Source organism: Lipophrys pholis, assembly GCF_963383615.2.
Source record: "Lipophrys pholis genome assembly, chromosome: 8".
Classification (NCBI taxonomy): domain Eukaryota; kingdom Metazoa; phylum Chordata; class Actinopteri; order Blenniiformes; family Blenniidae; genus Lipophrys; species Lipophrys pholis.
The window spans coordinates 14,838,992-14,948,985 of NC_137630.1; the positions used below are offsets into that span (position 1 = coordinate 14,838,992).

Genomic DNA, 109,994 nt, shown 5'->3' on the forward strand with positions numbered 1-109,994 from the left:
CACCCCATAAAAAAGAAAAACAGCCCCGAAACATTAATCTGAACAAGCTTCGCCAGAGGTGGTGTGACAGGAGCCTCTCATCCGTCTCCATCACAGCACTGGGATCCTGACAGGTCCTGTCATCATCTCCGGCACTGTTCACCTGCACATGAAAACTTAATCTGCACCTACTGATGATCCACTTCATCCTTCACACTCCACCAATCTTTTCGGCTTCTCACAATCAAAACTCGTCTCCACTGAGAATAAATTACAATCCGTCTATCCCTGCATTCCTGACTCGGTCTGGTATTCATATTGTTTATTAATCTCTCAATCAAGATGATGAAATGAACGAAAGGGAGATCAAACACTCCCTAGACTTGTGTCACGGCTTGGGTTTTGTTGGGTTTTTTTTTTTTTTCTTCTTCTTTTTTGTTGTTTCCGATTATCTCTGATCGTGTGTCCTCACGTCTCATCATGACTTCCTATGAGAATTCAACATGGCCCTGGGCTAACATCCCAAGCTGTGTTGAGCATACAAATGCAGCATCGCAGTTTGAAGTTATTGCTGAGCTCGTGAGCTTTGGGAGACCCTGTAGCTCAAGGCTGCGGTTTGTCGCTGCACTGGCGCAGCTCCTCACAGTAAAAAAGAGAATCAGCAGCCAGGTGCTGCTGCTAAAAAAAACACCTGATTCCCAGGGACCGTAAACTGGACTTGTTCGAGATTCTTAATTACTAAAAGGACATTCGGCGGTTTAAATTGCTTTGAACATAAAATCTGACAGCTTTCGGCTGCTATAAAGCGAGTGCTCTCCACCTTCTGTGTTCAATTTGAGTCCGAACCAATTTGCTGGAGCTTTGAACATGACGGAGGAAAATCCAGGCTCGCTTTCATTTGTCACAAATGTGCTAAAAGCTTATCCAAAAGCGACAATATATGTGTCGACAGCAGGAGAACAAAACCAAAAGCCCTTACCGAGAAGTTACTTTTGCTATTGTGGCTGAGGTATGTGGATCTGCATTGTATTACAGCCATGACACGAGGGGATGGGGGGGCAATTACAGCAATATGTCAGTGTCACAAACTGATGTATGGCACTGCTGCTCTTTCCACCACTCACTTGTAAAACTGAATAGAAAAAAAAAATAGAAAAGTTGTTCCCCAGGATTCTGCCATAATTTGCCCCTGAGCAAATAAAGGCTTTGCACAATTCCAATTAAGCGCACGTCCACTGCTGCGCACGTTGATGAACGGTTAAAATTAGGCAGCGATTACTTTGTTGTGGGGTAATAATTTGATAGTGAGTGCGTGCTCAGAGGCAAGCGCTCAGACCTGGCTTCTGCAGGCAGGGATATCAATTCCTGTTGACGCGGACTCAGCTATCAGTTGATGATTAATTTAAGGAAGAAAGAGGGCTGTCTGATTTAACTCAAGTGCACAATCTGGGATGTTCTATGTGTTTCATGTCACCACTTGTACCTCCACGGGGGTGATGCTTTTACAATTAGCTTCCTTGTTTGCGACACATGATGCCTGCAGATTCACCAATCTGATGCGATCACTAAATGGATCACTAATGGAATATACGAAACTCCCTGAAAAAAAAAAAATAAAGACTTCATGTCACATTTCATGAGCAAGAAATGAAAGAACTGTAGCTTTAAGCAAACACAAACTCCTAGTGTGAAAATATTCCGTATTTCCAAAGACAGTAAAGTCACACCGGTGTTGTTGCTGACAATAATAACACATCTGGCCAGTTAAAGTCAGAGAACGATGACCCTTCACCTGCAAATGTGCCGGAGCCATCCGGAGAGTGGCAGGTGGGTCTGATGCACCAAAAATACCACCTATTTTTTTTAAGCGTTTACCTGATTTGCACTCTATTCCTCTTGGTTAGTTCATGTTCTAACAGCAGATTCCCTGTTCAGGGAGCAGAGCTGTGACCTCAAGCACAAAAAGCTAAATAATGGTAATGCAGAGAGAGAAAGGTTCAACTAACAACACAACTCTATGTCGGCGTGTCAAAATCCAACACGGCTCATCAAAAAGAGCAGAAGGCAAATTTCAACATGATGAAAGCAAAACCCGTCGATCTTGTTCTGTACATCGTATCCTTGCAGTGCGATGCTGCGGTCCATATAGGATCAGCGTGTCGACACGCTTTACAGCCTCACGGCATCTTTTACTATCTTCTGTTTGTCTCACAACCTTCAAACAAGAGCTCAGAGTTTCCATTTCAGCCGGTATTGGAGTTCATCTCAGTACTTTGGTGAACTACTTCGCCAATGATGTTTTCGAATGCTTGAGGGTAAAACCAATATGACTTCTGGCATAACACTCAACGTTTGAAATCCTATAATACACATTGCGATGCCTCTAAAACTAGGAGACGTAGCTGAATATATAGATTCAAGCCTAATTTGTGCTTATGTTTTATATATCTATATATATTTGAGCAACAGCCCTTTTTTTTTTTGTTTTTGTGATTTTAAGAGGCAGATATTATCTTTGGCAAACATCTCCCTTCATGCATTAGAAACAGTTTTTTTTAATGTTGCTTTTCTTGACAGTGATTTAAAATCACCAATAGTTAAGTTAAAATGATTGCGTTAGACAGCACCGTATGTTATACTGACACTTCAAAAGCACGGCTTGGTTTCGCCTGGAGCACTTTTAACAGTTATTTATTTTTCACAGGAGTTTAAAATTTTGCACTTTATCATTGTGCAGCACAGTCACAGAGACTCCGATTCTCCAAATGCAACTGCATTTCCATGATTTTACAAGGATCTTTCAACTAATTGGATGACATATGGAAAAATATATGTGCATATATTGATCGATTTTATACTAATTCAAACACAGAGGACAAGCGTGTATGTTTAGGTAGTCAATTAGCTTTTTCGCTAATTGGTTGAACGTTCGTTTTAACGTTACATCCTGTCATTTTGTCTTTTAAACGAATGCAAGTTGAATTAAAAACAAAAAAATGGTAGAAAGCTAAAGAATGACTGACATATAAACCACCTGGAAAGATAAAAATGAAACAAAATCCCCTGTGAGACACCGAGGAAACACGTCACTGGATCCACAGTGATTCAACATGGCTGCACACTTAACGCGAGCCGATGGGATTTCAGCACACTCAGAACACAAAGCCCATCATTTGAAACGAACTCGTCGAACACTCGTCTTCTTCTTCGTCTGTTAAACTCGCACCTGGTCAAACTATTCAAAATACTGCTGTTAACATTCAAAGGTTCCTTTTCATTTTTTTCCTCCTTGTTCTGTTTGGACATAGAAAGCTCTTCGTGGTCACTCTAGTCCCTCACTACCCTCTTGCCCCTTCTGATCTTCATCAGCAGACCTAAAAAACATACCAATATGTGTGCTCGAACCTTCTCCCACTCTGCCATTAAAACACATCCGTTATTAGGCTTATTTAGTTTGATTCGAAACATTTTATTTGACCAATCTTGTCTATGGTGTTATTTCACTCTATTGCAAGTATAATGAGAGCAACAGCACTGACATATTGAGATTCAAGACATACAAACTATTCTCTGCAACATGGCTGCAAAAAAAAATTTAAAATGCAGAAGAAACACAAAGGGAATGTTGCAACTACAAATAAATGTGAAGCTGCAGTGAAGGTACACAGAATAAAAACAGAGTTTGAGACAAAGACTGAAAGGAGATGATGTAAAATCAATGCAAACAGAAGAAGAGATGTGAAGCAGCCACAAAGGCTGAAAACACGGCAGTGTCATCTGCAGTCGTTTTATGTCAGCGTGTCTTCTGAGATCAGTGGGGGGCCTTTTTACAAGTCTGTGCCCGGGAGTCCGTTAGTCTCGTAATCCGTCCTTGATTACAAACCATGCAGACAGCTGGTTTGGTTCATTGGACCCTTTCTGTGTTTATTTCCCACTCTTGGGCCTCGTACTGAATAGTTTCCATGAGCATCAGAGCAGCTCAGTGGTGACAACACTTCCCTCCGAGACAGAAAATCCTTGACTTCAGTGTCTTTATCAGAAGGGTTGTGAAGAGCATCCTCATAGCGCTTAAGTCACTCAACCTCATTTTACACATGACAGTGACTTTAGTCCTTAATATTTGTATTTGAGTTGATTTACTTCCCACACTATGTTTTATTTGGGAAAAGCTATTCCCTTGATTTCCTGCTGCATCCCCCTACTTGAACTTTTAGTACAAGTAAACTTTACTGAGGGTTTATTTTTATTCCCAAACTCTTTGTCCCCACACTTCCCTGCTCAGCTAATTTCCCTGATTAGATTCTTCCCCTCTACAGTGAACTACTGCAGATTAGTTCTGTGGTGCGCAATGCAGGATAGATGCTCCTGCTGCTTTTTTTTTTTTCCTTCTTCTTGTTTTTGCCTTGAGTCACATGTATACTTCCTTCTGCTAAATTGAATCCCCACATATTCTGGAGAACATTTTTGCCGTGTCTTGTTGTTCCCACTCACGACTTGACTCATCACATTTTATGCAAATGTCTCAACTTCGCCCCTGGAGTACGATTACGAAACAATGTTTGATGCTACACGGGGGGGGGCCTCAAAGTGGATCATTTGTTACTGCGAACTGAATTATAGCTGATGTTGCTGAGCTACAAAAGGTCACGGAATGCAATCTAGTAACATGAAGGGTGAAAAGAAATTTAAAAAAAAAAAAGCTATTAACACTGTTATCTAGGACTTATTTAAACTGCTGAGAGGCCAAAAGGAACTATTTTATAAATTAGAGGCCGTTGGAAAAATGTAAAAAAAATATAACAAATGCCTTTACAACTCCCATTAGGGCAGAGAGATTTGAGCTGCGACACGAATGAGGCGGATTTTTATTTCTGCCAAGACATAAATTCAATTGTATTTAACAGCCTGGTCACAATAGGTCAGAAGGACTTATACTCTTGAACCTTTTCTGAGTTCTAACTAATCTGATGAAACAGAAATGAAGGATACAAATGCCATATTTCACTGTGTCTGCCTGCCCGCCGGAAAGCTTTCCAAAAATAACTGGCTGTCGTCTATTGAACAGTAGTTATAGTACGGGGCAGGGGTGTCAACCTCATTTCAGCTGAGAGGGTTCAGCCCGGCTTAGAGTCAGTTGAAGAAAGCCAGTAAGACATTAGTGATATAACATTTAAAGATAGACAAATCCAAATGTTTCCTTTTGTATTAGTGCAATCAAGTGGTATTTCTTTTACGGACAAACTAAAATCCTCTTTGCCACAATGATTGTCTTCACCTGAACCTCGGCAGTCTTCAGCGTGTCTTCTTGTTTGGATTGAATGTGAATCGGGAAAAAAGTGGCCAATTTTCACTGCAGCATGTTGTTGCCATCAGATGTTAAGCTCCAGGTCTCATTGCTGCGTCGTGCCTGCTAATCTTATTAAAAAGGTGCACAAAATAAATTACAGTTGTATTTGGAATTTTTGGACTTGAGTTTGTCATCTCTCAGGTCGGTTCTGCCCCCTGAGCCACAGCATATACACCTCCATTTAAGAAGTTGATACCAATCTATCCAGAATGTACACTTCTGTACAATATATTGCACATAATTAGAAAGCATAATAGATTTAAAATGTTGTAGAGTCAACATAAAAACTCTGTGTGCTCTGGTTGTTTTCCATTCCATGCACTCCACTTGTTGACACTGAATAAACATAAAGAATGTTTAAACAGCTACTCTACATAATTATTCATCTCTTTACCCGAAAGCAGGTCACAGGCTGGTGGCTGCAGATATGCTCACGTAGAGATTTTCTGGCAGCGAGATCCTAAATGTTTTAACGAGCAATAGTGGAGAGATTCTTTTTAAAGCATCATAAAAAAAAACACATGTCACTGTAAATGGATACTTCAAACAGAATGTAGGAGTGTGGAAGAGATGCGAGCCTCTATGTGATCCACCTCAGTAAAGGATGCTGCAGAGGCGAGAATGAGGAAAGTGTGCCACCTTGTGGCCGCTCCACCAAGAAGGCGTCACACAAACTTTTTACATTCGCCATTTATTTAACACTCGCTTGAAAAAACTTTAGTGCAAATCATACAGAGAGGGGAGGAGGAGGGGGTCGATCAAAGACTGATAACATGATTTTTAAATTATTAATAAATATACATGACTAAATGTACACTTCAGAATGCTACAAGCACTTTTCACAGTTAAATAACAGTCTCGTAAATCATCCTGTACATCCAACGTGTTGTGGTCTGTCTGAGAGAAAGAGTCCCTGCCAGCAAGAGTCTCAAAGGCAAATGTAAATTACAAGTGCTTGAAGGACTCCCGTTCTCAGAAACAGACCGTTGTCAAGTTTTGATTTTAATCAAACTAACAAAACTCAATTCAAGCACTGTGTCGAATCTACCCTGTATAGCAGTGAATCTTTAAATTAGTAGCTTATAAAAATTGAAATCAAACAGTAGCAATGCATCACACTGTTTGAGGATCGTGACATTTTTTTGTTGCCACAAAACATTTTCAAACACCTCTACAAGTTTACAGCAAAAAATACAGACAACCCCCCCCCAAAAAAAAAAATACTCTTAAATGTGCACATTTCCATTTTGTGATCTATACATGTTGATTTTCATTAAACAAACATTGAACTGTTGACACACAGAGTATAGAGGTGAAGTGCTTGTATGTTACAGATGAAAAAAAAGAAAGAAAAAAAAAAAGACTTCCACTGTACTTCTACTGAGTGAATGGGGAAACACCACAAAACCACATTTTCTTCAGAAGAGGTGCAAATGAAGAGCTTAACAGAACTGGACTACTGAAAATATATTAGGATCTTCAAAAAGAAATGCAGTGACGCCAAACACTGGAGCTGGCTCAGTCAACGCTGTTGAAACGTGAACCTACTATTGTTATAAAGCAGCAAGATATTCATGAAGTACTTCTGTTTAGGGGTTGCCGTGCAAATACACCAAACTGTAAGTTTTTCCCAGAAGTAAAGAATTTATTTGACGTTACCCTCTCCTCTCTGGTTTTGTTGATGAGTTATGTGCAGGTTTCATCTGGGTGATTCTGGCGTCCTCCGACAGTCCAAAAACAGGGTTTCCCCCCCCCCCATACATGTGTGTGTGACCGTCTCTGTGTTTGCACTGGGACGGATTGGTAGTTTCCACAGTGAACCGCCTCTCATTTCCCCTCCCAGACCTCAAACTGGTTGAAGCTCCGTAGGAGACAGACGGAGGGATGGTGGCCTCGAAATGAAACGCATGATTTAGGTTGCAAATTGTTCTGACAATTTACAAGCAAAGGTGAAAAAAGTTTATCGCAATCATTCATCAATAAATTCTTCCATCTGGGAAAACACCGAGCTGCATTTTACATTTCCACCACTACTATGCCACATTTAGCATCCTACTCAATGTGGTGGCACACGGAGAGCATCACTTCTATAACTTTTATACGAACACATGAATTAGCAGCTGACGCAAACATAAGAAATCATTTTAAATTTGAAAACAGCCGCAGCAACAAATCTAAACGCTACATTCACAATGAGAAACTGCCTTTGCTCATAACAGTCGATGTTGCCGAGATCACTCATAGAGACTTTGACAGGAGTCTTGAGGCAAAGGTTACAATGCACTACAGGTTATTCCTGCTGGTGCGTCTTGTGCTAAGAAACTATCGTCCACATTCACATGTACTTATATTTACCGTGTCTTCATTTGGACTTAAATTTGTTAACGCCCACCAAACTGAAGGATCCTCATCAGATTCAGTGTTTAAGGCCAAACTGCATCAACATAATGAAATGAATGTAGCTGTAATAGGCGGTCACAGACAGCATGCACTAAGAGTTTCAAACAAAAAGGCCACAGACAACAGGTAAGAAAAAGTGCAAATGCATGCTGACAATGATTGCCACCTGCCACCCCGGCTAAAATAACCCACCGAGTATGTAATGAGAACGGCCTCACACCTCAGTTCCTCCTTCTTCCTTCCCAATTTGTGACGTGTTGCGGTCAGATTAAGTTGGAGTGCAAATCCAAGCCGCTGTTTGCAAAACAAAGGAGAAAACCTACAAAACTTGGGAGCCACTACGAAAGCATTCAAACACTCTGTTGTGCACGTCCACACACTGCCGCATCCTGGACGCTGTCCGTCTGTTCAGTCATTTCTAGTTACAGTATGACCCACAAGTCCGTTGGGTTTACAGTGTGGTTACTACTCTCCCGCCTTTGGATCGCTGATGGAGATTCATAGAGCAGAAGCCTGAAAAAAACAGATTGAGGAAGACGATGATATTAGATATTTGTGTGGCATTTTACCCTTGGTTAAGGCTTTATTCTTCATACACACCTGCTGCTCCCCGTTATGCCGTGGCGCTCTGCCCAGCGCTGCCGATAACCGTTCCGATGGCGTCGTCTCGGCTGCGGGATGGCGGGAACTCGTCCTTCTGCGGTGCACGTTGAGGTTTCACCACGGTGAATTTAATAGGTGCTCCTTTGCCACTGTGCTGCACTCTGCTATACTGCCGCATGGCGGGGTTGAAGGTGCGGACGATGGGAAGTTCGTTCAGAGTGGCGGCCTCTTGCTTTGGCTGTGTGCTCTCTTTTATGATGATTTTACTTCTTTTGTGTGAGAAGAGGGTTTGCACCGGGAGGACAGCGGCTCTCTTTGCGGAGCTGGATGTTTGGAGTCTCGTCTTGTGGGGAGGAGACGACGACTGCTGCTTGTCCTCCGCCCGGGAGACGCCTCTGTGCAGGTGTCCATGGTTTTCCTTCGTCACAGAGATCCCTCCGTCTTTCCTTTTCTTCACCTCCGCTGGTTTCCGGGGACAGACGGCCACGTGTTTGGTTCGACTGCGACGCATTGTGAACTCCCTGTTGCAGTGAGGGCAGATGAATATTTCATTCCGCTCATCCAAATGTGCCGGCGACACTTTATTGGACGAAGGGACGGTTTTGTTCCTCTGCGGCATGACCCTTTGAACCAACTTTTTTTTCCTTTTGTTCAGCACCTTGAACTTCACCGGGGTTTCTTGGTTGGGCTTGATTCTGTTCGACTGGCTGACCCTGTTTGAAGCGTTGATGCTGTTGGTAGAATTAGTTGTTGACAGCACTCCATTCTGAGTTTTGGCAAAGTGCCGTAAAGGGATCGGATTCTTTCTGGGTGTGTATCGCCTTTTATCACTGGCGTTTGCACAAGCCAAGATGTGTTTATGCAGCTCTGGCATGTTATCAAAGCTTTTTCCACACTTGGTGCACCGGATAGCCGTGCTAAAGGTTTGTGGGATGTTGTGGGTGGTGAAGTTGGTCGCTGAAGCCACCGAGCCTGCAGGTGACCGGTTGTGATAAGGAAAAGGAGGCGGCTTGAAGCTGGGATAATGCTGGTTAATGCCAAGGCGAACATCAGGCCCTTTGATTTTGCTTCCATCTGAGGCCAGAATTTTAATTGTCGTAAACAGTTCTTCAGCAGCCACGTCGACTTCGCCCTCTTCCTTCTTCACCGCTTTTTTGGGTTCCTCTGGAGCGTCCGAACCAGAAGGCTCTGACTCGACTTTTGGGGAGTTGTTGTAGTTTTGCGGTCTTAGTTTTCCCTTTTCTTCCTCCGTGTGCGTACAATGCTGGCCAGGATGCAGCTCTTCCTGATGCTGTTTCAGATTGCACAGGTAGACAAATTCCTTTGTGCACGCACTGCAAACATAAGTCTTCCCAACACCATGAAGGCTTGAGCGATGGTCCAGTAGAGCGGAGGGTTTGCCAAAGAGCAGCAGGCAGAACTCACACTTGTAGGGCCATTCATCAGCATGGTCGCCCACATGATGGCTTAGTTCTTTCATTGAATGGAAAAGCTTATCACACACGTTGCAGATGAAATTCTTGGTGAAAGTCTGCTGTTCTACATCGTCTGTTGTGTCATTTGGAGATTCCGCCTCTTCCGCCTCCTCAGGAGGGGGAGAGGTTTTCGATGAGATTTCAGATGTGGGAACAGAAGTGTCGGCCGCTTCATCAACTTTTATGGCTGGAGGCTCTGCATCAACAACAGTTTTAGGGTGGGGACTTGACTCAGCAACAGCGGGGCTATCAGATATCACAGCACTGGTAGTAGACAGAGATACTGACTCTTCGATGGATGACACAAGAATAGTGGGATCTGCAGTTTGCTGGTCGGGCGCCGATACAATCTGCTGCTGTTCCACGTGATTAACAAGCATTTGTCCTGGAGCTGGAGGCTCAGCTGTGTTTTCCTGTAAGGTAATCGCAGCGGGGACGACACTCCCCGGAGCCTCAAGGGCTATTGTACACTCGATCAACACCGTGTTGCTGGCAATGTTGTAAGAGTTGAGTAGGGAATCATTTAAAGTTACAGTGGGCGTGAATGGCACTTCTGACACAGAAGTGGATTCCATCATGGGTGGATTGAGAGCGATTGGATCAGTGAGGAACACGTGGCCGGGCAGATTGAGAGTCGGGCTGAAGGGCTGCGAAAGAGTGACAAGACTGGCAGAGTTTGTAGTGGCAAATGCCGTGGTTAAATCACACTCTGAAGAATTTAATGCATTATCTGCACAAAGAACCAGGGGCTCAGATGATATGTTTGGGGCCAGCACCTGGATAGGTTGGCCTAAAGAGTTGGAAATGGGTGGTGGAGGTGCCAGAACGGTGATTAATGAGGGTGCAGAGGGAAGTACGGTATGCGAGGCCGGTGAAGCGAAAGCTATAGTGCACGGTGAAGCTGGCTGCAGGGCAACGGGGGTGAGGGAGGTGGACGATGGAGTCACAGAATTGGGAGGCAGGGTCAGACTATAAACGAGCCCTTCTGCAAGCGAATCCACTGGAGTCACAATGTCCGAACTTGTGACTATAGTGAAGTCAGTGACCAATGGAGCCTTGGGATTCACAAGACTTAAGTTTTGTTCCCCAATATTTACTAACGCTTGTTCCAACATGCACATGGAGTCCAAATTTAAATCTCCCCGTGAAACTGATTTGAATGTTTCAGAGTCATCTGGGCACTTTCTTTGCAAACTTAAATCCAGTGCCGCGTCAGCTAAAGCCACGTTGTCATTTCTTTTGACTGTTTTAGAAAGATCCAGAGGTTGCTGGTTGCAGGAATTACCGCTGGTCACAGGCGTCCAGCTCTCGGTCAAAACAGGTTTCACCGTTGACTCCGATAGAGATACAGAGGCGATCTCACTCACTATTTGGTGCACAGGTGAACTATGATGAGTCTCCATCTGTCCCGTACTCACTTCAAAATCTCCCGTGTCTGCCATCGATGCGTCTTCATTTGAGGTATTGTGCTGTGGAGATCCAGTTCTCCTTTTAAACCTTCCCGCTCCAGAGGGTAAAACAGAGAGGGAGACGGGGGAGCATGGCTTCTGGCTATCGGTGATGAGGGCGAGTGTGGGTTTAAGGCCGTCCTGTTTCTCTAGGAGTTGCTTTAGCTTTGGTGACAAAAACACTGTCCTTTCATTTTGCACAACTGTAGACTCTGTATTCTGGGGCAGTAGATTTTCTATCAAAGAAGATACAAGTGATGACGAGGAAGAAGCCACAACCACCTCGGACTCCAGCTCCGTTTTAATTTGTGGCAGGAGAGGGGGCGTGGCAGTTCTCCTCTTGGCGAGTGGCTGCCCGGGGATTTCCTTGCCTGCGGCCGAGTCTGCCGTCAGAACGTGGCTGATATGGGCGGGGTCAAGAATCAGGGCATCGAGTCCTACTAAGGCTGAAGACCCAGAGAGAACCTCCATTGCCTCACAGTTACTGACTGTACTCGTTGACACTATCCTCCCATCAATGTAAAAGCTGAGATTCTCGGAAACATCACTGGACACATCTAACATGTACTGTTCTGTACGTTCCACCACATTCTCCAGGACAGCCACAGGTGTTGTGTTGTCACTGAGCTGTGTTGGTTGAGATGATCCACTGACTACTTCCTGAAGATCCTCCTCATTAGACTTTGGGTTTTCTTCCACATGTGTGTACTGCAGGTGATTCTCGTGGGCCCTGCGTTCATGGCGCCGCTTGTTGGTATGCGTTGTGAATATCTTTTCGCAGTACTTGCAGGCATGATGCCCCTCGAAGACTCCTGGCCTCTGTGGGGGCGCAGTGAGATCTGTTGCTGACATAATAGAAGCATTGGGGCTGGAGGGAGATAAAGAATGAAGTTGCATCACTGAGCCTTCGGAATCCATCGTGTTCGCTTCTTCGTGCTGTTGCTGACCTAAAATCGGACCAAAAGAGATGATGCCCGTATTGCTTTTGTGTGTTTGTGTGTCATCATTTACCGAAGCGTGAGTGTGCATGTGTCGTTCCAAGCCTTGTGTGCTGGTGAAACTCTGCTCACAGTGCTTGCAGAGGAAACAGTCCCAGTCTTCCTCGGCTTCTTGAGATGGTTGAGTGTGAGGGTGTGAGTTGTCGCTTTCCTCCTCATAAATGTCCTCTTCCTCCTCCTCATCGACGTCCTCACGGTCTCCAAATTCAGAGATGTACAGCTGAGGAGAGTCCTCCATCCTCTGTCGTGATAATATCCAGCTGGACGTCGGTCAGACGGCCGGTTTTCAGTCCTATTGAACAGATGATGAAAATACTGATGAGAATCTTGTTGTTCATGAAAGTTGAATACAACGTAAGAATTGCTTGAAACGGCTATGGTAAGGAGTAACAACGTACAAACATTTCATAATAGTATTTGAGTTTTGAGGTATCTAACCTTCACACATTTTTACACAAATACCTGAACTTATTACTTTAGTTATGTTAACAGAGATTCCAACATTAAAAAGCAACTTCAATCTAAATGCTAGAGTCATGCGCACACAAAAAAAGACTTTAATCTGAAAAATTACATCTCATGTACAACAAACATAAACTACAGGAGCAGACAAGAGAATTAGACCTGAAAGAAAAAAGGCACTTATTCAACACAAGAGAACCAAAAGGCAACATAGTGGATTCACAGCATCAACAGATGATGCAGCATTCGACTGAACAATTAGCGTTGTACTTGTGCTGTAACAATATAAAAGACATTGTACACATGGATGTAATATTGCCTACTTCCTCTGTATAAGATCAACATGTAATTACAGGTCATGTGTTATCCATAAATGACTATTACAGATAAAGACAATATGAAGACCTCTTACCATTTTAGGAGTCAGTAAGGGGCATAAGCTTAATTTGCCAGGTCACTTTTCTGTTGGAAAAACAAACAATGAGGGAAAACGAATTTAAAAGCAGTCCTGTAACATAAGCGATAACAAATGATTAAAAAGCGTATTGCCCCCAACAGCAGTAAAGCCAGAGTAGGTCAGAGGAGCCCTCACCTGGTCACAGAGGCTCACAGTCATGCATAAATTCAACATCTCCATGCTTCAACACATCTGACCCGATTTAGCTTCTCAGGCTTTATGAAAACACATTTACTAGATTGAGGTGTGCCTGGGCAGGTAGACAATTAAACTCTACAGGAGTGCAGTTTTACAGGACCTAGATCAGCCACCTCTGAAGAAGATAAATGTGCTTTAAAAAAAATGTCTCCTGGGTTGATCATTTCTTGTAATATCCCTCAAGGACATCAAGCTTAGATGCAAAAGTGTCCAACACAAACCAACTCTTTACAATAGTGTTAATTCGATTACTACCAGTAAGTAAAGCCCTACAATATAGCTCAAGATAACCTTATTTACACTTGGCACTAGGCAAACTTGTTAAACCGATAAAAGACCCTCACACCTAGTGACAGCCACACGTCCTGTGATTAATAATAAAGTTGTGCAAAAACTGTTTCATTTTGACATTCATCTTCTGCCTGGTAGGACAAAATGGCAGGCCCACCATGGGCCAGATCAGGCATGCACAGACGACAAAATGCGCACCTAATAGCAAAATAATAAGTCTAATTCAAATGTGACTTTAGTTATCATTTACCAAGTGCCGACTACCCTACTGCGTTTTATTTAACATGTAGAAGAAATGTAAATGAAGACTTTTATCTGTTGCTCAACCGCGTCGTCGTGTTATCTAAAAACAATACGACTGTGCAGTGCTGTTACACGCATTGAAAAGATGAATTTGAAATATTTGCAAATGTTTTGTTTTCATGTTTCAGTATCATTCAAAGGCCTACAGACTATTTATATATTATTCATATTCAAGTTCTACTTCCACTTGCATGCGCCGTAACAGGCTTATTTGCACACATCAGCCGGCGAGTCAATACAAATCCTCCGCAGATTATTTTTCTCTCTGTTTACTTCGATGATAAATCGTCTCTGTTTTGGAGCGCTCGAGTCACACGCCTCTTCCCCCGGAGCGTGACGCTCCCCGGTCCGTCCGCGCACCATTGCTAACTGGCCAGTCAACACGTCGTCACACGGCGCTGCTAGCTCCTCCGCTGGAAGGTCAACGGAGCCGCCACTCGTTCATACTTTAAAACAGAGCCGCCTCGAAAACGAACACGCATCAACCCGTCAAGGCAAAGACGTCGTTCACCAGAGGGGGGGGAAACAGGGAATCAGCTGTTATCGGCCATGAAAGTATTGACAGTAGCATTGCTAGCCGCAGTGCTAACGCGCGAGCCCCGGCTGCAGCTACCGCAGTGTTGACACCCCACCACGACAAACATCGCCCCCGTTACATGCGACCGGTCCGGCATGTGTACGTACTGGTGTCTGCAGCAGGTTAGACCAACGCAGTGGAGGAGAAACGCAGGAAAGGTTTCCTGTGGTGCAGCTTGTAGACAGCTGTTTGTTTCTTCCTCCATGGACCAGGGGCAGTGGAGTGCTCTGATTGGTCACAGGAGGTGGATGTCAAAAATGGACCAATCAGCGGCCGGCTTCTTAAAGTCGAGGCAGTCAGTGTGAAGGAAGGGTTGTTTTCAGTTTATTATGCTTTTCAGCAGTTTACTTACTTCAGATGATAAGTTTAATTATTAATGATTAAACTCGGCAGTGACGCCAAACATTGGAGCTGACTGTGATGTGACCCCATTTTTATTAAATGCTGCATCAAAGCTGTGCATTATATTCATTAAGCATTTTTGTGTAAGTGTTACACTGAAGTACATTAAACTGTAAGGTTTCCCAGAAGTAAATGATTTATTTTGTCAGGCCGTCCCACTTCTTTTGCATCAGAGATAATACCCCTGGTTCAAGTCCAAGCCTGAGGATCTTTCTGTATGGAGTTTACCTGTTTTCCCAGTGTTTTCTTCATTAACCCCGTTTCATTTCAAAGACATGCATTCAAGGCTTACATCAGGGCTGTCAGTCATCCAAGGATAAAGATTGCTACCAATAATCGCTGATATAAAATGACACGGAATCAAACAATGTTCATGTAGCCTGGCAGAAAAATAAGCTTCATTATTGAAGTCATAACAGCTCTTGATTGACGGCTATCCTTTAAATGGACTTGGGTACTTAACTTACTAGTGTAATTATAACAGTCACCCAAATTACAATGGTTTAGTATAAATGCTCAGTGTATTTTTGTTTTTTTTATCCTCGATTGTAAACAGCAGCTTCAGAGATAAATAATGAGACTGACTGATATCTATTTTGGTTTGTCAACAGAAGTGTCGAAACTTTAATATTAATATATTTAAAATATACTGGAGCAGCAGTTTGTGGCTTAGTGAAAAGAATAAACCCATATTGAATGTAAGTTGGAGTAAGTAAAAATATTGGATGATGGGGGAGGCACTTGAGACTGAAATTGAACCATAAGGTGAAAAGGTGTGCTTTAACTATGAAAACAAAGACCATAACTCTTTATACATCGGATGAGGAGGAGTGCCTCCTTCACGTGGAGCCTTTATCAAACAGTAGACCAAAGAGAGACTGAAATTGATTGCTGAACCTTTTCTCTGAGGGTTTGTCTAATTTTCATTTGTATTAGGTGGTAATTAAATTCATCGTTAAATATATGATTGATGCTCACATCATTTAAATGTCCGTAAGTCCTTACTTACACAGAATGTGAACGATGAACAAATTCATAATATATTTCATTTGCTGTGCATATACATTCAGAATCACAAAGTGTGAAAATATGACAATAAATAACCAAAAAAGCAATAACAAAAGTTAATAAACATAAATAAAATGCATGCCTTAGACTTTATTCTTTAAATTGACCAAATATCATGTACTTGTCACAAGATATATGAGGAGTGTGACAACATGCCCCATTCTTCCCTGCTCAAACAAAGCTTTCTTATCTCCACTGCCCATCACTGGGGCAGATTGTTGAAGAAATCTGCAACATTTTATTTGTTGCAGCTGCTTCATTGCATAAAAAGAGATCAAATCAGTGACATTTTAATCTTTATCATTATCATTTTTATTTACAAATACAGATATTAAGGAATTGTGTGATAGAGCTAAAATATGATTTAATAACACAAGTCTGCATTTTTCTTTCAGTTTTCAAGAATAGATTAATGTAATGCTATTTGTTTCTGTTGAACTGACTAATTGTCTTAATTTCAGTGTGCAATTTCAGGAACAGGTCATGAATTGATCCTCTTGTTTAAGCAGCCCCAGTGCCTGACGTAGCACATCACAATATCCATTTTATTCAAACTGTATATACAGTACATTATGTATTCAAATAAACACAGATTGCTTTATAAATGCATCACATGGGCTTGAAATATCCCTAATGGCAGCATAACAATGAAATAGACAGATACATTTGATTTTATTAACATAAATCTTCTAGTCTGATATCAAAGCAATATCAGACTAGAAGCTTTCTTCTTCTCACATAGAGCCACAGTCCTATAAAGATTTAATACAAACACCAACTCTGTTCTTTATTTCCGTTTTAATCTTTCTGCTTTTATTGCTGTAAAGCACCTTGTGCACTTTACCAGTGAAAGGCGCTAAATGAATCCATTTTACTTACTTAGTAATACTTACCAATGTCCTACACTCTTTTCTTGAATTTAGATACGTCACCTTAAAGAAAAGTTTTTTTTAAAAGTAGCAATAAAACTGAGTAAACAGGTCAGAAACCATCGTAGTGTACTCATTAGACCTCTAGAGGGCGCCACATAATAAATTCTCAACGTAAAGAGGTTCAATATCGCTTCAGTGTACTTTTCTGTTTTGTACTGTAACGTCAGTTATATATATATATATATATATATATATATATATATATATATATATATATATATATATATATACTGTATATAGTTTATACAGTGTGTAGCTTCTAAAATTTATATCAACAGTGATTATCAACATGTGTTAAAAAGAGAGACGGTCCTGAAAAACTTTCAACTTTATTTTTATCCACAGATCCAGCATAAGAAAGTAGTTATTTCTTGAATTCTGGAAAGCACCCCCCCCCCCCCCCCCCAAAGAATATGTAGATTATGTAGCAACTGCTTGGCAACTATTGCAAATATGATGTTACAGGTAGACAGAGGTCATATTCAAATCCGTTTAATTGCCACTGTCCCCCTGATTCCCAGCTGTTTGGAAAACAGATGCCACATTGTGCCGACAAGCTGAGGATTGATGATGTGCGCCCGTCTCCCCCCCCCCCATGACCACTTCACTGTTTTTCCCAACAATCTGCAATTGAATCTCAGGGCACGGGCCCATTTGAAGTTCACACCTACACTGGCAGAAAAGATGCCATCTGATTTCACGTGGCATTATTTCCACGACATCATAGAAGGTCTTTGAGATCCTCCGTAGGAGTCGGCCATACCCCACGAGCACATAGTGCAGCACATGGGTGGTGTTCTCATGGCACATGCATGGTATGTCTCTTGTTGTGATGTCGTCCGTGTGGGCAGAATGGTGTTTCACTATCGGACTACATGCCAGGCCTCTGCGAGCTGTAATGAAAGCTCATAAATAACAGTGACAATAACCTCCCCTCTATGCAGGCCTCCCTCCCGCTCAACCTCTGAAACTTTGCACTGAGGTTACTGATACACTTTGGGGCGGTAGACCCGACCAGTCTGTTGAGGTGCAGCCCGCTTTAGCTGCTGCAGAGCTAATATTGTGGCAGGCTGACTGTGATCGTGTTTATTTATAGCGCCTCATAGTGAGTCACCGTGGATATGCTCCGGGCTCCAGCACGTCTTTCACAGCTGATGGCAATTGCAGCCGTGGAATTATAACGAGCAGCTCGAAGTCAGGTCCGCCGGACAGACACATACGTCAAATCATCCCATAAAGCAGGTGCTGGCTGCCTGGAAGACTCGTCCCGCACATGGCCAAGCAGTCAAAGATGTAAGAATGAGCACGGCGAGAAATCGATAAAGCCCGTACAGCTTGTACCATCATTAGGGAGCAGTTTTGTTCCCTTTACATCATCACGGGGGCAAATGTAGGTTTGCAGATAGTGAATTCTTCGGAAAGCATTCAGGTTCATGTGTTTGTTTGCCTCGTCGGATTACGCGTGCTTGAATTTGCCACATGTCCCGTTCACGCATTCTCTCCTGAGACTTTTGAAAAGGTGATCAGGGGACAAATAGCATCTGCCGGGGATCAAATTGGCAAGTTGCTCCACTGCCAAGTTGAAGTTCAACACGTGTACTATGAGATACTATATGTTTACGCAAACTTGAAAACAAAATTCCTCAGCACTGAATGAAAGAGAGAGAGAGAGAGAGTCATTAGGTTGTAAAAAGGCTAACGGCGACCTGTGGAGCTGAGGGACAAGGGACACATGTACTTTCCTTCATTTCAGATTGTTTCAGGGCTTTTTGTGATTTTATTTTCACTACTAGCAACTCCAGTGGCTGCTTTATGTACACATGTGACATTTCAATGAGAGCGTCTACAACTGAACAGTCATCTCTGCAGGTGAGCTCATGCATGCATGTACACCACGCTGGTGTCAGAGCTTCACCTCCTGAGCTCGACACTTTTAGACATTTTAGTTAAAGATAAATGTACAATCACAGGGTCAAAGACATTTAAGGGATTTGGTAGTCTCGGCAAATCTGAAAGCATGTATCCCAGAAGTTGGCAATTCATTCTTTTGAGTGGTAAATATGAAACAATAGGGCAACTGTAGCGGGCTGAGCCATGAGTTTTACTCATTTCTGCCCAATGTGAACGCATCGCTTGGCAGGGTGTGACACAGTTTGGATAAAATCCTGCTCTACGTCAGCCAAGTCGCGTGTTTCTGTGCATGTTTTGACTGGTAATGGCGATTCAAATTTTAATCGTCCAACACAGCGAGGAGTGCGCCCATAGTCACGATCGATTTGCAGTGAAAAATGAATTTGCAAGTTTTTAATGTAACAGTTGTTTACGTGGAGTAATTTCTATTTGCTCTGTTAGAATCTCCAGTTTGTCTTCATGTTTGTTCCCTCCAGTAAAAGTCAGCTGTGGAGTTCACGTTCCTAGATGTGTGGGTATCTTTCTGGTTGCATTTGGTATTTGTTCATGGTTTTGTGATTGTATTGTGACATCTGACATTTCCAGTCTTACTTCCTGTAAGTGTCAAATGTAAACAAATGTCATGCTTCCATTAAAAAAACGACTTTGTGAGAGATCTTTTACATTTGTGTCAGAAACAGCTCTTTGGAGCAAAAGGAATAAAGTTCTTGGAATAATGAAAAGAACTGTCGAAGAGTGTTTCCATTTGTGCTGCGTTACAGTTGGATGAGTCATTGAATATGTAAATTTTCTGTCCTTATAATTGTCTTGACTTGTGACCCCGAATTGGATGAAGTGCTTCGCGGGATGGCGGCTCCACAATGTGCTTCACTTAGTGAAGTTACTTTATAACCTGAACTACCTTTTTGATGTCAGTGATTTCGTGAGGCAAAAAAAAAAAAAAAAAAAGTATTTGTATTTAAATGAAGGACCTGAATATGTTTCCCTCCACCAATTAAGAGCAAAGAGGAAGCAGAGTGATGAAGAAAGTCAACTGAAACAAAGTGTGTCCCAGATACTTGATGGCGTATCCTGTTGCAGTGGGCGCCGCTTTGTGCCGATGACTCTGCGCACAATGAAACATTCACCATCCACATGAACATATAGGACAAGAGAGACAAAGAAGGAAGAGAGGGCGAGGTGGTCCACAACGTGTCTGTGTTACACGCAGATCACACAGCCAGACTTTGGCGTAAAACAATAAGGGCCTCTTATAGAAAATGTGTGCCACGGCGCAGACAAAGACTCGCCTGTGATGACACAACATGTCACTGCACTCAGCAGAAATAAAATTCTATTGCTTCTCGTTGTGGGACGCCAGATGTGCAAGGCCGAATATGTAAATGGGGACATGTAGGAACACAAGGACAAGCTGTACAGCGCAAAAAAACACCATGCTGAACATGGGTGAATGCAACTGTAGCTCACTGTGCGGCGAATTTATGGGCCGAGTGTCCACATGCACACGCAAATCACATGCTAAGGATCGCTCAAAAATACAACGTGCACAACGTGCACAACGTGCACAACGTGCCCTCCAGGATCCCTGTCTCCTCTCACGTTTGTGCACACACACACACCCACACACCAAGAACCCTTCTCCGCTTTCACTATCTCCCTGCTGCAGCACACCAACACATTCATTTACCCCCCAACGCATCCTCCATACTGTATCTGACCACACACAAACATGCCACCGATCCCTGTCACCCAACATGAAGCACCCCCCCCCCCCCCCCCCCCCAACCCACACCCTTCCTCTCACCCCTCCTCTGCCTCTCCCACCCACCCACCCACGCCGGGGTCCAGCTGTCCGTGGCACTCAAAGGGCACATGGGCTGACATTTTCGCCCGTGACATCACAAACCTCTGCGCCTCACAGGCCTGACATGTGGCATTCGTCGCACGCAGGTGGACCGTCACTGCTGCACAGCTCCGGTCACAGTGGGATGGTATTCATGTCGGCTCCGTGAGATCAATTCTGCAGGGTGAGACTGTAAATTAGCAGCACAGACGTGAACTCCTGCATGTCTCCAATCGCCACGACAACAATATTTAGACTTTTAGGTCAGTTTGGAACGCCGGTGCAGTTTGAATCGTCATGTTGGAACTGTTTTTAGACATGTTGACTATATCACAGCAAATCTGCATTTTACAGGACAAATAGACGGTATCTTTTTTTTGTAAGAAACTTCAAGTTTTATGATCATAAAAATGTTTGGCCGAAAGCTGGCCTTCACATTAAATATGATTGTGAGAATCAAAAACTAGAATGGACTGTTTGAAACCAAGGCGAGAGGCTTTAATTGTGAAAAGTGACTTCTTTATATAAAGCCCCTGTTGCACTTGTGCTGAGTCGGCAAACAGGATTTTTCTTCATTACACTTCCACTATCTTCAGTTACACAGTCAAAACTACACCTTCTTTTTCTTTTCCAACATGATTCCTCTTTAAAATGACAAAAAAAAAAGTAGGACATGCTGGGAAAAAAAACCCCCACCCACATACCCCCCTGTTGAAAACGTCCCTCTCGGCTGTCCGATGGACTGGAAACTGCTGATAGGTGTGAATGTGTCAATCCAACGCAGAAGCCTCTCCACAAGTGTGAGTGGAAATCCTAATTAAGATAAGTGAGTCTGAAAACAGATGGAAGATTTTGGGGGCATCTGCTAAATTGTTGGTGATCTTGTTTTACAGAAGCTGAGCAAATCGAGATGGATTACGTTGTGATGCTTTACGGCAGCCAAATGTGAGACTGTGGGAAAGTTTTTGATGTCGTTGTTTCACGAGCGATGGAAGAAGGAAGATCACGTTGATCACATTCCAACTAAATTGTCGGCACTGTGTGATGAAATTTAGACGATAAAAGGCGGTCATAAACCTTCGTTTGATCTAATTTGTTAAGTGCTTGGTCACAGCTTCACCTATGTGTAATCAAAGTGCATTTTTGATTTATGTATGATAGTGTTGATGATATATTTTTAGCCCAGAAAGGAAACTCATACAGTTAATTAAATATCATTTTTGATGGCAAAACTATTCCATGGGGGCCACATTATAACAGAAACAGCCACCAAACTAACCCAAAGCATTGTTTTTCTCAGTTGAAAAAAAAAAATAAAAGATGCAATTAACATTTTTCCAGGGATTTAAAGTTTGCGCACTTAAAAAAATAAAAATAAAAAAAAACCTTCCAAAACTGTGTTGATGGTTGGAAAAACAAACAAGCAACAATTAAAGTGGCCTGGAATTTGGTTTCTCAAGCTTTTCTTTTTTTTTTTCTGGGTGGAGTATCTTTTTCTTTGGACTGAAACAATTACTCATTATGTTCGTATCATGGTTTATTTTATAGGTTTTTGTTATATTGTGCAGCTTGACTGTGGAAGCTTTTCTTTTTCTGCTTGAAAACAATAACAAAAAGGAAAACATTGAAAATGGGTATTTCTCTTAAACAAGCCCTTTCTGCCACCCGTCAGATTTATCCTCAACAGAAAAAAAACCCCTATTTCTCTCTGATTGGCACAAATCCTGGAGAGCTGTTGTTTCTACTGTACTTTGCATTAATCATTGTCTGCTTGTAATTTGACCCCAGCATCACTGTCTTACCATCTGCTGCTGCAGATGACCAAGTGGAAATTTGTATTATTCTTTTCTCCCCATTTATGGAAGACTAATGCCTTGCACCTCCTCTTCAGAGAAAGTCCCTTAAACTCATGATTCAACTCGTCATTTTACACATTAGGCATGTTTGATATGAACCACAGACCAGTCACACTGCATGTGTCATGAATATGCAGAAAAGCATGTGAGACCCCCTGTGATTACTACTCTCCATAAACCCAGCGTGAGTAGAACAAAACTTCCTCTCTGGGGTATATATAAACACTAAAAGCTGAAGACAATGCTGATTTGTTCCATGCAGTTCCATCTTTTCTGCTTCTCATCAGTTCATCGGTCCAGCACGAGCCCTACTTTTTCAACCCCCGAGCCCACTTCAGTCTAAACCCACTTCCAGAAGAGCTTTGTTACAACAGCGCAGAGGATAGTGTGCTTTGTTTCTCACGGATGCATCCGAGTGTGCTCGTAATTTGACACCAGCCTCAGCCCATAACCATCTGCCGCTGCAGATGACCACGTGCAAAGAGTGAGCTGGTAAATTAACATTTACAGTAGACTGAGCGTTGCACTTTCTCCTCAAAAGGATGCATGAGGCCACCTGTCATAAAATAAAGTCTTTATTCAAAACATGACTGTCATTTGTCCTTGTGTCTTTTCAGAGTTCAATGCATCTCCAAGTTTAGAGTTTGAGAGCTCCTGGCTCCAAGCCAAGATGTCGTATTAAAGAGAATTAGCCTGATGCCTGGTTGTTTATTCATAATCATGCATTTAGAAATGGTCACCTCTTCATTGTTGTACAATCTGTTCTTTCTTTACACTGTTTGGGATTAGTTGTTTTTTTTTTGTTTTTTTGTTCTGCTGAGTGAGCACCAACAGCTTTGCCACAAATGAAAAGATGACCAATTTAGTCTGTCCACGGTGTGCAAAACATCGCTCACAGACTGTGCGGGACAGTATTTCTGGTCACCACTGTACAGACACTCTTCTGTTAAACCCCCATACACCAGTCTGGTTTATGTTAGAGGAAAAATATTACTGTATCCATCTGTCTGCTCAGGCGGAGCGGTTTCTTCCTTCCTCTCAAACGGTGTCCAGTCTCACTGCTGAGTGCAGGAAAACTTTGTGTACTGTCTTTCAACAACATAACTGACACTCATATAGGTTGGTCGCGGAAATTCTGAAGACTTTTGAAGATTTTAAGACAGATTTTGAAGGATGAAATGTGACCTATGTGTCTACTGTTGAAAGCATGGGTCATGAATGGGACTGAGACCCGCACTTTTATCGTGTATCTTAATGGACGCTTTTGCCGAGACATTTTACTGCCCCATGACAGTTATAATAGTTTTAACACGTGTTCATCTTCACAGAGTTATGATTCATGTCACTGCTGGAATATTACTCAGTGTGTGTGTGCGTGTGCGTGTGTGTGTGTGTGTGTGTGTGTGTGTGTGTGTGTGTGTGTGTGTGTGTGTGTGTGTGTGTGTGTGTGTGTGAAAGCACATGATCGATCCCGGGCCCACCCAGGAAATGACCCCACCCTGCAGCAGTGTACAGAATTCCCCCCTTGGTGGAGCAGCCACGGCCCATAGCCTCTCCATTTGCTTCCCTCAAAAGACTCCATTGTTCCCAGAAGTCTGAAGCGAGAGAGAGCGAGCTAAAGAGAGTTATGAAGCTGGCCGTTGGGGCAGAGGCAGGGGTGGTGGGTGTTGGGTCGCTGCCTAAAACCACACGGAGGAGAGGGAGCCAGACAGAGCATCTCTGTGCGACTCGCAGCCTACTGTTGGAGCCTTGCCTCAGCTTAACAGCGGAGTATGAAAAACTCCACAACATGACACAAAAAACACACCTAACTGTCAGCGGGCTCAACCGACCCAACGACTTGAGGGCCATATGGTCCTCCATATTTGGTCCTGTTTGTGTGCGTGCTGAAAAAAAAGGGGGTTGTCTTTTTGAAAATTTCAAGCCTTTCTTGAACCGGCCAATCAGAGCGGGCAGCTGGATGCTGCCCCTGTGGAAAGTTGTTAATCTTGCTATGTGCATTTCATCCTCCTCATAAAGTGCAGATCGTACAGTTAAATATTCTTTGAAATTGCACGTTTCCATATCGAATGCATTAAAAAAAAACAAAAAAATAACATATATAGATTGATGTCATGTCACAATTTTGTGACTAAATGTGCTTTGTAATGAATATTCTTTAATAATGTGTGAAGGTTTAAATTCCAAGCGGGTAAAAAGTCATTCGACCTGATTTAGGATAAGATAGTGAGGCTTGCACACGAACCAGTTTTAGCGACGCGACCAAGTAAATAGATTAACTAATAAATGTTGGGGTTTTTTTCCCCCAAAATGAAAAGGAAAATTTAGTCAAAAGTCTTACAGAGTGTTTTCAGTTTTTTATTGAAACAGTATGAACAAAAACACTGCAATTAAATAAAAGGTTTGAATGAATCAGATGGCACAAATTAAAGACTTAGAAGTGATAATGTGTGGCAAAGCAGAAGGGAGGAAACCGACAAGTATCGTTGCAAAGATTTGCAGTGTCTAAATCCTATTCATTAAACATTACACCACTCATTCAGTGCACATATTAAACAAGTCTGCAAAGCAAGCAGGGGTAAGCTGAGACTTCATTATTTGTACACCCATTTAGCACACTTACAATTGCGAAAATAACAAAAAGGGGCATAACTGCCTAACACTGTGCACTAAAACTAAGTGCAACTATTAAATGTCCTCATGTGCATGCGATCCGGGGTTAGCGCCATATAAAGACTGCGTGGCTGTTCTGGTAATCTAACTATTAACAGAAGTGTTGCGAATGCACCGTCGAGACAATGCGATCACTATGTCTAACAACCCACTGGCGAGAGTGTAATCCTTTTAAAAGAACAAGCCAGAAGTCGTCCCGAGTCAATCTTCTTTTTGGAATGGGTGGCAGTCAAAAAGTACAAGTCAATTCACATTTAATAATGCACTTCAAAAGTTACAATCCTCCGAGCGAGCTAGAGAAGACCAGAGACAGTGGCACAAACCCTTCTGCTAAATTTCACAGATATGTATTAGGTTTTTATACGTCAGTGTTAAAGTGGGCAGAATGTCACGTTACTCTTGCAAATGAGGGTGCCTTTTTCTTTTTCTTTTTTTTTTTGTTGCTCGCCCTCAGAGCTTATGAGTGTTATGTCAGAACAACCTCTGCACACGGTGCTTCATACAGTTGGGCGACATGCCGGAGATCCTGGCTGCATGAGAACGTGCTTTGACTGGTGCTCGGGGGGGGGGGTGTTTCTAGCCACAAAAATAGCCTAAGGCTGCCTGTACATACTGCGTATTCCATAATATCAAATGCTAGCCTATGCAACTGCAACATATGAGAAAGTCATTAGCTGTATACTATGTAGTCCCCTTGCATTGTATATACATCCTGTGGAATTTCTAACAGTACTTCCTGCTTTCTTTACAGATCCCAGCCTCCTTGTGTGTTTGAGACACTTTCTTTTCTGTTTTGTCAGTATTTTCCTATTTCCATGTTCTGCTCTGTTCTCTAACCTCAATCTAAGTCAGGCACTACATCACTTTAATGGAGGGGATGGTCCCTCCCCGATGCCAGATAATCTCCCTTCTCCGCTCTTTTTTCTTTACAAAATGCACTTGAAAAGCCCTGAAAATCGTTGTGACATCCTGCCGTCACCTTGTTTTGTTCTCTCCGAGGGAGCAGGGGTAGACGGAGCCCTTTGTGTCAGCGGCTCCCGGGGATCAGGGCGGTAGCAGGGGAGGTGAGGATGTCAGCTCATGTACCCCACTCTCGCCTCGCATACATGCAGTATATACATTAACACACACAAACCTCCCTCCCCATCTTTGTTTTGCTTTTTGTTTTTGTTTCTTTCTTTTTTTCTCTTTTTTTTTGGCTACAGTCCAGAGTCCTGGTTAGACGAGTTTAGTTCTGGTGTCGTGCTTGTTTTAATGATCAGTATTGACGTCACAGTTCAGTAGTTCAGAATTTCCAGAACTTTGGGCGCTCCGGCTGCTTGGCTGCCTTTTTCCTCAGGGGCTAAGGGAGAAAGAGGAAAATCAAGTCAGAGACGGAACAACGATTTATATCACTGAGATAATGTTAATCATGGTAGTCTTTAAGGTTCATTTAATCTCAAAGATAATTAATTGGTGTACTTGTTATGTGTTATTCATGATATCGCTGGGCCATGAAGACAGAAAGATAGAGAAACAAGCGTGTAGAAGAAAGAAAGAAAGAGGCGAGTTTGTATATTGAGGTAAAGTTTCAGGACATGTTATGAAAAGGAAGAAATAAAGTTGACATAGTCATATTTAGGAGAGGAAAAGATGAACTTTTAGGGCACATTTGTCTTCTTTTTGACTGTAGTTTGAATTAGCAAGTCTATATACTGTGAAAAACATTTATTACGTCAATAAACCCAGGAAATCTGATGATTAGTTATTGGGAGATTATTTGTGAACTCTGGATTGCCGCCACACTTCTTACAAACACAAGTCCTTTGTTTGTGGGAATGAAATTGAGCTGCGAATGAAATAATCAGCGGTCCACCTGATCACCGGTGGTCATGTAGATAATCTCTGAGTCAATAAACAGCCTAATTTTAAGGCCTAAGAGGGCCACTTATTCCCGTAAATGCCTGATTTCTTTCCCCCCAAAAAAGTAAAGAAAGGACTGTGTGTCAGCAACAGGAGCAACAGCAACGACCGTCAGACTTGGTCAGTATTTTTCTTTTTTTTGGTGGGTGGGTGGGGGGGGGGGGGGGGGGGGGGGGGGGGAGGGGGGGGGACATCTGTAACATTAAAAAAAATTAAATAAATTAATACAATTTGAGAGGTTAGCTGAAAGAATCAAATAGAGACATTTACAGAAACCAAAATGCTGTCTTTTTTGGCAGGTTTTTTGTTCTTGGCAGACCTGTGGCACAAAAAACATGCATCATCATTACTGTTGTCATTAATTATTCACATCGCATTGGGGAGGGGACGGTCCGTGGGAATACTGTAACTTGGAAGAGAAGTCGTGTAAGAGGAAACATTTGAGGTCAAAATAAATACGCCACCTGGAGACTAATTATGGTTGGAGCGCTCCGCAGCTTGAGTTGGCCATTTGACGCCATCTTATCTCACAGGAACATCATTGCATCACTGCCTGTTTCTTTTTCATCTTCGGATGCGTCAGCGGTGACACAACGCTCAATTATTTTCACTCCACATTTAGAGGAAGCAACAAGCAATGAATCAGGGCGTAACATGCATTCAATCTCTCGGTGTGCGTATACAGGTGCCCCAGTGCAGTCGGATACTTACGAGTATTTGCCCATCCTCCTCACCACAGCGATTACCACAGCGATCACGATGATCACCGCCAGCAAGGCGCCGATCACAATGCCGACCACCTGACCAGAGCTCAGGCCCTCTGTGGAACAAGAGGAAATACACTGTTTAGACTCTGTGAGCAGCTTGCTTTTGATGTCACCGTTTCTGAACGCCTTGTTGTCGTGAGTCATTTCCTCTGTTTGATTGAAATGAACCATCAATCCAGCGGAGATATTCATATCAGGAGAGCAGCGGAGCAGCAACACATCTCTTACCGCCCACTAAAGTGACCTTCCTCACACCATCCCAGCCTCTATCCTTCCAATTTCTCACCTTCTGTGCCATCCTCCACGAGCACCTCTTCCTTTACTTCAGCAGCTGCCGTCGGCTCGGCTGGGACCTCGGCCGCCTCAGTGGGGGCTTCACTCTCCACAGCGGGAGCTTCGGTGATGAGGGGCGCAGGTACTCCAGTTGTAGCAAGGACAGCCGTTTCAGTCTCCACTACAGCCTCTTCTGTGACCGTTTCAACGGGCGCCGGAGAATCGGTGAAAGCCTCTGTTGCGGCTACTTCGGGTGCCGCCGCTGGTTCGGTGGCAGGGGGCCCGGTGACCAGGGTGATGACCTCCTCTTTTGGAACCTCTGTAACCTCGAGAGCTACCGTTACCGCTCCTTCTGTTACTGCCACAGTGGTCACAATGTCCAGTTCCTCGGGGATCGCTGTCGGGCCTGAAAGAGTGATCAGTGGAAAGATTACAAATTTCTTCGTGGCTCAGTTTTTATCTTTATTTCCCTCTCGCCCAAACTAGATGCTCTGATCCCCAACCAGCTGATTCTGTACATGTTGTGCAGGAACAGAGAAATTTGCTCAGAGAGTTTGTTCAAGAGCTTTTTATCAACCGACAGCTGGTGTCCGAAAAGCTTTCGAGTGTTCCCAGGAGTATTGAACTTAAATTTAAAATGAAATAAAAAAATATGCAAGTCACAACTCTGTCATTTAAAATGTTACTTTTCTTCCATTTCATTTTAAATGACTAGTTTCACTTTTGTTAAAGGTGGTAAATTCCTAGTCATGATTAGTTTGGGTCATATCTTGAGGTTGTAGCTCCAGGCTCCTCAGTGGTCCGTGCAGTGCTGCTCTTTACAGATGCTACAAGTTCATGCTTACATACTCTGTTTTATATGAGGATCCATTGATCTAAAGGGGCAGAGAAAGCTATTGTGGAGACTTTTGATACTGTTGTCAATTCACTATTAATAAGATAAACTATGTACTAGATATATTAAATCAAAGCTGTGATGTACATTTTGCAAAATGTATCTACTTTCATTTAATGTCAATTTAGATGTATCTAGATTCTTAAATTGATTTAAAATCCTGAAAGAAAATCTCTTTAGTATGTAGCCGGCTGTTGGAGGGGGATTTTTGAGTACTTCTGGTGCCGGTCCCAGAGCAAAGACGAATGGCGAGGCAGCATCAGGAAGAACATCCGGTGCAAAATGACTTGTGCCAAATCAAACATGCGTATCACATGACCTGCTGAGGCAACCCCCAGAAGGGAGCAGCTGAAAGACTCCAACTATAAAAGTAGAATCAATGACTATAGCAGCTGATAGCAGCATGCCTATCCATTGTCCTGCCTCTTGGAGAGGCAGACACATCCACAAATAAGTTCAAAGTAAATGTTTGGGTTTCTCTGACATCATGATGCATCCATGCAGACCTTTCCTCTTCCTCATGCTCCGCCTTGAGCGATTCTCCCAACATCGGCATATGGTTACGACGCACGTACACCACACCCAGTGACCTCACGACACGTACATCCTCCTTCTATTCCTCCACCACCCCGCCTTCTCCTCCATCCTGTCTTTAAGGCTGCGTGTTAGCGCACTGGCATGCCACATCCTATGCCTCATTTCCTGTGGAGTGAGCTGCCACTGCTGCGGCAGCCAATGTGTGAGGAGAGCGCGAGAAGGCTTGTTAACCCTGCGCCGGTTAATGCGTGCAGTCGGAGGAAGGTGGGGCAGCAGGAGCAAGGGCTAAAAAGTGTGAGAATTAACGACTGGACGATCTGAGGCCTTTTTGGACAATCCCAGAAGAATTAAGTCTATCTGCTCTCTGGGATTTAATGAAATGCTAGACAGACGACACGAGGAAAAGTCAGATGTACTGAAAGCACGATTTCTTCAAAGGTTTTGGTATCAATCAAATTTTGCTTGCAAAGGACTCAAAAGACATGCTTTTATCCCTTTGTCTTTCATCGAGGCCTGGACGATGAACTGGTCCGAGTTCATTTCCCTCTAATAACTTTTGCTTCATCTCCTCCCCGTTCATCATTCTAAGCCACAACTGAAAGCTTAGCCTGGACAGCACTGCTGCAAAATTAAGGAGGTAGATTTCAGTGTGGCATCAAAATTACAGTCTGGAGTTAACTTTCCACCAACAAGCTGTTGGCCTGAAAGGGCTTCTTTTCTTTGGAAAAGTAAAAAGCCCTTTTAAATCTGCTTCTCCCTCAAAAACGCTCCTTCTGAAGAGAGCAGAAAAGAAACTGTGTGCCTGAGTGTGTGCGTTATCTAAACTTAGCATGTGACATCATGTTCTCTCCATCCCCTTTTTGTCCAGTTCTTCTAAATACTTGAAATAATAGAGAATACTTTACAGGGGTAAAAATAACTCTGAATGGCTGGACTTGTCTCCCAACTGGTGCAGACCCGCGTGTTCATTAGCAACAGGCGGGGTAAATATAACAAAACATTTGTTCCCACTGTGGCAGACTATTGAAGGGGGTTTTCAGATGGCGACTGTTTGTTTGGGACGTCTGTGAGCAATAATAAAACGGTCTGTGCTTCACAGAGTATAGCTGCACACTATGTGTAATCACCCCCTCAACCTCCACCAACAATTGTTTCATTATGTGTACAGTTCCCACAATTAGCTCTGAGTAGTATTTCCTCCCCACTGTGCTAACCCCTCCAGGGTTAATACAGCTGCATTGGTAGCTCAGCGGCCTCGGTACATTTCTCTCCATTCCTTTTAATCTACCTCTTGCCTATCTTCCTCGGCCTGACCCTGCCACTCCCTGAGGAGAAGTTTGTTAGCGCCGAAACCCTTGAGCAGACCGAATCCCTGGAGAGAAAGGGCGAGAGAAAGCAAGAGGGCGGAGGAGAGCTCGGAGGGAATGGTTTGTTTCAAAGCCGAGAAGTCAGGAAGCGGCATCGTTTCTGCTACTTGATTTCACCGTGGTTTGCCTCCCTCCAAATGTATGGCGTTTGGTTCGCGGCAAGATGTGCGACTGTGTTGTCGTGGCGGGTATGTAAAGTGACCGTGTTAATCCTCGGAAGGGCCTCCGAGGAGAGGGTCAGACACTGAACATTACCCCTGAAGCTGGTAAGGATTTCTACCGACACACAGCCTGGGTCAAGAAGTATAAGAGACCTTTGCACGGTTGCATAACTTTACATTGATGCTTCTCATGTATCGATATGATGACTGGACACGTTTGGAAAAATCCAGAAAAAAGACACTCTCATCCAAAGCACGCTGCTCCAGTCCAACCATCTTCAGCGAAGGCCTTTACATATCTGTCTCATTGAATTTCAGTTGCGCAGTCAGGTCACTTTACCCACAAGTTTGACCACACACTAGCTCCCCTCGCATACATTTCCATGTCCAGCAAGCTTGAAACATCATCTAACTGCCAGAAATCATCCTGTCACTTGATGGGGGTCGGCAACTGCCGCCGAGTTCATAGTGCATGTGTGTGCGTGTGCATGTGAACCTGTGGGTCATCGCTGGACTCCGACAAGCTTTTTCAAATAAGCTCCACAGAAAGCGGTTAAATTTATCAGGTTACAGAAAACACGTCGATGGACAAGTTGGACAAACAGAAATATGTCCCTGATGTATTTAAATATTAATGGACTATAATAACTCCTCACCACAAAGGCTGGAGTGATACACCAGAACGGATAGGAACGGTGAATATCACAGTGTAAAAGGCAAGTAGGCGGGCAAAGGGCTGAGGGGAAGTGGGAGAGCAACACAGCAAAACGCTGTGAGAAAGAGGTAGAGGCACCCGTGTGGGGCTTCACTCTTGTCTCTCATAAATAAAACCTCCAAACTGAGAGAAAGAGTGAGAGAGGGACACAATATACAGTGTGAGACAGGAAAGGAGGGAGTAGCAGCTTCCATCCATTACAAGCACAATCAGCTGCCACTGAGGCCCCCTGCTTCGGTGTGTGTATGTGTGACTGTGTGACTGTGACTGTGTGTGTGTGTGTGTGTGTGTGTGTGTGTGTGTGTGTGTGTGTGTGTGTGTGTGTGTGTGTGTTACTAATTCGCAGTCCTGTGTGGGAGGGAGTGCGTCTGTGTAGACGATGTGAGGGAGTGCGAGTGTGTCCACCTTTGGCGTCCAGGAATGTTTTTGTGGCGCTGAGGGAGGAAAGTGAGAGAAGATATAGGCACCCAGCCCATCTCGCAGTACCAATATGAGATGCTGCACGGTGCACACTCCCCCGCTAAACCAGTGAGGAGTCATCGCTAATGATACCGGGGTGTGCCATGTAATGCACGCAGGGGATTTCAAGCAGGAGACGGGCCAGAGTGGAATATTCTCAGCCTGTCTTATCGCAGATGCAACACAAAGAGCGACTGCCCTCAGATGGGAGCTGCTGTGTTCCTCCTCCTCCTCAAACTTAGATGTGAGGACATGCAGCAGGTCCCATCTGGACTCCATCACCAGGGGCAGAAGCTGGCACCGGATCAAGTGGGCCTTTAATCTCCGGCCTTAAAGGTTTGATTACATTTCTAGGTTGCGATGATTCAGAGCAGAGATGAACAGGAAATGCAACTACTGTAGAAATGCCTACATAAACAGGTTATGCTCTTCAAACATTCTTTATTTTTTTTTTTTCAGCTCATCTAACAACCACAGACAAGATCAATATCTGTAAGCCTCAAGATTTCACCAAACTGGCCTCTTAATGTGTTTCTCTAACCTTCAAATCTCACTCCCACATCATTAAGCACCCAGTTTTGTATCCTCTGTCAGCGCCTCTACAGTTTTCCTTCCCTTCTTGAACCATGTCTTACGTCAGCCCACGTAGGTGCTACTGATATGAGGCATTTGTGTCAGAGAAGAGGCACAAGGAGAAAAAAAAACTTTTGGTAGGAAGGTCTGAGCTACACATGGCTTTACATGCTTCAGGAGCTGCCACTCTCATATGACGGGAGCTGCCTCAGTCTCCTTTTGTCAGGGTGTGGGCTCAGCCTCCTTTCCATAAACAGATGTTTCTGTCCGCTTGCGGAAATTTTTAAAAGTATGACTGAGCGTTTTTGTGTGTGTGTGTGTGTTTTTCCCCCCAAAATAAGACTCGGTTGACGTGAGAAGCGCTCCTTGCTCAAGGTCTCTTTTTACTGGCCTGTGTCTCATATTTGGAGTATGAGCGCAACATTTGAGTCATTTCTAAGAGCTGGCATGGACAAAGGGCTCTGACCTCTCCCTTCAGCGGCCAGATGTGACGGGGATGTTATTGGCCTGGCGAGTCAGACAAAACTCATTAGGAAGGAGACTGAGGGTGGGTGGCTGGGGGTGGGGGCGACAGGAGAGAGCGGGAGGAGATGGAAGGTTTTACAGGATTCATGGGGTTTCATAGCTGAGTAAGATGGTGATAAAGGAACCCATTCCTCATGCATGAGGCATAGCAGAGAAATACGGTTTTTCTTACGTTTCCTTCTTTGTGAAACCGAGATGACAGCGTTTAGAATTATTCCCAAAACTTTAAGGATTATAATCTCCGTGGAAATGAGCAAGCAGTGTCTGCTAGTAAAGGTTGTTGTTTAAAAATAGACCCGTCCCCTCTCTGTTGCCCCCCCTTGGTGTCCACACTAACTCTGTCCCCCAGGGCTGGACTCATCAAGCTGGAACAGGGGAAGGGGGCAGAGAGTTGGAGAAAGGTGGAGGGCCGTTAACAGACCGGGTGGGGTGGGGAGTGTGTGGGGCGGTTGAGGGTTAAAGTGGTAAAGCTTGATACCCCACCAAAGATGGGTAAATGCCAAGAGGTGGCGCGCCTGCCGGGACTAACAACATATGGGCACGGGAGGGTGGAGCAGCTCTTAAAGCTCATCACATCTCCTCTCTCATCCATATGACCCTCTTAAATATAGAGCTTCTATCTATTAATACACACACGCAAAACCGGCCCTGCCCGATAGTTCCCTCAGGCCTCGGCCACACCCCCCTCTTGGTGCCTGCTTATTCCCCTGGGCAAACAGTGCTGGTCAAGGCAAAGGAAGGAAGCGGAGGCAACGAAAGAATGGGAAAAACACATAAAGTGGGGAAGAAAGACGGGAATGGGAGCTGCCATGTGAAGAAGAGAGTCCCAGGAAAAAGTGGGAGGAAAGTCGTTGCAGCCAGAGAGAAATGAGAGAATCAGGAGTAAAATGAGAGGAAGCAGCGGGTAGGCTTTCAAATAAATGTGTACGGTGTACGTTACAGTTTACAATCTTCTCCCCCCCACCCTCTCTCCCTCCCAGCGAATGAGCACTGCTTTGGGAGGTTTCCAAAGGATATTCCTTTCTTCTCTTTGGCAGTGCCAAGAATTTACAGACACGAGGCAGCAGAGCTGCTGCTATTACATCATATTTTTCCCTCTTGTCTGCAAATCAAACTTTTCCTTTCCCTCAGAGCTCAGAAGTGGGTAACGGTGCAAAAATGAGACCGAAACCAAACAGGCTGGAATGAGGTAATCTGGTAAAATAAGCACAGGGTCTCGATTTGAGTCGCTCCCTATTTGTTGAATCAACGCAGTTACCCAAAAATTTGTTTTTCACTTTCGTGATTTTCTGATGAGTTTTCAAATAAAGCCTGTTTCAATCAAATGCTTTTTTTTATTTTATTTTATTTTGAATTGTCAGAAATATTGAAGTCAGTTAAACATAAAAATGATTGTTTTAATTTTTTTTTTTTAATAAAAAATTAAACAGTTTGAACACCACTTTCTTCCTGTTTGAATCCAAAATCCAGAGTGATATCATTTAATAAACGGGGTTTAAAACAGACAAAGACTGGTGTGGCGTGGGCACATGGAGGCAGAGGGAGTGAGGGGACACAGTGTGCTCACAGTAGGACAGTGATAGTGGAGAGTTGACTTACTTGCACGTGTGAAGGCGCAGAAAGGGCCAACCAGGGCCAACAGGAGCAGCAGCTGAACCTTCATCATGTTGAAAACTCTTGTGCGATCTTCTCACCAGCCGAAACCTTTTAGGGGCTCCCTCAGGGCAAAGAGCACGACACCAGAGACCTCGCACACGCCAGACACACAACTGAACCGGCCTCTCCAGAGGGACCAAAAAAGGTCAAGAATGAAAATAAAGTCGTTTGGAGGAAGTTATGGAGAGCAGCAGCCTGAGATCCCGTTTTAAGGTGCGGAGGTGAAGATGGACGGGCCGAGGGTCGGCCTGGTCACTCTTGAGAGGGGGAGGAAAAATCAAAGAGTGGCAGAGGGATGTGGAGAGAGGACAAGGAGAAAAAGAGTGGAGCTCTGGCCACTTTGAGGAAGTGCAAGGAGAGAGAGGGAATGGCACACAGCAGGAGAGAGAAAAGAGGGTGCGTGTGAGTGACTGAGAGTGGAGGAGGGGTGCTGGTACTGCCGGTGGTGGTGGGCTGGGCGGGCTGAGGAGCAAGGGGCAGGTTGGGTTTGGGAGGAGGGCGTCTGGATAAGGGGGTAAGGTGGTTTCAGCTCTTGTGGTCCGGCCCCGCGTAAGACGCGCTCTCCTCTTGGTGCGCTGCCAGGACAGCCCTCCTGTCTGCACACAGCCTGCAATATCAGCAGCGCACACACACGCTCTCTCACATGCAAACGCACACTTGGAAATACAGATAAACAGACAGTTGGCTTATTTATCAAGACGCGACTGGAACCTCAAGCTGGTTTATGCAATTAAAAAGCTGAAGTAACAAGGTTTTTAAATGCTTCCTGAATGAATGGAGGCAGATGTAAACAGAACTTTGAGCTGTCTCAAATAAACTTTAATCACAGAGTTTAGAGCCAAGTGAGTGTCTGCAGTAAAACAGAGCCTCACTGCATGTAGGCTGTCAAAATCCCTAACAGTTCTTCACTGACGAAAACGGCAAATACTGAATAAAACCAGATCTGCAATGAATCTGCACCTTTGCTCTAAGACACCAGTGAATGTTTTTTTTTAGGAATATTTATGGGTGACGTATGGTAGCGGGAGAGAGCTGCATTTTAAAAACAATTTGCCAATGAAAAGGAGCAGTAAATACAGTTAGAACACTGTGTGACTTTCACACCGCCAAGCATGGGTGGTCTGTCCGGTTTATATATGATAGAGGACAAACAAACGCTTGCTTGGCACTAGGCTGACACCTGTTGGACAGCAAGCCAAGAAGGGAGAAGACAGTAGAATCCCAAGGTACAAAAAGTTATTTTAACAACCAAAACAGGACTGTTTCATACTTTGTAGTAATTTCTTTCTTTCTTATTTTTTTTTTATTTTTTTTTTACAAACAAAAATAAAATATTCAGTGGCAACATCCAGCCCAATTTGAGTCCACGTTGGTCAGACTAGAAAAAATGAGAGCATGATAACTTATTCTGACAACTATGAAGTATGAGTACATAGTTGAATTGTCTCCATTTAATTAAGCATCACTTCATTAAGCTGTAGAAATCAGTTTTGAAAGGGACATAAGTGCAATTTAAACATTCTGCTTTTTTATTTCTGAAAAGTCCAGTGAAATATCCAAAATTCATGTTTCTAATATGGAGCTCCTGTTTTGTCTTTTTGCTCCTCGTTCCAAACTTATTACCAAACTTTTTGGTGTTTTATTTGACAAATTAGATGAGAGAGCTGATCTGAAATATCTAATGTGGCGTTTCTCTTCCGACTAACCCGAGCTCTGAAAGCTAACGCTACTCTGCTGGTAATAAAGCATTACGGATACAGTCACTACTGTATTCAAAAACATTGTGACCAACAAGTGAAAACAAATGAGGGACGTCATTTAAAGATTTGGATTTCCAGAACACTCAAGAGTCTACAATTCACAAATTCTGAAATGTTCTAGAACCCTGAAACATTCCAGAACTCTCTCACATACGAGAAGTCTGACCATTACCAGAATTCCAGTCTGCCCATCAGCGTTCAATCTCTTTTTCTGTGTATTCTATGACTGTTAATAACTCATAATCAGTGCAATTTTTTAAAAATAAAACAAGCAGAAATGCGGGAGTTTATAAATGTCCTCTGTCCAATAGGGGGTTAATGTTTTTAGTGATATGTTTAGAACTTTTCACAAAGTCATGTCGAGGGCCAGATCGGCCCCTCTGTTTAGCGGCTTCATATTCGACATCCATGATTTAAAGGCTTTTTTAAAAGGACTAATAACTCAAACATGCAAAACGCGGAAGAAATAACGACAGCAGATGCAGGGTTAGCGCAGTAAAAATGGTCAATGACATTTTAATAAACACTGAAACAGATTGTAACTGCTGAACTGTCATACACAGATTATCTATGACACACAAAATGCCAAGGCCAGTTTTTCCTCTCTCTCTCTCTCTCTCTCTAGCTCTCTCTCTCTCTCTCTCTCTCTCTTCCTCTCTTTTTTTAAATCACTTATTTACAATATACTGAAGGTATGTACATTATGTGTCTCCTGAAGGACAAATAACAAAATACAGTCTCCATTTGCAGATTCTTTTTTTTTTTTTTTTGTATCAGTCCGTGTTTTTCATGGGCAAACAGAGGAGTAACATACCGTTATTTACAAGGACAACAACACACAAAACATAGAAGATATATATGCTGGTCACTGTTATACAGCATTTAATGGTAATATTAAAGAGTATTTTTCTTTTTTTTTTCTTTCTTTTTTCTACAATGAGACCTTGTTTTGACCACCTGAACAATTACTGAGACCTTTTCGAACCAAATAGCACTTCAAGGTCCAACATTTCAACATGGGAAATATGAGACCTTCAAGTAGTAATACAAAGAAATTCACTAGATTCTTATGCTATTTTTTCAAGCTGTATGAAGCTGTATGTTAAAGAAAGTCAGAGAGGACTATACACACTTGTACACATAGACAAAAATAACATCACAGTGAAAAAACAAACGTTTGAGCATTTTGTTTTAGTCTCTGTTCACCTTTCCATTCTTGTGGGGGTTTTTTTTTTGTGTTGTTTTATAGGAATACATAATTGAAGAAGAAAAAAAAAAAAAAAAAAGTCACGTTTTCTTTCATTCTTCCTATTCACTCTATGCTATCGAGCTTGGCGCTGTGCAAAAACTGCTCCACCTCTTGAAGAAGAGGCGTCGTGAAAATGGACGAGCAACCTTTTCTGCCTGGCTGTAAATAATATGCACTTTTCCCCAAATTACAGGACTTGGAGAAACAGTATTGTATATCGCAGAAAAGAGCGTCTGAGTCTAGCCAGCATCTTGTTTTCACTTTAATTAGTGGCTGCTCTATGAGCTACTGAAAGCTTATTCCACAGTATTTTGTATTAGCTTAGCTTATACAGCTGACAGATGAAGATTTGAAACCTTTCGACTACAGTTACAGGGGACGCTTGCCATTTAGCCCACGGGATTTTGAATACTGACAGCACCATACAACACACAGTTATTCTCACATATAGAGATGTCTATGGCAGAAATGTACGGATGCAATGTGGATATTACACCCTGAGAAATGGTGCAATGGACTAAAAAAAGATCAGCCTTGGTTTTCAGAGTGAAAGAAACGAACTTGGGACGGAGCAGACTTTGATGCATAGATGTTTGTGAAGTGACAGGAGCAGAAATATTGCCCGTTTCAAGCAGCAGATGGTGCTGTGCTTCACTCGTGTTGATGCACCAACTCTTCCTTTCACCAAACGGTAATGGCGCTTTATACTGGTGAGACTCACAGAAAGAGTGAGAACGGAAATGTTTGAAGCAGCAAATGATAATAAATAAGAACATAGTTGTGGTGGTGTGTGAGAGAAAACATGATTTACTGCATCAAGGTTGAAAATGCGTTTGTTTTTTTTTGTTTTTTTTTTGTTTTTTTGTTTTCCCTATTTTAGTCACAAGTGTTAAAACTTGGGGACACAAGATGTGACGGCAAACAGGTTTATAAAAAGAAAGGAAGCAATTCACAGACAATTTGACAACACTTTGGCGACTTGTAACCCTGTTGGCAGTGAGTCGAGGAGGATACGACATGAGAAAATTCAGAAAACCTCGGACGTCCTTTTGCTCTGCAAAGCATGTGTTCACATCTTGGCTTCGTCCAACTCATTTCAATGATTGTCTTTAGACTCAACCACTGGGATCGGGAGAACAAAAACGGCCTGCATGATTGGAGGAAAAAAATGACTCTGCGTTTGTGTCGTGTCGGATTGTCGTCTGTCTGCTCAACACAGGTGAGAGGAGCAGGTCGTCCCCGACCTCGGGTCACCGTCCTCCCACATTGTTTCTGTGTCTCCATCGCGGTTCCAGCCCTACCCTTCATCGTCTGCTTGGCCGACGGCTCAGTTCAGACTATGGAGTCCCAGTCAAAGTCATCTTGGATGTCGTCTGCCGCGAGCATGCGTCTCACCTGAAAGTGACCCGGTGGCAGTGCGTGTTGCTGCTGCTGCTGGCTCAGCTGGCTGTGATGACCTGAACGTGAAGAAAAGGACAGACACTCTATGCTTTAGCTGCAATCATCTGTTGCTGGTGCTGAGTGAATGTTTCCGCAGCCTTTTCAAATACAACAGGAAACTCAGGCTGAGTAAAATATTTTCTGGTTGGTGATTTTGTCAATGTCGATCACAAGTCAAAATTCAAACAACGAGCGTGTCTTGAATTGTAATACACGTAAAAATAGACTCAATACTACGAGTCATGACTCTTATTGTGACATTATCATTGCACCAATAATGCAACCTAAGGCTGTAACAGTCACATCTTTACCATAACTTCCACATTCAGTTTCTTAGAGGGGAATAGAAGTTAAATTTCAGCTTCGTGATTATACTGCAATCTCTGAAGCATTTTGCCAAAGTGTTATTAGATCCATTTTCTCAAGAAATGCAGAATCTACAAGAATTTCACAATGTTATTACTCTAATTTTGCTGGAAATGGTGGCAAAAAAAAAAAGAAAATCAAGAAAGAAACGCATGAAAGTGCAAGGACGGGAAGCTTTACTGTCATAATTAAACTGCTTATAATGACATTGAGGCCATTAAAAGCACATTTTCCAAGAAAACCAGCCATTTCTACCTGTTTTCTGAGGTAAGAGTTCAGCTTGATGAGATGCAGAAGAGCCTTAAAAACAAACTGAACTGTGTTTTTTTTATTTTGTTGATGAAGCAAATGATGTTTGGAAAGACTGTAATGCCTTCAGGAAAACTTCTGTGAATCTCATCTCGTTGCACACAATATTAACATACTGAATGGGCATCAAATTGTATTTGAAGATCATTAAAACTATTGTGTGTTGAGAAAATTAAATAGCAAAAAATGTCACGTGATTTGTTTCTTGTGAGTCCGTCAACTTGATGGAGGTGAAAAACTAACTGATGAAGAACATTTTTAACTGTATTGATGATTCTTTTAAGGTGAGGTGAGAGAATCAAAACTAACAAATCGACAAATTAAAATATCTGTTATTAAAGCTGAAACTATCACCCAAACATATCTCCACATCAGGAAGGCCTCTGACCTGTTAACAGGGCGATGGAGGAGTCTCCCGTCATGGCGGGAGCCGTGTTGCTCATGAGAGGCAGGTGTGGATACCCTGGTGGTCCCATCAGAGAAGACATGTTCTGTCTCGAGTCCATGTACATGTTCCCTGCGGGAGGACGGACAAAAGGCCAGTGACTAACTGTCAGATTGCTTTCCCAACATTCACACACGCAAACTTGTCTTTACAGAACACGAGCTGTTATCATGCGCGCCACACAATTTCACTGCCATCTTATGCTAAGCCCAAGAAATCCCCCAGAATCTGCTGTCACTCAGTGGATTTCCCACTGGAGAAATATCCCCTCGTCTTCGTATCTCTACTTCAGTTGCCACGAAACTGACAACATCCATAATTCCCTTGTAAATATATAATGGGCCAACAATGGCACAGCGAGCAGGGAGACAGTAACTCAGCTTCAAGGCCTGAGCTGCAGCGTCCGTCACCGCGAGCGAGTTCAGAAATGTCCCTGAGCAAGTTTCAGAAGGCCGATTGTCAAAGGATGAAATTAGGCAACTCAGTAATGAGTTTCTTAAGTGTTTTATTTATCTTGTTACATAGATATTTTTCACAGAGTGTCAGGAGAAAATGAATGTCTAATGCATTCATTTTACAGCTCAGTTTCATTACCATACGATCATCCAGTCATATTCTGTTTCCACTTTAAGGAAGTGAAGGTCCAGAGCTCATCAGTCTATTCCAGCTATCATAGTCAAATGGCACCCTGTCAGATCTCACAGGTAACCAAATGACCATGCACTGTGAAGCAAGCGAGTCATTGACTCACCGAATAGGCATGTCTTAGGATGGTTAGAGAACATGCCAGGACAAAACACCCATGCTTGTACATGAGGAACATGCATACAGAAAGGCCCGTTTGGTGAGCGACTTTGAACCAAAAGCCTTTTTGCTGTGAGACCGTAGTGTTAACACACTATACAAGCATGCTAGGAAAACCTATATAATCAAAAACGTGTGTGGACTGACCCGTGTTGATGTGTTGGTTGTGTTGCCCCTGCTGGTTGTGATGGCTGGGCTTCGGGTGCATGGCCCCGTGCGGCTGAGCCGGATGCTGCTGCTGCGGCGCTTGCGGCGGTGTCGGGTGTTGGACCTGAGGTTGTGGGTGGTTGGCGCTCTGCGGGGGGATGACCCCCGTGGCAGTGAAGAACTGGTTGATGGAGGAACACAGGTCAGCCATCTGGGCGGGATCCAGAGACCAGTTGTTGAGTTCGGCCTGCCGCATGCTCTCCTTCAGACCTGACAGACGGAGGAAGCAGACACAGGCTGAGACACGATAAAATATATTATAGTTTAACTTTGATGCTTGCAACACAAAATATGAAATAGGACTGCAGCAAGTAATATAAATGATGACTGTATTCTTGCATTCTGACATTTTAAATGAGCATTTGATAATATCATGTTAATCATCCGGTTGAACATGTGTTCAGTTCTTTAATAGCCGGTATCTCTTCTTATGTTTCTTCGGCGCTGCTTTGTCTCCCTCTTTAAGGGCGTCCATGGTATAACCCTTCCACACGTACGTTTGCACATACAAACAAACACACGCACACAGCGGGAGTTAATGAGTGCGAGTGGCTGGCTGGCACGTCAGCTTGGCTCCCAGGTCACTGCTGCAGCCATGTGTGGCAGAAGTGTTTGCACCAAACAGGTGGGCAATGATGACGGCACAACACTGTAACCCGAAAAGAGTTTCCTGTCCTGTATCTGAGTTTATCGGGTTCTGTTAAATGGGCCGGAAGTTGACGACACACAGAAGCATCCACCAAAGAGGAAGAGACAACAAACCTGTTTACACACCTTTTTCTCCATCTCTCCGAGGATTTTCACTAAGGTCTTATCTCACGTTGAAGGAATACTTAGTTATTCACACCATCATACATCGGTGAACAGATGGCTCCTCCAGCAACAACTAACCACTTAGCCTTCATTGATAACTCGCCTTGATAGCTGAAGGGAGCCAGCAGTGGCTGCAGTCAGACAGACAGCGGCTGGGGAAAGTCTAGCGAGGCGGAGAGCGGTTATATTCCTGCCATATGACTCCCCACAAGCATTTCCTACTATCTGAAACAGCTCTGAATCAAGTGTGTAAATAATACAGTTTTGGGTAGTTTTAACTTCAGTGTTTTGTACTTTTACCTGAGATTCTCTGGTATAATCTGAGGTACAATTTACATATATTGAATTAAGAATCCGTTATTATCAAGACATTTGTTTCCCATAATACTCTATGACAGCCCTAATGTGAAAAGCAGTGAATTAATACTCTACAACTACATATAACAAAATGCATAATTTGTATAAGACTGTATCATTTTAAGAAGTGTAAGGACATACAGTCTGAGACAACTATTCCTACTTTGAAGATACATGAAGATCATACACTATGCATAAAATCAGAATGTGTATGTGTGTATTAAGTGCTTTAATATCTGCAGATATTTTTATTCGGTTGTTGTTGCATTAAAGCAACACTTTTTCTCTCATTTAAGCAAATTCATTAAATACCAAAATTAATTACAGTACAGTGCAGTAGTTTTATTTGTAATCAGGCAGCATCCTACAATCAAATAATGCAAACTGGAGTATATTACCTTTTTACATCCTTATTGTGGTAGATTATGTTATTCCCATGACATGCTTTGTTTCTCAGGACGTTAACTACTGTAATATAAACCAATGATCTGTGAAGAACAATGATGCCTGTCCTGAGGTTCAAGGTTATCGTTAAAATGGTGGCAGTGTGAGGCTATGAGCCAATGAAATACTCAGCTTGACTCACCTGTATGCACAAAACAAAAGCATGCATGTATCATGCCTATTTGTGTTTGGATCGGTGACAATCTTTATGAAAACTTAACGAAAATGTATACGTAAAGTCTGAGATGTGTTTTATAACAATCCCCAAAAACCCCACTGTATTATACATCATTGTGAAGTGATGCTCAATGGCACGATGGTTTACAGTCAACCTCAAGCACAGCCACTCAGTATTGCTCTCCAGACAACATGCCCGCTCGCATCTAGTACGACCAGACGCTGAATCTAAAACCACTATTTGTATTGACTTCATCCAAAAAGGACACACCCAAGCTTCTATTCATCAAACTGTCATCTGATATTTTCCCAAAATGAAATTCATAAGGCGTGTGTGTGTGTGCATGGCGGCGACAGAGACAAGAGGTTCAGCCCCGTCTCTTTGGAGGCGAGCCAGAGACAGTGGAGGATGGCATTACCAGCGGTGTGAGGGAGGTCAAGCGTTGCAGGCGTAGAGAGGAAGAGAGAGACAGCAGCAGCCTGTGTGTTATAAGACCAGCCGTCGTCATCAATCGTGTGTGGATGTTGCCGGCTTTGTGCACTGACCGTGATAAGAGGCTGTTACTGAGCTGGGACCTAATTGGATTATTCACATCATACAATTGGGAGGGAGCGAGACAGCCCTTTTGTGTGTGTGTGTGTGTGTGTGTGTGTGTGTGTGTGTGTGTGTGTGTGTGTGTGTGTGTGTGTGTGTGTGTGTGTGTGTGTGTGTGTGTGTGTGTGTGTGTGAGAGAGACAGAACATAGAGCGGCAACCTCTCGATGCAGGATAATGACTTTTATTAGGCCTGCCCTATTACAACGCTGGATATTATAATATTGTGCCTCAAGGGCAAGTGGTATATTGAAGCACTGAGAGAAATCACAATGGTTTAATCAAAGTAACTGATTGGCATCATAACCATTTTGTCAATTTTCTCCATGTTTTAGTGGAGACACATGCTGTACACACAAGCTCTATCAATGTCCATTTCAGACGTCCACACTGACGGCGTCACTGCTCTTAGAGCGCGCGCGTGTGTGTTTGTGTATGTGCACTACCTTGAAACGGGGAGAGGTCCACGTCAGCCCAGTTGTAGCTCGTAGCAATGCGGCAGCTCTCTTTCAGCCAGTCCAGGTTGGGGTACCAGTCTGATGACATTCCTGGGACACACACACACACACACACACACACACACACACACACACACACACACACACACACACACACACACACACACACACACACACACACACACACACACACACAGTCCTTAAAACTAACACTCAAATATATTTCTAAACGCTTTACAGGAAGTCTGCAGTTGAGTACCAGAGAATTTCCCCCCAAATTACACCTTTCTTCCAAAATCACAGACACTGCTTAAAATCAATGGAAATAATGACTTTGATGACATTGATATAATGCACTATTTTATTAAAAAAAAAAAATTATAATTCAAAATATCAATTAAAAAAATTATTAATGATAATAATAAGTATTGCTGAGAATGCTCACTCAAGAGATGAGATGAGATTGTTATTTTTTTGTTATGTGCTGACAGCTGACAACATCGTAACTGGCTTCTTATAATTAAAGTCAAAAACATTTCACTGGACTGTTTCACATTTGTTTGTAATGTTTAAGCCACTTAATTAAAACATATGACTGAAGGAGAAAATAAACATAGGTAAACTAAAATGTCTCAGATGATTTTGAGTAATATTGAACATTATTACCTTTTCAAAGGCAGAATTTATAGCAGGAGTGTGTTACATGATCATATTACATTGAACGAGTGCATCTAATAAAGCTGCCAATGAGGGAATACGAAAGGTGACTTTTTTATGAAGTTTTGGGGGCTTTTTGGTTTTCCTAGTCATGCTTTTGTTGTATTTCTTCTACATCACACTGCTTAAATGACCTCTCTTGTATTATTCTCCTTTATATTAAAATGATTCAAACATCCACTGAGGTTCATTGGGCACTGGATCTGATCCCAGCCAATTCTGGGTAAAGGCACGGTACAATGACACACACGCATGCATGCACCCCCCCCTCCCCCATCGTCAACAGCCCACACAAATTGTTTAATATACTTAAATGTCAAAAGTAGGTTAAGCTGAAGTATTTTAAATTATTTCCAAGCAGTAAACTGACAAAATGATGCAAAAGCGTCTCTGTCTGTTCTGTAAACAACCACAAGGTGGTATGAGTTTACACAGAGAAAAATAACGGCAGGCTTTTGCTTCTGAGGGAGAAAAAAAAATGAGAAGATGCTTTTCACCACCTTCCCCATCACAAACTAAACACCAATACCATCGCAGGCCGTGGATCAAAGACAGAGGGGCTGCTTTCATTCATCCTCGGCTCTGTGGAGGGGAATACTAACCTAGATAAATAATGTCTGAATAGTCTTTTTCACTGGCCTGAGAGACACAGAGGAGGAAAAAAAAAAAAGAAAAAAAAAAGCAAAGACTGGGAATACGAGCGGGAGAAAAAAAAATCTCGGAGAAGACTGTATCAGTGCAGCCTCATCATATCATCTGCTCTGGGACCTTATAGAGGGAAGAACATAATATAAATGCAACGAGTTCGTACAAAGACAAGCCTATTTTGATGCACAAGGTGAATTTCATTCAGACCAATGTGGCTTTTGGAACCAGGAGGTGTACTTGTGCTGCAGTGCTGTGGGGATCTATACCAAGTACATTGAGAGTTCCTCTCACCAGAATAAGGAAAAAGAGATATGTGGCAGAGGGCAAAAATGATTATATTGGACACGGAGGTTTTGAAATATGAATTTCCTTGTCACATAAGGTATTTTTTTGTTGTAAATGGTGAGTAATATATTAAAAATTTGTCAAAATTACATGAACATGAATGACTTTGAAGCTTGATGCCATGATATAGAGACAGGTATACCCACTGATCGCTCAGAGGTGGAATTAAATAAATCTAAAGGTATTCTCATTGTGGTATTCTAAATATTGGGCATATCTGCAGTATCTTATTCATTATAATCAAAATACTTTTATAATCTCAGGCAAAAACTACTTCAAAACCTGGGTGAATGAGGATATTGCATTGATGCTGAGAGTGATGACATGAACTCAGTTTATTCTTATATGCTGCTTTGTCCAACTTGGAGGCGAGCACCAATGCAATCTGACAGTGGGGGTGAAACGCAGGGTACACACTGAAGATGTGAACAGTCCATCACAGGTCACACGCAGACAGATGACCACACCTCAATTCAGCGAGACCAATTGGCCTAATATACATGTCTTTCCCCCATGTTCATCCTCCTCAGACAGGAGCAGGCTCAGAGGTCGTCAGGCCTTCTGCCTCGGCTGGTTCGGGTGAGAGCAGAGCGGCGAGCGAGAAGAACAGCACGAAGCAACGATAGACACCGGCCAGGTTTTTGGTGGTGGGAGTGCCAGGAACCACAGCAGAAGTGCCTCACGTTTACTCCTCGTGATAAACTAAGCAGACTGACATGATTGAGTTTCTGCTGCTTGTATTTACACTCTGCACAACAGCAGTAGTGAACAAGCATTAAAATGGGCAGCGTAAAGCAGCAACTCACTAACACCCAACTCCCAGAAACAGTATGATCTCTCATTAATGAGGCTGAATTACTGCAACCTGATGGCAATAATAATATCCTAGAGCAAGGTTTTCAAAGCCTAACACTGTGGGTCCCTCTGCAGACAACTCGCTCCGAGCTGCAAACATAAGATATGCTTTCTTGTGCCTGCATTTGTTTACATTTTTGGCAGACTGAAAATATCAAGTAAGTCAGTATTAGCTATCAGCATTGGCTATTTACTGTGTACATAGCTATTTAGAACTTTGACCGTATATAGTAGAAAACCCGGAATGTCAGGAAATTGGTGTGGATTTATGATTATACGTATTAACATATGTGTGGCAGTGAATTCTGAAACAAGTGGACAAAGGATTTGCCTTTCACTTCACGATGCACCTTTTTTTTTTTTAGCTGTTACCTTGAATACGATGAAATAACTCAGGAGATTCACATGTTCCTGTGTTAATATTCAAATAAACTGACATTTAAATGGTAACGTCTTTGGTTTGTCTGAAATATGACCCACAGCAACAAGAAAACTGTCATTCTATGATCCAACGCTGTATTGTCCTCATACTAGGTTTACTTGCAGTCGTGTCAGCATGCATGTGTGTGTCGGTCCTAAAATGGGGTGTGGTCCTGTATATCATTGGCACATTGTTATCTTGAAGCAGCGGGGAGGCCGTGCAGCTGATTATCTACAACCAAGTCTTGAAAGACCAAAGTTGTACCGTCAATTCAAGGACGCATTATCAAGATAGCGGTGTTCAGTCAGTATAGTTTACTGTGCACAGCACTTGTTTAAAAAAAAACAAAAAAACAGAAAGACTCAATAGAGCAAAAGTCCATCAACAAAACACCAATTTGGCAAAGTGCAAGCACACTTTACTCTCAAAGGGAACACAATGTGACACTATATTTTTTTTCTTTCATCTCCAGCATTAAAAACAGTGCTGGAACAAGCAGCTCTATTTGATCTTCCTCATCCCTCTCTAAACTCAAGATATGGCTCTTTCATGAATACCTTTGCACCAGATGAAGATGGTTGAATGAAGGGCATGCTTTGTATTGCCTCTGTGCCCTTGTCTAATTCACATTGAACTCACACTCTGCCTCACGGCAGCGACACGTGTCGTTATCTTCTGACTAAGATCAAGGCTTGTGTTGTATGATTTTTGATCACAGCATCTCCAGAAGGAAATTGTGGTACAAAAAAAGACCTGTACAAGTACAACCTCTTGAAACCAAATGTCTTAGTTATTCAGGATCTCTAGAAAAAGCTCTGAAAATCTTTATGTGTATTGGGTGTAAGCCCTGTTGTACTTGGGCAGGCTGTGAGTCTAACAAAGTGACTTATTCTTTGTTTAATAGCGTAGTTCCCGCTGAAACACAACACCTACTGTAGAGGCCTTGGGAATGGAAACCGGTCCAGACAAGCCAAGTCATGCTCTTTCAGCCGTGTGCTCACCTGTTGTGGGGCAGGTCTGTACGCTGTGGTGGGACAGAGACGGGTGCTGCTGGGAGTGTCCAGAGTGCTGACCGTGCGCTTGGTGCTGACTGTGGGTGGAGTGAGGCGAAAGGTGAGGGTGGTGAGGGTGGTGCGACGTCTGGCTGTGGTTGTGTTGGTGATGGTGGCCACCGCCTCCCCCGCTCCCTGCGCCGGGGGAGTGTTGGTAGGAGCAGGCGGTCCGGGCCTGCTGACTGGAGTCGCCGGGCATACTCATCAAACCTACCCAATTAAAAAAAACAACAACTTTAAGATGGTTCATAACTGGCGGGGATACGAATGGTAAATAATTAAGAAATACATGCATCAGACAAACATGAACTTTTATCAACTACATGAAGGAAATGGAGGCCTGCTGAGAAGCCGCTTGGTTCAGTTGGTAGTTTCTTCCCATCCTGAAGTCGGTGGTTGGATCTCCGTTAATGGATGAAAAGTGTCAGCTCTGCTTTATTTAGATTTTAACACTTTCATTTGATATGCTTTGTCTGGTCTGGAGTTGAAGATACTTTAATCACAATGCACAGGATATAAATTTGCAGTATATAATACACCCCTCCTTTGGTATATGTCCTCCACAGCCATCGAAATCAAATTGCACCTCATACTGTAATAAGTCCTTTTATCATTTACCACATGAGGAAGATGTGTTATGTGTTCAGGATTTAATTTAAGTGTGATGTTCCAACATTTCATTGAAATTTAAATAAATAAATAAATAACAAACGTGTGTGCACCAATAAATAAACAACAAAACAAGAAAAGTTGAAGTTATTAACAACCTTATTGTTTAATTTATGCACACAGCGATGCTCCCATTTGTATCCAATTACAATGTAAAACGCAGTGGAGGCTTGTGGCGGTGGAAGAGCTCGGGTGTGCTTATCACCAAGCTCACACAGGGGATCATGGGTGACACTACACAGCCAAAGATTTCTGACAAACCAGCGAATGTGCTTTTATTGGTGAAATAGGAGGTTTCAATGATATTTCAATAATACACCAAGCTTCTGTTAGCAAGGAGCAAAGCAGCCACTTCACTTTTTGGCTGATATCTATCAATCACAGCAGTCTGCATTTAGTTATCATTTCTTTCTAAATGGTATTGGTCACGTTCTTTTATTTCCCCAGCCAGCGCATATTTATATCTAGGGGTGGTGCCAGAAGAAATAATGTCCCTGCGGAGCCCTGAGTGCGGTTCTTTATCATCACAAGGTTTTCTTCATCCACTTCTTTCTCTCCTTGCTCAGCTACCGTGCTAACTACCCTCCCAGTTGACACCAATTATCTGAGGGTTTCTGCAGATTGGAGCTGCGGCTAAATAGGTCAAATGTTTCCATGTAGAGTGTGCAAGTAACCATGGTGCAAGTAAGTCATTTTTAAATTCACTCGAATCTTTCAGGATTTGTTTACTGTGAATATTTATATCGCACTGACAATGATGGTCACATTCGAGCAAGGCAGTTTGTCTTTTATCCATTTGATAGTTTCTTACATTTTGTATGGTTGCGTTTTTTATTTGTTATTATTATTATTTTTTTATTATTATTATTATTATTAATTAACCCTAAAACCTTTATTAGACAAAGAAATGATAATATAGTAATACATAAAGTAGCACAAATTTTCTCAAAGTTTTCAGTCATTCTTATTATTATTTCAGGCTTTTTACTTTTCCGAGAAAAAATCGAAACATTGGGTGTAAAACTAAAAAAAAACAAGCTGCTCTAAACAAAATAATGAGTTCAGGCTGGTGGTTTTTCCTGCTGCTAGTTATGAAAATCGTCTACTGATGCACAGACGCTCACACACCGTCTCCCTCATCAACTTATGGATTTTATAGTATTTTCTTTTCCCCCAGCACAGCAGAGGATTCTTGTGAAATGCAGTTTCTCGCATGTATAGGTTACCCCACAAGGGTATCTGCTTCACTTTTCATCACTGATGCTGACAGCTGCAGAAACTTTCAGTTGGCGGCTGCCTTGTTAAATTTTCAGACAATGTTACATTGTCTTTCCTGCTGTATTGAGCCGGACCTCGGTGGTTTAAGTATTTTTCTCAAACTCTTTAATGCAAGTTGAGTTAAATGTGAATGTCTCTTGTACATAGGCGTTATAGTGGAGGCGAGACATTGTTAAGAGTTTATCATTAAGTGGACCATCGGAGTGCAACTTCCTCAAACTTTTCACATTTCATTGTTAAATATCGCTCACATCAGGGTCTTATTAAAGTCTTCTGACCTTTTCTTTCATCTGCCGTGTCACTGCTTATCACTGAAAAGCAGAAACAACTTCGACGGTGATGTTAAGATCTCGCCAACAAGATAATAATATGGAAGCGGATGAGTGTATCAAGTCTATTCAAGCCCACTGAGTGAATTCTTCTGCTGCCACCAGGGAGTCGTTACACTTTATCTGCTTGTAAAAGTGATTTAAAAAAAAAGAAAAAGAAAAAGAAAAAAGAAGGAAATTCTGTTACTTTTTTCTCTCTCGGCTCCCTATCTAGTCACAGCGTTCTCAAAAAGCTTCTTAGTCATTGTTTCATCTGAATTTACACCTGACTGAAAGCCACACATGCTTTTTGTTTTAACACTGTAGCACATGTTTCCCCCCCCCCCCTCTCAAATTATTGTGTGGGTATTTTGAGAATGACCAACTCTCACTGGAATCAACAAAGTAAAGCAACAAAGAACTCAAGATTGCAGTGACATTCATGAAGCACAGTGAGTTTTGTTAATGTGACACAGGGGAAGTTGGATTTCATAGCTTTTTGTTTTTCACGTGTCACAATGGAGAAAGGCCTGCGTGACCTTGTCCGACGGTGACAGACAAGAAGGGCCCGTCCAGTCTGGTGTACTGATGGTAAAGTTTCTGAAGAGTGAGAGCCTCACTCAGAGAACCGGAGCCATGGAAATAACTTTACATTCTCAAAGCCACACAGTAGAATAAATGAATCTCCTGCCCAGATCTGAAAGCGAACAAAGGATTGATTCATTATCTTTCATTAAGTTTATTCTTTTGTCTCAGGCTGCACCGTGGGGGTGTCGGGAATCTGCATGTTCTCCCTGTGCCTGTGTGGGTTTTTGTACTCTGGTCTCCTCCTGGTTAAAGGGTGGCAACCTGTTCAGGGCGTATTCTCCCTACGATCTTGAACAGGATGAAGTGGTACAAAATAAAATAGGATGGGTGTTTTCATTTGTCTGGAGCTAACCTGCAAATTGCGACACCACCTGAGTCTGTTACACTCCGGCATGTGGCCTGATAATCGCTGTGGCTTTTAAAAAAAAAAAGACGACAAGCTGTCTCTGTGACTCAAGTATGACTCAAACTCTCAAATACAATGACAACTGTTCTCAGCTCAGCCTCATGTTGAAAGGACCTTTACCAGGACCCGCTAAACCCATTGTCTTCATTATTTTTCTTCTAGATCTTCATGTTGTATGTGGAGATCAACAAACCCCGCCCCACCCACCCAACCCCCAATTTTTATTCTCATTGTCTTATCTTTTTTTTTTCTGTTCGCACTCCTGACCACAAATTGAAAGGGACCTTGTCAGAAGGTGAATCCAGACAACAGTTGCAGAACTCAACAGAGCGCATCAGTCTCCACCGTTACAGAACATCCGAGCATGTGTGTGTGTGTGTGTGTGTGTGTGTGTGTGTGTGTGTGTGTGTGTGTGTGTGTGTGTGTGTGTGTGTGTGTGTCTGAGCTATAGCAAGAGAGAGAAGGTGATAGGAGGGTGGAACGATGGTGGGGGGTCCAAGAGGGAGGAGGCCTGGTGACCTGAAAGCTTCAGGAAGCAATTAGTGGGATGCTTCACAAACTTTAGAACCGATCTAATTAGCTGCTATCAAAGCTTCAGAAGCCTTTGCTCTGCTCGACTACAGATGTGTTTGTGAGTTTCTTTTTTCTTTTTTTTCTCCTTCTGTTATATTCTTACACTTAATTGCCTTTACTCATTTGACTGAGCGAGCCATAAAATTCAGATATGCAGAACAACAGATTGTTTGTTTATTAAAATACAATAGAGTAGGAGTAATGTGTGGTGGAGGTTAATGCTGAAATGTCTGCTCCGAAAGCAATGTTAAATTGTTTGAATTTGATGAGGAGCTTAAGCTCGGCAGTTAATTATTAGCATGAGGCCTGACACAGAGAGTTTATGAGACTTTTTTTTTTTTCTGCACACGAACACATGCACACAAAACAATGCTCTACGTACAGACGCACATAAGACTGAGGGCTGAGACTCACCTTGCTGTGAGAAGGACTGCTCAAAGACGCACTTGTAAAGGCTGCGGAAAGAAGCGCTGAGGTCTTCAAAGTCCGAGAAACAGAGCGACTTGTCCCGCGACTCGGGGACGGGTAAACCGTACTGGGGCTGCGAGGGAGGAGGGGGTGGCGGTGGCGGCTGGGTGGGCTGCTGGAGGCTCAGGGACTGGGACGAGGGCTCCGGGTGGCTGCTCACCTTCAAGACAGACAGGGAAGAAGGACAAGATCGACTGAAGGTTGAATTCTGCACTGCAGCTGAAACCCTGAGATCAACTGAGGGGACATTACGATAGAGTGAATGCCTTCATGAAGGGAGGGGTAAAAGTACATGGTCTCCATGGATAATTGACTGTAAAAATATAATTAAAAGTACGTACTATATGTTCTGCTATAATTCAGTCATTTCAGCGCTGTGATAAAGCCGTGTCAATGTGATACTCAGGTTTCCACAAGCTTGACACAGAACCGTCCCTGAGCTCACAAATCCCACATCAGAGCCTCTGACACACTGGATCCTCCACTTAAAACGCTCAAGAGGCATCTGAACTCTAACGCAGGAGGAGACAAAGGAGGAAGGAGCTGGACTGCTGAACGCAGCAGCTCGACACACAGGTTTGTGTTTGTTCCATCTTTAGGGACGGTCGTGAGGAAGACAAAGACGACAAGGACGCAAGAAAACAAATTAAACAGGCAACTCGCCTTTTCTGTGTCTGGTTGAATGACAGCGAGCCTCAATTACTGAGTAAACAGTGTAATTTTACCTGTGCACAAACTGATGTTAATTGGCTTTCAAAGCGCCGTCCAGTGACTTTTGCCTGAAAAATCTTTTACTCTACATAAAGCTTCCACATCGACACATACAAAACCATTTTTTTTTTAAATTGGCTTTCTGTTAATGGTCTGATAGTTTGGGTTTTTGCTTTGAGTGTAAGAAATAATTTCACCTATAGATAACGTGTCAAAAAAAAGCCTATTTTGCCAGCCTGGATAATACATTCAAGGAGTTTGTAGAAGATTTAGCAATAAAACTCTACACTTATCTTAAAGTTAGAGGAATTGTTTGTGTCATTTGTCAGAGAGATGGCAGAGTACAAATTATTGTTCTACTTTCTCTATTAAAATAAAAGTATTATTATGAACACTTAACTACCATAATGGTGTACAGCAGAAACCTTCATAAGAAAAAAAAGGAAAAAAAGGCTAGAAATGTGGGAAAAGGTGTAATTTTTAAAGAAAAACACTCAATCCGTCATCTTTACCACATGAGTGAGACCAAAATACACAGAGAAAACCCAATGCCCATACACTTTACAGTCAAGACAAATGCACCATGCTGTAATAAATTCCTATAAAATTGAGAAACATACTATATTTTACTATGAAACTTCATCACAGTCTAATAAGTCACTGCTTGAAGGTACTGCATAGAAGTGTGATCATGGTATAATACGAAAACATCACTGACTTACATAATATTTAGTTTTTTTTAACTTCACATTTTCTTGATCTAGATGATGATGCAACACTGAAAGTATCTCCACTCAGTAATTTACTCATTTTAATCTGTTAAAATGAAAGCACCCCCCCCCCCCCCCCCCCCCCCCCCCCCCCCCACACACACACACACACACACACACACACACACACACACACACACACTTTTCCTTTCAGTGTCAATAAAAAGGGTAAATGAGGGGAAATATTTGGTTAACATGACCTTTGAATTAAGCTTCTGTCATTTATCAGGTCAGGCAGGTCAGGGTGGATAAAATTAGCAACCCTGTTGAGGCGGTGTTATCATGAAGCGCCAAATAATTCATGAATGTGAAGGCAAACCCCTGTGCGAGGGGGAAAAGACAAGCCTTGTGGCCTGATTCGCTACAGGAGCTGCAGTCTAAAATAGATTTTTTCGAAAAGCAAAATTTAATAATAATCACTTTCTGTTTTAGAGGATTTAATTAATTTTCTGCTGTCCCCCCTTCAATTGGATTTTCACATTAACGATTGAAACAAATCAGTTTTAAAATTCAGTCACTCAATAAAATCACGATGATCGAAAATTTAATGCCGCAAAAATTAAAAGCGAAAGGTTTGCTGCCACTCATTTCTCCTCACATAATCGCACAAAGACAAAATATAGTGCTTGGAAATCTCTGCCTCATATTGTGAATGCAGCCTGTCCTCCACCACCCTCAAATCATCTCATCCCAGCTGTCATCTTCCTCACATCCACCCAGTGAACACAAGCAATTTGCAGTGATCAGTGTGCCTCCGCCAATATAAGCCAACTTACCACGACACATCTCCCACACAACTACCTCCACCCAATAATGGCAGCCTTTCCGCAAACTTGGAGATGTCTGCCAGCGATGCCACCGGTAATCACCGTCAGTCAGCAGGGTATCACCTGCACCAGGTAATGAGTCAGAACTAACCCCGATCCCACCGGACCCCGCCAGAGCCGAGCTCTGAGAGGATGGACGGGGAGGAGGCGGCGATGCAGGGAGGACGAAAACAAAAGATGGCCTCTGGAAATGAGAGGTTAACGAGATGAGATTGCGCTGACCTTTGCTAATGCAGGTGGGAGGTGAGCGGGGGAAAGTGATTGATGGTAAAAAGGTGAGCAGCTGTTACAAGGGAGAAATAATGAAGAGTTGGGATTTTCCAGCACTCCTGTAATTTCAGACCAAATGTTTCCGAACACAGGCTGGCCTTTACAATTGTATTATATTTGGCTTAAAAGGAAAAACACTGCCGCATGCACTGTATTTGATGTATTTGTCACTCTCAAGTCATTCATTTCGATTCGACTGAGAGGAGTTTAAACAGGGCTGCACAACACTGGATGTTTTCCCAATATGCTGATATTTCCCACCTCCTTTAGCCGATATCGTTACACACACATATGTTTTACACCTAACGACGAGTTCTTTTTACAGTAAATTAACATATTTCTATGCCTACTCATATTGCGATGGCCCACTGACAGTTGCAGACATAAATAACTGTGTTTTCAGACATTTACTGGAGAAAAAAGTAAACTGCTGCAACCTGATTAATGTAAAACATGCCATATTTATTCAATCGTTTGAAGCATCATTTTAATCTCATATAGAAATAGTGTTTATTGGTCAACACCAACATGATTTATTTAAACATTTAACATTAAAACCTGCATTCCAACATTAAATGACTTCAATGGTCAGATAGTGAAGTGACAAGCAGAATAAAATAACTATGATCACGTGGGAACATGAATAAGAAAATGATGATGTGAAATTATGAATGAACTTTTTTTTTTACATACAAATCTTAGTTTAGGGAATGCAAGTTTGACCTCTGTGATGAACTGTCACAGTGTTTGCTTACTGTCATTTCACACATTGTGACTGAGAGAAAGTCTAATAAGAGGTCAGGTGACTGCAGCTTCCGCCACATCTTGCGTGTTGATGATCTTTTGATAACCTGTTAAATATTCATAACCAAGTCTTAACTGCTTCACAGGGGACCGTTTATCGTCTGACAGATGGGGCTGTCCAATCAAGTCCCGCCTTCATAAAAAGGGAACTTATTATCACCTCACACTCACGCCACTTAAGTCTGATCAATTCAAATTGCCAGAAGACCTTGTGGTTGTTTTTCTTAGTTGTTGTTTTTTTTTCAAATAAGCATGAGGAATCATTTAAACATTGAGTGCAAAATCTGTCCACATACATCCGAGATGTGTGTCAGGGGGCCTGCCAAGTTCGATATGTGTGTACTTCACATGAGCCAAGACTGCAGGCCCTCTCACAGCAGACAACACGGGCTGGCCTTGATTAAAATCAAGCCTCACAGTGGCGCCTGGGTGTGCATATATGCATGTATCTGTAACTGTGGCAGAGTGTCTTAGCAGGCTACCGGTTACCTCCTCTAAACTCGGGCCTCAGACATAAACAATAACATAGTTGCCGGGCTAGTTTATAGCCTGTCAAAAGCAGCCAATAAAATGCTGTTCGACCACACTGGAAATCAAAAACCCGAATCCTAATGGCCACTCGCAAAGCGGCAGTAAATAATCTGGGTGGTAGTGTTGGTTAAATATGTGGGATAAGAGCAGGATTTTTTATCCAAAATCTCCTCCCAGGAAGGCTTTCAGATTGATGCAATTAGTAAAAAAATAAATAAAAGGGACTTTGAGGGAGCGAGAGAGAGAGAGAGAGAGAGAGAGAGAGAGAGAGAGAGAGAGAGAGAGAGAGAGAGAGAGAGTCCTTGGCTCCTTCTTCCTCACCTCCGCACAGCTGGCCAATCACAGCGTTAAGTGGGTGTGAATGTCGGACTGTCGCGTTGGAAAGTTACAGAAACAGTCAGACAGACATCCCTAGTCTGAAGTAGGCACGGTATCAGAGGGGAGAGTTGAGGGGGGGCTGCAGGTATCCAAAGCTATTCAACCATCCGACAACCGCTACCGACAGAATATTAAATCTTCTCCAGTGGCAGCTTTTCCCTTAAAGGCTGCAAGGACGACACAGTATCTCCTTCTAATTGCTGGCAAATGTAATCATCAGCCTTAATTCTACATAATTTGTCCCCATTGTTTGAAATTTGTTAATACTGGAGCGTTCAGGCATTGCTTGAATGCACCAGAGATGATAGCGATGTATTTGTTTCCTGCTGTTTTATCTCTCGCGTGACAGAAGAAAGCTTCTATCAAAGCACATCAGCTTTCCCCACAGGTTCAGAAATTATTTTGTGGCGTTTGACCCTGAGGGGTTTTGAAGTGCTGCGAACATTATTGATAGTCTGCTGCAAGACAAAATTCAATTCGCAAGCTAAATAATCAGTGCATATGAATACAACGCTCAACAGCGAGCGAGTGCGCTTTCAATCAATCTGCACTTTCGATGGCGTTTCTACACCCCTGAAAAGGAGGAGATGATAACTCCAAGTCTCGCTAGACGGGGTCAATCCGACTTGCTTGTGGAGCCAAAATAAATTCTTCCTGTAGGAAGCACCGACTGAATTGCTCTATTCGACTGTTTATGCACAAAAAGCGAAACATTTTTTTAATCAATGATTCATGTTTAGTTTTTTTTTTTTTTAAACACACAGGAAATGCGCACAATCACAATTTAATTACATAAAAGGTGCTTGTCCAAGTCATCGACCATTAAAACACAATAAACGTGCTCTACTAAGAAACCCTGAGAACATAATTAGCTACAAAACTCTGAATATCTGGCAGGAAATGTGAGCTTGAGCAGTGTACTGCAGATCCAGCGTACATGTCGTTAGCTGGTTACCACCTCCTCAGTCTGTTAAGGGTGCAGCAGACACCTTCTGTACCAAATGAGAGTCTGGACCGGTGACTGAATCATCCAGATTATGTCAGAATAGAGCGAACACAGGACATATAAAAATAATTTGAATGGTCGTTTCAATTTGTCGCTTGAAGATGAGAAAAAAAAAAAAAAAGGGAAGAAGGAAGGAAGGAAGGAGGAGGAGGAGTGGGAGAAAGTGTCGGTGGTCAGGTGTTGTCCTGTCCTTGTGCACAAAGCAAAAAAAAAAATAAAAAAAAAACCCTGCAAAAAAACAGTTTTGAAGCCAGGAGAAGAAGAGGTCTTACTGGTGTGTAGCCGTGTACGCTGCCGCCGCTGCTGACAGCCGTGCTCAGGTTGTTAAGGTTGACGGACGCCAAGCTCTGCTCCGAGAGGCTGTTGCTCAGGCTGCCACCCAAACTCCCAGGACTTTCGCTGCCTTCTGCTTCGGGGTTATATAGCGCTACCTGCACGCACGCACATACACACTCGTGTTCGCATGACAGTACAGACAGTTTCACCCAAGGTCAGCATTTCAAAGCGATGCAGCATGTAAGCTTGTTCAAAGGCAGATGTACTTTATCTTGCCTCCTGGTTATGCTGTTACTCTCTAATCCCTCCATTCATATCCAGGAAGGTGCCTGTGCACCATCAACCCATGAGTCAACTCGTGATGAAATATGTCTATGGGAATTAGAGAGTCTCAGTAATTTGCGATGTTTATTCCTTGACTTGTTGATTCTGATTAAACGTCTTGACCGACAGAGCGACTGCTAACTTAAAGAAAAAAAGGGGGCTCAAGCGCCGGCGAAGTCTGGAGTCTCGCTCCGGAGGAGCGGCACTATTTATTGTCTTGTGGAAGGAAGATCACAAGGCATTTAAAAGCAATGCCTCAGGATTATGTTGAATCGTGTTTCGCTTGTTTTATTTGACTGTCAGGACTTGTGAAGTAGCGTGCCAGCGTTACCTCCAGGCAACATTTAATTGTATAGACAAATGTGAAAATATCGCCTTCGGGTGAGACAACAGCACAGGCTCTCTGGGGCAGTGCTCTACCCCGTAGACATCTTGTAGTAGGGAAAAAAAATGTAAGTATTTTTGACTAGCAGGATGGAGATAATCCTTTTGGTGGATCTGGTAACATCAACAGAACGAGGCACTTTTGTACTTCATGGTGTAACAGTGTACGCGGTGCAAAGGAAAAGCAGCACTGATAATTATACATCATCATATTTCTGATATATTACAATGCCTGAATTTTTTTGTTGAGCATAACAATCTTCCTCAAGCTACTTAAGATCGGAAAGATGTGCTACTTTAATTTCCTGGAGAGAAATTATAGGGCTATCTCTTTCAAAAGCAGCAATGTGCTCGGGTGCAAACAGAATATCAGTGAGCAAATGTGTTATAGAAGAGGCTGTGACGCACTGCTGTGCCTGCAGGACGCCACCTGTCTGGATGTGGGCGGATATCATTGACGTTGGCATCAGCATCCTTATCATCAAGGTCTTCCTCTCCCCGCTCTGAATCATTGTTTCAAAATGTATGGGGACGTCTGAGCCGCGTCGAGCATTAGTCTTTCCCGGAGTAGCGCGGGAAAAGTGAGCGCAAGCCGACGTGTTTTCAGGTCAAACAGATCAATCCGTTTTCTGCGTTTCCACGGGCCTGGTGTGTTTTCCTTCCACTTACTTCATCCGATAAATTAAATGAATTCATTGTGGGAATAGGCGTCCCCCTGAACCCCGGATGTTTCCAGCTGCTGCACCACCCTGACACACACTTTAAAACACACTGTTTTGCACAGTCGTCCAATCGTGTCGATGAAAGCGGTGTTGTAACCGTGATATCATCCCTTTTTGTATTATGGTAGAAAATGGGACGATACCGTGTCTGATTAATAGGAAATCAATGCAAGGTAATTATATTGTTTAAATCGAGCATTTTTAGAAGTGATTGTGATTAAAGTAGCCACAGTGCACAGCATAAACCTCAATGCCAGAGATCACCCCCATGACTGACAGCATGGTTACAATACAATTCATATGAATTAATTCTGGACAAATGAAAATCAAAAAACATTTTCTTTGACGAGAATAAATCCTGAAATGTACTTTGGTCACTGGCACCTTCTGGCTAATATTTGGCTCGTGAACCTCCGGCAGTGAATGAATGTCTATAAACATCTTTTATATCCATGGAGATGCCTCATGCAGGAGTCTTTTATGTAGGGGCAGATTTCAGCTCTCTCTAAAGATTGGATTGGGGTCAGGACTCATTGCTCGCCAGTATAAGAGCTGATCTCTTCCTTTTCAATCATTCCGGTTCTTTTGCATTAATTTGTGAATATTAAAAAAAAAAGAAAAATATTGGGAGACAGCAATAACCAGCCAGCACTGTTTTAGATGCGAGTGAAAACGCAGCAACTCTGGTCTTTTTTTAAACTCATTTTCAGTTAGCAAATTTGTCGTATTTTAGAAGACGAATCAGTTACTAAAACTTTGCGAGGAAATATAAACCTCCTTTTCTAATGTAAAAATGTTTGAAGGCAGGATCCTGGACAGGTAGAAAGTACAATATGAGGACACACAAAATAAAATAGAAAATCACTCACACATACAGGCAATTTAGAGTGAACAATTAACTCCTGATGCACTGTGGGAGGAAACCAGAGTAGTCAGAGAAATCAGAGGTCTCAGTCCACGTTTGACCTCTGACCCCCCCCCCCAATAAAGACAATCACACCCAGTTTAGCCTTTTAAGACTGCGTGTGGTTGTGTTTGTGTCGGGGGAAAGTGACTTCTGATTGGGCAGCTTTTAGTCAGAAACATCCAACATCCGGTCAGCATTATTTATAGCTGTCACAAAGTTCAGCACATTCCTCTCAGCAGCGAGGACAAATGACTACATCTTTATGACTAATTCACTTGTCAAACACATCATCGCACTTCATTGAGAAATTAAAATTCATTAGAGATAAGAGTCCAAGCCGCATCAAATTGAAGTTTTCATCATATTTAAAAGCAGTTTGTGTAATTTTTCTGATCCCTGAAGGGTGATAAGAGTGAGGACGCAGGAAGTAAACAGAAATCAACCCCTCACTGCTCAGAAATCCAGCAGACTAACATGTTAACAGTTATCCTGAAAAAGTCCCTGATTGATTTAGTCTGGTCATTAGCCAGTTAGATAATAGTACTGTAACAACCATATCAAAGGCTCGTGAACCCTCATGTGAGAGTGATCAACAGTGACAACAGGCTTTAACCACAATGGTTTAACATGTCTACGTGGCTCCATGTCAATTCTGGTTTATGCTGCAGTGTGTGTGGCCTGTCCCCCACAGCCAGCCGGCTCCCTGTTTTGAATTTCGTTGATTTGCCAGTTGGGAGGAAAGCACAAAATTAAATCTGACCAGGAATTGGTCAACCAATTCTGCTTGTTCTCAACTCGCCTGAATTATAAAACCTCCTGCATGACTTCACTGCAGTGTTTCTTTCTTTTCTTTTCAAGCTCAGAGTTACTACATGAAAGGTCAGGTTCACCTGCTGCAAAACCATTTTGGTTTTCCTCACCTTAGTAACTTGAACGCAAGCAGGTATGGAATTACTTTCCCACCTCTGACTATTACTAAAGCGAGTATTAAAAAAAAGAAGAAACTTAAAATATATGGCTGGGAAAAGTTTGGGGATTTCACCAGGTCCTGAACGTAATATCACTACATATATGGACTTCTGATTAAAAAAACAAAAAACATAACAAATCATTAATTGAAAATATGAAATATATTCATTATATTTAGTAACTCGAGGGGAGGGGTGCACTAAATAGCCGCACCTGCACCAAAACACCATATATTGGAAAAACACACTCTTATTGTATTTCAAATTTGACTTGAACAAACTCGTAAACCACAGGCGGGGGGGGGGGTCCCACCTTGTTGGTTACAGCGTTGATGGCGAGTGTGGGAGACGCCCCTCCTGACATGATGCAGTCCATCCTCAAAGACTCCGACTCCAGGCTGTAAGGAGTTGACGCCTGCAAAGGGACAGCAATAGAGAGGTGGGAGACTTTAGATCTTTGCAGACAAAAAGATAATGTTCATTTTTACTATTTTTATCATAACACCAACGTCTCTTCTGACGAAACGGCATTATTTGTGTCCGACTCCTTCGACCAATTGTTAACAGTTATATTTGCACATTTGCTTCCACTCAGCCACAAATAGCACCAAGTTTCTAAATCATTATGCAAATAATTTTCATTATAAACTACTTTCAGAATATAATTCGTTTGTACATTTACAGAGACCAAAATGTGGCTCATTTAGCTGCGGTTACCTTAAACACCCATGAATTATGATATGTGTATTCAAGCATGAAGCTTTTTTTATAGTCCCGCTTCGGTGTTGTTAATTTCAAGCTAATTCTTAAATTCTCTTAAAGTCCAATATCAGAAAATAAAATGTTTAACACTAATACCATCATACACTCCCAGAGACAAGTCAAATGCATTTCAGTTTCTATTCCATTCAATTATGTATTTATTAAAACCATTCATCTATTCCCATTGTGTGTTTTCATAAATCCCATGTACTGGGAACTCTCTACCTTGGGGGGGGGGGGGGAGCCATTGGTGGGAGGTCTGTCAGGCGGTCTGTCAGGATTGTTGATACCAGTGATGACAGCTGCATTAAATAACACAGAGCAGGAAGGTCTCCTTTGTCTCCGTACCCTTATAATTTTTTACACAGTCTGCACCTCGGCTCCACATCACCATGTGGTAAATAAGCAAGCCCGCTTCATTACCCCTCAGTTTGCATTTTTCAGGGACACTACTTTGATTTCCAAGTGCTTTATTATTTCTATAGCAACCAAATGAGGACTGTAAAATAAGACGTGCAGGGTGAGGACAGCGAAGAGATGAGATTCAGCTTAAAGACACATAAAATCAAATGTATGACCACTGTCCTGTAAGTCTGCCGTTGGAGGGACGACCCAGAGAAAACTACGTCAACGCTAAAACGAAGAATACTGTGTGAGCTGAGAGCGCTCAAGTTGTAAACTTAAGCAAAGAATATGTTTGCGGGTTTTACTCACTGAAACTTCATGAAATAATCTTGGTTGCACATTTTATCTGTTGTGCGCCAAAGACAAAATACCTTTTAGAAAAAAAATAAAATAAAATCCATCACAGTTTAGTGGAACCACAAATTTGCCCCCAAAAAACCGCAGTATTCCTCCAGAGCAAAGAATGTTTTCCATTTCTATTTTAGCTCCTAAAACCAGATATGTCTCATTATTGTTTGGTTCTTGTCTGACAAAGAGACATTAGTACTTATTCTGCTGAGATCCTTTACCATCTGTGGCTACATTAAAGGAGTTTTTACATCAATATAACTGTAGCTGTGACAATATGCTCGGGACAATGATTTCAATTAGAAAATTGGGGGTAGATGGATAAAAAGTGACACAAAAATGGGTTAAAAAACAATTTTTAAAAAAAGGGATACACTTCTTTTTCTTTTCCGTTCGAGGCTGAACATTGAAAGAACAATAACATCTTTGTGGAGCAAGTACATGACGGCTCTGCTGAGAGTCACCAGTTTAGTCATGAAGCTTTATACAATCAATTCATTCATATAGGTTTCATTTGTGTAACACCTTTAAGACAATATAGCGATCATATTGGATAAATAGATCAAGAAAAATTAAAGCAAACGAACACATAGAACTTTGCAAAGGTTTCAGGAAGTTATAAAGACATAAGACATAAGACACCCTGGTAAAATGCAGCTTCAATGCAAAGGATAGTCGCAAAATATAAACTATATTTTAATTCTCCCTTTGTTCTTTTCACTTTGCATTTTGCTACCTGAGACAAACTCGACCCCCTTCTTTTTGTTTCATTTTTTTTCCTACAGCCAAAACATTCAGGTTTTACTACAGTGCAAGATTTATTGCGAAGAATAATACTCTGCCAAACACTAATTTTACTCCTTTTTATGTAAACGAATAAGGAGTAAAGTAATGTTGGGATCACATTGGTCAGGTCAGCTTTGAAATTTGAAATTGCTCAAGTTTTGACAGTGTGTGCGAATCATTCTTAAATAATAACCGCATGTCTGGTCTCGTAATTTCTCAAACACTCGCCACCGATGCAAACATCCAGAGAGTTTTTACAGTGAAAGTGAGGAGGAAATGAAGTACGGCAAAAGTTATGAGGAAAATCTGAGCGCTGCGAGTTCAGAATTCCTGGGTGAGCCTCCTGAATCGCCACATGCAACCTGAGCTCAAACTATGTGAACTCGTCATTTAACCGGCTGGACCCTTAAATAGGCGGGAAAGTGGACACATCGCTCGCACTTGATAAGATGAATCAAGGCGCCCCTCATGCATTATTCACACATGTGAAATTTATTCAGCAACAGTTCATTTTCTGCCGTCCTCAGAAAGATCTAACGTGCAGTTAACTGAGTGTGATGATATGGGGTAAATATTCAAAGATCGATGATGAGCTAAATTGACGCCAGCCAAATGGAAAAAATTAAAATTAAAAATTAAAAATGAGGAAGATATTTTTTTCCTCCTTGTCTGACTCCTTTCAGGGTTCAAGACAGCTTGCCTGCCTTCCCAAACTGCTTACAGTAAGAGGATTGGTTGGTAACAATGCAATCTTTAATTTATGATAAACTCCCAGCGAAACGGGTTGTCGGCTCCCTGGTGGAGGCACTTAAAAAGAAGACAACGGCGAGGTGAAGAGAGGACTGGGGAAGGCTTGTGGAAGGAGAAGAGGAGGGAAGAATAGGTTGCCAGATAATTGAGTGGTGACAGAAAGACAGGCAGGCAGGCAGACAGACAGATGGGGAGGCAGGCTGGAAATGAAAGCGAGTGATTATGCTGAGGGCACTGCAGAAGCAGGTAGTAAACTAAATGTACACAGCCTGTCTACACATTTATACAACAATGCATTAACGTGGCTGACGTTCAGCCTCGCTGCCAACTTTAAGTCTTTTGACGGTGTAACCTAGGTGCAACACAACCCCAATGAAAACAAGTAAGTCACATTTAGCCCGCCTTTTATTTTTTTTTCCCAGGCGGTAATGCCGCCATAAATCTTAGCACTTAAAATCTCCCCCGTTTTTCCTTAGCCCATGTGACAGCCCACAGTTTGTCTGCCAGCGGTGCAAGTGAGGCGTAAGAAAAGGGGTCGAAGGGCCCATCCATGTAAGACGAGATGACAAGGCTCTGAATTAATTAATGTTTGTAATAAAAAAAATAAAAAATCGTTGGTGAAGAAAATATGTCTAACGGCAGCCCCAGGGCCTTCTGTGGTAATTAACTGGAACACAAGCCTTGAATACTCGCCCTCCTCTCTCCTCTCCATCTCACTCCTCGTACTTCTTTCTCCCCCCCCCCAACCTCCTTGCAGCTTGACTTTTTCCTCCATGCGCTCCGTACCTTGATGTCTTCTTTTCATTTCTGCCTACTTTCTTTCGCACTTTTTCGATTCTCTCCCCCCCTCCTCCACTACCCTCCAACCCTCTCTGTCTCTTTTACCTCAATCCTTCCTCCAATGAGTAACAGTGATTGTGCACTTTGCCGCTCCACGCCTGCCTGAGTTCCCCAGAGAGGAGAAGACGAAAGCGGCAACACGGGAGGGAGAGGAGGGAGAGACGGAGGAAATCGTGGCAGACAAACACAAAGATAATGATCAAGATACACACAGTGACAGAGGCACTGGATGAGAAACAAACCCAGATGACCACGATAAAAGAGTGCAGGTTTTCTTTAATGCAACGACTTAGGATCGGTACATTCAGGAAAATCTCACTGGGTCAGCTCCTCAAGGCAACAATATGTGCTACAATTTCTTTTAAAAAGGACGTCGGATTGTTGTGGTTAAAGCAACCAAACTACAATATTAGACACAAAACTAATTGAACAGAAAATCTATCAAACTATTTAGATCAAGAATGTGAATTTAAATGGGGTTCGGTAGCCACATACCAGCCAAATGGATCCGTGAGTATGTGACATAACATAGAAATGACAACAGCTTCTAAAATGTGTCCTTTGCAAAGAGGGGCATTTAAATTATAAAAAAAATTCAACATTCACTCAGGAACTTTTTACAAAATCAGAAAGGAAAAAGAAAAGATCTCGGGTCCCTGTGTTGTGTTATCGCTGCTGCTCCTACTAAAACAGTGTGATCCCCAGTGAATAAATTAGACAGAGTAGTTACTTTGACTGAAAAGATAAAGTTAATCTTTTCTCTGTCAAGTTTACAAGCTACAAGGTCATAGTGGGCCAGAAGGGACCCTCTCGTATGCCATATGATAAACGCCAGTGATTTAGATGATGATCTTTATAGGAGGTCTGATTGTGGGGTTTTTAGCACAAGTATTCTAATTACACGTTTCCTGTGTGAATAATTTTTATATTTTGCAAATAATTTTTAGTATTGTACTCAAGACAGATCAACATTTTTCAAGATTAAAAAAGAAATGGAGGACGAGGCAACAAATCAATGAACCGAGAAGAAAATGATCAACGGAATAATTGATGATGGAAACAATGAGTCTCACAATGTCCCCGAAACCAGAAGATGTCAGGAATAGTGACATTATGTCTACTGAACGGTGATGTCAATGACACAGAGCAGGAGGGACATATTTCGGCAGCAAGTGTTGATGATGTCTTTAAAACTCACGTTGAGAGCAAGAAAAATGGCCAAGAAAACAGCGATTTGTTTGACGATTGGGTCAGAGTATCAACAAAACAACAGCTCTTTTGGGTTGTTCTCGGTCTGTGAGGGGAACAAAATGGACAAAACCAACAGAACTCGAAAAACCAGTGGCAAGCTGACAGGCAGCCACTTTTTGATGAGTTTGGAGAGTGAACACTGCCCCGTGTGGTCCAACCCAACCCGACTGGAGAATTATTGTGGTTCAAACTGCTGAAAAGTTAATATTGCTTCTGACAGAAAGGAGTTAGAACACAGTGTATCACCGTGTGGAGCTGCAGCTCTGTCAGGATGCCCATTCCATACCTCTTCCTATACCAACGAATGCTGCTACAATGGCAACATGGGCATCAGCATTGGATCACAGCCTGATGCAATTGGGTGGCCAGGTCTGTGTGTATCATACTTTTTCAATCTTTTAAAGGCTGTCTGCATCAAACGGGAGACATGCACGGTATGAGGCAGGTCGTCTTAATGTCATGGCTGATCAGGGCATATGTAGACACTTACAACTTAAGTTTGATTCCAAATATTTCTATTTTAATACATTTTGGTATGTTTTTGTAGTAAATTGTTTTTTTTTAAATTTAATTACATTTTTATTTATTCCTGTTTATATTAAGCATTGGTCACAACATATTAAGTTTAATGGAGTGAAAATCGGAGGAATTGGAATCACGTCACTGAGCTGCACACAGAATCAGAAAGAGAGTTTCACCGTTAAGCCGACACGAGATATATAGGTGCACTAATCAGCTGCCGAGGAAACCGGCGCCTAAAAGTATGACATAGTATAGTCGGAGATAGTTGGAGCCAAAACAACAGTGATGAAGGCAGACGGAGGTGATACAAGACCCGCGATACATCACGGAGCTCGCGCTGCTCTGCTTTTGTATTCAGATCCTCGGGTTAATGACTGAACACCAGCCGCATTCTGCCGAGCTGATGCAGGGTTACATATATTTATAGCCTCGGCTGCTGTCAATCAATTTTCCAAAACCAATTTTCATTCCTACTAGTGTGTTCTCACATCAATCCTGTAGCTTGTTCCCGCTGTTTCTGTGGCATCTTGAAAATTGCAAAAGCCGGAGCCTGTGGTTAACATGGATGACTATAAACTCATACCGGTGTTTAATTGTTACGATCTGCTTTGGTTTGTTGTGATAATGGCACACATGGAGCTGATTGGGAAATCACGAGGCACCGACTTTTTTTTCCCCCCCCTAATTTGTCCCGTAGGAAAATTAGTTAATATCAGTCAAACAGAGCACAGCGAGGAGAAGTCTGACACTTTAACCTTGCTGGAGAAAAAATAAATAAATAAAAATATGGACATTTGTTGTTTTTGTAGCTTTAAAGTGCAAAAATAACACACAAAATGTTGGGTTTCCAATATGGTGGACAATTACTGCACTCTGCTAAATAGCGGCTCATGCTGGGTTTCCTGTGTCGAAAAAGTGTTTGCACCGTGTGTCCACAGCAGCTTCGGCCCCTCTGTGTGTCTGTACGCGAGACATTCAGGCACAGCACACAATCAGGGCAGTTATGACCTCGAACCGAGAAAATAAGATGTCAAATTTTAAGAAAAAAACCCCCAAAAAACAAAACACTTCAGGCTGCTTCAAATGGTGCCGGAAAATGCGTCAGCAGTGCTTTCTGTGCAAACTTCATCATTTCATCACTTGCTTTGGAGTTTGTTCCAGTTCAAAGTTTGGTGGCGCCGACCACATGTTGAAGTGTCTTCGGGGAGAAACAATGAACCCCAGATTTCTCCAGTGGAGTGGAGGTCTGTCACCTCTAAAGCAGCCATTGGTTTTTTTTCTGTGTGAATGGATGAATGTGACCAACAGTTTAAAGCAGTAAAAAAAAAAAAAAAAAAGGTGCGATACAGTTTTTTTTTTAACCCCAATAACTTAAAATATGAGCGTCGTAAAAACTAATTGATTTAAAGAAAATAACATATATTTCTCATTTACATGTATTGGATTATGATTCATACAAGTTAGTATATGCATTATATTAACCACATTAAAATTAAATACATTTGTTTTTACAGGCTGATTTCTATCTGGTTGCTGATAGTTCATAAAGTTTTGACTATTGTCCCAAAAATGTAGTAATTTTGTGACTTTCCATGTCGCTGCATTACTTGGCCTTCAGATTTCAGAATAAATACAGTTTTTAGTGTTCGCATGCTACGATGCTAAACAAGGAAATCCTCATGGAGCCATCGACACTGCCGACTGCTCAGAGTTATCACGCCAGTCTGCTCAGACGTTTCTGCTCCATCTGAGATGTTCTAACCAGCTTTTCTAGTTCTTTTGCTCCAGAGTCATCTGAGGCGTTTTGAAACATCTCATTCTGTGATATTTAGCCGTGAATGATGTAAGATACTTCATCTGTTAGAATCGATTCACATTCATGAGTCGATTTGTCTTCAGTCTCTTCCTCATTTTGCACATTTATGCACAAAAACAAAGTTCTGGTATGTGCAGGAAAAAAACAAACTACGGATGAGGTACTCACTCGTTCTCCAGAGCGCGGCCTCTTCTTGGGCCTGCTGGGGACTGTGTCTTCTTTCGGATTGGTGTCTATGGCCCAGTAGGAACCCTGAAAGGTGATCAGAAGACATGCTTCAGTCCCGTTTGACAGACGCTGCACTGTTAATGCATTTCCCCACCGATCGAGATTGCACTGAGGGTTGGAGTAGAGTGGAACCTTTAAATTATTTTACTTAGCAGTGCAGAAAGTCTACAAATCATCGCTTCAATTAACAAAAGAAGCATCACAGGGGAGACAACCGATAGCGTTTCATTGCCAGGAAAAGATTCTAAAAATGTTACCGATGAATACAAACCTTCACCATATGCATAAATAATAGAAGAAATGACAATCATTCACGCATTAATACGAAAAAAGTAGTGTATTTATGTTTTTTTTGTCGTTGCAGGTGGTTAATGTGTAAGTTGTGAATTTTATTGTTATTCAGTGCTTCAGCAGCAATTATCTGGTATGATATTCAAACTTTTAATTAATTTCCTATCTTCTCTCATAACTGGAGCAAACCATGATGCCGGTCCTACAAGTTACATGAAATATATAATTTACGGCAGCAGCAACACTAACACACAGATACATATTTCAGGAGGCGATAAGGAGCTCTGGAGCATGCCTGGCAAGTAAATAATAAAATGATCTTCATCGATCAATATAGTAAAGAAACAGCCAGCCATAGGCCATGCAACTGAAAATAGTAAAAAGTAAAACAGGCAACAAGTGAATAACCCCCAAAACCCCATTGAGTTATTGATAAGCAACAACTGCTTATTAAGTCTGCATATAAATACTACATCTGACGTCACACTAAGAAAAGACTTTGTGAGGACAATATTGCTTTGTTCAGGAACAATTAAAAGATCTACAGAAAACATTGTCAACTTAACTACAAAATCGGATTTAAATAAACTCCACTACTTCAAAGGTTCTCAAAGACTTCTCACCTCTAAACACAAAATAATGCCGTAAACCTTTGATGCGTGTCCGCAGCTCCACGACTAATAAAAGGCAGAACAAGACAAGAACTAAAGTCTGCTTGAACTTTTGTCCTATGAGTTGTCCTTGAAAGGCTGCTCGAGCAAATCTGTTGCCAGAGCTGAAATAAAATCGCAAATGTATTTAAAAAGAATACCAAACATTTTATTATGTGTTTATTGGCAGACACCAGCAAAACAGGTCCTGACCTCTGCTGCGAAACAGGAAAGCTTTGACTGACTTTTTAAAGGCTGCTGAGAAGTCGAACTCATTCAATTAGATTTATATCTGAATATCTACTGAAGTCAATATACTGCATGTGTTTTCTATTTTATCCGCGGAACACATCAGATGCTGTCGGTACCATTGTAACACACATGTAGGATAAACGATCTCTTCTTATGAAATCTACACTCACATTCCTTATGAATGGCTGAACCATCCAACGCTCCATCATTTCTTCTTTGCTTTGCCTCAGAAATGGTTCATAACCTGAACACTGCTCACTGAATGACAGCCAAACAAGATGACATAAATGAAATAAACCGCATAACAAGTATACCATAATGAAGACCTTTAATAGATTACCGTGAGGCAAACAACGGACGTGTTATGAGTTTTCAGTGAAGTCGGCTATTCTGAAGGTGCTTCAGAAAATATCTATAGAAGTGAAAGCGGGATATTTTCATGGTTCATGTCACATCTGGCCATGCATGTCTAGATTTATATAAGCGGCAGTGTGTTTTTTTTAAAGTCAAGAAATAGAGATACTTTGGGGAAAGTAAAAGCACTGATTCAACTTCCTTGCTTTTGCTATACTGTTGTTGTAATGCTATTTTTCTCACCAGCTAGATTATTAGTATAAACCCTGCTTATCATCAACTGGTATCACTGCCTTGAGTCACAAACTAAATTATTTTCCTAATTAATAAAAAGTGGTAATAAAATACTATAAATGTTTTGGGTTTCTTTGGGCAAGTCTGGGCATTTAATCATTATAGAAGTAACTTCATCAAAATGTCCAGTCGTCAACCTTCGGTGTCAATAACTGTTACCATCCTCATCCTCAATCTTCATTTGCACATGAGATATGTGAAGAGTACAAAGTACAGATAGTTGCCCACTAAAAGTAAAAAGTCTAGAAAAAACAACGACTGAAGTACAGTAATTAGGTAGAACTATTTAGCTTTGCGCCACGTCTGCCCTTATATAATAAAACCCATGTTCATGAAGAGGGAAAATGTGAAGTAGCCGGATCCGCTGCTTCTGATAAAAACAAATGTTTCTGTTCTTTATCCGGTTCCGTATCAAATCAGATTTCTCGAAGGTTTCGTTTTCCTATGGTGAAGGCTTCTGCTTCTGTTCCCCAGAAAATCCACTGAAATCCTTTTGATACACAGTGTTAAAACACAGCGGTCTCCAAAATAAACACATACAATGAGAGAGGAGGAAATCAATTGCTTTTAGGTCCTTGATTTCCTCCCGGTCTGATTTTTTCCCCCCCACTTTCATTTTTTCCTCGCTCCTCCCAAGGAGGTCCAAAGCTGCAGACTGAATTGAAGAGGTTCATCTGGGCCACACATACACGGCGCTCATCTCTCAACATCGCGCTCTCCACCACCACCACCACCACCACCACCCCCCGTATTCTTGCCTCCTCTCCTCCCCCTGTCTCTCAGTCCCACATCACTGAACAGTACACAGCCAATTAACGTTAGCACATGCATGATTTAGCTTCTCCCCTCTCTCTGTGGCTTCAAACAGAGCATGTACATTCAACTTCTCCGCACACAGATGACCTCCCCCCCCACGCTGAGGTATCGACCACTTCGATCCGTGGTGTGAATTAAGGTGCTGGTCAGGTCCAAGTCAGGCTAATCAGGGGGGAGCCGCTCTCTCTTTGTGTCTTTGCAGACTATAGGCTTCCACTCAAGCCCAAGGATTTTGTTTGAATTATTTAAACCTTCTTCCCCCCCTAATTCATTTTTCAATGGCTCCAAAATCCCTGCAGCCTGGAGAAAATCCACCCCCCCCCCCCCCCCTCCACCACTTCCCCCCCAAACAAAATGAGGGTTTTTTTTTGTTTGTTTTTGTTTTTTTCAAGAGCTCAATGAAAAGTTTGGGCTTGTCAGTTTTCGTAAAAGTGGTGGACGATCTCTCACGCTCACCCTGTGATGAGTTCAAATGCAGACAGCCGAGCTTATGTGTAAAGAATTTGCACGAGGACAAGCACCACTGATCCACTCTCATTAAATCCGATTCCCGGATCCTTCGATTTGGCACAGACGGACAAAGACTTGGCAAATTGTTGTTACCAAACTGCTGAAAGTGGACGTGGCAGCCGTGCTTCCTAACAGCAGCAGCGAAACACATCTAAAGCTTCCTCCCATTCTGTCCGAGAGTGAAGGAGAGAGAGAGCGACGCTCTCTCTCACACACAACACACACACACACACACACACACACACACACACACACACACACACACACACACACACACACACACACACACACACACACACACACACACACACACACACACACACACACACACACACACACTCACACACTCACACACACACACAGGGAAATGCGCCCTAATAAAGCATAACAGAAGCGTGAAAGGCCTTGCATCTGAAGGAGTGTACCTACATATACTTATTATTCATTACTCCCTGTACCACATTATTACTTGGCAGAATCAATATCGTTGGGAGCCACAGAAAACAAGAGAAAGCGGCATTAGGCATTCAGCACAGCCGGTTATGGAGTTACAAATTGCTTTTAAGTGCAGACACTCTCTGCATGTGTGTGTCTGTGTGTATGTGTGAGACAAAAGGAGCCGTGTGCGTGCGTCTTCAGATGCACTTATGGAATTGTGTGCAAACATGTGGCGCCGGCGCACCTGAACACGTGAAGAGTCAACCTCGGCCCTGTTTTGCGAGCCCGCTGAAATCTTACATTTTCCATTGTGCGTCGCACAGTAATTCAAGCTGAGCCTTTCAGTCGTATTATATTGTTCAGGAAATACTTACTTTTCCAGGGTCGTCTTTGGAGCGAGGCACTTTGAGAAAACACTTGTTCAAGGACAGGTTGTGTCGTATAGAATTCTGCAGGGGGAGAAAGACAGAGGCGAGAAGGGAAGGAAAAGGTAGGAGAAAAGAAGAAACAGGGCAAAACAGTTAGAGAGGGAGAATTAACACTCCATCGACTTCTATAAGCAAATATATAGAAATAAATCACTTTAGAATCAAATCTGCCCGTGTCGTTTCCAATCTTATGGCGTCAACTCCAACCGCGGCTCTTTGAAAGCCTCCTTTGCATATCTCGCAAAAAAGTCAAAAGACTGGGAACAAACACAAACCCAGTCGGTGACCTTGCCACATCGTGGATGCCCCCAGAGAAAGTTTATCTGCGCTCTCATGTGAACGAAGCCGCCGACTCAAGACATAAAACACAAATCCACCAGTGATGAAGGGAGTTCAGAGTTGCTCCAAGAGCAAGAACGTGAAGTCAATTCTAAAAAAAAAAAATTGGATTTCATGAAAAATTCTGAAGACGTACTGTGTTCGTGATGATATTTAACAGTATAGGAGCTTTTTATGTGTTACTCTATAAGACTTAAGAGGTCAAACAGACAAAAGGCTCAGTAACCCAAGAGTAGGAGTGGACAGTAAGGACTTATTAGTTTTGATAATATTTCCTTCAACACATATATTGAGATCATATGTTCCAACCAATTTTGTTTTATTCTGCTGTGAATCCCATATATCTTAATTAAATTCTTTTGAAATTTGTGCCCCAATTCTAGCATATTTCTTCATGTTCATTCTGTGATTTATGAAAGTCCAAAAACATGCATTTTGAAGCAATGATGCTAAAACGGGCGGCCCGTACCTGTGGATGTGATGTGTACTGTGTCTCTGTTGACCTTCACCAAAACTATTCAACATTTACTCTAAAACATTAAGATTTAAAAGTAGTTTTTGCTCAAACTTCAGCCGTTCTGACGTTCTATAAGCAAAGGCTGACGTTCAGCCGTCAGTCCTTATTTTTCGTTTTTCATCCTTTTGCTCATATTGCTAAAATTCTTATATACAGGACACTTGAAAATGTCCTTCAACACCTTCTGAATAGATGCACAGATGAAGCGGTCGCTGCAGCTGGTGCCAAACATACTCCCAGCAAACGATTTAGTCTGTATCTGGTGCTACACTGAAAAAAAAAAAAGAAGTTATATCCTGACTTCATCCTCATTTTGGTAGTTTCAATAATATTCAAAGGAGCCATTTTCAGCCAACTATCACAATGCACATTGACAAGATTTATTATTGATATACTGTGCTACTGAAAGGTCTTTAAAGACCCCCAAAATAATACAAATAAAATAATACAAATATAACAAATAATGATAAAAACAAATGCCTGAAGAGTGTGTGTGTGTGTGTGTGTGTGTGTGTGTGTGTGTAGCAGGCTGTATTTAAGAAACATTGCTAAAATGGCTTAAATGGTTAAAAGGAAGAACAATGATCAAAAAATATATATATTCTGGGCTGTAAAAGGAAAAAACAACCACATTTTTAAAAGGCATTTTTTTTTTTTTTTAAACAAATGTTTCAATCAGGTGTTACAGGAAGAGAAGCTTTTCTGAAGCACAGTGGAGAAAACCACTGAACTCCCTTTAATTAATAATAAATTCTATGAGAAGGAAACCTGCATTGGAAAGAGCTAAAAGAAGTCGCCAAATATGGTCACTTGTCTGATGAAGTAAATCGTTTTTATTGTTCGACAAGTCAAATCGCATTGTTGTGAGCAATGGGAGCTGGCACAGCCTTACGCTGTGAGTGAAATGAAGCAGACGCAGACGGCTGTATTTCTAAGTGCTGGAGTGCATCAGTTTTGACAGATGAACCTGAAATGAGAGGCCGAAATGCATTTACAGAGAGGTAAGCCAGAGAGATCCTGGCACATCTGGGGTGTCCCAGTCTGAGGTGCTCAGGGTTTGTTTTGGTTTTTTTTCTTGTTGTTTTTTTTTTAAATATATAAAGAAGCTACAACTAAGATTCTACATTTGGGATAATCAAATTGGCATTATTTTAATCAGATGCCATTCAATCTGAGCTGCACCAAGCAGGAGCTGTACAATTTGTAACACCTATTGTTTGTGTGTGCGCTCTGAGAGAGGGAGAGAGAGAGAGAGAGAGAGAGAGAGAGAGAGAGAGAGAGAGAGAGAGAGAGAAAGAGAGAGAGAGAGAGAGAGAGAGAGAGAGAGAGAGAGAGAGAGAAAGAGAAAGAGAGAGCGAGCACGCTAACCTGACATGAACCTGCTCTCCCTTCAGGCTCCACTTCTCCACTCATCTGCTGCTGCTAATTAATACCACTGGGGAGGAGGAGGGGAGGAGGCAGAGGGATGGGAGGAATTTCTCTTCTCCTTTCTCTTCTCCGGGGTTCTTATGCTCAGCGCTTGCTTTGTTTCTCTTACAGAAAATACCTTCTCTCTCTACCCCCCCCCCCCCGCACACTTTAACAGCCCAGTCAACCTCTGCCTCGGCCTCGCTCCTCCTGGAGAAATGCCCCGGCGGTCTCCAGCTGATCTCCTAAGCGGATCACTGGCTGACGGTGGCCGTCCATCAAGGAAACATGTGGCGGTCGGGTGTTGAAAAAGCCAGAGAGGGCCCAGCACCAGCTCGCCACACAACGGCAACCATCTGTTCCAGAAACTTTCCTGCGGATCGTGGCGGTGGATCATTAACACAGAGTCCCGGCTACAGCAGCGGCCAGCCCACCCAACTTCGCTAACCTCTCCCTTCTGTTTATTTATTTACGCACTACTTTTTTTTATCGCCCAAGCAGTTTTCGCACAGCTGAGCGCTATTTGCAATGCCTGCACAACGCTTGTGTATGTATTTCAGACTTTGCACAAATGTGTCCTCTTGACGGGTCCAGGGGTGTGTGCCAAAAAAGTTTGCCGACATTCAAATCTAATATCCGCCAAACTTTGTTCGAATCATTTAAGTTTGCAAGTAAATCCTTTTCCCACGGTTTGGCCCTTTTCCAGTGAATCGAGAGCAATAATTTGGAAGAAACTGGGAGTTGAGGAGTAGTGTTAGTAGTGTTTCTACCTTTCTGCCTATAGATTGCCCCCGTCTCCCCGGGGCATTTCTGCAGCTATTGTGAATGATTGTGTGTTGTGTTTCTTTGCGTACGCCCCAAGATGGACCAGCGACCTGTTAGCTGGAATTAGCTCGAGCGCCACGCCAAATCTGAATTATGAGGAATGAGGCGGTGTAAATCTACAGAAACAATAGAAAAAACTTCTATATCACATTACCTGAACGCTGCATGTTTGTGTCTCTGATATTAAAGAATTGACATGGATGATTTGATGTTGACAGCAATGGCGTTGGACCGGTGAATTCCTTCCACGCTGCAGGACTGAGCCTGAACACCCAAGAACGAGTAGCTCGCACAATGGTTAGCGCCCTTAAGTCGGCGAGCTTATCGCTGGATGGATTGTATGCTCTTTATGTGTTTGCGAGTGTAAGCTCCAGCCCCTCGTGACCCGAGTCGGGATAAAAAGGAATATAGGAGACGTGTTGGATGGTTCCCTCGACATGAAATCACAGGCAAAGGCATTTTTGCTTCAATGGCAACAATAAGTTCTCCATAAATATTAAAGCTTTATTCTCCGACGTACATATGCCTGTCAATACTCCCTGCATAATTTTTGAATTTCAAAAAAAAAAAACCTATCTCAGTGAAATCACAGAATCTGCTGGGGACGCTGACCGTCATGAAAGCGGGATTCATCTATGAATGTGGAGCTGGACATAAAGTTGAACAAATCCAATTTGAATGATGAGCTGTTGTACATCATATACATGTAATTCATCCATCTTCTATACCAACTCCAGGGCGTTCTCAGCAGGTGAAGGCAGAATCAACCTTCTGAGACGGCCACACACAAACTCACATCTGAGGGCAAACTAGAGTAACCGATTAACCTTGTGGCGTTTTATTGAGCTTGTTTGGGGTTGGAATGAAATCCACACACTCACAGGAGAACATGCAAACTCCACAAAGGTTCTCAACCTAAACAAGTGATACAAACCCAGGACTTTCTTGCTGTGAAGCGATTATGCAGACCACAACAGTCTTGTGCATTCCTATATTTTAATAGGAATGCACAACGTAGGCATTTGAAAACGCAATGCAATATGCTTGTATTTATGAGGCAAATTTAATAATGGTAAACCAATAAAAACCTTGATGGCCTGAGAAGATATAAGACTGAAATAGGAACTTTGCGGCTTAATAGATGACGAGTCAAACGCTTCATGGAAATAAGGAGATTTGTGCCAAACAGGAGGGTCAACCCACTAAAAAACCTCCACCATGGCCACTAATTCCACACAATGTCAAATTCTATTGTTACATTGAGGAGATTCATGTCATCACATCACATTGCGCATGTTTATGTTATGCATCAGTTTGTGTCTCGATACGTAAAATACAGCATATTTCAAGGATTATGTTCTCATTGATAAACCAAATGAACTGTTGAATGGAAGGGCCATACTTTTGAATTCACAGTGTGGTTTATATTCATCACTGAATAAAAGGACCGTTTCATTTACAAACCTTTATACATCAGTACGAATGCACATGCGCACCGGTCAATGGTAAACAAAAATTCACCGACAGAATTCAGGAAATAAAGGAGAAAGCAAAGAAGAGAAGGATCTAGTAACAGGGGTGTATAATAGTGGAAGAGTGCGCGTGTATCCGTGTGCCTTCATAGCGAAGACGACCGTCCTTCCACACATAAAGCATTACGCCTGCTTAAGTATTATATCGTACGTGTGTATAGAAATGCATTCTTCCATACAGATAACAGAAACAGCAGTGTTCCGCTGTATGGGGATAGCCATCGTCGATAAATGTAGTGATTAGCAGTGCTGTGAAGTGAGATAAGGAAATTCACTGGGGCGTCCTCCTTCCACCCTCTCCTCTCCTCTCCTCTCCTCTCCTCTCCTCTCTGATTAATGAGCTTTTCAGGCCGTCCCGTGACCGTGCCCACTCCGACCCGGTATCTGATGGACCACCCAGGCCAAAGCTTCATGTGAGAGTGCTTGAGTGAAATACAGGAAGGACAATGGACCAGACCACTAGTTGAGTCCTGACAGCCTTGGCACGAACAAAGCCAAACCAAGGAACATATACAGTTGAGTTAATTGGCGCTCAGCCTCGTGCTTGCTGAAATTGTTGCTTCAAGGTAAACAAGCAAACATGTTTTTCGTAAACTATAAATTTTGCTGTGAGCAGATTGTAATATATAACCCAAGTTTTCTATGACTTGATTACAGAATTATTGATTACAGGGGGTAAATCAATTTATTTGCCACCCCTGTGACTAAGCCATTTATTGTCTTCGAAGGCATTTACCCAAACTCAGCCATGATAAAATACAATAAGAAATATTGCTTCAAAACTTTCTACAATTGCAATACTGTGGCAGTATATATTTGTGACCAAACGTTTAACCATAAATTCAAATATACTATATTTGAATTTGTTTTCACATTTCAGCTGATCTCTTCTAAATTTAGCCCGTCAACTAATGTTTGATTTGGCAAAAGATTTACACCAAATGGATTCTTATGGGATTCGAACAAGCAAGCCTCCCATCAAAGGCCACCCTGTCACTTTTCTAACCTCTTGGCCGTCACTGCCTCCACAAATAAAATAACATAGTCGCAAAAAAAAAGAAGAAAAAAAAAAGGAGCATCTAGTTCTTGGGATAGCAAACCTCAGCATGACCATGGATTTGTTAAACTCTAAATAAGCTTTGAGGTCATTTCAACTGATAATAGGTTCAGATGATCATAATCCAGAATATCATGGAGGGACCACATCTGGTCCACAGAACACCAGTTGACCATCTCTGGTCTCAGTAAAAACACGGTCACTGGATCGGCCATTGTTGTTGTGATGTGATGTTTCTACAAAAAGTGAGTGATTGGCTTGTTTGCAGAGGTACAGCTTCAAAAAAAACCTTTTCACCTGGATTGGCGTGTAAAAAGAAACGCAAGGACCCGGGATTTGGCTCACCGTAGTGTTTGATATGACAAATTATAAATGTTGTATTGTAGAAATGCCTCAGATCATGAACGCTACCTTGGAGATTGTCAGGTCATGATTGGGGCGACAGGCAATCAGCCTGAATTTGCATCCACACCTGAAGTCAGAACATTCATAGACTCCGCAAGTAACTCCCACCTCACATGGCTGGAACTGGAATTTCTGACAAAATACAACTCATGTATCTGAACAGAATTGAAAAAGACACACACAAAATGTTTCCGGACATAATGTCATCATTCATAAGTGAGTCTGATTACAGTTTAAATGTGATTCTGACAGCCGATAAGATTGCACCTCCCTAAAGTCATTCAACAACTTACAGTAGTGGTACACTAGCTGTCATGCCTCGTGATTTTTCCCAGGAGAAATATTAAAAGTGAAGTTCTGTCACAGAAAAAAGGAGGTCAAACAACATTTTCTTTGCAAACGCATCATTACATATAAAGAAATAGTGAATGTATGCACATTATATATATATATATACATATACATATATATATATAATGTGCATACATTCACTATTTCTTTATATGTAATGATGCGTTTGCAAAGAAAATGTTGTTTGACCTCCTTTTATATATATATATATATATATATATATATATATATATATATATATATATATATATTTACAAGCCAGAGACAATATAAGTGACTACTGCTGTTTGAGTGTGGAAAGCAGCATGACGGCCCCGATGAGGTGAGTTATCCAAGTATGGAGGACTTCTTCACAAAATGCAATGTGATATAGTGTGGAACGTGACAAAAAGCCAAGGCTTTGGAAACAAACTTTTGGGGTGTACACCTCCTGCATGCAGGAGAAAGTGGGATGTAATTTTGAAAGAAAAGACGGTTGAAAAGGTCATGTGCAATGTGTGTGTGTGTGTGTGTGTGTGTGTGTTCACATACAGATACGCCAAGGAAACAGATCACATGGCAAAGAGTAAAGTTACGTAAGTGGTAGGTTTGGAAGATGTGGGTCATGGCAACAGAGTTACAACAAAGTACTAATAGTGACTCCATAAGATGGCATTTCTCCTAAACTGAAATCAACCATCTTGAACATGTGCAGTTCAGGTTAACTATGAATGGGATGGGTTCAATGCAGCGAAGCATCAAACTGGGCTTTCTTCTCTTTTCAGCAAGGCACACCCAAGCCTCAACTTGAACCTAAAGTATTCTCTGGGTGAGGTGAGAGTTAAGCCCGCTACTCTGCCATGCTGCCCTGCAATTGCTTCACGTTTTACAACAAGTATTCGCAGCATCCCCATTATTTGTCTTCAGAAACAATATAAGGATACACAGGTGGAGTGCTCCACTGCTTCAGCAGGAGTTCAACACCATTTTCAGTCCAACGGTTTAGAAACAAAATCTTTTTAATTAAGGTTTGAAGCCACCAGAAGTTTACAAATTGCTTTTCTGAAGAAAATCAAACTAAGTGGGCCTTTGGGTATTGGAGATGATTTATATTTGGAGATGGGAAACAGGCAAGCCATGAATTTTCACATTTTTGTATAAATGAATATTCAGTACCATACCTTGTGAGTCTCTCCTAAACAATGTAACAAATCAACCCGAATGCAGGTCCCAGTGAAACCTCTCCTCGACGGTGTGTCTGCAGGGACACCGAGGTCAAAGGGCAAAAAGGTTCGCTACCCAGGGATTTAGCTTATGGACCGCTATATGCACGCACAAGTGCACACCCACACAGCAGCGTTCTGGAGAGCCTTTCCCATGCCCTTCAGGATGAATGCGTCGTGGTAGTCCTTGTGCGCCCACAGACGGAACAAGGGATAGAGCAACGGAGAGGAATAAGCGAGGGAGGAGGAAGGAAGCTATAGCAGGAGGGGATATTTGGAGAGAAGAGTGACAGAAGAGATTTTATTAACTTTCAGCTGAACTCATACAGTGCATAAAAAGAGGGTAAAACGTGGTGAGGTTTGAAGCTAAGGCGGAGGAGACGGATTTGGGAGGAGGGAGAGGGTGCAGGAGGCACAAAGAAATAAAGCGCCGTAGCCGGCTGCAAGAGGGAGTGTGGGGGTACACGCGCACACGGACAGGTGTCTTAGATGTAAAAGTCTCCTGGGTTCTAAGCATCATTGAGACGCCTTATTATATCCTGATGGTGCCGGAGTGACAGACGCTCCGTGAGTATGCAGGGTTGAATACGAGTCACCACTTCAAACCCCATCTGATACATATTCATTTCATTTGATGGACCCTTCCCCCACCCTCTTCACTCCCTCGCTCAAGCACTCCACACAAGTCATCTATACGATGAGAGGAGTGTGTGACTGCGCTGTGTGTTTACAAGCTGGGCCCGACTAGTGTGTGTGTGTGTGTGTGTGTGTGTGTGTGTGTGTGTGTGTGTGTGTGTGTGTGTGTGTGTAGTGTTTCAGAGTTTTGTTAATCTGTGCATACACCTGCATTGAGACATGCACGTAAGCAGGTGTGCGTGCACGTGAGTCGGAGGAGTTAAGACGTATTTATCTGCATGCATGTTCTTAACGTGTGTGTGTGTGTGTGTGTGTGTGTGTGTGTGTGTGTGTGTGTGTGTGTGTGTGTGTGTGTGTGTGTGCTGAGACTGGTACTAAAACATCAGAGAAAAGGTGGGAGTGCAGGTGCTGCTGTCTCTTGGGATATTTATAGTAGCTCCAAAACAATCAAATATACCAAAATGCAGAGTTGTGCTCCTCTGAAAGTCCTTAAACAGGTTTGGTGCCTCTCAGATATGGAGTCATCGAATCCCAGGTACATACTTAGTGAATACCAGCATTTCATTTCCACAGATTGAGTCTGCTTCAATCGCAGCACTGAGATGAGTTATACACATTAACTGGTCGCATTCATGGATGAATGCGACCAGCTTGACCGAAACAAGTGTCTCTGACGGTGACTTGTCAAAAAAGTCCCAATGCTTCTAACCAGTCTGGAGCTCTGTTCCGTCTTGCGTTAACCACACAGTAGTTTAGATAGGTGACTAAAACTATCCTGCTGATTTCAATGGGGAAACCAGAAACCGAAATCCCTAAAAGCCAATATTAAAATGACAGATATAAAGACTTGGCAGCCTGATTCTATTCAGAGCATTCTTATAACCTAAACAGATCAATCTCTGTCTTCTTAGCTTTTCTTTTTGAAGTGTAAGACAAGGGTAACCAATGGCTTTTGTGGTTCATGTCTAGTAATTCACTGTACTGATCCAGGTGAAACAGTCAAAAATATTGAAGGAGTAAATATGTTTGTGTGTAAAGTAACATCAGGGACTTATAAGAATAGACTAATCTAAAAGGTCTAAGTTCCAATTTATTAACCAACTAATGCCTACATTATTTAATATTTACATTAGCTTATACATTATACCTAACATATATGAGCAATATGTAAATTGTTAGAATATTATGCAGCTTGAAGTCATTAAATAATATCTCTTAAGCATTTAATGCAGTATTTATCTATCATATATTGAGTCATTTCCTTGTTTTCTTTCATTTTTGGCTTAGTGCAGTTTCTGTCCTTATAGCCAGGAGGCTGTGCAAATGCCAAAAAGTCTTACTTTGACATGATGGATGGGAAAGAAATACGAGTTGACTTTCCCAAAAACTGTTCCTGAATGGGGTTTTTCATTTCTTTTAATTTGGTTGTGATAGAAGAAATACTGAAGAGAGAACCATGAAATAACTTGCAGATAATTTGATAATAAACCTTTAGGTCAGTCGGCCATAATTACTTGTTGCAGTGACTTTGAATGATCATATTTAGTATATATAATCAGTGAAAAGACACTCTGGTGCAGCTCCAAAAAAACCTTTGATCTTTATCTTGTAGTCTTGATCAATTTCTGCCAAACAGGAATTAATCTGTACATGTGAGCAAAATGTTTGCTACAAGGATCCAGCACCTCTGAAGCCTGGTACATTCTGGATTAGGTTCTTGGTTACTCTTGAACTAATACTGAACTCAATCTTCAATGGACCCATAGCACCTACTCAAACTTCATTGTTTCATTAGCGGCGCCATTTCCCAATGAGACGGACAAGCAGAGGAAACAATTGGTGAGATGTTGCTTTCTTTGTTCTGTTGTCTTCTTTTTGTGTCAGGTGAGGGAAATGCAGATCAGCAGCTATTTGCAGGGACACAAAACCGGGTATATTGAGCCATCGAGTTGCACCAAAGGTGTTTAAGTTTAAAGGTACAATAAACACAATGAAACAGCTGTAAAGTTCACACACACAATGAATCAATTTGAAGCCAAAATGATAAATGATTTTTTTTTTTTTTTATACTGACAGACAGAATTGCTCTTCTCTTTAGTTACAGGACAGTTTTCTCCTTTGTGGGGTCATCAATAGAAAGACTGAGGATGTGAAACAAATTATTTTTCCGATTTACTTATACAGTGCAATTGATAATAGTGGATCAAGTAATGGAAAAGAAGTTCTGGATTTCTCTCTGGAGATAAATGGTTTCTTATCCAGCCATTTGTTGCTTCCCGAGTAATAAAAGAGCTTGTTGACTTGGCTTCCTGTTTCCTTGAATATTGTCTGTGAAAAAAAATAACTAAGGAAAGATTACAAGTTTTTTTTTTTTTATTGCAGCTGGTTTCATTTGCATTAGCTGTAAGATGAGGTTGATGTTAGATGTAAAAAAAAAAAAAGCAATTTGGACTGCTGCACGAATTATACATGCGATTGTATTTTTCATTATAGTAGATCTTTAATTCAAAAAGAAAGTCGCTAAATATGACTGTGCTTGCAGCATTGTACAACATATATTAAATCGTAACTCCCGCACTTGTGCTTGGACATGTATTGAATTATCAATATGTATTGTATTACATTTGTAAATACACAACTGTCGCGCTCCCAGGTAGAGCAGCGGTTATCATCCAGGACTGTGCCTCCGCATTTGGGACATTTTATTGTGTTGCAGCGGGACGAATCCGGTGTAAGTTTTCTGTTGAACATCCATCCGTCCTTCCTGTGTCACATTAGCAGGATTACTAATCGCACAACTTATTTAGAAAGACAAATCCTTTCAGCTGTAATTTTAATATAGTGTTTCAAAAATAACTGAGACCAAACTAGGTCACGGTGGCACACTTCCTGTTGCTGGTTGTGTCAAGCGGAGGGCTGTGGTGAAGTGACAGCTTCTGTCAGCGGCTTTCCGGGAGAGGAGGTGAGTGAGCAGGCGGGAGGAAAGAGAGCGAGCAGGAAGAAGGGCACTGGTTATACTTTGCATCCCAAAAATGTTTGACAGCCGCCTTTTTTCTCTCTCTCTCTCTCTCTCTCTCTCTCTCTCTCTCTCTCTCTCTCTCTCCTCGCTCTTTCTTGAGGAAACGAAGGCCATGCTTGGACTGAATCATGAACTTATTAATTAGGTGAGCTGTGTTGAGCTGTTCTGGGGTGCATTCGGTTCATAACTACTGAGACGGCAGTGAATTGCCTGTGGGTATAGACAAAATCCACAGCATCCCTCCAAATTAGAAGAAAGAAAACCACACATTTTCTCTCCACTTCCTCACAGCTGCAATCATTCCAAAAATTCGGCCTTTTTTCCCCCAAAAACTCTTTTAGCCTTTTCAGACACAGTTAAGAAGTTAAGACGCTTTATTTTGGTCCCCTCTGACCTCTCTGTCTGATTCATATTTAATAACAGACAACCTTGTGATCATAAGGAAGTGATTGGCACCTCCGAACAGCAGCAGAAACAGCTGTTACTGGCCTTGCTTTAAAAGCGCATTGCACAAATAATTTACCTCAAAAACATCTCGGTGACTTCCACGCCCTCAACACTCGGGCATGACTTCACATTGAAAGTTCACTCTTTACACTGCTACGTTGTGCGCCAAAAACTATGGATCTTCAGTGAGCTGTAAGAAGCTGTATTAATATTCTGAATACAGGCCTGAAGGGGATGTTGACTCAGGAAATTTCTAAGAAAAAAAATGGAGTACAACACAAAGACTGAACCAGACTGAATCTTGCACCGGCTTTAAATTATTAGCGAGTGCTTCATAAAAGACTGAGAGACAGAAACCAAGCTGTAAGTAATAAAAGATGGACTGACAAGTCATGTCCGATAACTATTTATGTATTGCAGGATGCGTCAGAACTGTCGACAAAACCATGTTTTCCTTATCTATTATACATCATTTTCCACCGAAGCAATGCTCAATGAACAGAAACCTAACAGGCTTAGAGTCTCTAGCATGATTTGGTCTAATGTAACCTTGAGTGAGCAGCACATTAGCAGAGCAAAAGGCAGCCGCAGCAGCGACGCGTCTCAGTGTGTCCGTACAGGAGGCGTTCAGGGACAGGGTTAATCATAGGTCATCCACAATTTGGAAAGGCTAAAAAGCCTATTTTGCAAGGAAGCAAGTTATACGCCGAACGTAAAACTGAGGAAAACTCGATGGCAAACAATTTATCTTCCGCCTGCAGCTTGAGGCATGAAAAACCTAAAACAATTTGATACCAACAGTTACATTCACAGTACAGCAATATCCCACATTTGACTGGGAAAACTATTCCGTATTCCTCCTATTATTTTTGTCCATTTGTCCAACAGGAGGCGTAGAAAACACAATGAATGAACTCTGGCCACTTGATAGTTTTGACGTTAACTCGAGCCGCTACATAACAATCTTACAACGATAGTAAACATGCAAAACAACAAACTTGGATATCCATCCTATCTATGTATTGTGTCAGTTGGTTTTCAGCTACGTGAGTTTGCATGCAACTAAAGTTCACGTCACCTTATGTCAGGGAACTTCATTAGTTTGGCTTATTAGCCGTTATCTGTTAGAATCTGAGCTCCATTTCCACCTGTGACCACAGTGGACCGTTACTGCTCAGGAAACGTTGCTCTAACAGCTGAATGTCACTCGATTGGTCATCGACCCTCCCAGGTTTTGTTCTTGTGTCATCTAACTGGACAACAGTGTGCTTGGAGTCTGAAACATTTTACTGTTTTGATCTCGATGTTATCACTGGCAATGACAGGTGAATTATCATTTTATTTGCTGTGTGTATATATAATGTTTCACACACTTAATGATTGGCCGGTATCAGGCCTATATTTGCACACCGTACGCTAACCATCTATCTGTTGTCTAAGAAAATGTTGGCTGTGCCACACTACTTCACTTCATGCACATTATTGCTTCGCATAGATGCACAACACAGGCTTTAAATGCGGGATCGCTGTGCAGTTGAGAGAAACTGCCAACCCCAACACTGTTAAACCGACAAAAGAAAACATCTACAGTTGCCTCGAATATTCTATGCCATACCCTGATGTTATTTAAGGTCTGACAAAAGACAGGCTCCTGTCGGGCAGGATGCAAAACCCGAAACCAGCAAATAAGCTCATTCTGTGGTATAATTGTTGCATTCCTGAGTGTTCGGGAAACCAGCCTTAAGCCTATTATTAGCCATATGGAGAGTGCTACAGGCCTGGCTGGTTAGAGAGGGGAAACACAAAGTTGGAGGAGTGCCAAATGCTCGAGGAGATAGCAAAGAAATTCCACGCTTTTAATTAAGAATTTAATACTGAGACTGGTATTAGTGATTAGTATGTAATTAAAAGCTCTAGCAGTGTTTCGCATACAAGTATAATTAATAGCTGCATCAATGTGTGCCGCCTGTGTACGCATACACAGACACACACGGAAGGGAGTATGTGCGCGAAGTATGAAGAGAGTCAAAAAAGAATCACACAAATACTGATAATCTTAATTCAGTTTTCAATCAGTGGCTTTATATTAAAAAGAAAATAGGATGGGGGTGGGGGGGGCTCTGTCGCCGGTCCTCATCTGGAATAACTGACTAACCAATTGTTTATTTCTATATAATTACATAAACCTTCTGTGAAATGTCACTCAGCATTGCTCACTTAACAGGACCTTTAAAGAATAGGGTCTTCAGGTTCTGGTAAATAAAGCAGTGGCTCACACGCTTGACTCACTGGAGCAAAAAGCAGTTAATATCTGGTTGTGGAGTTTGCGAGTTCCCGCTATGCGTGCATGGATTTCCCTCCATAGTTCTAAAGCATGAGGTTAACTGGTGACTCTTAAAGAGAAGGTTTGAAGGTGACCGGTCCATGATTTGGTTCGCCTACAGTCCGCTGAGAACAACTCCAGCGCCCTCAAAACATTTCAGCAGGAAAATAAAAAAAATAAAAAACAATCTAATATTTTAACTTTGGCAGAAGCACTGTTGTCCTGTTGGATATATAAAAAAAACAGACTGAGAAAATATGTTACACAGCCTTTAAGTCTTGTCTCATCCAATTATGAGAGTAGATGAGCCAGCTTGTATTTAAATGTATTACCATGCAAGCTCTTGTGAAATATTTCTGGAATTCGGAATATTGTGGAGAAACATCCTGTGGACAACCTCATCGCACTGGACCACTCGTTGATCATGCTGTGGTGCAAACAAAGCAGAAATTATGCAGACTTTACTGCGACTTGTTTTTAATGTATCTAATCAGATTAATGAGTCATGGCTAATTTAGCCTGAATTACAATGACTTTATACTGTGCAGCAGCATGCTCACATACAAACTCAAGAAGTACTGACCTTGACACGCATACAAACGTATTTGAAAGGCAGACTGGTCCAACACGGCAAGTAAATACCAACTCTGTGTGGTACTGAGTTTCATACTGATGAACATAATGTAAGAGGAGAGATTTTAACAATACGGCTGTGGCATTTTCTCAGTCTCCCCTATCAGATTCTTTTGAAATTACTCTGCAAAACACAAACGGGAGCATACTAACACACACATACAAAACAAGCAGCAGCAGCAGACACACACCCTTTACACGTATAAAGACATCATCTTGCACACAGAGACACACAAATGCAGGATTACAGGCTGCACATGTGCAGACCTTCAGATTGTTTCCAAACAGAATCACTATGAGCACAATTCAGCGGTTGAATTTGAGTTGTACTCATGAGACAATAAAGACTCAAGAGCTTCGGTGCAGCTCCATAATGACTCCCAGCAGCCAATGACAACAGACTTCCTCCACATACATGAGTACACTTGACACTGAGCATCGACCTCTGCTGTGCTCAGTCGCCGAACTCCCATAGAGGAGGCAGGAAGGGAAGGAAGCCAAAATAATGGCCTAGTGCTGATTCATATCAGGTGATTGTCTGTGACATGTGGTGTTCAGCCAAAGGCCAAAGGGCACTGAGGCAGTGCTGCCCTTTACAACGTCACATTAGGCCTTGCTAATTCGCAGGCAATTAGCCCGGCTGCATGGGAGGTGGCCTGAGGCCAGAGGGGTCGCAAGAGAGCAGGTTAGTCAGCACAGGCTGCAACGAGCCATTTGGTGAGAGTGCAGGTCTAGACTGCGGTTCTCAAGTGCTGAATAATGGTAAGACCTTCGCATTTCAACAACAACATAATGGCAAGAAGAGCTCTGAATAAAATTTTCCATCATTACATTCAGCATGAATATATGAGGAAAAAAATCTAACAAGAGTACAGAAAACTCACCTTTTTTTATTCAACCATACTTTCTAACAGTAGTGCATAACGTGGAGAAGAACAGATAGACTGATAATGAGAATAAAAGAACACATGGAAAGGACAAAACAAAGACATGTCCGAGATGGCATCTTGTTGTGTCCGAGTGCAGATCGTGCGTTTGAGGGACATAACCCATACAGAGGACGTGAGGCGCCCCAATCACACATCCAAGTAGCCGCCATAGCATCATATACACCAAGGCCAGAACCTAAATCCAGTCCTCAACCTAAGTCCTCAAACCCGACGCTGCCAACACTCAAACACAACAAGAGCCCTCCTAGAGAGACAACCAGTGTCAAAACACCATCCCTCCAAACAGTCCATATCTAATAAACGTATTAAATTAATCAAAATGTACGTTTATTGACTATTTACAATATAACCTAACAATTTTAAACTGAAAACAATCACTATTTTCTACCCAGGTAGAAAATAACATTTCAAGCATTTTCACACATTTTAAGTCAGAACGATTAAAACATGTAGCAAAGAAAGAAAGAAAGAAAGAAAGAAAGGCAGCACCAGATACTGAACGTGAGATACTATAGACTGCATGCTCAAGGGCACTTTCTGGATTTGTAATTTTTGAGTGCATGGGGCAACCCATGGCCAAGTGGTGCCCTTAAAACAAAACTGCCCTGTCGCCTCCAGATGCTGCAAGCTATTGCCCTGCCCTCATTCGCCATGGTTCCTCTTCATGTCTACTGTAAAACCGCCAAATCAAGGGAGAGCAAAATAATCTGAGAATTGACCAAATAAATTCATATATAAAAACACTTTTGCAAACCGACAAGTCCGAAAACAAAGAGCGAGAGAGGAACCCCTGTGTGGTCAGGTTGTCCTGCGGTGTGTTCATTTTGAGCTGTGGTGGACTCCACAGTGGAGGGACATGTGGGTGTGAAAAGGATGTGAGCGCGATGCAGAGGGCATGAGAAAGTAAAGTGGTACACAGTGCAGGACACAAGTAGAGGGAGCGAGGGAGAGGCTGGCAAAGATAACATAGAAGAGATAATGATGTTCCAGTGATACAAAATAAGGCTGGAATGACGCAGCCTGATGCAACGCGGTTTGCATTCCACTCCAGTTTATCCCTGCGCTCTTAAAAAGAAAGAAAAAAAGAAAAGCAGTGCCATGCGTGTTACACAAGCTGAATTCAGAGGCTTCAGCTCCATAAACAAATCGCTTATGCATGCATGTGCTATTAAATTTCACAATTTTTTTATTTATTTTTTTTTAGTTAGGGATTCTAAATCTCCTCCTCAGCTCCGGAGGAAGCTTCTCATCATTACTTCTCAGATGAAAAGAGATCTCCATATTCATTTTTTTTCCCCAGCAAAGGCACAAAAATTTCATGACCTTGGAAAGTTACATGGTTAGAAAAGCTAACTACACTGGCTTTCCGTGCATCTGAAAGTGCGTGAAGGTGCAACACATGCGGCGATCCTGCAGCGGTCAGCCAGTGTGCACGTCCATGTTCTGAAGTTGGCGAACATGTGTGTGTGTGTGTGTGTGTGTGTGTGTGTGTCTGTGTGTGTGTGTCTGTGTGGTTGTGTATGACTGTTTGTTGTCCTGGTTTCAACCCTGCCGTTCCTGCACTCTCACATTATCATACAGAGCAGACGGAGTGCGTGTGCTGGGTAGTAAAACTCTCCTCTGCTCTCTGACAGCCCCCACCACCACCACCACCCCACCACCACCACCCCGGCCCCCTCCACCCTCACATCTCATCTCCTGCTGAGCTCCCCGTGTGTAATCTGCAGACTGCACACGTACTCTGCCTACCTGAGTGGGAGTCTCTCTGCGGGTGCATGAGCCGGTATGTGTGTGCACGCATGTGAGGCAGAGGGTGAAGGAGACGGCAAACGCGGCACGCCACGTCTGAGGTGTTCTCTGACATCGTTCGCCTTCAGCCGGCACATTCAGGAAAAACTGCGCATCTCTGAGAGCGCGAGCCGGCAATGTCTGCCGAACATGGCAGCAAGACAACCTCAGCATCTGCATCCCACTGTGTACAGCTGACAGCAATCACCTGAACTGGAATGAACCGGACTTATGTAACTTTCCATGTGAAGGCCGCGGCTGGTATAAACCGAGCCCCACTGTGTTCGGCTGGGTCATCCAGGAAGCACAGCTTCACCATCCTCGTTCAACTGAAATGGAAATGGGACTTACTTATGGAATCTTTTGTTACTCCTCAGACTTGTAAAATATCGGTTCAAGGCAGGCCACTAGCTGTGGAATATATCTTCTTCTTTCCCCGCCCCCCCAAAAAATAAAAATCCAAAACACTAAATTATCCAATACTTGTGACATTTTCGGAAGAAAAAAAGCCATACACCTCGTAAGCTTTTGATATGAACATCTTAGAGTCCCATCTTTGCGGTCCAAATGAAATGTTCTTTGTCAAATATTGCTCCAATGACAAATGATTGAAGCAATATTACTGTGCATCTCACAACAAACTGCACGGGCATCATGGACAAATGCCAGAACGTGTGAAAAGAACACCAGAACGCCATCAGCGTAGCGCCATAATGATGCTACTAGAATGCAGCCACACACACACACACACACACACAAATCAATGAGTCTAGCAGTATAATTATGGGATACTAAAACATCCTGGCACTCAAATACAACCAGCAGGGAAATGCAACCATGAGCTGCAGTGATAGAAAGCCTGAATGGTCTCAGTAACCCTTATCGCTTTCTCCGAACAGAAAAACTAATTGATTGAATCCTACAGTGAAGTAAGGAGCTCTGCCAACACAACCTGGCTCGTACCATAACCTTTTTGTCTCCGTTTCTGGCATGCATCTTCCTTCAGGGAACGGTGTGTTGAAGATTATAGACGGGGAACAAACACAGGTTGGGGAGAGGGAAGGAGGAAGAGAAGAGAGGAGTGAGTGAGTGACTAAGAGAGTGAAGGAGAAGAGGAGGGGGTTCAGTGGAGTGCAAGTGCTTGGGAGATGAAGATAGAAAGTGAAAGAGAGAGAAATAATGAGAGAAGAAGAAAAAAATGTTCCTGCTCTCAGAGAGATGAATTGGTTGATAGTTTGCAGACAGCCTTTTTCAGAGTGTCAGTGGAAGGACTATATCCATCCCCTTCTTCACTAATAAGGCAGAAAATCCCCAAGACACAACCGCAGGGATCTATTCATTTGTCTCCAATAACACAGCCACCTTTCTGCTCATATTAGCCAGGATTTGCATAGCTACATTTGCATAAGGATTTAATAATGTCATCTGAATGAGAGGAAATGCATCTGTCAATCATTCATGGTTCACTAAAAGGTTTCTGTGCTGTGCGAGGCGACTGCTGGATTGGGTTTGTGTATATCTGTGCGTGAGCAATATGAGCTCCATAGGAGGTGATCACATTTTTATCCCGTATCAAGTCTGCTCGGGAATTTCATTCAAAACCCTCATCAAATTTAGGTTTAATTTTAAAAATAGATACATGATAGATATACAAAAAAAACAAAAACTCACATGTGATTGGTATAGTAAATATACATGAGTATAACCAAAACATGTGGCAGACAAGGCCTCATCAAACACTGACCCATTCAAAACACAAGAAACTTGCATTTTCAGAGTCCACAGAATATTCTCTAACTGCGTAAGGTTTGGTATTATTGTATCACCAGATTCAACGACCATTGGATATGCAAATGAAATTCTAATATATTGGTTTCCTGTTGAGGAACTGTCTCCCTACATCATCCTAGTTTAAATACAACAATATAATAAGCTATGACCCAGATGATCAGAGCTGGGTTATGTCATGGCATATTTCAATCAACAAGATTATTAGACGTAGGTAGACATACGCAGCCCAAACACCTAAGACAGTAACGTTTAAAACCAGCGAAAATTTAGTTTTTGTTTTTTTTTCATCTTGAAAAGTTTTTATTTTTATTTTTAATTTTGCAGATACAAGCCTTCTTCTCCAGACTTTTCACGAGCTCACACCTCCTCCACAGAGTCACCTCATAATGCAGACGGATGGAAGCGGCAGGACAACAAGGCCAACCACTAGATGAGACCATGTTGTACTATACAGATGTAACAAGTTTAGAAAAAATAGCCTCCTGAGTGAGAACCACCCACTGCTGGAAAAGACTACCTTCTAAATTAAGAGAAAGTACTGAATATTCAACATTAAAACTTAAAGTTAATATGCAGTTTAATGTAGTTTAAACAAAGGCGAACTTCTCATTGGCACTGACCTGATACTTTTTGTGGTTGTGTACCTGTAAAGTCTTGTATTGTGAAAATTTGCTTCTTGGCTTCTGCATTTAAAAGGAACAAAACATCTTGTGGAATGTTAATGGTACGTGAACAAATAAATGAATAAACACCACTAGACAGTAGGGACCGTGGGATCGGTCTGGTTAACCTAAGACTATTTTAAGTGATTCGAAGCATTTCTGACAAAGAGACCGCAAACTCTTTCACAAGAAACCTTGGAATTCACGTCTGATTAGTTTTCATCTCTCTTCTATAACAGAGTTGTGCTGCTCTGGAGCCAATCCCAGCCAACTAAGGGCGCTTTCCGAATGCATTAACCAAAGGAAAGACAATCACACACAAACTCAAACCCGGATGCTCGGAGGAAACCCACAGAACGTGCAAACTCCACAAAAAGATTTTTTTTACAATTCTGACCTTTTCTTATGCAGATTAGCACCATGAGAGGAAACACTTTTTAATTGTAATATTTAGAATTGTTTGACATTTATTCTGCAATAATTTTATTATTGGAAATCCCAAGCTAGAGGGCAAATTATTGATGGGGCTTGCTCACTTGGTGGATGACTCGATCTTTCACACAACGGCTCTCTCTGTCTCTTTGCATGACAAAACTGCATTTATCAAATATATACTTAAATAATTAAAGACTGAGGTTGAATCTTGTTTCCGCTGCTTCTGGGGTCCATTCAATGGATCATGCAATCTGTATGCATGATTTGGCACAGGTTTGATTGTGGATGCCCTTCATGAAGCAACCTGAGCACGAAGTAAAAAAATGTGCACTTTGTTCAGTAGTGCCTTGCTGGCAGAGGGATTCAAACCAGAAAACTGTTGGTTGCCAGTTTGCTTGCCTCAAGTTGAGGCTACCCACCTCTGCCTATTGAGTGTAAAGCTGAATTTAACACTATCATCAGTAAAAGATGCAAACAATCTACTAGTTGCTTGCACGGTGAACCTCAAAGTGCAATACATACGTTTTTTGACACGTCAAGTGTGATTCCTGCTTACCAACAGTCAAGAAAATCCATCAGCACCAGAAAAAGAACAAGCAGCTTGCAACCTCTGTGTTTCACTTTGTTGTTTTCTACCAAAGAAAGTCAGTCACAGTGAACAAGATGGCAACAGTCTGCATCATGTGACATGTGTTTTATGCCGGGTCTTACCTTCCAGCCACTGCCCGCCTCTCTGTAGTAGGGAAAGTTGTCACAGATCCACTGGTAGATCTCGCTGAGGGTCATCCGTTTCCGCGGCGAGCCGTTGATGGCAAAGGTGATCAGGCTGGCGTAGCTGTAGGGAGGTTTGCCGTCTCTGTGCTGTGCGGCCTCCTCCTGATCAAGTGTGGTTCCTGGTTCCAAGTGCATGATTTTCTTGCCAGGCCCGTGCCCGTGATGGTGCGTGTGGTGGTGGTGGTGGTGATGGTGGTGCCCGTGGTGGTGCCCGTGGTGGTGGTGTCCCGCGTCGGCTTTTTGGATGGCTGTCCTCATGCTGAGCTGAGGAAGCCAGTCCATTGACGTGAGGCTGCTCTCCAGCTCAGAGGTCATAGTGCTTGTCGGTTGTGAGGTCGAAAGGGAAGGTGCGAGGCTCGGCGACGTGGCGTGCGGAGGATCTCCTGTTGGCTCACTGAATGGGTTCTGTGCAGCAGTCCTGGCTCAAGCCTGGAAAAGCAGGAGGTTTGTTTACTATGCCTATTCATCTCCTTCAGCTGGAGCAGAAAGCAGACTTGGCAAAGTCGCGCAGATGTTATCTCGCACATCATTTTCCACATAAAGTGTATCTACGTTTAACGGAAAACTAAATATTTTGGCATGCTTGTCGCTAGTTGTTAACACTAGAAATAAATACAATTTGTATCGTAAACAATGACGGATAAATAAAACTTTCAAAAAAAAAAAAAACTTTCCTCAAAGATTTTTATTCCATTAATGAAACATTGTGAAGCCGAGCGCGTAACAGGAGCAAAGTAAGTGAAGTGTCTTACTCTTCTTATTCCTTTCCATCTTTCTTTGGGCCAGAACATCTGGGGAAGACACCGAGGTGAAAGGTAGAGTCCTTCCCTTGTGCATGTTCACAAGTTCTTCATTGAGCCACTGCAATGGCTGCTGCTGCAACATACAAACACAAAACCACACAAGACGGTGAGCTGGCTCTGCCAGACAGCCTTCATAAGATATTAATATCGCACAACCGTTCAACTGGCCTCGGCATCTGTCCAACCCGATTAAAACTCTTCTCTCTTTCTCTCTCTGTGTTCTGTCTATCTGGATTGCCTCGCACTCTCATTCCCTCCAAAGTGGAAATGGCAATTGGATCTGCGGAGTGACTAAAAGCTGGGGAATTGTTTTCACAAGTGCCTGCCAAATGGGGGGAACAGCTCGGGAGGAATTCCAACCCTCTAGAGGAGCTGAGAGGCTCGTCCCCCTTTCCCTCTCCGTCTACCCTGCCACGCGCACGCACCGACGCACACCGAGTTCTCACTCTCCGACACTCGACGTGCCTCACTCTCCCGTCAAGTCCTTGCCCACCCTACTTCCACCTCTTCAGCATCTCAGATCGCTGTCAGACAGACACAAACAATGTAAAAAAAAACAAAAAACTCCAGCAACATTTCATTTTGGGAGCTATTTCTAGAGCAACGCTGAACCTACAAAAACGTGTCCTGTGTTAAGCAGTGTAGGTACTCTTTTTTTTTTTTTTTTTTTCTTCGGGCAGAGAGGACATTGACAAATAGTTTTAGCATGATTCAGGACAAAACAATGGATTAGTACACAGAGGAGAAATTACTCACCAATTGTTCTGTACTTCAGTCAGTAACAGAACATTCGTAGATTTGTCACTACTGGACTGAGAATGTCATCTCACTGTTACTCATCACAGGAGTGAAGACTCCACAGACCACGCACTGATTCAACAAAGAAAACCGTCTTGTTTGATGCTTGCTACTTTTGGAAAATACGTGTCCTACATTTTTTTTTTTTAAAACACAGGTACACAGCAGTAGAGATGGGTACAGAGCGGGCCAGTGCCAGTGAACAATAGTTGGATTGATTCAAACCCCCAAAGATATATAAATCCAGAGCTGAACCTTTATCAGCATCCCATGCAGTAACCTTCATATGTCCTTGAACAACAAAGAGCCTACAAGCCCACGCATTCTCCATTCATGCACGCTGCGTATCATCAAGGTGGAGGAACTTCAATGAGCAAGCCTACCAAGACGAACACAAACCCCTCCGTCTCTCCTTCCGCCGATCCCCCCAGAGAGGCCAATACAGAGGGATGAAAAAGAAGAAGGGAAATACCCCACTCCGGCAAAAACCTTGCTTAATTACAAGTAGTGGGGAGGAAAAAAATACATGTTTAGCTGCAGACTCATCAAGCCAAACAAGCTAAGCTGTGGGACAACAGGAGGGGAAGAGGAACAGAGAGAAGAGGTATGCCTGATGAGGCCTCATGCACAACACCACCCCCATTCCCTGCTCAAGGCCACTGCCAGTGAATCCGTAGCCCCCCCCCCCAAACCTTTTCCAAATCCCAGGAAGCCATCTTAATTAGTGCACCTTATTTTCCCCCCATTTTTCTTGCTGAAGGGAAGGTAGCATTGCTAGCTGTCGTGGTGGTGGGTAGGTGGAAATGGAGGTGGTGACACAGAAGACACACAACAAGTGCTTATTTTCCCCTCATTAAAAGGAGGCTCAAGCTGCAAATCAGCCTGCCACAAGCCCCGACCTGCTGCGCTGCCGTAGTTGTTGTTGTCGGGAAGTTTGGGAGCGTGGGCTGGCTGCGCGGCGGCACGGTGAAGCTTTGCACCGCTAGCCTGGCGAGGTGTTGGGATGATGAGTAATAGAGGAGAGCAGAGAGGGAAGAGGAGGAGCATGACTTGGCTGCTGGGGAGAGGGGCCCTGCTGGGTGGGTAGACGCAACCAATTACCTAGTCGACTCAGTCAACTGGTCCCACAGTGACGGAGCTAACCTCGGCACTGTGCCTTTTGTTTCTGATATCTGCTGTGGTTCACATCAGCCTCAGAGGACTGCCTGGTATCTGGAGGGGGAAAAAAAGATCACTGCGGAGAAGACAGCTTACAGTACATCTCTGCTTATCCCGGGGCTATAAGTTTTCTATGAAAATACATTGTGTTGTAAAGACTGCTGAGAGGCACCAATGATTCATAGTTCAACATAATGGTGACTTGTTCATGTTAGGTAATTGCTCATGACTATCTGAATGTATTCTAAATATATGCAGAATAACCCTCAGTGAGAGAAATTAAGCAATCTCTCTAACAGACAAGATATCACATATAATTGTACTTTATTATACCTGCTCTGTAAAAGATGCTGTCATATAATGTTGTAGAAAAAGCTAATTGATACTGGTAGTTATGTATATATTAGACCATTATCAGCCTTATAATATACTGTATTAGTTTTTTCAAAGCTGTTAATAGCCTTCAGCACACATTAATGAAATCATTGTCCATCATCATGCATTGACTTTTAAGATGTCATTGTATCAGGTACAATGATTTCATTTTTTTTTAACTTGAGTGGAGCATTTAAAACAATTAAAAGAGCAGTTGTGACTCTATTTTGTTGTCGTTTATTAAACCAGAACCTGACAGCACACTACTCCACTGGTTCCCAACGCCGGGGTCCATATTTTCCCCTGGGGGAAGATCATGACCTTGCTCAAGGTTTTTGCCAGCTCATGGTTGTAAAATTTAATTTCCACATGTCAGAGAAAATCATAATGAGACACGTTTTAGGATTTAAAGGTGACATGAGAAGTTGCCACTTTTTCGTTGTTGTTTTTTTAGTTGTTGTTGTTTTTTGTGTCTGCTAGTTTTTGATTTGCTAAAACATTACGGTGAAGCCAAAGACTGAAAATGAAACAACCGGAATTTGTCAGAGGGGGTTTCAGGAGAATAAGACTTGAACCTGCTGCGTCAATGCACCTCTTTAAGTACGGTAGGCTTTTACCTGACTGACAAGAACAGTTGAAAGAATGAAACAATTTGAGGAAGCAGTTTTCTCTAACATTTACATTAACGGATACATGATTATCTGCATATTTAGTAATAAAAAGGGAGATACACATCAAATTATGTGGCAGCTCGGGAAAACTATTCCTGGGGGAGATTTTCAGAAGAAAGATACTTGCCAATCATTGGCAGCCATGCAAGCAACCAATTCCTGGCTGCACTAGTCAACAACCCAAAATCCAACTTTGTGTCACTGTTCGGGGAACATCTGAAACTTCAGAGATGAGGTACGTTTCAAAGAGCTGTAGCTGAATGAGGAATAAAGGTGATGAAAGATGGATATTCTGGCAGATGAACATATAGAAAAGCAGTGTTTGATTAAATAGTTTGAGTAGTTTTAGTTTGAAAGAGCGTCAGAACATACGTTTTCAGCGGTAGATGTTTTGGCTAATGTTGGAAGACATTCAAATTATAGTAGAGTTTGAGATTTTGCTTGAGAGAGAGAGAGAGAGAGAGAGAGAGAGAGAGAGAGAGAGAGAGAGAGAGAGAGAGAGAGAGAGAAAAAAAAGCACATTAAAGTGAACTTTCTGAACTTGACAGTTCTGAAATACTAGCTGGCACTTATAGAAGAGATTATAAATGTTACATCAGAAAAAAATGGAAGGGCACGATTTTGGAAGTTCGCGAACAAGAAATCTTGTTCCTCCGCAGAATTTAAATACATCACTCTCTGCTCAGTGGATGGAGCTTTTATGACTGGGAACATTGTCCCTTTAAAAGAGTTGAGGGTATGTGTGTGATTGAATGTATTCACCCATTAGACTTTGTAGCTGTGATGCACTCACTCAGCTGTATGCATCACTAACAGCTAACAGTCCCCCGCTGCTAGCAGGCTTTTAGACTGAGAGAGGCTTTACAGTTCTGCATTTTAATAGAGAACTTTGAATGGAGTGACGGGGGATGGGTGAGAGAAGGGGGGGGGAGGGAGCCAAAGGAAAGAGGCATCAAAATATTTTCAGAGGAAAATGAAGTAATGACAAAATACCCACCCGGAGCGCACAGAGCAGAGGGGGTTTCTGGAAAGGACTGCCTTGGCAAGGGTAAGGCTAACGTGTCAAAAGAAAGTCTGTAGGCATACTGAGAGCTGTCATGTCTAGAAGTGTGGGCCATTCAAAAGGAGGAGGAAAAGGTCCAAAAAGCAGTATTGAATGTCTTAATTACTTTCAGCTTCAGTACTAAAAAACATATCCCTGAAAAGGTTCAATTATAAGATATCAAGGCAAATCAGCTGCCCTCGTAGTGGCTGTTTGCTTGTCCCTCAATAGAGATGGGTTAAGCAATTATCGTTTGATACGTTTACTTATTTCTAAACAAGACCTTGAGAGACACTGATTAAAAGTGAGATACATTGATGGCCTTAAACCGAGTGGTCAGGCATAGTAATGTTTGAAAGAAAGGATACCAAAGGGGAGGTGGGGGGGATCACAGAGCACGATAATTTATCCATGACAGACCAAAGCTTTACATCACGATTTGTGGAAACTGCTGCCTGGCTGGTGTCAGACAAGTCAGTCCAGGGGCACCGCGCCTGAAACACAGCGTACTGATTCACACCATTTTTCTCAAGTCTGAAAGAAAATCTGATTGAAAGAAAGCATGGAAATCAGTGGGTTCCACTGAATCCCTCAAGGCCTGGAGTAAAATATTTAAGTCGCTAAGCCCACACAGAACATAACACCTGAAAACATCTGCCGAGGTAGAGGGAGTTAGCGACCCAGAAGACTTACTACTACCAACGAGGAAAAAGCTATCAGAATTCGAGATTCTGACAACGGCGAAGTTAAAAAGGCATATTTTGTCATAAATAAAACATAGGAGTGCAGCATTTCGGCAAACTCCCTCAACGAAAGGTCCCAAGAGAGAGACGGGATGCTGTTTGTGAACTCATGCTTTGCACAGTAAAGGGGGGGGGGGGGGGGGGGGCTATAGCACTGCGTCACCGCGACTCAAACTACATTCCCATATCCAGCCCTATTCAGCGAGGACTAGTCCTCTTTAAAAATTCATTAATTTACAGCAAAAATAGATTAAAGGGCCCAACTGCACCAACCTAAAAAGTTTGGCTTGTGAATAGCATTAATAATGGAAGTGAGCATCCAAAACCTAGAGGCCCTGGCTCGGAGGCATGGCTTAGGTTTTGTTGCGCTTTATAATGGAGAGTAATTTACATTTTTTAGAAGTATTACAGCTTTTTGATGCTTGTTTATAATTACATTGTTTTACATGCAAATTGGCCAACAATTGTTATTCATTAAAACATAACCAGCAGAGTATAGCACGATGAGCTGGTGTAAGACACGAGCTCCACGCCTGGTTCACAGAGGAAGCCTTGCTCTAAACTCGTGTCGCTGGCAGCGCAGCTGTTGAGTTCAATCCAAATGACAGCCCTTCAAAAGTGATCATCCCCTATCTTATCTTTTACATCGTCCTTTTTTTTTTTTCTTTTTTTTTTTTACGAATCACAGCAATGCTTTACTAACAGAATCAAAGGGGATTTTGACAAGATAAAAGGATTTGCTGCATTTGAATTCAAATTATGTCTACTTTCCTGGGGACAGGACAAAAAAAATAAAAAATCACAGTGACTGGGAGCACTCAGAGAACTTAAAGCTACTTAAAAAGAGGGAAAGTCTGCTCTAATGTGTTGTCAAATTCATTGCATCCCCACCCTGATTACAGTGCGGTCCACAGTGGCACAGTATATAGAAAAATCAATGCCTGATCTCATGCTGTCTGTTGTATAAATTAGCGCGATCAAACCCGCTCACGTACAGGTCTTTAGGTCTAATACGTGCGCATTTCAATAATCGCGGCTGATTATTGATCTGACCTAAGGTAATTAAAATGACCCTCATGACCCTGTAACGGTGATGTGACCTGATAATTGCAGAGACGGATTAAGGGCTGTCCAGGTGAAGCGATTGAGACCAAGCAAGGCAGTTAACCAACGACTCCTCCACCAACAGTCATGATTAAAAGTACAAGACAGCTTCCAGGCACGCATCTGCACAAAAGAAAAGTGTGGGTGTCTGTTTGCTAAAAGCATATTGTTATCTATTAAGTTCTTCATTAAGCAAATACATCTTCCCAAGGTTAAAGGCAGGCTCTCCATAATGGCGGCAGTATAAAAAAGGTGTATGTTTATTGTTTACAGGCGTCAATGCTGCAGTTAAGGCAGACAAAGCATCCTCTGCTCAGCATGTCAAAGAGATTGGATTTTACTCACGAGCTGCAAAAGAAAAATAAAGACTTCTGAATGATACATGGTAACGGTGATCACGCTGGGTTTTTCAATAAACCAAGCTCGGTGTGAACGCAGCGCCAGCCAGCAGGATGTTGGGATTGTGTTTCAATCCCATATGTACTTTGACACCATTTTTCTCAAAATTAAAAAAACACAAACACACGCACACACTGTCACACTAACGCACGGTTTCTTTACAAACATCAGCTTCCTAACAAAACACATTTTCACCACAAATTGTGGGAACTTCAGTGTGTCAACTTCATCGGGTTTTAATTGCGCTGCAAGTCACTCTTGGCAGGCACTGAGAAGAAAGACTGGCTGCCCAACATTGCTTGTGAAGTCACGCAAAAAAGAATATATTACAGGCCATAATCAATATGCAGAGAGACAACATGAAATTTTGACAGCCATGACTGATTCAAAAACTGGCATGAGTTCATCTTTATCAAAGCAGCTGAAAATGCATGGAGTGTATCCACAAATAACCCTTAATTCAACTTTCAAAAAGTCATTACCACACTCGTTGCTTTAGCGTTGCATTTGCTGACATTGACGATAATTACAACGACCTTTCCGATGATAAAACACGAATCAGTAAAACATTATGAGGGTTCCTTCTCTTCACGTTTCATAAGATTCTGCATAACGTTTTAATGAGGCATTTAGGGGTCTATGAGTGATCTACTGAGAAAGTCTACAATGGCAATCAGCAGTGAGTGTGGCAGCTGTTCAGCAATTAAAAAGCCAAATTACCCTCAATCAACACCATTTACAAGCACAAGTAAATCTCAGAGCAAATAATGATGAGAGAAATCTGTTCAGACAGCTCTCATCTTGATAGGAATTAGAGACGCATCCAAATCAGGAGCAGGGTGTTCTCTCAAACATTTTCTCAGTCTGTCGCACCAAAAAAAAAAAAAAAAAAAAAACAGCATGCAGGCATACACACCTTGCCTTGTCTGTGTACTTTTGGTGGGATGAAGGATTGGCCGGCTGTCCACGCCGCAGTATGATGAAAGATAACGACTCCTTACAGCTGAAGACTTTCACCTTTCATGGTCAGGTCTTCAGGGAAGGAGGCCACACTGATCCACTCGGGGCAGCCTGTGAAAAAGAAATGCACAGTGGGTGAGCACAAAAGCAGCATCACATCCAACTCAGGCTTGCAAACAAAAAGAAAATAAGAGAGTGACATGCATGCGCCTTCAAGAATAAATATGTATAGTTAAAGTGTCTTAAGTATGCATCAACGAGACTGTTAAACAAGAGACTTCAAAAAGCTTTAAAGTAGTGATACCTACACTGAACGTGAAAAACAGTTAACATCATCTCCAAAGACATGCTTAACTCTGAACAGCAGTCGAAATAAATGTTTGTATCTGGCCTGATTCTGAAAGTTTACTACTGTTTAGTCTCTCGATGTATTGCCTGAAACTTGACATATTAAATGGTGAGAGCAGGTCGAAGCACATGCATGCAAACGCAGCATATACCTGTGCAGGGTACATGGGGGACCATTGCAAAAAAATTTAATAAAATAAAATAAAACCACATGTCACCATGCAAAACTTCATTAAGCGTCCGACATTTCTGATTCCTGACTATTCTTCCATCTGTCTTTAACTTTCCTCTCCAAAGTGACAACAATCAACCCAACTGCAATGGCAACGTCTTGTACAATGTGCACAACTTTTGAAGAAAATAGTTTACCTTTAAACGACTAAATGGCTTTAAAGGTGCGTCACCTCGTTTATAAGCTCGTTGTGTCCGCGGTATATGTTTGCCTCCAATACAATTTAGCACTTGGATAATTGTTTTATTCAGCAGTACTAATGCTGGCAGCATGTCACCTCCTGGTCCCGCTGCGTAAAAGGCTGTGTGACGGTAAACTTACAGACTTTATGGAGGCAGAACAGACAAACGCTCCGGTGCCTGCATGCATGCGTATTGTGACAGACAGCGAACTTGTCATGGATTGCCATTTGAAGGGGGGAAAGAAAACCTTTTTAAACAGCATAAATAGTCCCAAACCCAATATGCATTAACATTAATAATACGCACACTACTCACCGTCGTAGGTGAATATGAACCGGCTCGATTTTTTTTTCTTTCTTTTTTTTTTTTTTTTTTTTTTTTTGTACTCTTGCTTCAGAAGCTCCAGACGTCTGTTGGAAAAAAAGAGAAAAATTCCCCCCTCGAAGACAAAAGCTCCGGCGGTGTGTGTTGCGCTGCGAGCCGGGCTGGTGCACGGAGCTGTGCGGGCGTCACGCTGACCGCTGCCGTGGTCACTCCACTGTCATGACGGGGAGGGGGGCGGAGGACTCACTAGACCCGCTATCCGCGTCCGCCGCACGGAGATCCCGGCTCCTCTGCGCTCGCGCTCCGCTCCGCTCGGCTGTGGCTGCTGCTGAACCACCGGAACTACTTCCAACGCCAGCCGGAGCACGTTGAAGATGAATTCATGCACCACAATGGGGGGAAAAATGAAATCACATCCCATTTAACTAGTTCCCGGTTTCAGTGTTCACGAGACTCTGCAGCAGCGCGCCTACCGTCACAATTGTGATTTGAATGAATGTGAAAATAGATTTATATTGGAAACATTACATTATTATTATTATTATTATTATTATTATTATTATTATTATTATTATTATTATTATTATTACTGACTTTGTGATTTTGACTGGTGTACTAAGAAAATTCCAGGTACTGAAAGACAAGGCAACATGCTTCAGCCCTGATGTGTACACAATGTTACATAAAGTGCTATATAGTTGTTGGTTGTCGTTTTATTTTAATCCCACCAACCAAACTGTGTACCCGTTGTCTTTTTTGGTGAAATTGAATATATATATATATATATATAGCCTATCTCTCATAGTGAAGGTTGACCTGTGTGATGAAACGCTCATGTGAAGGCAGAGCGCACCCACCTGGAGCGGACGTCAATCACTGTGCAATGTGTATGTGTGTATTTTGGAGATAATATGCATAATGTTAAAGATATCTAAGTCTTATGTTACTTTTGCTTGTGAATTAAATGTTTTGTGTGTAAATATTGAATGTTGACGAATATTTAGAGGGACACACATGTTCTTCCTCAGCTCTGCTATAGATGACATGATAGATATCAACCATCAAGATTCTCTGTGCGGCCAGTAGGGGACGTTGCCTTCTTTTTTGGCACATATTAATAATAAGATTTGTCTGCTCGTTTGCTAATCTGCTTCCACGACCTTTATCACTGTGGATTACAATCTAACAACGGAAAGTTACCCATCGAGTTTCATGTGGGAATTTGAAATAAGTTTCTCGTAGGTGTGTGAATGATCATTGACCAGTTTTATTGACATTGATCAAGGGCCCCAAAAATCCTGTTTTGCTTTTGGCCCCTTGGAGGCTTGGACCAGCCCTGCATCAAATACTACATGTGCAATCAAATCTGATTGAAGATAATGACACGTTGGAGGCTGGAGACGTGGCCGTACCTGTGAAGCTTTATCTCTTGCTCAAGTGAAAGGATGTTTCATGGACAGTGAGCACTGTACAGCTCAGTTAGGACAGAAGACCTAGAGGGAAGGAGACAATCAAGACTTCAATCTACACTGACACAGAGGCCACTTTAAACGTTTTACTTAGCAAGTGTACAAGTCCCCTGACACCCAGCTCCATAGCGCCTCACTGAGGCATCAGCATGCTGGATGGTGATAATTTCATCACAGAGCATAAATCTGTGCAGGACTGTCTGTAAGCCGTAGGCAGTGCTTTAGACGTCACCTTACTGCCCTGTGTGAAGTCAGTTTGAAACAGAATGAAAGGAACATGATGGACACAATACAGCTGACTCACGTTTTTGTGAAGATGTCAGCTTTTTTTTTTCTGCAGTGTATAATGTCCGTGGCTGTCGGTGGGCTTTTTACCCATCTTCATGGTGTTGAATAGCAAATCTAAAACTAATTCTAATTCTGTTAACATAAATAACAGCCAATAGTAAAAAGGTAACATTACTACAAAGTGGCTAATAAACCACTTTAAGGATTACCCTTCTACTGATCATTTCCAGACAAAAACATGCAGAGACATTCAAGAATTAGAACAAGGCATTTGCAGAGCGTGAACACCAGAGCTTAACCTTGCAGCGCTGTGTTTTATTGATAGTGATGAATTCATTTAAAAGAAATATTCAGTACAACTTGTGGCGTGATTCGCCATAGCAGTCCTTGTTTTCCATGTGGCGCCTCAAGAAAATGATTTGCCGACTCCTGATAGAGCATGTCACTTGTAAACAAAATTCATGTCTAATATACTGTTAACAACTTTCAAATGCTTCCATGAGGAAAATAACTCCTGATGAATTAAATACTCACTAAAAACTGAATAAAAGAAATGGATCGCAGGAGTCATGGAGCAGTCTGGTTTCGGTCAACTTGTCTGTTCCGAAACATTTTGAGGCTAACATTAAACTCCACCATGACAGTTAGGAAAACATATTTTACTTTTTGTTACATCACTTGCGACAGGTTTATCTGCACCCAGCACTCGAGAACACGATTTAATGTGACATTAAACTCAGTGATGAGTGATTACTGCGGTTGGCTCTTGGTTCCAAACTGCAGGCTGACTGGGCCTTTCTATGTGGAGTTTGCATGTTCTTCCTGCGCGGCTTTTCTCAGGATAATTACTTAGTAACCTTAATTACTTAAGGATAATAACTTTGTCATGTACAATGATTACTTCAAACTGCCTGTCTGTGATTGTCCATCTGTGTAGTTCAGTATTCATGTCGAGCATTTTCACCAAACAAAACAATAAATTCACACAGCTGAAATAAAAAGGAGGGAAAAAAGCAAGAAACTTGTAACTTGAATGAAAATATTTAAGTTTTCTGACTCTTTCTACGTTAGAAAAGGTTTGAAGGATAAGGTGCAAAAAAGTTTTTTTTAAATCATAAATACGTTAGTATTGGGTGTCTTATCTTATATATTCTATTCTATTCTATTCTATTGTACATATGCTATGTACAATAGAATATACATACTCATATACCTTACACATAAAATATTGCTATACATAAATCGTAACTGCAACCAAAACAAAGATCAACAGAGGTGGAATAGAAGTTAGAGAAGTGGGCTTGGCATTGGAGGTTCACATGTTTGAGTCATATCGCAGACAGTTGAGACCCCGAACGAAATCCTGAATGCTTCCCAGGCATCTATATAGTATAGGATGTTTGTTATGCATTAATAAAAATGTATACTTTCAAAGAAAGACATTTGACTAGTGTTGTTATTCAAGTTCATTCAACTTCTTTATGTTGAAATTTGTACTTTATGAATGGTGAGAATTAAAACCGGATACGTGTAGGTTGTGTATGCGTTCCCCCTTCCTTCTACATCAAGTTCTGTTAGGATGAGGGAAGAGTATAGAGTGCGTAGCGAGGTTTTCCTAGGGATGTATTCAATCTTATTTCATATTGCAATTGATATTGACACTTTCACATTAATATGATGTATTTGTGGCGTCTAACTTAATGTACTATCTGTTACTATTCCAAGGAATTTGACACCAGATAGATTTTGGAGTTCTACTTATTATCGGTTTTCTGTTGCACAGTTGGGTATTGGGTTATTCTTGTGTTGTGCCAATACATTTGTGACTAGGACACCTGATACCTGTCAATGAGGGTAAAATAGTCCCAAAATGACATCCTCTGTTAAAGAGTTTAACCTTCAATGTGAATGAGAAATATATTTTGGAAGAAGATTGATGTGATTTCAGGATTTTAATAAGCGATCTGAACTTGTTTGTGGAAAAAAGTCATTTAATTGGATTTTAAATGTTCAGCTCTCTGAAATACCAATATCCTGCTCTAAAAATGATCATGTGAAGCTTCATGTTGGATAATTGCTTTAATATATAATATATTGGCAAAAGTATTAGCTCACCTGCCTTCACACGCAAGTGAACTTGAGTGACATAGCATTCTTAAACCATAGGATTTAATATGATGTTGGTTCACCCTTTGATATGTTGAAGCTTTCAGAGTTCCAATCACAATGGCCAAACTCCCGAATAACAACCCTACACCATAACCCCTCCTCCACCAAATTCTACACTTGCTACAACACAGTCAGACCAGTACCGTTCTCCTGGCAAGCACTAAACCCAGGCGCGTCAATCATCAGACTGACAGACGGAGAAGCCTGATTGGTCCCTCTGGAGAACACGTCTCCACTGTTCTAGAGTCCAGTGGTGGTATGTGCTTTACACCACTGCATGCAAAGCTTTGCAGTGCATTAGGTGATGTAAGGCTTGGATGAACTGCTCTGCCAGGGAAACCCTTCATGAAGCTCTCTACCGCACTGTTCTTCAGATAATCTGAAGAACACTTTAAGTTTGGAGGTGTGTAGGTATTGACTCTGCAGAAAGTTGGTACACTATGCGCCTCAGCATCTGCTGACTCCGCGCTGATTTTTTATTTTATTCTATTTTTGTGACCTACCACTTCATGGCAGAGTTGCTGTTGCTCCCAACCGCTTCCACTTTGTTGCAGTACAGTTGATTGTGGAATATTTAGTACCACACTGGAATTCACTGAGCTCCTGAGAGCAACCCATTCTTTCACAAATATTTGTAGAAATAGTCTCCATGCCAAGGTGCTTGATTTTATACACCTGCAGCCATTAGATAGCTGAGCAATTTTGGCAATATAACATATATGCTCCTTAATTAATCCGATATGAATAATATAATTCCTGTGATATCTGACCTTCACATGTCCAACTTGAAACTCTGCCTTTCCATCTGAGAGCTTGATTATGTGACGTTCAGGAGCAGTTTTTAAACAACTCAGTGCTGCACTCCTCTGGACGGTGTGGTTGATTGCATGGGCTCATGACAAATGTCATGGAACTTGAGGATTGTGAACAGAAGCACATTTACATATATATGAATTTAAAATGTTGCCCTCGGGTAGACATCACAAATCACCAGTAGCAAGAATACAAATTCAGAAGAAATGCCGACTCTCGAGTTCTGTCAAGGCAACCAACGTATGATCTCCTGGGTGGTTTATCCGAGTGATGCTTCTGCCTGCAACAAACTGATGTGGAATTTATTTTCTTTATTCTTTGTTTTTTTTCTTTGGTTTATTTTTTTGTTTGTGTGTTTGTATTTTATTTCCCCTTGCATTTGTATTGAAAAATAACATTATACATATGTTTTCCGAAAGAAAACCAGACGGACAGACAGACAGACAGACAGACAGACAGACAGACAGACAGACAGACAGACAGACAGACAGACAGACAGACAGACAGACAGACGGACAGAGGGACAGACAGACAGACAGTTAATGAATAAAACAGGCCGGGTGGATGTCTTTTCTGGACAAACTGGTGTAGTCTGTTAGCTCAACACCAGAGGTCTCTCTTGTCCAGGAGAGTTTGCGTTGCCATGGGAGATGGACGACTTTTTTTTTTTTGGGGCATTTCATTGTATGTTGCAAATGCAGACTATTTTCCTGCGAACTAAAGTTCGTGTTTAATCTAACCCCGACTACGTAGTTTTTCATCATCGTTTCATATTGTAACAGACAACAGAACATTATTTGTTCGCCTCATCAAGATAAATACAAAACTGAATCGTATATCTTTACTGTATGGCTGATTATTTACTTTGAAATTGTTTAAAATTATTGAACTTGCCAGTCTATGCGCTGCTACTTATATAAAACCTCACATTCCATGCCGAATGTACAATTTCACTAGACAGTCCTTCCAGTTCTGGAACCCACATGTATCTCAATTGCGTTTTGTTGCGAGGCGTGTAACACTTTGGGTTTCTTCAAAAGAAACGTAACCAGAGCCGTCGCGATTTTTACAGAGGATTGCGCTGATTTCCATAACCGACATGATAAATGAGCTGGGAGGTCGGTGTTGCAGCAGAAAACTCACGTCTGCTGTGCACCGCGCGGCGCGCGTCGTGCGTAAAGAGGAATGTGTCTGCTCCATCGCCTCCCGCCCACTTTGTAATGATCGGGCAGCACTGCTGGCTCTACCCGGTTTGATCCTGTTGGCTCTCCGACGTTGCAGTGCGTTATGCTCAGGGAATGTTAAAAGAAGCAGACAAGAAAACATAACGTGTCATAAAAGGGAGGAACATTTATTTTTAATCTATGTACGATGAGCTGAGACTCATTTTTATTTCTTTTTAATTCAGGTTCAGTTTACCCAAATATAAATGATCAGATTGATGAGACAAGTGCACATTAACACATAATTTATTCTAAGTGCGTGTGTGGTAAAATTTCAGGCATGACATTAGTTGTTAGCGTGTTAATTTTGAGTTTGGTACAAAATGGGCATATCTAGTAGTGGGCTGATGCAACAGCTCCACAATGATCATCATGCC

General features: G+C 42.2%; 3 protein-coding genes across 3 annotated transcripts; all 3 read right to left on the reverse strand.

Annotated features, from left to right (window-relative positions):
- Positions 1-5,998: 5,998 nt before the first annotated feature.
- Positions 5,999-14,762, reverse strand: prdm2a (PR domain containing 2, with ZNF domain a). Its single transcript, XM_080470532.1, has 4 exons — positions 14,646-14,762; positions 13,125-13,174; positions 8,327-12,542; positions 5,999-8,239 (listed from the first exon to the last, which is right to left on the reverse strand). The coding sequence occupies exon 3, from the start codon at positions 12,486-12,488 to the stop codon at positions 8,340-8,342; it is 4,149 nt and encodes a 1,382-aa protein (XP_080326658.1). The 5' UTR covers positions 12,489-12,542; positions 13,125-13,174; positions 14,646-14,762; the 3' UTR covers positions 5,999-8,239; positions 8,327-8,339.
- Positions 14,763-24,892: 10,130 nt separating this feature from the next.
- On the reverse strand, positions 24,893-35,718 carry pdpn (podoplanin). The gene is made up of 4 exons (XM_080469906.1): positions 34,997-35,718; positions 28,179-28,571; positions 27,837-27,945; positions 24,893-26,565 (listed from the first exon to the last, which is right to left on the reverse strand). Exons 1-4 carry the CDS (start codon positions 35,061-35,063, stop codon positions 26,559-26,561), a joined length of 576 nt encoding a protein of 191 aa, XP_080326032.1. The 5' UTR covers positions 35,064-35,718; the 3' UTR covers positions 24,893-26,558.
- Positions 35,719-37,745: 2,027 nt separating this feature from the next.
- LOC308112719 (forkhead box protein J3-like) lies at positions 37,746-103,946 on the reverse strand. The gene is made up of 14 exons (XM_080468450.1): positions 103,647-103,946; positions 102,526-102,680; positions 95,269-95,392; positions 94,454-94,945; positions 73,370-73,444; positions 69,331-69,414; positions 61,996-62,097; positions 58,374-58,532; positions 52,751-52,964; positions 48,464-48,724; positions 44,465-44,566; positions 41,574-41,843; positions 40,566-40,694; positions 37,746-39,519 (listed from the first exon to the last, which is right to left on the reverse strand). Exons 4-14 carry the CDS (start codon positions 94,829-94,831, stop codon positions 39,395-39,397), a joined length of 1,899 nt encoding a protein of 632 aa, XP_080324576.1. The 5' UTR covers positions 94,832-94,945; positions 95,269-95,392; positions 102,526-102,680; positions 103,647-103,946; the 3' UTR covers positions 37,746-39,394.
- Between the last annotated feature and the right edge of the window lie 6,048 nt (positions 103,947-109,994).

Coding starts and splice junctions, on each gene's coding strand:
- prdm2a (XM_080470532.1), bottom strand. CDS start 12,488: ATGGAGGACTCTCCTCAGCTGTACATCTCTGAATTTGGAGACCGTGAG.
- pdpn (XM_080469906.1), bottom strand. CDS start 35,063: ATGATGAAGGTTCAGCTGCTGCTCCTGTTGGCCCTGGTTGGCCCTTTC. Junction 28,572..34,996: donor CTGCGCCTTCACACGTGCAA/GTAAGTCAACTC, acceptor TCACTCTTTCAG/GCCCGACAGCGATCCCCGAG. Junction 27,946..28,178: donor CGTGGAGGATGGCACAGAAG/GTGAGAAATTGG, acceptor CTTGTTCCACAG/AGGGCCTGAGCTCTGGTCAG.
- LOC308112719 (XM_080468450.1), bottom strand. CDS start 94,831: ATGACCTCTGAGCTGGAGAGCAGCCTCACGTCAATGGACTGGCTTCCT. Junction 41,844..44,464: donor GGACCTCTCCCCGTTTCAAG/GTAGTGCACATA, acceptor TCCGTCTGTCAG/GTCTGAAGGAGAGCATGCGG. Junction 40,695..41,573: donor CAACCAACACATCAACACGG/GTCAGTCCACAC, acceptor GTCCTCCCGCAG/GGAACATGTACATGGACTCG.